This window comes from Moschus berezovskii, chromosome 21 (assembly GCF_049115385.1).
Source record: "Moschus berezovskii isolate FMDL1 chromosome 21, NW_MosBer_1.0, whole genome shotgun sequence".
Taxonomy (NCBI): Eukaryota; Metazoa; Chordata; class Mammalia; order Artiodactyla; family Moschidae; genus Moschus; species Moschus berezovskii.
In genome coordinates, this window is record NC_142480.1 from 59,606,047 (window position 1) to 59,730,745 (window position 124,699).

Sequence of the window (124,699 nt, forward strand, 5' to 3'; positions counted from 1 at the left end):
CCAACCCTCAATATTCATTGGAAGGACTGATGCTGAAGCTGAAGCTCCAGTACTTTGGCCACCTGATGCGAAGAGCTAACTCATTGGAAAAGACCTTGATTCTAGAAAAGCTTGAAGGGAGGAGAAGGGAACAGGAGAGGATGAGATGGTTAGATAGCATCACTGACTCAATGAACATGAATTTGAGCAAATTCCAGGAGATAGTGGAGGACAGAGGAGCCTGGTGTACTGCAATCTATGGGATCACAAAGAACTGGACATGATTTAGCAACTGAACAGCAACACATTTGTGCTAAAATATGTTTTCCTGTCTTTTAAAATTCTGCTGCCAAAAAAATGCATTTCTCATTCACTATATGTGATACTATATACAGTAGATCTTGTCAAATATGAAAAGCTTTTTAAAAAACTGCTCTTATCAACTTGCAAGAAGCCAAAATGTGAAATGGATATTGTAAGGCCCTGTAGACTCATGGTGTCACGGTGGATGATGCATGTGAAAGTACTTTGTAAATGATAAATAAAACACTTTGTTGTTGTTTAGTCACTAAATCATGTTCAACGCTTCTGAGACCCCATGGACTGTAGCCCACCAGGCACCTCTGTCCATGCGATTCTCCCAGCAAGAATACTGGAGTGGATTGCCATTTCCTTCTCCAGGGGATCTTCCCAATCCAGGGATTGAACCAGAGTCTCCTGCATTAACAGGCAGATTCTTTACCTCTAAATAACCAGGGAAGCCCAAATAAAGCACTACAAGCATGCAAACTATTCAGACTGCCTGTGACCCTTCCTTCATGATGATGATGGTGATGGTAGCAATAATAATAATAGCTATCATCAATTGAGGACATCCCTGTAGCTCAGACTGTAAAGAATCTGCCTGCAATGCAGAAGACCTGGGTTCAATCCCTGGGTCAAGAAGATTCTCTGGAGAAAGGAATGGCAATCCACTCCAGGAATCTTGCCTAGAGAATCCCATGGACAGTGGATCCTGATGGGCTACAGTCCGTGGTGTTGCAAAGAGTTGGACACGACTGAGCAACTAAATCTCTTCATCAATTGAGTGATTTTATTATATGGCAGCAACTATGCTAAGCACTTTCCATGTAATTTCTTTTTTATTACTCATGACACTTGGTTAATGTCAAACTACCATTATCTCCATTTTACAGAAGAACACTAAAAGCTCAGAGAAGTTAAGTAAATTGCCTAAGGTCACACAGCTCATCAGCCTGTGACCATCAAAGTAGTCCTTCACACCCTGGTGCAAATAAAAGTATGGGCAAATAATTTATGAATTAAGTCTGTTATATTATGTAATCCAGGTAGCCCTGCTTATGGCTTATTCAGTTCAGTCGCTCAGTCATGTCCGACTCTTTGTGACCCCATGGACTGCAGCACACCGGGCTTCCCTGTCCGTCACCAACTCCTGGAGTTTACCAAACTCATGTCCATTGAGTCGGTGATGCCATTCAACCATCTCATCCTCTGTCATCCCCTTTGCCTCCCATCTTCAATCTTTCCCAGCATCAGGGTCTTTTCCAATGAGTCAGTTCTTCACATCAGGTGGCCAGAGTACTGGAGTTTCAGCTTCAGCATCAGTCCTTCCAATGAATATTCAGGACTGATCTCCTTTAGGATGGACTGTTTGGATCTCCTTGCAGTCCAAGGGACTCTCAAGACTCTTCTCCAACACCACAGTTCAAAAGCATCAATTCTTTGGCACTCAGCTTTCGTTATGGCCCAACTCTCACATCCATACAAGACCACTAGTTATTGAAGATAAACGACATATACACATGTACACACACACAAACTTATTCAGAAAACCAGAGTTATATCAGGTATCCTTTAACTAACACATAAGTGTGTTCTCTTGATTAGACAATGATTCAAATAAGTCATAAGATTTTTCTCTGCAAAGGCTCTTTCTGGCACTAAGTAAACATATACTAAATGTTTGATACATAAGCAGGTATTCCCCAGTATGACTGATTTTGCCTTACTTACTTGGCATGTTATTCAGAAATCTTTGGTTTACAAATGACAAAAAGTCAACTCAGACCAGCTGAAAGCAAAAGAGGAATTGTTACGTTAGAGCAATGTAAGTAGAGTCTAGAGGTCCTGGTGCTGGCACTCAGGCATGCCTTGTCCATCTCACGACCACACCTGCTCTACTCTCCCTTCCTCTTCCTTGGTTTCCTTCTCAGTCAGGCTCTCTTCACCAGCAGTTATTAAATTATATATGATTATTCTAGAAATGATAGCATTGCTTTTTTAAATTAATTCATTTATTTTAATTGGAGGCTAATTACTTTACAATATTGTAGTGGTTTTTGCCATACATTGACATGAATCAGCCATGGGTGTACAGGTGTTCCCCATACTGAGCCCACCTCCCACCTCCCTCCCCATCCCATCCCTCTGGGTCATCCCAGTGCACCAGCCCTGATCTCCCTGTCTCATGCATCGAACCTGGACTGGCGATCCATTTCACATGTGATAATATACATGTTTAAATGCTATTCTCTCAGATCATCCCACCCTCACCGTCTCTCACAGAGTCCAAAAGTCTGATCTTTACATCTGTGTCTCTTTTGCTATCTCGCATGTAGGGTCATTGTTACCATCTTCCTAAATTCCATGCTGCTGCTGCTGCTGCTAAGTTGCTTCAGTTGTGTCCGATTCTGTGCGACCCCATAGACGGCAGCCCACCAGGCTCCCCCATCCCTGGGATTCTCCAGGCAAGAACACTGGAGTGGGTTGCCATTTCCTTCAATGCATGAAAGTGAAAAGTGAAAGTGAAGTCGCTCAGTCGTGTCCGACTCTTTGTGACCCTATGGATTGCAGCCCACCAGGCTCCTAAGCCCATGGGATTTTCCAGGCAAGAGTACTGGAGTGGGGTGCCATCGCCTTCTCCATCTAAATTCCATATATATGCATTAATATACTGTATTGGTATTTTTCTCTCTGACTTACTTCCCTCTGTATAATAGGCTCAAGTTTCATCCACCTCATTAGAACTGATTCAAATGCATTCTTCTTAATAGCTGAGTAATAGTCCATTGTGTATATGTACCACAGCTTTCTTATCCATTCATCTGCTGATGGACATCTAGGTTGCTTCCATGTCCTGGCTATTATAAACAGTGCTGCAATGAACATTGGAGTACATGAGTCTCTTTCAATTCTGGTTTCCTCGGTGTGTATGCCCAGGAGTGCGATTGCTGGATCATATGGCAGTTCTATTTCCAGTTTTTTGAGGAATCTCCACACTGTTCTCCATAGTGGCTATACTAGTTTGCATTCCCACCAACAGTGTAAGAGGGTTCCCTTCTCTCCACACCCTCTCCAGCATTTATTGCTTGTAGAGTTTTGGATAGCAGCCATTCTGACTGGCATGAGATGGTACCTCATTGTGGTTTTGATTTGTATTTCTCTGATAATGAGTGATGTTGAGCATCTTTTCATGTGTTTGTTAGCCATCTGTATATCTTCTTTGGAGAAATGTCTGTTTAGGTCTTTGGCCCATTTTTTGATTGGGTCTTTTATTTTTCTGGAATTGAATTGCATGAGCTGCTTGTATATTTTTGAGATTAATTCTTTGTCAGTTGCTCCATTTGCCATTATTTTCTCCCATTCTGAAGGCTGTCTTTTCACCTTGCTTATAGTTTCCTTCATTGTGCAAAAGTTTTTAAGTTTAATTCAGTCCCATTTGTTTATTTTTGCTTTTATTTACATTACTCTGGGAGGTGGGTCATGGAGGATCCTGCTGTGATTTATGTCAGAGAGTGTTTTGCCTATGTTCTCCTCTAGGAGTTTTATAGTTTCTGGTCTTACATTTAGATCTTTAATCCATTTTGAGTTTATTTTTGTGTATGGTGTTAGGGAGTGTTCTAGTTTCATTCTTTTACAAGTGGCTGACCAGTTTTCCCAGCACCACTTGTTAAAGAGATTGTCTTTTATCCATTGTATATTCTTGCCTCCTTTGTCAAAAATAAGGTGCATGGATTTATCTCTGGGCTTTCTATTTTGTTCCATTGATCTATATTTCTATCTTTGTGCCAGTACCATAATGTCTTGATGACTGTAGCTTTGTAGTATAGTCTGAAGTCAGGCAGGTTGAATCCTCTAGTTCCATTCTTCTTTCTCAAGATGGCTTTGGCTAGTCGAGGTTTTTTGTATTTCCATACAAATTGTGAAATTATTTGTTCTGATAGCACTGGTTTCTTTACATCACCAACAAAAGTCCTAAGAAAGCCTTGAGTTGGAATGGCCTGATCACACATCCTGGAACTAATCCCTGCCTTCGGAGAGATAAGTTGTCTCATTTGCCAACCAAGAAGGAGGAAGAGATTCAGAGGAAGGGAGGAGAAAGAATATGAGAAGAAGTTGGTGATAAACTGAAGCGTGACACAAGAGTAACCTTTCTTAGTCTGGAGATGTCTTGTTGATTTTTAGTCATTGTTATCTCAAAAATTTAGCTTCCAAGGACTTCCTCATGGTGCAGTAGATAGGAATCCACCTGCCAATGCAGGGAAGATGGGTTTGTTTCCTGGTTCAAACAAAGGGAAGATTCCACATGCCATGGAGCAACTATGCCTGCGTGCTACAACTACTGAGCCTATGCGCTACAACTGCTGACACCCGGGTGCCTAGAGCCTGTGCTCCACACAGCAAGGGAAGCCGTGGCAGTGAGAAGCCCCTGCACCACCACCACCAGTAGCCCCTGCTCTCTGCAGCTAGAGAAAGCCCTCTCACAGCAATGAAGACTTAGCGCAGCCAAAAAATAATTAATTAATTAATTTTTAAAGAAAATTTTGTGTCCAAGAGAGGAAGTGAGTGATATGGTATTCCATCCTACTTGTTAGATTACCTCCTGTATTTGTGCTGCCTTATTTCTTGTACTTAAAGGAAATGGACACAGAGTTTTGAAGAGGCTGAGGCTTATACGGATGATGCCTTTCAGGAGGGAAGCTCTTTCTTTCCCTGCTTCATTATACTTGGTGATAATATGATCCACATGACAGTGACGCTTTATTATACCATTCCAATAAATCCACATTAGTCTTCCAACTCATAAATTAACAAAAGGACACCAGAGTGTGCCCTGTTACACATTTGTAACTTTTTTTCTCAGACTCTAGCGACATGATGGGACGTCCCCTGTGGTCCTTTCTCACACAGATGTAGCCTTCTGCCCTGTTGCACACAAAGGTCTCATTGACTGGCAGGGTAGCGACATTGATGTGCAGGCCCAGAGGGTTGGAGATCCAGGAAATTCCCAACTGGTTCAACAAGAATGGGCACCACATCTTCCTGAAGCTCTTCGGTGAGCAAGTCACAAAAACTGGGTCCACCATGAGAACAGGAAAAAATCAGAGGAGTGCCTTCAGGCAACTGGAGTCTGTGGAGATTGAGAATTCAGATAAGGGAAAATGAGGATCTCGGACTGCTCTGCTTCATTCCACTCTCACATTTTCCTAAGACTTCTTCTCACCCAAGGGAAGGGGGAAGCGGAGAGCGAGAAATGGAGAGCCATTCCACAGCCACGGAGGTGTCCATCCTCATGCCTGGATCCTGAAGCCCCCACAGCACTAGTTTTATTGGACCCTCTCCCTTCCCTTTGAAACCCTCTGGGACCTGGGACCTTTTACTGCAGGACCTGGGCTAAGTCTCCTCAAACGACAAAAAAATTATAAGGGACTAAAAATAACTGTGTGTGTTGGTTGGGGCAAAATCTGGGTGACCTGACAGTGAGACAGAAAAAGCCCAAATGTCACTTCGAAAAAGCCAGGAACAAAAGCAGGGTATTGTGCATGCCCCCTGCACACACCACCACCAAAGGGGTGGGCATGCCACCTAAGCCATCCCACCAGTCCAACCCTTGGACACACCCCCACCCTCACCCCATGAACGGAGCCAGCTGGCCTGCTCCTCCCAAAAAGCAAGTGAGCAAAGACACCTGCTACTTGTTCTTGGTCCCTCCTGTTAGAGCGGGAACCCCAATTAAGCCTTGCCTGAATTTCTTGTCTGGCCTCTCTGATCAAGTTCTATTGATTAAGGAGCCCAAATGATGCTTTCGGATTGTGGTGCTGGAGAAGACTCTTGAGAGTCCCATGGACAGCAAGGAGACCAAACCAGTCCATCCTAAAGAAATCAACCCTGAATATTCATTGGAAGGGCTGATGTTGAAGCTCCAAAATTTTGGCCACCTGCTGCAAAAAACAGACTCTGATACTGGGAAAGATTGAGGGCAGGAGAGAAGCAGGTGACAGAGGACGATGGATGTCTGTCGACTGAGGTGGTTGGATGGCATTACTGACTCAATGGACATGAGTTTAAGCCACCTCTGGGAGACAGTGAAGGACAGAGAAGCCTGGCACGCTGCGTTCCACGGGGTTGCAAAGAGTCGGAAACAACTGAACAACAACAAGGAGCCCAAGAACCCTGGTCAGGAACACACTGACATTTTTCTTGATCTTTCCTTTTTCTTTTAGATCCAGAGGCAGAACACTGAGTGAATCACACTCCTCTACTGATAACACACTGTCGTTATAAGCTTGTACCAGGTCCTTCTCTCATTGTTTATTGCCTTTTATCCCATTTCCCTTCCCCATTTTCCTCCCCAACCCCATACCCACAGCACTACTAGATTTGATGATCTCCCTGAATTTTTAGGAATCCTCATAAAACACGTGGTATGTCCTTCTGCTGTGTGTTTTTAACTTTTACATGTGATATCCACAGACTTTTTCTGTTTCTTTTTCATCCAGCCAGCACAGTTTTTAAGATTTATCTGGATACTTCTATCTGTTTTGCGTGGTATTTTGCAGTGAGCCTCATTATCTGTCTCTCCAGGGATGAACCCCAAGGTCATACCATCCTCACCATGAGAGAGAACACTGTGATGAACATCCCAGCCCAGCCCACTCAGGGACCTGCATGACAGCTTCTCTGGGTTCTACATCCGGGCATGGGAATGAAGGATGGTTTCCGTCCGGCTGTCCTGTCCTGATTACTCTAAGGAGCACCTGTGTGGCCCCGTCATATCACCAGGCTCACATCACAGAAATGGGAGCCATCTGAGGCTCAAAGAGGTTAACTCCTGAGAGTTATGCCTACCTCCACAGAGCTGGTTCAGTGGTGGAGAGTCTGGATTCAAAGACAAGTTTCTCTGACTCCCTTCCACTGCACCACCCTGCCTTCCACAGGGATTTTTTGATTCAGTGCTTGAGGCAGCAGGAAACAGGCCAGGAAAGGATTCCTTCCTCTCACCAGGCATCCATGCCCCCAGGGGTCTTCAGATCTGCAGGGAAAGCTAACCCTGACCCAAGGGTCTGTGTTCCCTAGCCTGGCCCACAGTGCTGTGTAATCAGAGGTATCGGGTGAGCCCCACTGGCTGGGGGCCAGACAAGCTTAGCCCCCCACCCCACCCTTGATGCAAGCAGATTAACAACTGCCATCTGGCAAGCAGAGGCTCTGCATGCAAACTGCAAACCCTTCCTGTGGGCGAATCACTAGTGTGTCCAACACCAGTCAGGCCCAATGAAACTTTGATGGCTCTATTAATGAAGATGAAAACTTGAGATATGCCAAATACAGATTAAATGGCATCTTGGTAACATGATTATCTCTGAATTACTAGCTGCTGAGAGAGACAGCCAAGTGACTAATCCCGGGGAAGACTGGGCACTTTGGATGCAGGAGACACCACTTCCTGTCTCCAGGGAGTTCTTTATTGCATCAAAGTATTGATAATACTTTACTAAATGGAATACCTGAGAGGGGGCTTCCTCTGGAGAAGTCCCTTTGTTACAGAGAAAATTTAATTTCTTGAAGTTCTGAAGTTCCAAATTCAGAGTGGTCTATAACAAGATGAGCAGGAAGTGCATCAGGAAGAAACAAGGAACAAACACAAGAATCTAGCAAGTGTTCATATCTACAGCATTGTTGATAAAATAAGCAGAAATGACAAGGTAGGAATGATAGGAAAATAAAAGCCACAAGTCTCCCTACTTCTGTTTAAATTTTAATAGTAGCTTTATTTAACTCAATACATAAAAAATACTATCATTTTAACATGGACTCAATATAATAATTAAAGAGATATTGTGTATCCTTTTCCAGGATTAAATTTTTGAAATTTGATGTACATTTCACAGTTTCAGTACATCTTAATAAGGACTTTGTTGTTGTTTAGTTGCTAAGTTGCATCCAACTCTTTTGCAACCCCAGGTACTGTAGCCCACCTGACTCCTCTGTTCATGGGACCTTCAAGACAAGAATACTGGAGGAGATTGCCATTTCCTCCTCCAGGAGATCTTCCCAATCCAGGGATCAAACCAGAGCCTCCTGCATTGACAGGCAGATTCTTTACCGCTGAGCCACCAGGGAAGCCCTAATAAGGACTTGTTGCAGTTAAAATGCTCAATAGTCTGACTTGGGTTCCTGTTCTCTGCATTTCCATCATAACCTGTTTCCATCATTCTTCCACTAGGCTGTATTCTTCTTGAGATTAGGTACTCTACTTTGCTTCCTGCCTCCATAACACATAGCACAACATACCTAGTAGGTATACTCAACAAATACTTTTTGCACAATGAAGAGATATTATTGCGTGAGATTCAAGCCTTCATGCAGAACAGAGGATATTTCGACTTCTGTCTTGTAGCTCAGTATCATCTAGTAAGTTCTTCTATGCTAGGGTTTTTCAATACATGAGCTAAGTTAGCGCATATCATTTCTATGAGGTAGGCACTGTTATTCCTTTTTTTCTCTATGAGAATGCTAAGACCTAAAAAAATGTTAATAATTTGTCTGAGGTCAAACATCAAGTATTTGGCCAAGTTGAGACTCAAACTAGGTCTTGCCACCTCCAAAGTGAGTATCCACTTAAAGAAATGTCATAGCTAAACATCCCAGTTCTAGGGAGCTATAGAGAATTTTGAGAGGGTTCCAAGAATTATTTCCAAAACAAATGGAAAGCCAATCCCAGTAGAGAGGCTTTGAACATTTCATCTTTAAGAGAAAATTGGGTCTTGTCAAGTGGTGGTGTGTTGGGGAAGTGGGGTTGTTTGTGGCGATCTGCAAATAATTTGACAAAAGTCTTTCAATTTAGCTGGAATTTTGTAACAAAGTCTTTACTTGGCAGCCATGAAATAGTCTATAACACCTCCAAGAATTCCATCTAGCCGCAGTTGTCGATAAATTTCCTTACAGTTTCCAGAAGAGGTCAAGGACATGAATTGGTGGCATGGCACGTGGTATAAATTGTGTGTTGTATACAGTTATCTAAATACATCTTAAGAAAACCCAACACTTTGTCTTTTCTCTCAAAGTGTGTCTCCATGCACAGCAGATAGCTTAAAAATCACTGCTCTAAGTAAGACTTCTGATAAACTGTACCTTTTCAATCAGATGCATAATTGTAATAGCACCGTTATTGCTTACGTTTCACACAGTCGTTAGCAACTGTAATTTTTAGTTAAATTCTTGAAATCCCTTTCTGAAAAAACAAATACGATCGCACTCGGCATTCTCCTGGTTAACAGTGTCATTATCACACGTACATCCTCAAACAATTAGCTAAATTCCATTGTTCTGAATATCTTCTTTTTTGTGTGATGCATTCACAAACTTATTCAGTCTTCTGCCTGCTCAATGGAAAAGTTTTTATAGAAACTACCATAAACGATACATACTTGTAAATGGCTTTAAAAAGCCATATGGAAGGATGAATAATCTTCCTTTTTGTTTCCATCTTTCCTAAATATTCTTTCGCTTTGTGTTTTGCAATACCTTTTGCACTCGCTTTGGTCAAAATTGTTGTTGGCCATTTGCCAGTTTGGAATGTCCTACAAAATGAATTGCTTCTTTTGTAAATAAGAAAAACTTTGGGAAATAGTGCTTTGAAATACTGTGCTGGAGTTATAGCTAGCTGGTAGCACTTTCTGTGGGGGCAAAGAAAGGCAGTCAGTTTATTGTCTGTTCATCATGTATAAATCATGATCCAGGTAATATTTTGTGCTTGGCTTCATATCTACTAGTGGCTATAGTTAGGAGCATCACAAATATTCTTTCAGGAAAAAAACACATATTTCCTGTGTCATGATGGCATTTCAATTTGGTCACTTTTCAATGACACTAGTACCCGATAGAAACTGGGACACATCTTTAGCCACCAGTTTCTTGGCTGACACTTAATAAAGACACGGTGATTTTCAAATGAATGAGTTTGCCCATTTTTATTGGCTTCCTTTTCATACTTTCTACTTTAAGAAGTTAATTTATTCCTCTTACAATTTAAATGCCAAGTTCTTCTAATATTATTCTTGCAAGGTAACTGAATTTGGCCAGTCTTCATCTTCCTTCTTTCCCATATCACCTTATGCTTTTCAGAAAAAAAAAATCTTTAAATGGTACAAGAACAAATATCAGAGTTGAAGATCATTTTTAAACCAGAGTGGTTGTCAAAAGTAGTCCAATAATGCGTTGCAGCTCAATTCACTTATAAGATACATTATCATATAAATAATAATGTTTTTAATTTCTTGCAAACTTAGAAATTACAGTGAGAGCACACTCAAAGGAAATTTTAAAGCTCACATTTAAAAGAGAAACAGTGTTCTATTTTTTGCCCATTGAAATGCAGTGAAATTATATATGTATATACACTATGAATCACTACATAGGATTATTAAAATAACTTTCCTTTCAATGATTTTCTTTCTAAATACAATTCTTGAATCATATATCTTAGTTTGATATTCAAAATAATGAGAACAGAGTAAAAAAAGTTTGCTGAAAAAATGGTCTATTTAAGACAGAACTGGACTGATGGTCAATTAAAATTGTGTCTCCACACTCTAGAGAAGGAAGCCTTCCTAACACTGCTGGTCAGAATGTAAATTGGTATAGCCACTATGGAGAATAGCAGGAGGTTCCTTTAAGAACTGAAAATAGAGCTACCATATTACCCTGCAATCCCACTCCTGGACATATATCCAGAAAAAAACATGATCTAAAAGGATACATGTACCCTAATATTCATTGCAGGATTGTTTACAATAGCCAAGTCATGGAAGCAACCTAAATGCCCATCAGCAGAGGAATGGACAAGGAAGATGTGATACATATATACAATGGAATATTGCTCAGCCATTAAAAAGAAGAAATAATGCCATTGCAGAAACATGGGTATACCTAAAGATCGTCATACTGAGTGAAGTAAAACAGACAGACATGGTAAAGTATCATATGACATCTCTATATGAATAATCTAAACATAAATGATGCAAATGAAATTACTTACAAAACAGAAAGAGACTGAAAGACTTAGAAGATAATTGCTGGAGGTGGGGAAGGATGGGCAGATGGGATAGCTAGGGAGTCTGGGATGGACATGTACGCACTGAACATTTCAAATGGGTAACAAACAAGGACCTACTATATAGTACATGTTCAAGATGATGTGCAGCCTAAACGGGAGGGGAGTTTGGGGGAGAATGTATACATGAATATTCAAGGCTGAGACCCTTTGCTGTTCACCTGAAACTATCACAACAGTGTTAATCAGCTATACCAATGCAAGATAAAAAGTTAAAAAAACAAAAGCTGTATTTCCACACTTTAATTCAGGATGTGGATTATTTTTTTTTAACCTCTGTAAAGTAGCTGAAATAAGATATATTATGCCAAGATATCTGGGCAGGAAATTGCCACTAGGTGTGAGCAAGAGACATCCAATCTCTCCATTCTAATGAAAATGTGATCAATCATGTCTATACTGAGAAGAAAAAAAACATACCAAAGACTCAAAAATTTAGAAAAATGCCATTAAAAATCCAGCTCTGTGCAACCCATGAGAGGACATGACCTAATTAATGAGTAAGATGCAAAAAAGCATCAAGCCCTGTATACTTTAAGTCTCTCTGTCACAGAATTATTCATATCTAAAAATTTTTAAAAATAAGTTTAAATGTTTTAATTCAGAAATATATATATATGTATAAAACATCTTGGCTCCCTTAGATACATTGAAAAGAATAATTTGAGCTACTCAAAATCAATATATAAATTTATGAAATAATGCAAATGCTCCACAGTGCATTTAGCCAAATCTTAGCCAAGTCAGGAACAAAAATAACATTATGAGAACCTATTGGATAAGGACGTGAAGATGCTTCATCCTTCCATTTGTTGCTGTTATTGTTCAGTCGCCAAGGTGTTCAACTCTTTGTGACCCCCATGGACGGCAGCATGTCAGGCTTCCCTGTCCTTCACTGTCTCTTGGAGTTTGGTCAAACTCATGTCCACTGATTCAGTGATGCCATCCAACCATCTTATCCTCTGTTGCCCTCTTCTCCTTTTGCCTTCAATCTTTCCCAGCATCAGGGACTTTTCCAGTGAGTCAACTCTTCATATCAGGCGGCCAAAGTATTGGAGCTTCAGCTTCAGCATCAGTCCTTCCAATGAACATCCAAGGTTGATTTCCTTTAGGATTGACTATATACCACATAAACCTGTCAAATCTCAAATATCACATATCGCATCTCAAATGATGTTTCCTCTGAAAGCCAAGTTTCAACTTGGGAAAGACCTCATTTTAAAGGCCAAAGCCTAATATTCCAGAATCTTAGGATTAAACAGAGAATCTGAAGAACACATCTTTTGTGAAAATTTAAACTGAGGTCGACATTTACTGATGTCATTACAAACAAAACACTATCTTGAAGAATCTTAAAATAATCAACTCTTAGGCTTTACTGCCTTGTGAGAGAGAGTGTATGTATGTGCGCACGCACATGTGTGTTAATACAAGTATTTTCTACAAATAAGCCTGGCCACCAAACTCTTTCTTTAGTTGCTGGTGTATTTTTGTTTTCATATGTGCACTGAATGCATTTCTGCAGTTGCGAACAACTACATTTGATTAAAATCTGTCAGATTTATCTTTTTAGCAGGAGAAAAGAAATATGTGTTTCTCCAGAAAGGAAATCAATGTGTCTTTATGATAGATGCAGAGTGGAAGGCTGGATACTGTCACTTTAAGTGATGAAGCAGAAAGACAGGGTAGCTCTGCAGCTATCAACCACTGGCTGCTGACATAGTTGTCGGGCGGCAAAGCCCTGTTTAAATCTTATAATCATTGTTTATAGGATAGGCTTACAGTCACTGACCTAATAGTTGTTACTCCAACTTGTTAAGTTACCAAGTCTAGCATCTGAGGTGTCCTCAGTTTACTTTGTTTAAATTCTCTTAGCAGTATCTTTGGACCAGAGCTCTGCTCTGTTGCTCTTCAGAGAAAAGAGCACTCCCCTCCCCATAGGAAGGCACCAGGTCTGCAAAGGAGGATAACTGTAGCACAGAATCCCCTATCTGAAGATAAACAGAGAACAGAAACCTACAAAGCAGCTCCCAGGCTATGCCAGAGACACATAAAGGAGAAAGCATCCTCAAGGGGCCATAATGGGAGACTGTTTCCTGGCAAAAATATGTCCAGAGATCTCCCTCCGCTTGAGACCCTCTCTCCTCCCCCAGGACCCCAAGGGGCTCCAGACAGAGCTGTGCTGGAGAGCAAAGAAACTTCTGCCCCAGCATTGTGAGCTTAGAAGGTCCTCTTTCAGAGATGCTACAACCAGCAGATACTTACCCAATCAAGATTGCTTGAGGTCACAGTGAGCAGGGATGTCTTTACAGGATGAGTATTAGTTCTCTGTGGGTGCAACCAGCAAAACCATCCTAATGGGCTTGTAAAGGAATGTCAGGGTCTATGAAGTCCTGTGTCAGCTAAAATTACTGTCTCTCTTGTCTCATGAATGACATCCGTCAGTGAAGTATTTGAAGTGTTTATTTGTAATCAATTTCCATATACATAAAATATTATATATATTTTATATAAAATTTTCAAATACTTTATATATATCATGTATATTTATATGTAATTGTACTTTATAGTATTTGAAGTGCTTATTTGTAGTCAATTTCCATAATAATGGTCTATGTAAAAGCCCCTCTCCTAACCAACATTTCTAAAATAATATGTTGGATTTTGTTCCTTGATAAGTTTATTTTTATAATATCAGTTCAGTTCAGTCGCTCAGTCGTGTCCGACTCTTTGAGACCCCATGAATCACAGCACGCCAGGCCTCCCTATCCATCACCAACTCCTGGAGTTCACTCAGACTCATGTCCATCGAGTCAGTGATGCCATCCAGCCATCTCATCCTCCATCGTCCCCTTTTCCTCCTGCCCCCAATCCCTCCCAGCATCACGGTCTTTTCCAATGAGTCAACTCTTCTCATGAGGTAGCCAAAGTATTTGAGTTTCAGCTTTAGCATCAGTCCTTCCAATGAACACCCAGGACTGATCTCCTTTAGGATGGACTGGTTGGACCTCCTTGCAGTCCAAGGGACTCTCAAGAGTCTTCTCCAACACCACAGTTCAAAAGCATCAATTCTTCAGCACTCAGCTTTCTTCACAGTCCAGCTCTCACATCCATACATGACCACTGAAAAAACCATAGCCTTGACTAGATGGACCTTTGTTGGCAAAGTAATGTCTCTGCTTTTTAATATGCTGTCTAAGCTGGTCATAACTTTCCTTCCAAGGAGTAAGCGTCTTTTAATTTCCTGGCTGCAATTGCCATCTGCAGTGATTCTGGAGCCTAGAAAAATAAAGTCTGACACTGTTTCCATTGTTTCCCCATCTATTTGCCATGAAATGATGGGAACAGATGCCATGATCTTAGTTTTCTGAATGTTGAGCTTTAAGCCAACTTTTTCACTCTCCTCTTTCACTTTGATCAAGAGGCTTTTTAGTTCCTCTTCACTTTCTGCCATAAGGGTGGTGTCATCTGCATATCTGAGGTTATTGATATTTCTCCTGGAAATCTTGATTCCAGCTTATGCTTCTTCCAGCCCAGCATTTCTCATGATGTACTCTGCATATAAGTTAAATAAGCAGGGTGACAATATACTCATTTTCCTATTTGGAACCAGTCTGTTGTTCCCTGTCCAGTTCTAACTGTTGCTTCCTGACCTGCATACAGGTTTCTCAAGAGGCAGGTCAGGTGGTCTGGTATTCCCATCTCTTTCAGAATTTTCCACAGTTTATTGTGATGCTATATATAAAATAAGTTACATATAAAATATAATATATATATTTATATTCATACTGGCTTCCCTTGTGACTCAGTGGTAAAGTATCCACCTAAAATGCGGGAGACCTGGGTTCAATCCCTGGGTTTGGATGATCTCCTGGAGAAGGGAAAGGTTACCCACTCCAGTATTCTGGCTTAAAGAATTCCAAGGACTGTATAGTTCACGAGGTCACAAAGAGTCAGACACAATTGATTGACTTTCACTTCACTTCACTTGTATATATGTATAATATTATACATATAATAAGTTATATATAAAATAAGTTAACTTTGTTCCTTGAGAAGTTCGTTATGGAAGTGACTGTGCACAGGTGTGTTCCGCATGTTAACACAGGCTGATTAAACCATTAATGATGTTTTATGTAGAGCACCTAGCAAGTGTTGAGAACATGGTAGATATTCTTTACAGGTTCTTTCCTCATTTATCACACCTCTCTTCAACTTGCACATCCTACAAATTAAATGAGCACAAACAACCAGTGCAATTGCTTAAAGCTAAATGACGTCTTCCTTTTTTCCCTAATGTCCACCTTCTATCCTTACCTCACTGCTACAATTTCCAAACTGTTCAAGAATTAGAGTTTAAGAGTTGCACATTAAGACTTCGTTGGCCACCATTGTATCCATTATAAATGATTGGAGCCCTCCCACAATTTACATAAAACTGAACATACATTCTTGCATTCTAGTAATAGACTCTAGTAATGGTGTCATATGCTTCTGATATACTGATGGATTTGATTTGCTAGCATTTTACTTATAATTCTTGGTAGAAATTGGTCTTCAAATTCTGTGCTTTCTTTAGAAGCAATCTTCACAAAATAATTTTACCACCTTTCCTTTTTATGGTTGAATAGATTTTTCGATCACATTGAAATTGATTTTTAATAAGGAATTCATCTATAAAACCATTTAGGTCTGGTGCCTTTTTTAATAATAGATCTTTTACTCTCCAGTGTCAATAATAATTGATCTATTCATGGTTCTTTAAATAATCACATGAAGAGTTGGTGTTTTTACTAGGAAATTATCCATTGCCTTCAGTTTTCCATATTTATTTCTATAGATCTGCACATAATACCCACCACTGAGTTTTCTTTTCTCCATATCTATGATTACGTCTCCTGTACTGTGCTGTATTTATATAACTTTCTCTCTAACCAGGCCTTACCAGGATATATTTAGTTCACTAATCTTTCAAAGCACCTAATTTTGATTTTACCTACCCATTTTTATGTTTGCTTTCTACTGCATAAATTTTAGTTTTTAATCTTTACTAACTACCTCCTTCTTTAGTTTTAGTTTGTTACTTTTTAGTTCGAGTATTTCAAATTTACTTTCAACTTTTATTTTTTAAACAATAAAGATAATCTCAGGATATAGTTTTATTGTCTGAGTACAGTGTTTGCTTGACTGTCTCACATAGTATATATTTTACTATTCAGCTACTACATTTTACAGCTGTACTTATTCAGCTACTATTCTTGTATTGTAGCTGAATAAGTGTCACAGCTACAGAGTCGGCATATTTGTTTTATAATCATTTAAAGACTCTGATGCTGGGAAAGGTTGGGGGCGGGAGGAGACGGGGATGACAGAGAATGAGATGGCTGGATGGCATCACCGACTCTGTGGACATGAGTTTGAGTGAACTCCAGGAGTTGGTGATGGACAGGGAGGCCTGGCGTGATTCATGGGGTCACAAAGAGTCGGACACGACTGAGCGACTGAACTGAACTGAACTGATGTGTACATTGTCTCACAAAATTAGAGTCTCTTCCTCTTTACTGTGCATTCCCAAAGCACAAAGCACAGCTTTTTGCCCATTAATAGAACTTCTTTAAATACGTGTAGGATTTTTTTTTAAATATGGAAGACATAAAACTTGCCAGAGTTTCTAACTCTGGGAAACCTATGCACATCTACCAACGTGTCTTCAAAACTTAGGTGATGGTGGAAAACTGAATGCTAAGGGGGGACTCCAAAGCAAACCATTCAGTATCACAGTAATCCAAGTCTACGCACCAACCACTAACGCCAAAGAGGCTGAAGTTGAATGGTTCTATTAAGACCTACAAGACCTTCTAGAACTAACGCCCAAAAAAGATGTCCTTTTCATCATAGGGGACTGGAATGCAAAAGTAGGAAGTTAAGAGATACCTGGAGTAACAGGCAAGTTTGGCCTTGGAGTACAAAATGAAGCAGGGCAAAGCCTAACAGAGTTTGGCCAAGAGAACACACTGGTCATAGCAGACACCCTCTTCCAATAACACAAGAGACGACTTTACACATGAACAACACCAAATGGTCAGTATCGAAATCAATTTGATTATATTCTTTGCAGCCAAAGATGGAGAAGCTCTATACTGTCAGCAAAAACAAGACAAGGAGCTGACTGGCTCAGATCATGAACTCCTTATTGCAAAATTCAGACTTAAATTGAAGAAAATAGGGAAAACCACTAGACCATTCAGGTATGACCAAAATCATATCCCTTATGATTATACTGTGGCAGTGACAAATAGATTCAAAGGATTAGATCTTTTTTTTTTTTTTCAAGTTGAACAGACTAAATTTCTTTAAACAAACTTACTTATACTCCAGAGTCCTTTAAAAACTTAATAGCATTTATACATTGAAGGTATTTGATTTTCTTGTAACTTGCACTTCAAATGCAACAAGCATTTGAAGCAACAAGCATTTCACCCAACAAGTAAAACTTTCTACAGTTCATAACTTTTATAAATAAAATAAATTAAATGTACAGTGAATAAGTTCTCTGAAATATTTCAATATTTCTGCAGGTTTAGTAACATCGTAAAATACATTTCAACTAAAATTCACAAATCTAAAAACCTGTTAGGCATTTTTAGGTGTTTTAAGTTGGAAATGAAGACCAATGTTACATCGTAATATGCCAATTACAAATAGTACTTCAAATAGCAAATACTATACAGTTTGTCCCAAACTTTAAAAACTATTCATGAACTCAACACTGAACTATTGATGGCTATGAGAATTGTTTCCTAGCCTTTTTGAAAATTTCAACCCATTTACGTTTAAGGTAATTATTGATAAGTACGATCCCGTAGCCATTTTCTTTATTGCTTTGGGTTCAAGTTTATACACTTTTTCTGTGTTTCCTGTCTAGAGAAGATCCTTTAGCATTTGTTGGAGAGCTGGTTTGGTGATGCTGAATTCTCTCAGCTTTTGCTTGTCTGTAAAGCTTTTGATTTCTCCTTCATATTTGAATGAGATCCTTGCTGGGTATAGTAATCTGGGCTGTAGGGTATTTTCTTTCATCACTTTAAGTATGTCTTGCCACTCCCTTCTGGCCTGAAGAGTTTCTGTTGAAAGATCAGCTGTTATCCTTATGGGAATCCCCTTATGTGTTATTTGCTGCTTTTCCCTTGCTGCTTTTAATATTTGTTCTTTGTGTTTGATCTTTGTTAATTTGATTAATATGTGTCTTGGAGTATTTCACCTTGGGTTTATCCTGTTGGGGACTCTCTGGGTTTCTTGGACTTGGGTGATTATTTCTTTCCCCATTTTAGGGAAGTTTTCAACTATTATCTCCTCAAGTATTCTCTCATGGTCTTTCTTTTTGTCTTCTTCTTCTGGGACTCCTATGATTCGAATGTTGGAGCGTTTAACATTGTCCCAGAGGTCTCTAATATTGTCCTCATTTCTTTTAATTCGTTTTTCTTTTTTCCTCTCTGTTTCATTTATTTCTACAATTCTATCTTCTAGTTCGCTTATCCTGTCTTCTGCCTCTGTTATTCTACTGTTTGTTCCCTCCAGAGTGTTTCTGATCTCATCTATTGCATTATTAATTGTATATTGACTCTTTTTTATTTCTTCTAAGACCTTATTAAATCTTTCTTCCATCTTCTCAATCCTTTTCTCCAGGTTATTTATCTGTAACTCCATTTTGCTTTCAAGATTTTGAATCATTTTCACCATCAAAATTTGAAATTCTTTATCAGGTAAATTCCCTATATCTTCTTCTTTTGTTTGTGTTTGTGGGCAATTATCTTGTTCCTTTACCTGCTGGGTATTTCTCTGCCTCTTCATCTTGCTTATATTGCTTTGCTTGGGGTGGCCTTTCCCTCTTCTTGCAATTTGTGGAGTTCTCTTTATTATGTAGTTTCTTCGCTGTGTGTGGGTATGGATGGGTGACTTGTCCGGGTTCCCTGGTTAGGGAAGCATGTGTCGGTGTTCTGGTGGGTGGAGCTGGATTTCTTCTCTCTCCTTTAGAAGACAATGGGCTGCTTTTCTGGGAGCCTGATGTCCTCTGCCAGTATTCAGAAGTTGTTTTGTGGACTTTACTCCGCGTTCAAATGTTCTTTTGATGAATTTGTGGGGGAGAAAGTGGTCTTGCTGTCTTATCCCTCCGCCATCTTGTTCCTTCCTCCCCAGAACACTGGATTTTTATATTCCACTTGGTCGTGGAGTATCTCTTCCCAGCTGCTCCAGCAAGGCGCAGCCGCTGTACCTTACCTTGGACGAGGGGTATCTCCTCAAGGCCGCCCCTCCTGCTTTGAATGTGGATCAGCTCCTCTCGGCCCTCCGGTGCCCAAGCAGCCACCGCCTCCTGAACGTGGTACAGCTCCTCTCGGCCACCGCCCTAACCCTGGGCGCAGGGTAACTCATCTCAGCCACGATTCTGCACGTGGTCGGTTGCGCCGGAGCCCGGCGTCTCCCGCGTCTGCGCCGCCGGGAGCAGGGCGTCTCCCGCGTCTGCGCCGCCGGGAGCCGGGCGTCTCTCGCGTCTGCCTAAATTCTGGGTGATTGCTGGCTTGCAGACTGCCACCTCACATGGCAGAGAGAAAGCTCCTGAGGCCTTTTTTTTTGGCTTGCAGACAAGAAGACATGGTGTTCTGTTCTCACATGGCCTTTCCTCTCCAAGGGATTAGATCTGATAGACACAGGGTCTGAAGAACTGTGGACGGAGGTTAGTGACATTGAACAGGAGGCAGTGATCAAAACCATCCCCAAGAAAAAGAAATGCAAAAAGGCAAAATGGTTGTCTGAGGAGGCCTTACAAATAGCTGAGAAAAGAAGAGAACTAAAGGCAAAGGAGAAAAAGAAAGATATCCCCATTTGAATGCAGAGTCCCAAAGAATAGCATGGAGAGATAAGAAAGCCTTCCTCAGTGATCAGTGCAAAGAAATAGAAGAAAATAATAGAATGGGAAAGACTAGAGATCACTTCAAGAAAATTAGACATAGCAAGGGAACATTTCATGCAAAGATGGGCACAATAAAGGACAGAAATGTTATGGACCTAACACAAGCAGAAGATATTAAGAAGAGGTAGCAAGAATCCACAGAAGAACTATACAAAAAAGATTTTCATGACCCAGATAACCACAATGGTGTGATCACTCACCTAGAGCCAGACACCCTGGAATGCAAAGTCAAGTGGGCCTTAGGAAGTTTCACTATGAACAAAGCTAGTGGAGGTGATGGAATTCCAGTTAAGCTACTTCAAATCCTAAAAGATGAGGCCGTGAAAGTGCTGCACTCAATATATCAGCAAATTTGGAAAACCCAGCAGTGGCCACAGGATTGAAAAAGGTCAGTTTTCATTCTAATCCCAAAGTAAGGCAATGCCAAAGAATTTTCAAACTACCACACAATTGCATTCATCTTACATGTCAGTAAAGTAATGCTCAAAGTTCTCCAAGCCAGGCTTCAACAGTATGTGAACCAAGTCCAAGCTGGATTTAGAAAAGGCAGAGGAACCAGAGAACAAATTGCCAACAACCACTGGATCATAGAGAAAACAAGGGAATTCCAGAAAATCCTGCCTTATTGACTATGCCGAAGCCTTTGACTGCATGGATCACAACAAACTGTGGAAAATTCTTCAAGAAATGGGAACACCAGACCACCTAACCTGCCTCCTAAGAAATCTGTATGCAAGTTAAGAAGCAACAGTTCAGACTGCTTCCTAATTGGGAAAGGACTACATCAAGGCTGTATATTGTCACCCCGCTTATTTGTACTATGCAGAGTACATCATGGGAAATGCCAGGCTGGATGAAGCACAAGCTGGAATCAAAATTGCCAGGAGAAAGAACGAGACATGGAACAAGTATCAATAACCCTAGATATGCAGATGATGCCAGTCTTATGACAGAAAGTGAAGAGGAAATGAAGAACCTCTTGATGAAAGTGAAAGAGGAGCGTCAAAAAGTTGGCTTAAAACTCAACATTCAAAAAGTGAAGATCATGGCATCCGGTCCCATCACTTCATGGCAAATGGATGGGGAAACAATGGACACAGTGAGAGACTTTATCTTTTTGGGCTCCAAAATCACTGCAGATGGTGACTACAGCCATGAAATTAAAAGATGCTTACTCCTTGGAAGAAAAGCTATGACCAACCTAGACAACATATTAAAAAGCAGAGACATTACTCTGCTGACAAAGGTCCATCTAGTCAAAGTTATAGTTTTTCCAGTAGCCATGTATGAATGTGAGTTGGACCATAAGGAAAGCTGAGCAAAAAGAACTGATGCTTCTGAACTGTGGTGTTGGAGAAGACTCTTGAGAGTCCCTTGAACTGCAAGGAGATCCAAGCAGTCCATCCTAAAGGAGATCAGTCCTGAATATTCACTGGAAGGACTGATGCTGAAGTTGAAGCTCCAATACTGGCCACCTGATGTAAAGAACTGACTCACTGGAAAAGACCCTGATGCTGGGAAAGATTGAAGGCAGGAGGAGAAGGGGACAACAGAGGATGAGATGGTTGGATGGCATCATCGACTCAATGGGCACAAGTTTGAGTCAGCTCCGGGAGTTGGTGATGAACAGGGAGTCCTGGCGTACTGCAGTCCATGGGGTTGCAACAAGTCAGACATGAATGAGCCACTGAACTGACTGAAAAGGGATTCTGTTAGAGAAGAAGGTGTGACATCACATTTAAGCAAGATAGAACTGGGCTCCAATGCCAACTTTTCCACTTAGCAGTTAAGTGATTTACCTTTTCCCAAACTTCAGTTTCTTCATATATAAAGCAGGTGAAAAAAAAGTTCTTCCCTCACAAAGCTGCTATGAGGATTAAATGAGATAATGCATGAGTGCGCCTGACGTCATAAGAGCCCCACAACCATGAGCTCACCTCATTATTGTTATTATCACTATAGTCATAGTAGGGCCAGGGTGATGGGGTGGGAACTAGCTGAGTGGTGCAAGCCATCCAAGGGGAAGTGGAGCTGGGAAAAGGACAAGAAAGGGAAGACGTTAGCCCAGTCTTAATCCAGTGGTCTTGAAAACATCGAGCAAGTAAGAGAACTTTTAAATCCTTTCCTTGTAATGGTGACATTTCGACAAGCTGGTTCTCTGTTTCATTTCCATTTTGCTAAATAATATTACACCAAAATTCTCAAGAGAGTGCCCTCCCCACCAAGTTCACCCCAAAGAGGATGGAGTGGATGGAAGGAGGCAAGATAGGCAGCCGTAATGTAGCCACCAGCTGTCCAGTGAGTGTCCGGAAAGCTTCAGCTTTAAGGACCATTCACGTGGAGAAAGGAAGCAAGCTTTGGCCATTCTCTTCTGGGTGAAATAAAGTCAGGGCAGAGGCAGCTGTTCCTCATCACTGTCCTGTGTGTCCTGGGATGTCTCCAAGGAAGATGGGCTTTGGTGCAGATGGCCAGATCCCAATCCCACTCCTGCCGTTGGCTAACCGTGTGGTCTCAGACAAGGGTCTTGACCGCTCTGTGCCTCAGTAAAAGGAGAACTTTACTTAGAAACATTTATGGAACACTATTTTAAGCGCTTTGCAAATATTAACCTGTTTAATCCTTACAGCAGGTGTAGGAGGTAGGTCAGGTAGCGGATGGTGAGAATTAAAAGGTGAATATACTTAGAGTATAAATACTTAGTCTTACAGGTCTTGTTGTCTGGCACATACTGAGTACTGTGCAAGTATAAGCTGCTGTTATTATCACCACGAATGCCATGTTTTAGCGGCTGCCCTCACCATCTAACCGTTGTTCTGTTGCAACATGGCACTTGGTGGCGTTTTCTCTCTCCTCATTCCATCACCAAGTTCTCGCCCCATTTCTCAGGCACAAAGAGTCATTTGAGCATTTCCTTCACATTCTTGCCATCTCCCCCTCCGCATTTACATCCCCCTTCCTCACGTTCTGAGGCCCTAGTTCTTCCATCTCATTTACACGGGTACCAACTCTCCTAGGCCTAAAGGGTGCCAAGTATGACGCTAGGAATTCTCCACTACATGTAGTCTGGGGCCCCTGTGATCATGACCAGACCCAGTTGGAAAGGTAAGATTCAGTCAGCTGTCTATTGGGCTTCCCTTGTGGCTCAGCTGGTAAAGAATCCACCTGCAATGCAGGAGACCTGGGTTCAATCCCTGGGTTGGGAAGATCCCCTGGAGAAGGGAACAGCTACCCACTCCAGTATTCTGGCCTGGAGAATTCCATAGACTGTATAGTCCAGGGGGTCGCCAAGAGTCAGACACAACTGAACGACTTTCACTTTTCAGCTGTCTATTTGCCTCCAAAGTCTTGTCTTGTTGTTTTTGTTTAGTCTCTCGGTCATGTCTGACTCTTTCGACCCCATGGACTGTAACCCACCAGGCTCCTCTGTCCATGGGATTTTCCCAGACAAGAATACTGGAGTGGGTTGCCGATCTTTCTTCAGGGAAGCTTCCTGACCCAGGGATTGAACCCATTCTCCTGCATGGCAGGCAGATTTTTTACTGCTGAGCCACCAGGGAAGCCCTCTAAAGTCTATTCTTGAGCTAATATCCTTGAAACATCCACCTCGCCTTCCAAACATTTTTACCATCACTCTCAAATGTTGGACTGGTTTGTTTTTAAAATATAGCATTCCAGTTTTTTCAATAAAGAATCATGCCAACTTGAAGTAGTTATATCTTATTCTCAGTTTTCTGTATGTTTCAATTTTTAAAGGTGATAAATGAACGGATTTGCAGCATGTAATATGTTTTTTTTTTTACTTTTTATTTTATATCTGGGTGCTGAACTGAACTGAACTGATAGCTGATTAACAATGTTGTGATAGTTTCAGCCAAACAGCAAAAGGACTCAGCCAAACATGTACATGTGTCCATTCTCCCCCAAACTCCCCTCCAATGCAGGTTGCCACATGCTTTCTTAATAAACCACAGTTTCTTATTCTAGCACACAAACATTTGAGATGATTATACCAATCAAGACATCTTACTCTACATATTTTAAAGCAACATCTTCAAATAAAGAAGTTAGAAACAACCAGAACCTATCATAAATGTGAATCATTGAAATACACATCAGTAAATCTAGAAATGGAATAACTTGGGGTCATAAAAATGATACTAAGTAGTCTAGTAATGACAATATATCTGATGATATATTAAGTGGAAAAGGCTGGTTACAAAGCGTATGTAGTATAAGATGCAATTTTATTTATTTACAAGAATATACAGTACTGCAATCACAATAGCTGATTTGTGGTGAAAGGGAAAATTCATTTTGAGGGTGTCTTAGTTTTGCTTTGTATATTCCAATTTTTCCTCTGTAATGAGTATACATTGCTCTTATAGTATCGAAAAGCAATAGAAGAAACTACATTTTGGTGGAAAACACAGTTGGACACTTATCTCCACCAGCTGAAACTATCCTCAGTTAAGCCTTTTAATCTGCTCTCTCATCAGGCCATGCATTTGTTTGATAGATGGCTCAGTTGCCTCTGGCCTGTCATGTTGTTATTTGCTTTGAACTCTGAACATCTGGGTGGCAGGGACTCTAGCTAATATTGTTTTTTAGTGTTTAGATATACAGAAAAATACATTAAAATTCTTCTGATCATTAGGATGAATCAAGAACCACTAGTTCAATATGTTGAAGGCAAATATCAACCTCCTAAGTCTGGAGCATAAAAAGAAACAGAGGATGACCAATGTCACCATCCTCTGTCTTCTTCCAGTCACATCTACAGAGCAGGTCCACACTCAGCAACATTTAAAACAACCACAGACGCAGGTTCCTTGACTACGGACTGCATTTTCTTCCTGGGGTAACTGCGTTTTATCTTAAACTATGCTTTTGCTTCAATACATATGTTAACCATGTTCATTAACAATTTTTAAAGTTCTCCTTTTTTCTTATCACTCCTAAAGTATGCTTTATTTATTAAAAGATAGTGAACACATGTTCTGGAAATAATAAAAGCCAAGCTTAGATATTTATTGAATTCATATTTTATATTCATATTTTCTGATTAAAATCAGAAGGGTAGCTGGTGTTTCCTTCATTTCCGTAGGACAGAAAGACAGAAAGACAGGGGTTGTGCCTGTTCAAAAACAAAAATGTATCTGAAAAAAATTAAAACATATCCTAAAAATTCAGATATTACCTTTACAATGTCAAATACATGAATAATTGGATAGTTGTCCTCTATTTTTTTTAATATGGTCAGTTAGCATTATGTAGAATGCCACAATGGAACTAATTAACTTATTTTCAAAAATTAAGATACTCAATAAAAACCAATTAAAAAAAAACCAAATGGACATAATTAAACAAAAACATAACCCAGACATTTAAAAAGAATCCTCACATCTAAATGCTAAAAAGAGTATTCTATAATAATCTATGAATCCAATGTAATACCAATAAACATTCTTAGACTATGTCTTATTTTTTAATTTTTTAAAAGCATAATGATAAGAAATAACCACACATAAAGGTGCTTTATACTAGACATGAAGAAAGCATAGGTTTTTAATTAGACAGCATTGAGCTATTTGGGTAGTTTTTCATATCACATAGTGCAAACTTTAAAAAAATAAAACTATGAATGGAAAATAAAAGAAAAATAATTAAGATAAAAGTAATTTAAATAGTTTCTTGCATCTTAGAGGATTTGGAAACCATGAAAGGCCCAGGTGAAGGCAATTCAAATATATTTGTTAATATATAATGTAACTGAATATTAAGAAATATTTAAAAGCAAAAAACATTTAAGAAAAATTAGCCTGGAAAAAGAGAGGACTAGGGTCTACTTTCTGAAATGTTGACTCATGTCCAAGAGAAGGAAATCATGTCCAAAAAGGAATACATTCTGAATAAACAACTGCATGGGAGAAAAAAGAAAAAGAGTAACTGCTTTGCTGCCAACCCCACTTAAAAAAGACAATGACTCGTAAGACCTGCCTTTAAACTCTGTCCTATCTTGGACCAGACTGAGCTTGTGCTGGGCACATTGTGAATGTCCTTCAACACTTCCTACTCAACACATCTGCCACATAAGGCACTGGTGGCCACCTGAAGCAAGGACACAGATCTGAGCCATACTGCCATAGAGGGAACCTGGAATATTCCCCCAGAAAGGCCACTGATGACCCAGGCAAACATCAAGGAAGAGAAGCCGCAGACAAAAGGCATCATCTGTCAGAGATGAGTCTGATAGGTGGAGAGAGGTTGCCCAAGGGAAGAGAAGAAAAAATTCCAAGCATTCCAGGCAGAGGAAAGTGCATGTTCAAAGGCACTGAGGCATCCGGATGTGCTGAGAATACACTTCTGTGTAAATAGAGAGCAGGATAGATGGCAAGAGGTGGTCCTATAGAGTCAGGTCCAGAGCACATTAGCAAAAGTCTTCCTTTCCACCATGTTAAGTCTGGGTTTTGTCTTGAAGGCAGTTGTAGAATTATTACTACAAGAGTGTTTTTACAGGGAAATGACATCATGGTATTAGTATCTCAATGTTCAAAATATCCTTCTGGTGATACATAGTATGAAGACTAGGCTGGAAAGTAATATTGGAATCTGTTGCAATATTATAGATAAAATTCCGTATTCTTTTGAGTATGGAAGCAGAGTCATGCAGTGGTCAGGAGCTGGCATTGACAGAAACGGTGAACTGCTTTTGTGAAGGAGAAAAAGGAAGGGAAGAGTCTAGGAGAATTGTACTTGGGCAATTTGGTAGATGGTTGCATATTTTCCAAAATAGGCAACACAGAAGGAAAGGGGTAGGGTGGTCAGGAAAGATGGCATATTTAGTTTTCTAGGCATAGAGCTTATGGTGCCTATGAGATATCAAAGGAAGAAGTTGCATTTACTAGAATGTGAGATTCCTGGGGGCAGAGACCTTGTTGGTTTAGTTTAACCAACCAGGCACATGGCTTTCAACACAATCACTGTTTTGCACATTATCTAGCAGAAGGTAAACAGTAAATTCCAGTTGAATATGTGTTTTTGGATGAATTGGGTCTGAATCACAGCACAGTGTTCCAAGCAATTATTCAATGCTCTTTGGTTTCCCTGCACAGAAAATTCTAGAACCTCTTCTAATGTCCACCAAGACCACTTTACTTCCAGAAATAGCACAATTATGGTCCACTAAAAAGGAGTGAATTACAAAAATCTTACTACGATTCCTAGCGGTCCTATTGTTAATGGATATAAGCAAGGTTGTTTGCTTACTGACAGAAGAAAAATTTGCAAAATAATTTTTGAAGTGATCGGACTGAGCAGAATGAATGATAATCACAGCACTGGAATGAATCTCTGATTTTTTTTGTCACGTGTGTGACTTTTAAGCTGCTCTTGAAATGGTGCAGAGAGCTGAGTCTGATTGTTGAAGACTCCGGGTGATTCACGTACACATCAAAACTTGGAGAGAGACTTGCATCAGAATGAGAAGCAGTGAGAAATGCGGGGTAGAAGTAGAGATCTGGGAAAGACGTGAAGGAGAAGAAAAGAGGAAAAAAACATGGTAAATGGCCCTGCTACTTGAAAAATTGAAACAAATCTTTTTGCCGGGGGATCTTGAACTACCTGCCTATCCCTTTAAGCATTCTCGTGTACAAATCAAACACAGATGGCCCATTACATTTATGACCCCCTGTCAATTACTCTAGATGGAGCATGCATTAATTATTGAAATATTTTCATAGTATACACGCTGTTAGTGGTTACATTGCCACAGATAACTTCAATTTTCCGATTAGAAACTGGTATAAACAATTTTATTTATAAAAATTCGTCTCGAATGTAGTAACACTACATTCAGTAGTGGATTTTTTTTTTTCCATTTAACATAGCCAAACTAGAAATTCTGGCCTCTATTCTTGGAAGTCAGCATTATGTTAGCATTGCACACAATACATAAACTCTGTCAAAATCTATTACAATTGTAGTAAATTTTGATTACTGGAGTTGTTTGTTATTTATGTCTAGAAGATAAAGATAATATTGGGAATAGACTTCTATTTGATGTATAAGCTATATTCATAAAATATCTTGTTTTGAAAACAGTAAAAATTAAAAAAAAAAGACTAAACTTGGTTGAAGCTTCAAATTGTGCATCCACTTTAGTTCAAGTAATAAACACTTCAGATGATGGGAAAGTCCATTGAGAGTTCAGACTCTTAACTAAGTCACTAGTTTTTGTCTGGCTTAATAAACAAAATGCTGGGGTTAGTTAACTGCTGGAGAACAGTAAGAACATTCCAATGAAGCAGCCTTCAGAGAATGTGGAGAAATATTTTGAAGGAACTTAAAGAAAAGCCTGGGTATTTTCTGTCACTCTGGAAGGAAGCTATTCATTCAAGAAACATGCACTGATCACCTACTGTGTGCAGGGACCTTCTTAGGCATTTGGAGTCTAAAGCAAAGATCTCTGCTCCTACCAGCAAGGAGACCAAACCAGTCCATCCTAAAGGAAATCAGCCCTGAATAGTCATTGGAAGGACTGATGCTGAAGCGAAAACTCCAATATTTGGGGCACCTGATGCCAAGAGCTGACTCATTGGAAAAGATCCTGATGTTGGGAAAGATTGAGGGCAGGAGGAGAAGGGGGCAACAGAAGATAAGATGGTTGGATGGCATCACCAACTCAATGGACGTGAGTTTGCGCAAACTGCAGGAGTTAGTGAAGGACAGGGCGGCCTGGCGTGCTTCAGTCCATTGGGTCACTAAGAGTTGGGCATGACTGAGCAACTGAGCAACAACAGCCAGCATGGATTCTGAACTGCCTGCCTCCTTTAATCCTCACACAGGCGAGATCACTTACCTCAGGTCACTCAGCAAAAAGGCGGTAAAATCAGAATCACATCGTCAATCTACATTCTGAGCCCACCAGCTCACTCATACATTTACTATTTCCAACTCATCTTTCTCTAGATCTTTGAGACATGAATACTTGTATGTTGTTAGCTCGACTTTTTTCAGTAAAAGTCTTCAGTTAGGCAGAAGTGATGATGAAGTGAAGTCGCTCAGTTGTGTCCAACTCTTTGTGACCCCGTGGACTGTAGCCCACCAGGCTCCTCCGTCCATGGCAAGAATACTGGAGTGGGTTGCCATTTCTTTCTCCAGGGGATCTTCCCGACCCAGGGATCGAACCCAGGTCTCCCGCATTGCAGGCAGACGCTTTAACCTCTGAGCCACCAGGGAAGTGGTAGGCAGATTAACCCTAAAAAAAAGAAGCTGTCTGTATCTCTTCTCTCTGAAATTCACTTTTGGAAAGAATGTTTATGCAAAGAATGGTAAAAAGTGATGGTCATTGCAAAGGCTGATTCCACATCCCAGTGGGATAAGACAGTCCCAGAGGCAGCAAGCAAATTCAACATACTTCTTTCATTGGCTTCTTTCTCTGGCTAAAGCCAAAGAGGGTTAAAAACTATAATTCTCAACATGGACAAATAGGCAGTGCTGACGGCACTGGACTTTCACAACAGGTTTGCACAACATGGAAAAAATCAATCCCCACATACTTCAGCAGCAACTAAGACTGGAAAAATACGGTCCCCAACTAGAATTATGCCATGGCATGGAAATTTAGCATATGTATCAGGTGCAAATCACCTACCAATGACCAATGCTTGTGTATTGGGCCACTCTCACAGATACTCATAAGAAACACGACCAGTGGGTAGAATTCATGTAAGAATTACTGGCATGGCAATAAGTGCTGTTGAATTAATTTGGGGTGTTAATTTTGCAAAACTAAGGAGATCAATCCTGGGTGTTCATTGGAAGGACTGATGCTAAAGCTGAAACTGCAATACTTTGGCCACCTCATGTGACGAGTTGACTTACTGGAAAAGAGTCTGATGCTAGGAGGGATTGGGGGTGGGAGGAGACGGGGATGACAGAGAATGAGATGGCTGGATGGCATCACCGACTCTGTGGACATGAGTTTGGGTGAACTCCGGGAGTTGGTGATGGACAGGGAGGCCTGGCGTGCTGTGATTCATGGGGTCGCGGAGAGTCGGACACGACTGAGCGACTGAACTGAACTGAACTGAAACAGTAATATATTTTCTTATAACTAATAATGAAGCTCTCAAGTTTGTGTGCTCCTGTTTGCATGTGTGCTCAGTCGCGTCCAACTCTTTCCAGGCTCCTCTGTCCATGGGATTCTCCAGGCAAGAATACTGGAGTGGGTTGCCATTTCCTCCTCTAGGGGATCTTCCCAGGATCAAATCCAGGGATCAAACTCACGTCTCCTGCATCTCCTGCTTTGGCAGGTGGATTCTTAATGACTGTGCCACCTGGGAACATATTTTTGTTTTTGTTTTTATGGAAGTATAGTTAATATACAAGGTTGTACTAGTTCTAAGCATACAGCAAATTGTTTCACAAGACAGTAACAGTAACAAATCAGATTGCAATGTGGGAGACACAGGTTCAACATATTCAGATTCTTTCCCCTTACAGGTTACAAAGATGAAGTAGAGTTCCCTGTGCTATACAGCAGGTCCTTGTTGTCTGCCTATTTTATATATGGTAATGCATATTTGCATATCCCCTGCATGCTATCCCCTACATTTCATAATTTTTAAAAACCTTTTTGCTATCGGTGAAAGAGAGAGCGAGTCAGAGACCTCAGATGACTGATGTGAATTCACATCAAGTTTAACAGAAAACAGCCCAGAACCTAAGCTTACCAGTTCACATCAGACTCTGGACACTCCTCCAGGCTTCTTATTTCATCTTTGCCAGAGGAGATGGAGAAGGTAATACCATGTCCATAGATGAATGAAAGCTGAAGCTCAGAAACACAGGACAAGTCAATGTTTAATTAAGGAGAAACTGGGCATACAAAGTCTAGTGTGGGTGTGTGGGTGTGTGGGTGAGGAGGGCATAGGTAGGAGAAGCTAAGGCACACAAGGATAGAAACTGAGAAATGCAACAATAGAAGTCCGTGCAATGTATGGAGCTTGTCCAGTTCAGTTCAGTCTCTCAGTCATGTCTGACTCTTTGTTGTACAGGGGTGGAAGTAATTAACTTCATCTGCTGCTGCTGCTGCTAAGTCACTTCAGTCGTGTCCGACTCTGTGCAACCCCATAGACGGCAGCCCACCGGGCTCCCTCATCCCTGGGATTCTCTAAGCAAGAACACTGGAGTGGGTTGCCATTTCCTTCTCCAGTGCATGAAAGTGAAAAGTGAAGGTGCTCAGTCATGTCCGACTCTTAGCGACCCCATGGACTGCAGCCCACCAGGCTCTTCTGTCCATGGGGTTTTCCAGGCAAGAGTACTGGAGTGGGGTGCCATTGCCTTCTCTGTAATTTCATCTAGATCCAGCTAATTGCAAATATATCTGGGTTGTAGTCAAAACTCTAAGAATCTTGTGACTGGTGATGCAATGTTTAAAGCTGCTGTTTTGTTTTGTTTTTATGAGACTGCATAAGAAATTTAATGAGGAATCTTGGGGGGAAAATAGCCTTATGCTTATTGAATCGGAAACTTTGGAGATTCCCGAAGTTAGTTCTCTCCACATTTCAAGTCTGAAAAGCACAAGTCTACAATATCCCTCTCCTATTAAACCTTCACCTTATCAGAGAAACCCAGGCAACATGACATCGTGTTCTTAGTGAACCCATGAGGACTCCAAGCCAGCCCAACTTCTATCTCCAACTTTCTTCCCAGTCTGATGTTCTCCATCACCCTCTGGTCAAGAGTTACAAAATACCAACTCAAATATTCTCGCAACTTTGGTTGAAATTCAATATCTAATTCATGGACTATTGAGAGTTTCAAGCATTTCCCAAATTCACCTTTGAAATATCTGAAAAGCAAATCATCATTCACACATCTCTAAAGACTTCCCTGGCAGCTCTGCGGTAAAGAATCTACCTGCAAAGCAGGAGTCTCAGGAGACACAAGTTCGATCCTGGGTAGGGAAGATCCCCTGGAGGAGGGCATGGAAACCCACCCTATATTCTTGCCCGGAGAATCCCATGGACAGAGGAGCCTGGTGGGTTAAAATCCGTAGAGTCGCAAAGAGTTGGACATGACTGAAGCGACAGCACGCATACACGCACATCTCTAAATTCCCAGTAATCCTCCCATTTCCCATAGTTCTTGACAAGTAAAGCCCTTGGGCAATCCCATCTTCTGGCTTTCTTTGCCCCCTTATATGACAATCAATCCATCGGATTCAGAGAGCCAGGTGTGTCTGCAGTGTCTGAGGAAGCCATGATGAATTCTACCCTATGCTGAAGCTTCAGGTTTCTCATACAAGTATTTGTTTAAACCAGGCTCTGTGAGGGCACCTGGGGAAGTTTCTTCTTGCTTGCAATTACTTGGGGAAACCCCTCCAGCCTCCATCCTGGGATAAGGGAAGAAGGAATTATCCTTCTCTGGTCCAATTCTCACCACTCAACTAAGAGCACCACAGCTAGTGTAACTCATTATTATAACATTAAGAGAAATTTTAAATAAATAAAATTGCTCTCAAGTCTACTACCCTGACAAGTTCATGGTCTGTACACATGTAGAGCTAAGTTTACATATGGATTTGCTTTTTAACTTTCTTCAAAAATATGTCGCATTTTTGAATATGGCTACAGATTTCGTAGCCTTGTATTGTAATCTTGATAGGCTATGTATATGGAATCAATCTACTTCTCTTGGACATACAGTTAGCTTCCAATTTTTCATTTTGAGAAATACATTCTAAAAGCTAATATTAGAGATTTTTAGAGATTCAATCCCAGTATTGAACAATTATCCTTAAAGAAAAGAAGAAGCTGGCCCAAGGCCAGGATTACTTTGCTAACTTCCATTAGCCTACTCCTAAGTGTATATCATTAGTCACGGGGGGACCAGGCAGAAAAGTATAAAGAAAACTATATAAAATTGATCCTTTTTATCTTAAAAATCAGCTGAATGTACATGTTCTACTAAGAGACCCAGAAGTATCATTTTTCATGTACGATTTACTATAAATAATATACATGAAGTATGTTATTAATATATACGGGGTTGGCTTCATTGCACCAAAAGGTTCTGAGTTACAAACAATTCATGGGTTAGATAGTAGGCCACTTCCTGATTAGAGGCCTTCACTTGGGTAGAGCCAACTAGAGATTTGCTGTAGCCTAACATTGTAATACAGCTGTAATTTGATTGCATTCTCACTTTCTGTTTTAGACTGTAGAATTGAAAACACATTAAAATCTGTTTAACCTTTATTTGACTACACTCAATCCAGCCGTGTTACTGTGAGCTGGCCCAACACCTGACTTCTGTGTTCCCTTTTCTCTTCTGTTACTGGTCCTTGTCTCCCCCAACTCCCTGCCCCGTCGCCAGTGATGGTGACATTGGTTTTGGTAGAACATGAGGAAGACAGTAGAAGCCACATGGAATAGCCCAACTTGGGGTTGAGGACAAGCGATCTTTTAAAGTTTATTTTCTCCTTCTCCTGCCTAGATCTTCTACTTAGCAAAACAAGCAAAAAAAAAAAAAAAAGCCAGAGGAGCCCTTGTCACAGAAGACTTTGAAAGACAAGACAAAGAGTCTGGATAATAGGAAATTATTTTAAGCAAGAGTAAATCAGATCCAGCTTTGTGCTCTGTAAGGATTTAGCTCGGTGAAGTGGATGGAAGGGAGCAGGGCCTGCCAAGGCTAAGTAAATATGGAGCCACAAATGGTTACGAACTGGTGAGAAGGGTCTGGATAAAGAGGCAGCAGTAAGAATGGGAAGGACATGGTTGTAAGAGGAACAAAAGTCATTGGGTGAAGGAGGAATGGAGAGCTATTCTTAGAAAGTTGTTATCTGGACAATCTCCTTCTAGGCCCTGTGTCCTAAGCAAACACCAGATTTTACAAAGCCATCTTCTAAAATAGCAAAAGTCTATAAGACTCAGGTATAAAACTGGCTGAAACAGTCATTTGAACCTCGGCACCAGTGTCGTGTTTGAAATGGAAATACGTCATTGACTTTGTGACCGTATTTGAGAAGGACCAACAGGTGTGATTTGGTTTGGCTTTATGACTGATGTTGCCCAGTCTCTGAAGGCTCGCCACCTCGGTGGACACCCACAGCCCTACTTCTAAACATCTGGCAAGAGTGATTAAGCTGCCTGGCCCAACCTGCCCTGGAAGAGAGAAAGCTCAGTGAAAGTCACTATGGAGAGTCTCCATCTTCTTGGAGAAGCAAAGGCAAAGAAAAAATGAGAGCGGCTGAGTGCATGTGGGTTTAAACAGGGTTGAGAAAAATTGTATCAGAGATCCTGGTAGGACTTTCACTGAAAATTAAAATTGCTAAGTAATTTGCCAGTAACTTAAAATATAAAACATGCAGATCCAGCAACTTCACTCTAAGTAGCCATGCTAGAAAAATACTCATAGCAAATGAGTAATATGCTGAGGAGCACATGAGAAATACCTGGACACATAAGGAAGTGGCACAGGTATAGTCACTGCAGGGCTGTTTATAATATCAAAGGAATCTACCTCTAATACATGGGAATAATACGGCTATTTTACTAGTCATAACATGGGGATCTAGAAACAGAAAGAATGATCTGTATCTGTCCACTAACAAGGTAATCTCTCCAAGACACTGAAGAGCATAATGATATCTACAATATGACACATGTTTTATACCAAAGACATCTTTTCCTCTAAAATAGTTCATTTTTTTTTTAAGTCAAGTGAGATATAATCCAGGAGTTAATGGTTGAATCACAACAGATGATAGACAGACAAGCAAACCCGCATTGGCAAACTCTGTTAGAGCTACCAAATATATGTAGGATTACCATGGTACAGCTGCCACAGCTTAAATAATTTGGCAAAATAAATATCCAAGGACATGCCGCTAAATTGCCAATGCAGGAACATCCTCATTTATGTCCTGTTTAAAAGGGAATGTGAAATATTATTTCTTCCAGAGATGAAATCCAGCAATTGAACTGATTTGAAATCAGCTCCAAATAATCTAGACTGGAATTTTTTTTTTGGTTTAGAAATAAGTGGAAGCAAATCATTTTCCAAATTAGAAACGATGTCTGCAGTACCTTTCAATCAGTTCTAATTTTTGAGGACAAGGCAGACCTGATGCAATTTTAATATAGTTTAGCAGATAGTGATTATCACAAGATCTTCTTTTGATCCCTTAGGACTTTTTCACTTAAAAACTTGATAGTGTTTATGGTAAAGTGTTATAAGAGGGATTCTAGCACATAACTGAACTGAGCACATAACAGAAAAGAAAATATTAACCCACTATGCAGCCAAGAGCTGGATTAACCTTTTAAGCAATTCAGAAGAGCATCAGAACATGAACCCTGAAAGACAGCTCAAGTATTCTGAAAAATGCTCGACTATAGCCACTGCAACAGTCCACTTTAGTGGGTTTTCAGTTATTTTGGTCACCTTGCTTTGATTCATTCAAGTCTCAGAAGTCACTTCACGTAAGTTGTTTTATTTTTCATGTGTTTGAAAGTAATCACCACTGAATATTTCTTTGAGTCGAAAAGTTGAACAGTCTGCCATGCTAAGCCTAGGAGGGTCACTCTGGGAAAAGGGTGTTTAATGAATAACTTTGCAGTAAAAGGCCTTGAAAACTTCCTCTAAACATTAGACCCGTGCTTACTTTTGGAAATACATTAACAGCCTCCAGAAAGCTGGGATGCTGGCAACACTGTTAGGCAGACTTCAGACATCCCTGACATTTGAGTGCATCACAAGGTGTGCGAACACTCCCACCCTCCTCAGCCCTGACCCTGCTCCCTGCCGCCCCCCGCACCCCCACCTCCACCCCAGCCGGCGTTTGGAGATCATGTGGACTGGAGTTCTCCTGGAGAGAAAGATTGATAAAGCAAAGCCATCGGAGTTATTTCCTATGCATGAAATTGATTAAATGCTTCACTAAATGGCTTATAAATTTGCTTCTCATATTTCTGTCACCCACTGAAAAGATTACAGAAACTCTGCATATAACCATGTTGTATACAATACCAAATTACAAAAGGTTGTAAAAACTAATGTTTTGTTTAAAGTTTTGAGCAGGACCATATGCCTTCAGTGACCTTGAGTAAGCTATTTTAATTCAAAACATTTCAAAGAATAGAGAGGGGAGAAATATTCAACTCCATAACAAACCAGACAAGTGGTGGGTAGACCCTGGTTAACTCTGCTGAACTTCTGTTCTTTCCTCCAAGAGCGGAGAGTGAAGCCCTTCCCTCCGGCTAAACGCCTTGTAACTGCAAAGCTGAGAAACGCATATGGTGTCAACAATATGTTTACAAAGAAGATGAGAAAAAAAGGCTTTGAGACCTCCCAAAGTTGAATCCACTCTATTATTTTTAGTTCAGAGACACAACCCAATGAGTCCCGTGTCTTGGCCAGACTTACAGGACTATGGAGAAAAGATGACAAATGTTATCATGGGTGATGGGATTGTTTTATGTTTAGGCTTCTTGTTTGTGTATTTTTCATCTCTCCCCATCTTTCAAAATTCAGTTTTCTTCTTTCCTCCATTTGAGAGTTTCTTCCAACTCTTGTGTCACCAGAGGGGGACGGGGTGTGGTTTTTAGCAAAGAAGCCACTGGCAGGCAACCACGTGACCTATAGATGTGATTTGGGAAACTAATCCTTTGCCTAACGTGGCCTTAAAAGTACCTTCACTTCTATAAGAAAGATGATATTCTTTCATAACATTTATAAGACATCACATCCCCAGCAAGAATTAGCATTTGGCATTAATGCACAGCTCTGGCAAGAGCTCCAAGAGGAGACGTTTATAAGCAAGGGTGTGTTTAAGATCCCTGCTGGGCTGACCTTTGTGGTACACACCCCCAACCTCCAGTCACCTTCATGAATAGCCAGAGGAGGAGCCAAGATCTGTCACAGCCACCACCATCTGGACCTCAGTGTGGTGGGAAACAGGTAGGGCCATGCTGTCAATGGGATGGGCTTCCCAGGGGGCCCAGTGGTAAAGAATCAGCCTGCCAATGCAGCAGACTCAGGTTCGATCCCTGGATCAGGAAGATCCCCCAGAGGAGTAAAGTGCAACCCACTCCAATATTGTTGCCTGGAAAATCTCATGGACAGAAGAGCCTGGTGGGCTACAGCCCATGGGATTGCAGAGTCGGACACAACTGAGCAAACATGGACCTCAATGGGGAATGGGGAGAGGAGCAGAGGACAGGACTTTCCAACACCAGCTTAGGTACACGTCTGCTTTTGTGTGACATTTCTGGGTACATGCAAGGAGTTTGTGATGGAACTGTCCCTCATTTGTGAAAACATAACATAATCTCAGTAGTAAAATCCAGTTTGTTCTTTTTTTTAATGAGTACCTGTTCTGGGAGATATGCCAACAACTCAGAGATGATTTAACCAGACCATCAACAGTTGGACAACTTACTTAACTCTTTGGTGATGGCTGCATGAACCTTCTTGTTGGCTTCAAGCCACCACATAATTAATGTTGATGCCAGACATACAGGGTTTAATAAATTATAACAAAGAGACTTCTTACTATACAACACAGAGAATAACTAGCTTCTCCCCACAGGTGTGAGCCATCTTAGAAGATGTGAATGCATGCTTCCTAAAGGTTACTCCCTGGAACACTGATTCTACAAGGTTATCCTTCATAAACCTGAAGGACAGCATGGTAACACTCTCCAGTATTCTTGCCTGGAGAATCCCATGGACAGAGGAGCCTAGCAGGCTACAGTCCATAGGGTCGCAAAGAGCTGGGTATGACTGAAGTGACTTAGCAAGCATGCACGGATGCATCCTTTATAAAAGGGTTTTGCTGATTAAATACATTGAAGTGAAAGTCGCTCTGACTCTTTGCAACCGCATGGACTATACAGATCCTGGAACTCTCCAGGCCAGAATACTGGAGTGGGGAGCCTTTCTCTTCTCCAGGGGATCTTCCCAACTGAGGGATCAAACCCAGGTCTCCTGCGTTGCAGGCAGATTCTTTACCAACTGAGCCACCAGGGAAGCAACACTCTTTGGAAGAATCGTAACACATAAGAAAGTGTTGGGACCCCTGTTGCAAACAATCCTATCTATTCAGTGTGCCTACAACTTCTCACTTGACCCGAGACATTTTATCCTTTGCATTAAGCTTAGAACCTGGGAATTGCTCTTTGTGGGAAACACTAATTTAAATCTACTGCATATCTAGCAGACTGGGCCACCTCGTTTGAAAGTTTAACAAGTTCTGGAATGCCCCCTTCAGTAAGACTCTCCAGCAAAATAAGAGAAATCTCGAACCTCACTGCAAGAAGGCCTCCTCCTCGCCATATACCACCCTTGAATCACGCACACATTCCTCTCCTAATTGGCACAGTTTCATGGCTGTTTACATATAGAAAGTTTTGGCTACGTTGAGGCTCAGCTGCAGCATACAGGCTCTCTCCTTGAGATCTGTCTTTCCTTTGCTTCTCCAGTTGTGGCTCACAGATTCCAGAGCCTGCAGGTTCAGTAAGTCACAGCACCCAGGCTCAGTTGCCCCAAGGCATGTGGGACCTTACTTCCCAAAGCAGGGATTGAACCCGAACTCCCTACATTGGAAAGCAGATTCTTAACCACTGGACTAAGGGCAGTCCTTATATTTGCTTTTTTTTTTTTTTTTTTAAGTAGATCTGACTAATCTACACAAGCACCTGTGGGCACTGAATGCCCAGATGAATATTGCGATCAGTCACTCAGTCATGTCCAACTCTTTGCGACCCCATGGACTGCAGCACACCAGGCTTCCCTGTCCATCACCAACTCCTGGAGTGTGCTCAAACTCATGGCCATTGAGTCGGTGATGCCATCCAACCGTCTCTTCCTCTGTCGTCCCCTTCTCTTCCTGCCCTCAATCTTTCCCAGCATCAGGGCCTTTTCTAATGAGTCAGCTCTCTCAGGTGGCCAAAGTATTGGAACTTCAGCTTCAGTGTCAGTCTTTCCGATGAATATTCAGGTTTGAATTCCTTTAGGATTGACTGGTTTGATGTCCGTGCTGTCCAAGGGATTCCTCCAGCACCACAATTCAAAAGCAACAATTCTTCGGTGCTCAGCCTTCTTTAAGGTACAACTGTCACATTCATACATGACTACTGTGGGCTTCCCTGGTGGCTCAGACGTTAAAGCATCTGCCTCCAATGCAGGAGACCCGGGTTCGATCCCTCGGTTGGGAAGATCCCCTGAAGAAGGAAATGGTAACCCCCTCCAGTATTCTTGCCTGGAGAATCCCATGGACGGAGAAGCCTGGTAGGCTACAGTCCACAGGGTCACAAAGAGTTGGACATGACTGAGTGACTTCACTTCACTGGTTTCACTGGAAAAACCATAGCTTTAACTAGACGGACCTTTGTCGGCAAAGTGATGCTTTTTAATATGCTATCTAGGTGAATATTAGTTGTATTTATTAGTAAATAAATTCTTCACATACCTTGATTTTTCTAAGATTACTTATAAACCCACTACCCTGTTTTATTTTAGATATAAGCCACAAGCCAGTGTTTCTCCTTTCCTTTCTGTAATCAAAGTCACTCAGACATCAAGATCATTCAAGAAAACCTAGTGGTGTGTGGGAGTGAATGAGAGTGACAAGTGATTATGGAGAGAAGTTGGATCTGCCCTCATTTAATTTTTTTTAAGTAAACCATTTGCACACTTCAACCTCTTAACTTGTATGGGTAGAAAATTACCCATGAGGCGCTTGAGAGGAGATGGTTGATAGTGCTGGGTAACAAACCCCTGGCAAGGATCTTTGCTCAACAGCCTGGGCTCACAAACTGTGAGGAAGAATCGGAAGCACCTGGAGGCTGTGTTTAAAAAAACAGGTCTGGGGCCACACCTTCAGAGTCTGATTGATTGAATGTCTGTACACAGAAATACCACATTGCTTCAGAAATGCGTCAGCGGGTCTGAGCACAGGCCTGAGGATTTGCGTGGCTAAGGAGCGCCCTGGCGATGCTGGTGTGGCTGGCCTGGGACTGCACTGGGGGAGTTCCCGCTGTACAACAACTCCCCAACTTGCCTGATCAGTTACCAAACACCAAACAGCAGCCCTACCCCAGACTCCAGAGATGGCATCTCTAGGAAGGAAACGTGGGAGTCTGTATTTATATAATAATAAACTCTGCAAAGCCATTCAAAACAGCCAGGCCTGGACTACCTCAGCCAGAGAAGCAGGGCTTGCCTTTTAGATCAGGGCCCTGGGTCTTGGGCGCCCCGCCTGCCTGCCCATGGAGGAAGCCGCCTCGGTGCCCAAGGCCTCTTCAAAGTGCACGGAGGCCAAGGACCCGTGAATGCCTCGACCAATAACTTGTCTGGTAATTGGTATATTGATTGCTAATGTCATCATGTTTTAGTATACATAAACCCCTCACTCTATTCCACAGCCCCCAACAATCCCCAAAGTCATTGTTTATTCATCGTGACTCCCCAACTAGCCCTTGTCAGTTCCCGCTGGAGGGCTTGCTGATAAAAATCACCAGATGATTGGATGCACACATTCTTAACATGACTGACTCATGACATCTCAGAGGGCAGTCGGGGAGCCTGTCATTACAGTACAATACTTTCCTTTCTTCCTCTTATCTAGCCCCAGATGACTTTGAGATTTTTATTAACTCATTAATGACTGAAGATGTCATTAGAGCCAGTAGAAGGGTTTTTAATTTTTTTTTCTTTCATTCTTTCCTTCTTTTATTGAGAATAAGTGCACAATTTGCTTCTGGTGAGAGGGGGGAAACAGCCAAGGCAAACCCAGTGAAGAGACCCTTTAACTTTATTAGAACTTGAAATCTGATTGACAGGTACAAGGACTGAACATCTGTACACAGAAACACCATGTTGCTTCAGAAATACACTGGGTAAGAAAAAAATGGAGCAATTGGTTAGGAAATAGCAACTTGTAAAATTCAGCAATTTCTATTGTGTGGTGGGACCAATCTTTCCAACCTAACAGCTAAATTAAAAAAAAAAATTCAGAGGAAGGCTACTGAAACCTCTAAATGTTTCTTAACCTACACATTCATTAAACCATATCTTGTTTCTGCCTGCCTTTAATTTTCACATCTGCAGAATTGCTTTTAAAAATCAAATTAGATCTTTTGAAGGCACTTAAATTGCAACAACCTTATGTTTTTTTATATACTCTTGGGTTTCGGGCTTTTCATCTGGGTTGTGTGTCCAATTAATGGGATATCTCAAGGAAGCACTAATCATTTCGAAAACTTGAGAATCTGAAAAGCAAGCAGACTATTTTCATTATAACTGATTGGATTGAGAATAAGCTACAGAGGAAATGTTCAATAATTATGATAACTTTTTTAGATGAGATCACAAAAAAATGTCAGTCACATAAGGTACTTTTCCCTGCAATGAAGTCTTTGAAGTTCCTTTCAGTGGGTTCCTCTTCGGGTTCAGCCTCGGGCATGTCAGAGGGCTGCTTACAGAGTGGGTTTACACTGATTTTATCAGGCTGGGTAATTCACTTGGCAAAGCAAACGTCTATTACTTGATGTATCTCATATGTTATTAAGTGTTTACGAAATTTTACTATTGTCAAAACACATTGTAAATTAACAGATTCTCATAACACATGGAAACTACTCCCCAGAAGAGAAAAATTGTTGTCTGAGGACCTAGAAAGATTTCTACCCACGGAAACTGCTGTCAGTAAACTATGACCAAGATTTCAATGTGCCTGAAGCCAAGTTTTATTCTTAAATCACCTAATTATATCTTTCTGTATTTATTTGCCTGGTGGAGAATTTTACTCATTAAATGTTACGCTAAACAGAATAATTAGTTAATATCTGCAGATTAATTAAACACAATAATTCTCTCTAATTCAGTAATAACCATATTAATTTTTTTTAATTGTTCAACTTTCTGCACATGATGCCAGATACCCAGATAAAACCTGGGAGAAAATGAGTTAAAAGCCCAGATGTTTTTAAACATCCAGATGTATGGTGTCAAGTAAACAAAACATCAAGGTTTTTTACTATTTTTTTTCCCATTTTCATCCAGATGTTTGGTGTCATATAGACACACTTTTAATCTGTTCAGTCGTAATCACAGTGTTCTTTAATACCATTTGCCAATATTTGGATCCTTTCTTCACCATATTATTTCTAAAATTTTTGTTTAGTTCATTCATGGGGGAAAACATAAATAAGTAAAAAATTTAACAGCCAGAAGACTCATAACACAAGACCACCAGCCAGAATGATGCCCAAGTCTTTTTGTTGCAAAACACTTTCCATCTGCATTTTTAAATGAGGAAAGACAATTCAGCTTAAATGGTTGGAATGGCAACTTAATTTTAATTGACAGGTACATGCTAATTTCAATTCTAGTAAGTATATAGGAGAACCCCAGGCTCTCAAGTGTAAATGATGGCCATCTTTTCAATGGGTTCCTTTCCCAACTTCCTAAATCCCAGAAGAGACGTTTCAGGAACAATTTCTGCTCTGGTGACTTTGGGAATGTAGAAGCTCTGACCTAGGACTTGGAAGACTTGCCATTGAGCTTCAACTCTTCCATTTTCTGACTGGGTGACCCTGACCTCATCATTTAAGCTCTGAGCCTCAGTTTTCTCTTCTTTAAAATGGGAATAATAACCCTTCCCTCAGTTAACCTGAGGATCTAATGAAAGAAATCTGGAACCGTAAAATGTTTCACAGGTACAAATTATCATTAGTTATAAAATATTTTATAATTATTTTAATGTATTATTAGTGTTTAAGTGGGGCTTCCCAGGCGGTGCTACTGGTAAAGAACTCACTTGCCAGTGCAGGAGAAGTAAGAGATGCGGGTTCGATCCCTGGATTGGGAAGATCCTCTAAGGAAGGGCATGGCAACCCACTCCAGTATTCTTGCCTGGATAATCCCATGGACAGAGGAGCCTGGCAGGCTAAGTCCATAGGTTTGCAAAGAGTCGGACAGGACTGAAGCAACTTAGCATGCAATGTTTAAGTATTAGTAGGTAAAATGATTGTCACTGTTAATATGGAATCCAGGGGAACAGGAAAGATAACCCACTCAAAAAGATATGATTAACTATTTACAGTTTCCAAATTGTATACAGAAATGACTGTAATTCTTGGGTGTACAAAACAACATCAGATTATGTTACCAAGTCCACGCTCGCTCTGCTTGCCACACAACAGGCCGATGAATCCAAGAAACGAGGTGTCGAGGCAAGGAAGAGACTTTAATCAGGGAGCCCGCAGACCCAGAAGGCGGCAGGCGAGTGCCTCACAATAGCCAGCTTATTGGGGTCTGGATGCCAGGTTCTTTTCTAGATCAGAGAGAAAGAAGCAATGAGGAACTAAAATCAAAAGGCAGAAGAGAGAGGGAGATGCAGTGGGGAAGTAGAGTAAGAGGGTCTCCAGTCCTGTGAAACATCTCCAAGGGAATGTCCAGCCTTCAGAAGGGGTGTGTTAATCTCTTCTATTCACAGGGCAGGGACGAACTATCTCTCCCTGAGTTGAACAAAGGCACTTTAGTTTACAGTCAAGCAGAGGGGCAGGGTCCTCCAGGCAAGCCATGAGTATGATTATAATAATAAAAGCAAGTCAAAGAAACAGTTTCCAACGTAGAGTCAGAATTGGCTTCCTCCCTGCAACAGTTATACTCCTTTGTGTGTCTATGCCCTTCCTGCACTTATCTAGGTAAATAGAGAAATAATTGTAGTGATAGTCTCTTAGGTAACTAAATAGACTAATCCTAGATCCCATTCAGAGAAGGCAATGGCAACCCACTCCAGTATTCCTGCCTGGAAAACCCCATGGACGGAGGAGCCTGGTGGGCTCCATGGGGTCGCGAAGAGTGGGACACAACTGAGCGACTTCACTTTCACTTTTCACTTTCATGCATTGGAGAGGGAAATGGCAACCCAATCCAGTGTTCTTGCCTGAAGAATCCCAGGGATGGGGGAGCCCGGTGGGCTGCCGTCTATGGGGTCGCACAGAGTCAGACACGACTGAAGTGACATAGCAGCAGCAGCAGATCCCATTGATTTGGTCTCTACTACAATAGGGCCCTCTGGCCAATCTAGAACCATATTCCTGACCCACTGCTGCACTTACCTTTGATGGACTCACTGGCCCTCCTGGCTAATGCAGACTCAAACATCTGCATATAGTAATTTTGTGCACTGCTAAATATTCAAACAGACCTCAAGGGAGATGGCTTTTACGATTTTGTGCTATTAGCAAAACGTGCATCCTAAAAAACTGTCGTCAAAGAATAGGCCAGCCTTCCTGCTACAAGATAAGAAGGTTTCTAAGTGAGAAATCAGCTCATGCATTTGTAAAACCCTAAACACTAAAAGCCTTTCAAGCATTCTAATCTTAGACTTTTTGTCATGACTCCAAGATTTGGGGGGAAAAAAAACTCAAAACATTTGAGTTATACTTTTAAGGTATGGAAGGGTTCTTGAAGTACAAGAAAGGGGAGAAAATAAATGCAAAGAAGACAAACCTGGTTAATTTTAATTTTAAAAAAAAATCTGCAGTGACAGAACACCACAGTACAAAAAAAGCTCCCACGTTAAGAAATTTCTTTCAAAGTTGAGTCCAACTTTTTTTCTCAATATGTGACCATAGAGGAGATGGAATAAGGAATCGGGTTTTAGCTCCTCAACTTTCTGAAGTCACGGACCTCTCATCAGCATGTGGCTCTGTGTGATGAACACTTGCTGTGAAGAACCAGAAATCAATGCAAAAGGAAACAATAATAATAAAAGGGACGCTTTCCACCATCAGAACCGGGAAAGGTGTGTGAGCTGGAAGAAAGTACAGTACTGAAGCCCATGACAAGTCATGATAAATGGGTCGTTATAAAATTCATGTTTAGGCAGCACCAGGCCGGGGATAATGCCATTCGTCATGGCAACACTCGGCCGCTAATGAGCCCTCATTGCATATTCATGTCTGTGGCGTTTCTTCTCTCCCTCCCACCCCGAACTAGTGCCTGGAAATATCTCCACCTCAAACTGCAGCTCAGGCCTTCTTCTTCTTCTTCTTTCTTTTTTTTTTTTTTTTATTTGTTATGTTGCAGCAATTACACTGTAAAAGTGCTGCCCAAGATTGATTGCTCTGATCTGTAGTTCAATTGTAAATTAGAATACACATCCCCCCAGGGACACACGGCCCCTATTTGTGATTAAGAAAAAAGCCCCATAATAGACTAATAGCTAAAGTTCTCTCTCTTTTACTTTCAGGCAATTAGCTTGATGAAATGGCCTCTTTTTGTGTACCCTGGAAGTGTAAACCGATATCATAATGAAGTATATGATGTTTATTCTATTATTTTCACCTTCCCGGGTATGCAGGAATGCATAAGTAATGGCTGCTTTGTCTGGTGCATTTACTGATTCACAAGTGAACTATTTCTTAAAGATGCAGTGTGTGCATTCTGAGGCTTGAGGTAAGCAACCCCCTGACTTTGAGTTAACCTCCACGGTAAGAACTCTACTAAAGAGGAGGGAAATTCCAGGTAGTGGTGAGAGCAGGACTCTGATAGTCAAGAGCCATCTAACTGCCTGCTGGCTCTAAGGTGGATGAGGCAGTAACACATTGGAAGCACTTAGAGTCAATGAAGACCCCAGGACAGTCTGGCAAAGTGTCCAGTGGTGACTTTGTGTGCAGTGAGCATCCAGGTGACCAAAATGTGTGCTTCATCTCCCCTGCTTGGTTTTGCAACACCAGCTCAGTCTATACTCCTGGGTTAGAGGAGTTAAAGCTAGGGTTAAAGCTAGCCCTACACCATGTATTTCATTATACAACCATCTTTAAGTGAACTGCTGCCCCTCCTCAACAAAAAGTCTTGTCTTTTCAAGTTACTAAACTGTCATAAGTTGTCAAGAAAAGATTCTTCAACTTCCTACACAGGCCGGCTGACAAATGTTTTGACCAGCGAGCCAATGAACGCAGCTGGGGCATTTCCAAAGCTGTTTGGGCTCTCCATATGCAATATTTTAATATCTATTTTATGTCATTAATGAGAGTCTCAGGAGAAAAGGAAGAAACAAGTGTCCCAACTGGCAAGACAGAAAGAGAAAAAAAGGAAAAACAGAACAACACAAAAATCTATCTTGGTTGAAAATAGTTTATGGTGGGTTACGTACCAAGAGGTTGATTTCCGTTTCAATTCTACATTCCAATCTCCTGCCAGTCATCAATAACCCAGTTTGTATAACCCACCAAACACTTCCTGGGCTTGTGTAGTCTGGGTCAATCAAGCCTTCCCTCTTTAATGTGAACCTTATTTGCTTTTCTCAAAAAAATCACTTTTATAGCAAAAGGATCTCACTGACTTCTTAATGCTGAAGTGGACATGCGTGTTTAGATTTGTTATATTTTAAAATTAATGTTTGCGATAGTCTTTTGTTACATACAAAATATGTTTGCATTTCCTCCCAATTCCTGGTTAAATAAAACCTTTTGGGAAAGTTTATTACTATATCCTGTAAAGTGATACTAATGTTACATAATTTTGAATAGTACCACAAAATGAGCTACTCAGAAATACTTCAGAAAAATTTACTTGATACCTTTCTTGCTAAAAATCTAAAGTTCATATCAGCCCTTTTTTGGGGATTTTCCCCTTAATTTTTACAACATTGAACTCTGTGTAAAATATAGACCTGAAATATAATAAATGCATATTTTCATTGCTCCTTGAAATTGACTGTGTAGCTGCCACATTATTGCTGTGTTGGAAATATACTATTGTGAACTTTCAAGTGGCATTAAGTCTAGGAAAGTTTCCTCCATAGAAGTTCCTTGCTGAAACTTGTCACAATTTTTTAAGAGTGCATTTATTCTATAACAATAATGACTTATATTTACCTTGCTTCATAGTTTTTGCAGTTCTTCCATATAAATTACACCATATAAATAATCCTTTGAGATAAATGAGGCAATAGTTTCATTAATACCCCAAAGTTACAGGGGGGATAAGTGAAGTTCAGAGAAGTTAAGTCATCTGCCTAAAAGTTACCAGTCAGTAAATGCAAAGTTGGTCCTTCTCCCCATGCCTTGAACACCAAAAACCTGAGCACCTTCTGGCAGTCCACACTGTTTCTTTTCTGGCTTCGAAGTCGCTGTTAGCAGCAGCTCTACAAATCTCATAGCTCTTACCATAAACAAACCTTTCGATCTTCATTTATACTTGGGCAAGACTGAAAAATGAATGTAAACACACACACACACACCCCCCTTGACAAACACCAATAAAGAAAAGAGTAGAATTCACACTGCATGGTTACTTCCCTACCTAAATTTAAGATAAATAATCTATATTTCATTATAAGCATATGCTGAGACTGGAGAGATGTCAGCCACAAAACTGAAGCAGTTATCTAGATCATTCAAATTTGAGATATAGAGCAAAGACCACTCTTTTTAAGAGCGATTGGTTTGCATCCAAATTTTCTAGAGTCTTGGTCGAGTCTTTTCACCAAACATCTCTCCATGGCCTTTGAACATGCCCTCTGCCCCACCCTTATCTCACGTTCCCATAGAACTAACTCAACCCTGACCATCATTCCAGAATCAGCTCAAAGATCACTTCTCTTCAGTAACAGTGGCTGACTTCTATCTCTACCCTTGTTCCAAATACCTCCTTGATTTGATCTCAGCAAGCAAGCCTCATCCACCCCAGTAAGGGCCTCCTCCACTGTGAAGCCAGTGAAGATGGGATTCACATCCAGAATCCGTAAAATACAAATTCTTTCAAGGCTGTGCTGCACCCATCTGTCGCAGTTTCCTACCCGACTAACATGCCATGCTCATGACTCAGAGCCCTGAGATTAGCAAGGCAGTTCTGGGAAGTTCTTTGAGAGAAATGGCCACCAGTTTGATAAGAGACAGGCACCTGACCAATAGCTTGCCACTTGTAGAAGTGGCCTTGAGACGACAATTCTATCAAATAAAACTACTTAAGCAGAAGCCTACGGGAGTAGGCAAAAGTCAAAGATAAAATCACACCAGTCATGATTTCCTATGAAAAAAACTACTCCTGCCTGAAATGGGATAAAGAGAAGATACCAGAAATGGGCCCAAAACAAAGTATCCCCAAACAATGTGTAAGTATGATGCCCAAACCCCAGGTGTGACATTACCTAACCTTGCAGGAGAAATGAGGGGATGTGTCATTATTTCGTTTAGTCATTTATCCCTCCATGCAGTGATTCATCCAGCAAAGATGTACTGCGTCCTCAGGGGACAATGGCAAAAACAGATGTCATCCCTACCTTCACGGAACTCACAGTTTAGTAAGGGAGACACATACACAATCACAGCAGAAGACAAGACTGCATACTCTATAATACACACGGGAAGGATAAAATGGGGACTCATAGTGGGATCTTGATATACAGAAAAGTGCTTCCATATAGAAAGTCTTACACAGAAGCCTGAAGAATGCGGTTATAGATGAATGTTTAGAGAATGGGAAGAGGGGTGGACACATTTCTAGAAGCAGAATGAGCAAAGGCCCAGGAGTACAGCACAGCTTAGCCAGTTAAAGGGCCATTGAACAGGACAGCGTGACTGGACCGCTAAGAACTGGAAGTGAAGGATAATGTGTTGAAGCTGAGGACATAGAAAGGTAGTCCATGTAGCGGCCTGTAGACCCCAGAAAGCATTCTGGAGGCTACCTTCAATCTAGTGCAAAGCAACTGAGGGTCTCTAAGCAGGAGGGGCCCCTGACCATATTTGTAGTGGGCTTTTTGGTGACGATGTTGTCACAGTTTGAGCAAAGCACATGAATTTGTTAAGAAAGAAACACAATGGTTTTGTTTATCTAGCCCTGGTACCAACTGAGCTCTAGGGAACCACTGCTTCTTTACTGCTGGAAAATAGAGCCCTCTCCAACCTACCTGCTGTGTGAACCCAGCAGCAGGGTCCCCAGTGCTGATGGAGGAACTCTGGCCCAGCAGGTATGACACCAAAGACTGATTTTTGAGTCAGTTCTAAGAAACAGTGACTGTTCTCAGGAGAGCAAGACAGCTGCTCAAATGCTGCAGCAAACCTGGAAGATGATGCATAGGCTCTGAACAAAATGGTGTGAGAACAGGTCCCAAGATCCATCAGCGGTCAGTTTCAGAATGCTGACTGGGCTACATGACATCCCCCTGAGTCACTGTCGCGCACCCTCTGACTGTCCAGGACCTACCCATTCTGAATCCCTCTGTTAGAGCACTCTGCTAGCAGGACTTCTTAATGGCCTGTTTCCTCCACACAGCAGGAGAAGCAGGGATCTTGAGTCACCACTTAATTACTAAGGCCTGGTCCTGTGCTGGACACTTGCAGGTGCCTGGTAATGTTGGTTTGTTTTCATGTGTATTATGTTCTACAACATTGCATTGTCATTGTGGACTATTTTTTTCAATCTCCCCCTGTGAGTTCTTTGAGAGCAATGTCACCATGTTTGCATCTCCAGTTGGCACTTGATATAGGATTGATCGTTAAGTAATGCATGGATAAAGTAATTAATATGAAGGTACTTCACGAATGCCAACAGCTCCACCTTCTCTCTAGAATCCTACATACCATCGGTATTTATTGATGAAAGATGCTCCCTTAACACTGACGGTTAATGCATTTCTACATTTTAATATGCAATCAAAAAGAGAATGCATGTAAAACCTGCTGAACTCCAAATAAGGTCTATAACTGGGTTAATAGTAATGAATCAATTTCCCAGTGTTGACAAGGTATGGTGGTTACACAAGATGTTATCTTTGGGAAAGCTGAATGAAGGGAACAGAGGATGTCTCTGAATTCTTTTCACAGCTTCCTGTGAGTTTTAAACAGCTTTAAAATAGATTATAATGACTCAAAAAAACAAATTTTAATTTTTTTGCTCTTTACCTCTTTATATATTTTTATATTTTTTACTTTTAATTTTCATATCTATTTTGAGCATAGCTGAGAAAAATGTAATGATTTAAATGATGCTGTCACACACTACACCAGCAAACAGGAAAGATAATGCCCTAATTCTGGGCACTGTTCTTTTGGTCCTGACAGGGTGGCGTTTAAAATATGCTGGGAGAGGAACAAGAGGCATTACTTTTGCCTGATTCAAGCATATCCTCGAAATGGTAGTTTCATAAACAAAGTGCCGACGGCTATGATCTTCTCTCCTCTTCTCCTTCTCCTTTTATCCTAAGTCAGGTCAATAAGTGTCTTCTGCAGAGCCCGGTTTTGGAAGATAGAGAGCAATTACAGACTACAGGGAACTATTAGTGGAAAACTCACAGGAAGTCAGAGTGCCTTTAAACTTCCTTCTGCTGAGCACTGTTCTTTGAAAAAAAATGTCAGTGTTAGAAAAAGATGCTTTAAACAAATATGTTTAGTGTGTACACTCTCATGGTGTTCCTGGAGTTTTTAAATTACATTTTCAAGAGTCTACTGTCAGTTATGTGGATAACAATATGGGTCATGACTTCAAAAATCTGAAGCATGGTAGGCAATTTTTCTACTATTGGAAGATCTGAAAACCACCAATAAGAAATCCCTGTGTACACAGATTAAGGTGAAATTGCAGTTTATCTTAAACTGCTTAAACATGGAAGGTCAACAAGACCTTCCCCAGCATAAAAATCTGTAATTTCCAATACCATTCAATTAATAAGCTTCCTAGAAATCCATATGATGAAAATTATGAAAAACCCTGTAGATACCATAAACATAAAGTCAGATTCAAAGATAAATGACATTCCTCCATATATTCATCCTTTTTTTTTTTTTTTCTGAAAACTGAAAACCTGTGAATAGGTACATCTAAGAAGAGTACCTGCTCAGAAGCCCCTGTGGTTTTGTGATAACCTGTTTAAATCAAGTTCAGCTCCAGGGGTGGCACTGGGACATCATCTTAGCAACCCACAGGTTTGCCTGGAAAAGAGGCGGAAGAACCGTGTATGATAACCAGGTGCAGAAGGAGAGTGCCTCTCTGATGGCTGGAAAAGCTCGCTAGACAAGGGCATCCATCTTTACTTCTTCAGGGTAACAGCCACACACTGTAGAGACAGAATTTCACTTAATAAAAGAAAGGGAGGGGAAAATGCAGGAATGTTTTTAATATTTGGCTTATTGATTCACGAATCAAAGAGGAAACTATAATTATCTCTGGTTCTATCAGAACTGAGAGATTTCTTCCACACAATCTTTTGTGTAGTGGGAACAAAGCTTTATTCCAAAGAAAATTCACTTTAAAATATCCCCAAAGAGATAAAATACCCGCAAGATTCTACAGCTCTTTAATGCTTGCCATGGGCCAAATTGTGCAATTAGAATCAGTCACTTTAAGTGCTGAAGTCATATAATGCTAATAGATCACTTTATAATGTGAGCAGTTTTTAAAAGTCGTATTTAATTTTCTATTATCACTGGACTGAATGCTAGTTGTGTCCATACAATCAGTTAGAGATTCTCAAGTCCAAAGAAGACAGATGGCCACTTGCTAGGGCATTGCTCTACCTGGCTTTCATTCTGAGATCTGAATTGGAACTCTAAAATAGACCATATTTCCACTTTCTTCCTAACTGTGTTTATTTTTCTTTCCAAACCAAATGACAAGGGCTCCTTTTGGTTTTGTAATTATTTTATTTCAAAAAGTACAGATTGAGACAAAATCCCCTGTGGGGTGTGTGTGTGTGTGTGTGTGTGTGTGTGTGTGTGTGTGTGTGTGTACATGTGTGTGGTTTTCTTTAAGAAAATGAAATGAACCATAAAATAAGCCCTTAACAGTAACCTTAGAAATAAAACAAAATCATTTACAACACATGGGATTGTTGCAGGATATGTCAAGATTAGACGGTTTAAGGGAGCTCTCCTGAATGTGGAAGCAATTATCATGAAATTCATGACTCATTAGCAAACATTCCATATTGTTCCTCATTTCTGGGTCAATGTTATTAGGAAACATAGACTTAAGATTTAGCTGTTTCATTGACTTTAGAGCTAGATTAGAGATAGTTGGACCATATGATAATATTAATATAAAGCAAAGATTCCATGGTTTTGAAGTTCTTCATTTCTCAGACATGGGCAGTTTGGTCCTTGAGTTAAGTATGAACGAAATAACCTCAAAAGCATATAGGCAAGAATGAAGTTGGTGATAGAGGGTTGTCTGTAAATGGAAAGCAAGAGTGCACGCTGCACATACGTACTGGCGGATGTCAGTTGGGATTTCGCAGACACGCTGCTTGGTATGCAAAATGGCTGGTGAACTCAAGTACCCAATACTGTATATAATGGGAACCAGATGTCTAACAGAGAGAGAAAAATATTTTATAGCAATAAATGTGACATTGACTCTTAAAGGGTTTGCTGCTTTTAAACAACTTCCCAATCTTTCCTTTTGGTCGTGCATTTTAAAGCAGATCGTGGAAAGAAACTATTTTCACATTTTTAAAGAAAAAGTGTTTAACTCGCCATGAACTTCTAAACTGCGTACGTAAGGAGAAATGATCTGAAAGAGATAATTGTGGAATTTATGAAAGCCCTGTGCCCCACAATGCAAGAAAGAAAAAAAAATTACTAAGGCTAATAAGGCATAACTCCTCCTGCCCTTTAAGAACTTAAAATATACAAGATGTGATAAGATGCATACAGCTGTTTTGGGGACATGGCCAAAGTAGGCCTTGGGAAAGGGACACACAGTACTCTGAGGACTTAGAGGAGGACGAGAAAACTCCTCTGGCTGGCAGGTCCCATGAAGGAGAATCCCTCTGACTCGTCCTGCTCCAGGCCTCCCACTGCCTCCTCTGCATGCACCAGTGTTGCCCTGATGAAGGCCTCCAGCTCTCTGGCTTGCCACTGCACCAGTCTTCCAGCAGTTCTGCCCTCAGCCTTCCCCCACCCACTCCCTCATTTATATTTATAACCCTCATTTTGCTGCTGGGGTTGTTGGTGTTCAGTTGCTCAGTCATGTCTGACTCTTTGAGACCCCATGGACTGCAGCACGCCAGGTTTCCCTGTCCTTCACAATCTCCCAGAGCTTGCTCAGACTCAGGTCCATTGAATCGATGATGCCATCTAACCATCTCATCCTCTGTCACCCCCTTCTCCTCCTGACCTCAATCCTTTCCCAGCATTAGGGTCTTTTCCAATGAATAGACTCTTCGCATCAGGTGGCCAAAGTCTTGGAGCTTCAGCTTCAGCATCAGTCTTCCTGCTGGGGTAGGGGTTCTGAAGCCTTGGCACTATCAAGGAAGCCGGTTAAGTTGCAAGCTCTCTAGTTTGGCCTGGGTCCACATCTTGCCTTGTCATTTACTGGTTGTGACCTTGAGGAATTCACTTATCCAACTTCCTTCAAACATGGATTTTTTCATCTGTAGGATGAGGATAACCAAAGTGCAGATCTCATGGGTTTGGTGTCAGGAATTGATGAAGTCTGCACAGAACGTGCTTGAAAGTCAGGACTCTGTTGGTAGAAACTCTTTTAGCTCTTCTACTATCAATCATGAGATCCAGTTTTTTAAAAGACAAAATCTAATGTGCTTATTTTGGCATGCCAGGCTGCTCAGGAGCTGGTGTTTGCCTGCTTCTCTAATTCTTTCTCTCAATCCCCTCCCTCAAATACACGACTCTCTTCCCATCCCTGCCTGCTTATCATCATCCAAAGAGGCCTCTGGGCTCCAGCCCCTGCACCTTTGCACAGGTTACCCTGCCTGACATGGATGCCTCACCTTCCACCTAACTACACAGCCGATGCTTGCTGCTGGTCTGCTCTCTAGCAGATCTCTCTGTCTTCCCTGACATCCTATGAAAATAAACAAAGTGTTCCCTTTATGAGGCCAATGGTTGCAAACTCAGGCTGCACACAAATAGCATTGCCAAGTGAGCAGGACAAGGTGATGCAGTAGGGAGTGGTGGGGCCTGTGGCGAAAAGGAGAACCCCTGCCCTGGCTAAAGGGTCAGCCACTCCCCACTGATGCCATGAGAAAATGAGCATTCAGTATTGCCAAAACTTCCGTTGCTTCAAAGGAAGAAAGAAATCTACATTTTCACCTGAAATCTCCAGTCATTAATTGTTGACACCATTCTAAAGGAGATCAATCCTGGGTGTTCATTGGAAAGACTGATGCTAAAGCTGAAACTCCAATACATTGGCCACCTCATGCGACGAGTTGACTCACTGGAAAAGAGTCTGATGCTAGGAGGGATTGGGGGTGGGAGGAGACGGGGACAACAGAGAATGAGATGGCTGGATGGCATCACCGACTCGATGGACGTGAGTTTGAGTGAACTCCGGGAGTTGGTGATGGACAGGGAGGCCTGGCGTGCTGTGATTCATGGGGTCGCAAAGAGTCAGACACGACTGAGCAACTGAACTGAACTGAAAAGGATTTTTGCTTCCCAGGTGGCACTAGTGGTAAAGAACCCACCTGCCAATGCAGGAGACATAAGAGATGAGGGTTTAATCTCTGGGTCAGGAAGATCCCCTGGAGGAGGAAATGGCAACCCGCTCCAGTGTTCTTGCCTGGAGAATCCCATGAACAGAGGAGCCTGAAGGGCTACAGGCCATAGCATCACAAAGAGTCAGACAGGATTGAAGCAACTTAGCACACATGCCAGAAGTTTAGTAATGCTATAACTTTGGGCCAGACAAAACCCTCTGGGGACCAAACGGCTAACTGTATGCAGACCTTGGGTCCTGAGTCACCAGACTTAGGGATCTCCTTCCAGGTGCACCCCTCTGTTCTTCGCCTGTAATTGTTAGCACATCTACTTCTCCAAGAAGGACAAGGAGTATGTTGGGCGTTCTTTGTCTTTCCAATGCCTACAGCAAGTGGCTCTAAAAAGCATCTCAGAGAAGTTTATATTGATGTTTCCCGAGTCTGAAAGACAGGGTAGGGTCTGCAGGTGGGAGGTCATTCCAGGCAGGTCAAAGAATCAAGGAGTTCCCATTCTAAATGTCCCTCTTTCTAAAGATAAAAGATTTTATAGATATCATAAGCCTTGATCAGTATCTGACTTCCTTAGAACTGTATGGGACTCTTCCTACAAAGTTTCAAAGTCTACTACATGATTAGCAACACTGGAATCAGCCCTGAAAATGTAAACCTAGTCTATAAACACAGCCTACATATAAACTTAATCTGTACCTCTCATGCAAGTGAATAACTCAATGAATGAGCTAAATCTTCCTGCCAGAACCCCAACTCAAGTGTCAGACATGACGCTGTCTTAATTTTGTTGGAAGGTGACCAGAGAGCAAATGCTGGATGAGAGACATGCTGTCTCTGAAACTGTGGACAAGAAGAAGAAAATGGTGAAGACTGAGATGTGGACGACTTAGAAGATTCAGCAAAAGCAATGACAGTATATTTTTTTAACTTTTTGAATGCCCACAGTCTTTGATCTGATGAGGTCCTTACTTCAAGGAATGAAAAGTGAAAGTGTTAATCACTTCATTACATCCAACTCTTTGTGACCCCATGGACTGTAGCCTGCCAGTCTCCTCTGTCCAAGGGATTCTCCAGGCGAGAATACTGGAATGGGTTGTCATTCCCTTCTTCAGGGCATCTTCCCGACCTGGGATTAAACCCAGGTCACTTGCAATGCAGGTAGATTGATTTACCATCTGAGCCACTAGGGAATAATCATGCATAAATGCTAGGCTGTAAGTATGTTCATTACAGCTTTGTTTACAATGTTGGAAAAATATAGGAATTGTCACATGAGCAGTAATAGATGATTTACTAGTATTAGTATTTATTAATTAATAAACTATTGTTAATAATTTACTGTTATGAATGACTATTATTAACAATAGGTGAAATCTATTGAACTCTTATTTATGTGGCAGACTATGTACTTGGAATGTTGGGTTCCTTTTATCACTTAACCATAATGTTCTATCCATCTTACAGATGAGGACTCTGAGACACAAGAGTGTTTAAATAATTGGTCCAAATCACATAGCATAGGTATTTAAACTCAGTACTTATTTAATACCAGAGCTTAAGCAGGATCCTCCCCTTCTCCTATAAATAACTGACATCCATTGCGGTCACTGTGCAGTCACCAAAATTATAATCTAGGAGAATATAGGATGATACAGAAAAGACTGCTATAAGGTAGAAAAAGCAGGTTACAAAAAAGGTTCCTCTTGCTCTGGCATTGTTAGAGGGAAATAGCAGAATCTATCAGACACTGCTCCATCACTGAAGAAGGATTTGAGGTGAGAAGAAAGACTATCTCACAAAAAATCACTGCAGGGCCAGCGCCAGATCCAGGGAGGAGCTCTAGCATCCTTCCATTTGTTCCTCTGCTTCTCACCCTGTGTCTCGCTTACTTGTCTCTTGCAAACCACCTTCTTCTGTAATCCCACCTCAGTGTAACCCGGCTGGGGCCTGAGATTCCCCCTCATCCACTTAGCTGGGCTCCAGGGCTAGAGTTCTCTAACAACTGATCCACAAAACAGTAAATGGCCTAGAGGAAAGCACTGTCCATCTAAGAAATAATTCTATTTTTTGTAACTAAAAACCAAAAATATGTGGGAAAAAGATGGGAAAGACCCATATCAAGGTATTAACAGTGTTTAAATACACATTTTTCTCCTTATGTTTGTTTCTCTATGCATTCTAAGTTTTCTACAGCAGATATAAAGTATAACTGAACAGCAGACCCCACCTGAAAGTCATTGCATGTAGAGCAAGACCTCACCTTGAAGATGTCAGAGTTGTATTGATGGGACTTCCCTGGTGGTCCAGTGATTAAGACTGTGTCTTCCAGTGATTAAGACTGTGTCTTCCAGCGCATGGAAAGCAGGTTTGATCCATGGTTGGGGAGATAAGAATCCACATGCCTTGCAGCCAAAAAAAAAAAAAAAACATGAAACAAGCAATATTGTAACAAATTCAATTTTAAAAAAGACTTGAAAAACGGTCCAAATTAAAAAAAAAAAAAATCTCTAAAAGGAAAAAGAAAAAAAACTTGTATTGATGGAGATGCTAAACACTGACTACACCAAGGCCATTGCTCCATAACTTTGCGCTGAGCTAACGGTTCCTAGGATAGACAAGACAGAGCAGAGAAGAAAGGCATGAGCTACATGGAATGCAAGACATCATTGCAGAAGGAAAGAGAGAGTGCCCAAAAAAGGAGACCAAAATGAAAATACATATTTCAAACAATCAGGTGGAGAATGGACAAGGAAAAGCAGGTTCATTGCTTTGGTCTGAAAAATGGTGGTGTGGTTGCAGGTAGCCAGGAAGCAGAACAAGAAGCAAGTCTTTTCCATGCATAGAAAGGAAAGCTGAAGTGCTGCCGGGGGAGATGAAGGGATGGAAAGAGTGTTAGGACCACAGAAGGTACAGTTCATAGAAGAGTGAAGTACGTTGAAAGAAAGGACAGTAGTGGAACCACGGTGGAGCAGGAGAAGAAAAGAAAAGTAACCGGAGAACGACATACTGAGGACAGACATATGGGCTGAAATAAAGCCGGCAAGCACACCCAGTTCAGAGCGAGGGAATGTCACCCACTGCTGTCTTATTTATCTTTCAATTCTCCCCAAATCGTACGTTGCCACGGGCCTCCCTAATCACACTCTGCCGGTGGCCTTTCTGTAGGCAAGTGTTCATCTTGTCTATCACTTGGTACCTGTTTCCCTACCACCTTACTCACCTGAAGAATAGATATTTCATTCCTTTTCACTAATTACTTCATTGAATTTTTTATAACTCCAGCAAGACAGGAAGCTCCTGGAGACTGGAACACTGTGATGAGAGATCAGCAATTTTAAGAGGTGTCCACAAGCTTTCTAACACTCTTCAAATCCAGAGAGGGGACTGTGTGCTCTCGCCTTGAATCTGAGCTGACCTGAGTGACTGGTGGACCAGTGATAGATGTGCCTGGGCTAGGACAGGAAAGGACGTTCCAGCCTTTGCCTTGTTCTCTTAGGATGCTGTCTTTGGAACCCTGAGTGTCCAGGAAAGGAGTGTAAGAGCAGTGCTGTCAGGAAGCTCAGGTCACAGGGAATGAACAAGCGCTCCAGCTGACAGTCCCAGCAGAGGACACAGCCAGCATCAACCATCACACCCGTGAGCGAGGCAGTCTCCATGGTCACTCCAGTCTCTGCCATCTCACTCTTCTGGAAGGCTCTTTGAGACCATGAACCCAGCAAACACTCAGAACCATGATGGATAATATAAAATGTCTGTTGTGGTTTTATGTGCGTATATGTCAGGGTGAATCTGTCATGTAGAAACAGGTAACTGGAGCAGGCATTGTTGGTTCTCAACAAAGACATGTTATGTTTCATTGAACAGCAGATAAGGGACGGCAACGTGGTCTTTTGATCTCTTTCTCCCTTTCGGTCTTACTCCCCATTGCTTTCTATTCTACAGTCAGGCTCTCGTGTCTCCTCAGTCGCTCTCTCTTTCCTTCTCTCTCTCCAAATCCACAGTCGTCCCCGTGGGAAAGAGCTCCATCCAGAAAGCCAGGCTTCTCTTCACACCTGTACAAGGCTTTTCCCCTCTTGGAGTGTATCTGTGTGTGTGTGTGTTCCTTGTTCAGTCACATTCGACTCTTGGTGACTTCATGAACTGTTACCCCCCAGTCTCCCCTGTCCTTGGAATTCGCCAGGCAAGCATACTGGAGTGGGTTGCCATTCCCTTCCCCAAGGGATCTTCTGACCCAAGGATTGAAGCCAGGTCTCCTGCATGGCAGGCAGATTCTTTACCGTCTGAGCCACCAGGGAAGCCCTCTTTTGGAGTAAAAGAGCCCAAATTCTTCATTAAAAAAAAAATTGTTCTCCTTTTCCTGTTCTTGCTGACTTTAGTCCTCCTTCCCCGATGATCTTTGAGTCTTGGGTGTACTTTTCAGGTTGTAAAGATAGGGAGCAAGCTACTCTAGCTGTGAGGCTCTTGGTCATAACATTACACACACCTGAAAAGCATGGCTGTTTTGGCCACCTTGGGATCATCCTGTGACTGTCCCACCTGTCCACTGCAGAAGTCCCAGCTCGCTTCCCCAGGCAGTACAGGGGGTCCGCAGGCAGCAGCCACATAGGAAGCCTGGGGAGGAAGACAGCAAGCAGGGTGGTCAGAACCGCCGTGATGAGGATGCTGAGTGCCGCTTCCAAAGAGGTCTCATAGGAGAGATGCTCAGACGTTGCAATCTGGAGATGGCTCACCTGGCCTGGAGAGGCAGTGAGTGGGTCACCTGAACCCTCACCAAACAGCTGAAAAAGAATGGAAGCTGAGAGACAGGCAAAACCAGACCGGAAGATGCCCCCGGCCCTTGTGCGCAAGGCTGTGAGGTCCATCTGCGCCGCCCCCCAGGGAGCAGCCTGTGCCCGGACCTGGAAACACCACCGCGATAATCCCACGTGCGCGCACACTGAGCGAGCCGTGAGGATGCAGGGACGCACCGGGATTCCGGAGGCGCACGGGGCTGCCCAGCAGAGAAAGGAAAAAGCCACCCCCAGGAATGGCAAACACGCTGCTAAAAGGACCACGTGCAGGCTTGGCCCAGCACACCAGCAGCAGGCAAAGTAATATCATCTCAGGTCAAGGAGAAAACCCACAGCCCAAAATAGCCACCCTCCCCAGTTGCCGCTGGGTCTAAAATTATACCATCGAAGATTTATTCCTTTGCACACCTCACTTTCCCTGGGGGCCAGTCTGGGTGGGGGCAGGGACCCAGGCACCCATATGTCTTCACATGAAGGTGTAAAAGGCCTGACAGCTCCGCGGAGTTATGTGGGGGCGGGAAAGGAAGGGAGGCGTTGAAAGGAGTGGAACGAGGCAAAGGAAGTGTTGGTGAGGAATACCAAAAGGAAACTTCTCCTATTTCAGAGTTTTACCCAGAAGGAGGCTAGCTGGCAGCTACATCATAAAACCAAGGCCTGAGCGATTTGCCAGTAAATCTGAACCATGAATGTAAACAATTCAAATCATTCATTCCTTGAAATGCCTTTATAATACATCATTATGCAGAGTTGGACACGCCTCTGCTTCAAATTGCCCAAAGGGTGGTGGGGTAAGGGGTAGGGAATGTTAGGCGGAGGGAGGGGGAACAAATGAAGGGGCAATTAGAAAGTATAACAAGAGGAAACAGAGAAAATGTCAGACTGGCACACAAAAGGAAGCCACAGGCGGGTAATCAGACCATCCTCAATCAAAGTCACCATTTCCGGGGCAAGATGTCCTCCGATATTCAGGCAGGGACTTTGTCTTTACACACCAAAGTTTGATTAACCTGACCCTAGAAGATTAAGCCATAAACAAAATAAAACAAATAATCACTATTGGCAATACACCTCCAGTCTACTGTCCCAACAACAACCAGCCCCATCCTCTTCTATCTTTAAAGTCCTTAAAACATAGACAAGAATGTCAGAAAGGTACCCTCTCCCCCTTTCTTAAGCCACCTCTGGGGCAGAAAGCCACGTGCATGGATGCCGTGGATGAGCGTCAGGTCATGGCAAGACTCCAAATGGGGAACAGGAGAAGGACAAGCGTGAGAGACGAGGAAAGAGCAGAGCGCCGCAAAGGACGGGCTCCTCAAAGAACGGGAGACGCGTTCCCACCATTTGGCCATTTATAAAGGGCTGTCAGTTGACCTGACCTCCAGTCCTCCCAACTCGGTGAAGAATGGAAGTTTTAGTCCTCTTTGTATGAATGAGAACACGGTGAATGAGAGAAATTCAGCGACTTGGCCAAAGTCATACAGTTGGGTATTCAGGGATATGGACAGGTCTTGAAAGCCGAGTCTAACTGATTAAATCTCCTATTCCTTCTACTTTAATAGTATTTGGAGTTACTGAACCCAGGGATTCAAGAAATGTTCCTCCTGGGTCTGTTGGTAATACTCTGATGATTTCTGTAACTAAGATTTCCCTTCTTAGCCTTGATTCATTTTTTCACTCTGCCACAACTGAATCTCAACCAGAGCCAGGCCTTGATCTAGGAGTTGAAATTCACCTACGTGGGGCTATCACATAGATGACTCCTTGATGGTCAATCTCAAATGTCCCCTTTACAGGTGGACATTTGGCCAGGCAACCTCAAGTGGCCCCTGGCATCCTTTCCTAGTAATAATTGTCTAATTTCCCCAGAATGTGTAAGACATCTGAAACGATGTAGATCCTATCTTTATCCACTGTTTTACTGCTTGTCTTCTCTCTCTCTAGAAAATGAGGTCGTTCAGAGCAAGGACCTTCTCTCATTCAAAGCTGTTTCTTCAGCACTTAAAACAGTTCCTGCCCAGAATAGGTGCTTAAAAATATCTGTGCAATAAATGACACTGAAAATCACAAAGCACTTTTTCCAGTGCCTACTATGTGTCCAAAGCAGTATGAGACTGTTTGCCTCAGCCCCAGTCCAAAGGGGCTTAAAATTTAATCAAGATTACATGTGTCTAAATAGAAAGTACATGAAGAAGATGGAATTTTAATAATGGGGGAGAAAGGACCTGGAAGAATTAAAGCTCAATTTGAAATGCCTGTACACTGTACCACTTAATGCAAGAACAAGGGCCATCTTGTGATATTGAAAGGTAACAAATTTAAAATGAATAAAAGGAAACACTTTTTTAAAACAGCATATAATCTACCTGTGGAATTCACTGCCGCAGGATATTATTGAGGCAAATAGTCTAGCAAGATTCAAGAAAGGATTAGACATTTATATGAATAGGAATAATATTGGCAGTTACACTAACTAGGTTAAAAAGTTACAAGGCATGTCCGTCCTGGGCTCCAGGGCATAACTGCTCACCAGCTGGGGTGAGGAAGGAATTTCCCCTTGTGATAGAACATTGAATAATTGGCCAGATGCACAATGGCTGGTATTTTTGCAGCCTTCTGTAACAGAGGTAGAGACCACTGCCCAGGGGAAGTCTCTGCAGAAGTCAGACCAATGACCTCTTACCATGGTTATTTCTGTCTTCCTGTTATACAGTCCTGAATAGAAGGTAGAGAAAACACATAAATTTGGAGGGGATTTGTACCTGAAGATTTTTCAACTTCAGAAAACAGAAAAGGTAAAAATAACCTTCTTCTTTTTGATGATGAAACTATCTCAGAAAACGAAATCATACTCTAGCTGTAATCTTATTAGTGGCATAGCCAACAGCTCTAGGAGGCTACCTGTGCAATTCCAAACCTCAGCAGGAGTCCTGGAAAAATCGTGAATAGGGGCATCATCCATCCATCTTTCACAGCTATTTGACACTACGCCTTCTGCGTGTGCCCTTAACACACATATGTTTAATGAAAGTGCATTTTTTCAGATGTGGGAGGAAAGCTGTTTATAATGCAGTCCACTCACATTGTGACGCTTTTCTCTTTGTTACAGAATCAGTTACACTGCCAGGCACTTCCTTTAATTCTTATAATGCATGCATGTGAGTGCTCTAAGTGGCTTCAATAGTATCCAACTCTTTGCAACCCTACAGACAGTTGCCTGCCATAGATTTCTCCAGGCAAGAACCTTGGAGTGGGTTGCCATGACCTCCTCCAGGATCTTCCCAACCCAGGGATCGAACTTGCATCTCTGACATCTCCTGCAATGGCAGGTGGGTTCTTTACCACTAGTGCCATTTAGGAAGCCCCTTAAAATGCATATTATCAGTTTTTTCTTCATCCTAACGTGGAAAACCAAAAAGGCAGTTGTCAGCCATGCATTGGAATGCAAGTCTCCTTAGTAACATGTGATCACATTAAAGAAAACATCAAAACTAAATTATTCATTATACTAACTTACTTTACAAATCTTAGCTTGCAGGTGTAGACAAGACCCTGAAGAAATGGTATCAGTAAAACATAAAGGGCAATTTTAATTTAAATCCTCAAATCAGAAATGAACCCAAAAGGTTTCAAAGATCTCTAAATAAGAGTAGATAGATATACAATAAAATGTATATATGGTAATACGATGGGATCTTCTTACTCACGGATTCCTCACCTGTGTGTTCACTCAAGTCAAAATTTGATCCACAATTAGATGAATCTGTGGATTCGGTACCCACTGCTAGGGAAGGTTAATTGTACATCATCTTATATAAGGGGTTTGAGCAGCTGCAGATTTTGGTAACCTCAGAAATCCAGGAAACTATCCCAGATGGAGACGGAGAAACAACTATATTAGTGGGTTTTTTTCCCGGAGAGAGAGAATCAGAGATGGACCATAGTTATCATTAGTATTTTCAAATATTTTCTCATGCAAGGTATGTTAAGAATCACTGGTCTAGGACCCACCCTACAGGAAAATTCTCAAGTCACTTTGGACACAGTCTTTTCCATTTGTGTACAAAAGTTGCTCTCATAAGATTTGCTTCCTTACATTCAATCATTAATACTTAGATTCTCTTAGTAGAAAATCAGACACATGGGATCTAATTCCCATCTAGAGGAAACACCTTAAACATTTAAGGGTTGTTTTAGACAGCTGCCTGTCATTTTATTTAGTGTAGGATGAGTCTTTTCAAGTTTGAATGTTTTCTCTTGGTTTACGTTTTCCTATTTACTTTTTCATGTGATTACCATTAAGATTAGGGCTTGCCAAATTTTTGTTTATTGGTGTTGGGTTGTTTTTGATTTGGGTTTTATTTCTCTGTTTTTGGTGGCTGATGTTTGTTTTTTATTTGAAATTAATCACATAGCACAAGGAATTGTATGTTGCAGAAGGTCTGTTGTCAACTAGGATGGGGTTCAAATTTCACCCTAGAAGTGTTACTTCAGATAAACCAATTCCTATGACTCTCTTCCCTCATCTGTAAATTGGAGCTATAATAAATTTGGCTTAATCTGATGAGCAGATTAAAGGAGACAGACTATAAAGCATTTGCCACATTGCCTATCATATATTAAGCAGACAATAAATTTCATCTACTTTATAACTGTGGATATTTTGCCTATATATTTGTAATCATTAAGAATGTATATCCTATTTCAATGTTACTATATCAGCTGCATACCAGTAAATATAAAGAAAATATTTTATATTTCCATTTCCCATATTGGTAGGTTTATATTAGGTTCTAACTATTGTAAGCAATAGTTTGATGAACATCTTCAAGCATTATCTTTTTGGTTCTGAGAACAGACTCCTAGAAGTAAAATTATTTAGTCAAGCGTTGTTAAAAAAAACCAGTGGTTCTTGACACATGTGATCAATTGAGTTTCCAAAAGGGTTTTGCAAATGTACCCCCTCTCAGCCATATAGAAGTGTCAGTTTCACGACCCTTTGGTAAACAACGGGAATTACTATTTACCAGTAACAAAGTGAAAAATAATAATAATAATGAAAAGACTCTGTACAAACCAGCTCTGGTGTTTCCAGATCTAGGAAAATAAATATTCTGTGAATGGTGCAAATTACCATTGCTTCAACAGCAGCAAGTTTCCTTCCAAGTGTTTTCTCAAAGTGTTGTATATAACCTCTCAGAAACTTCTCAGCCCACAGTCACACACCTTGTAGTTTTCAGGCTGAGTGAAGTCACAGAGGGGAAGGAGCAGTTTCCTGGTTTTCCTGCCAGCTGTCCAGTGGTCCCATGAAAACCAGCGATTCAACTGTCACCACTGGCATGAAGGCACTGCATGCAGGACCATTCCCAGAGAAAATGGGACCCGGTGAGACTCATATATAAATATTTTCTTGCAAAGTGGAATACTGGAGAGTGACACAGCCCCATCTGACCACAAAACCTGGAAGGTGTAACCCAAGGAGGCATATCACCTGACCCTTGAAAAGGATAATCTGAGGAGGAACAGTTGGTTTGTGCAGCTTTGCTAGAGACTAAATAATAGCTGGGTTTGTGGGAAGAGAGGAAAGAAAAGAAAGAGAATATTTTGGCCTTTGGTGGCGAGTTATTGCATGTGAGAGCTGAGGGATTGACAATGTCGAAATGGAAATTTTCTTACTCAAGGTGACTAAATAGAGGCTTTTGCTTCCCTTTCCACATCAGTGTCCTGCTGACCCCCTCTTTCTCTTCAAACAAATCTTGAGGAGCCCCAAGTTTCATTTGAAATCTGTGTGGGTATTGCTCTAACAAGAAAACATCTGATCTCCCTGCTCATCCACACCAAACTCTTCAACAAGAAATCTCTTTTAAGATGCTGTCACTTAGGAGGCTAGTTCAGCAGCATCTTCTGGCTCACTCACAATGCAATATTCACAGAAAAAGTACAAATCAGAGTTGGGCTCTTTTGACACTTATAGATGGCGTAGCGTTATTTGTTAAATTCCAGAACCTGGTGTCGCGTAAACAGGCTAAAAGAATTAGTGACTCCAAAGGTGGGGATCATTGGCATGGATGCCTGCACACCTGGATATGAAGTGCACCCAAGCAAGCAACATGGAAGAAGGGATAAAGACTCAGTCTCCCATCAATACTACCTGTGTGACCCTCCACAAACAATGAACCTCTCTGGGCCCTTGTTTCTACTCTGTTAAATGGAGACAGCAACACCTGCCTCGCAGTTATATCAGGAAAGTGCTAGCTCCCAGTATAGGGGAGATCTTTATGTCCACGGGCTTCCCTGGTGACTCAGAGGGTAAAGCGCCTGCCTGCAATGCCGGAGACCTACATCCGATCCACGGGGCCGGAAGATCCTCTGGAGAAGTAAATGGCGGCCCACTCCAGGACTCTTGCCTGGAAAATTCCACGGACAGTGGAGCCTGGTAGGCTACAGTCCATGGGATCACAAAGAGTCACACATGACCGAGCAACTTCACTTTATGTCCACTCACGTGTCCACATGCATATGTGAGTACATGTGTACGGGCACTTGAGTTTTTGAAAATCAATTACTCCTCTCCCTGTTTACAGCTCACAAGGTGAGTTTTGAAAAGTCAGTCAAGAAAGGAAGGAGAGAAACATATTTTCCTCTCCAAGAAAAATCAATTAAATGTCAAATATGAACTGTTCCTGGGAGTAAATTTTTTTAATGGGTTAAAGGCTTGGCCATTACAGACCTCCGATATGTAATTTCTAAGAAAGGATCAGGTAATATTTTTTTTAATTAAGTGGAAGATAAAATGCTAGAACCAGTGGATCCATTCAGAAACCACTTTTTTAGCCATTTTCCGGAGCTTCCCAATTGCATCATGCCTTTTAAGAGTCCTGATTTAATAGCACTTTACTTTAAACCTTCATTTGTGAAAAGCATTGATTTATGACAGGGCTGATTAAAGCAATGCTATCTTAAGCAATAATGATTTCAATTATTGGACCTTCACCAATGGGCATTATTCTGACTTACTCTCCATTCTTTCCCCATTTTTATTCACTGTAAGAGAATAGATGTAATTTTGAAAAGTTCTGCACAAATGTAATATCAGAAAGAAAGGTATAGACAGATGGACTGCTGTACCCTTTTGGATGACGTGAGGGTATTGCATTTGAATATGCTTTGACAAACTAGAGCCCCAGTAGGCTCCTATCCAATACCATGAGGATTATCCAGAACTCCAATACCACTCTAATGCCCATTGAAAGTCATAGCAATGAACGTAGTAAAGACCAACCCTCCAAGTCTAGTACCTAGAAGAGCACCTTCTCTTTTCAAGGACCTGGAGAAAACAGATAAGCCCACACTCAGATCTTTAACTCCGTTTGAAACTAGCAGTGATGCAAAGCAGACCAAAGATTCCCTCCTGATCTGAAAGCCTGTCCCGTGGACCAGGCTGGTAAATTAAAAAGTGAAATTGGCCTGGAGTCATATGCTGGGGAATGGTGGCAACTTGGAAGGAACCCTGAGTAATGGGGGCAGCTGCTCCTGTGCCTCAGCTAAGTGTCACCACGTGCAGCTGTGGCCCAAAGCCTGCCACATCTCAGGTGTCAAAAGAATCCAGAAACCCACACTGCTATGTGAAGCTGAAGTTTCTCCCTTTCTGAAGGTTAGACAAGCACTGGCCAAATTGAGCCCAGAGGCCAACTCTGCTCAGATTCCCAGTGGGTGTACAAGTGGTCAGTACATCTAGTTACTGGCAGGGGGGGGTGGGGGGGATATGCCACACCTTTCAAAAATTAACAGTGTTTTTTCCCACTATTTCACAAACATTTAATGGAAATATGTGTGAAGAAAGTCAGTCATGTCTGACTCTTTGCCACCCCATGGACTATACAGTCCATGGAATTCTCCAGGCCAGAATACTGGAGTGGGTAGCCTTTCCCTTCTCCAGAGGATCTTCCCAACCCAGGGATTGAACCCAGATCTCCCACATTGCAGGAGAATTCTTTACCAGCTGAGCCACAAGGGAAGCCTGGGTACTAGGAAGCAAAAAGAGAACAGTACCTTTTATCTGCCATCAAGGAACTGACAATCTAGCATTTATGTATAGGAACTATGGCGGGCTTCCCTGGTGGCTCAGCTGGTAAAGAATTCACCTGCAATACAGGAGACCCTGGTTAGATTCCTGGGTTGGGAAGATCCCCTGGAGAAGGAATAGGCTAACCACTCCAGTATTGTTGGGCTTCCCTGGTGGCTCAGCTGGTAAAGAATCTGCCTGCAATGCAGGAGACCTGAGCTCAGTCCCTGGGTTGGGAAGATCCCCTGAAGAAAGCAATAGCTACCCACTCCAGTGTTCTGGCCTGAAGAATTCCATGGACTGTCCAGTCACGAAGAGTCAGACACCACTGAACGACTTTCACTTTCACTTTTCATGGAGGATTTAGGGTTTAAAATTTTGAGAAGAAATAACCTAACATTGGGGCTCAATCTGTCACATTCCTTTTCTGTATTTGGCGCCCATGTTATCTTTTAATTAAGTTAGTTTGTCCCTACATTCTGCTTTGAAGCTCTCTTTGAATTTGAGGACTACTGCCAGGATTTCTAAAGTCCATGTTGGGTGCCTTCCTATTAAAACCCCAACAGTGATTGGAAGGGAAAATTCCAATTGTACCTTGACAATTCATTTCCATCAAATCAGCTTTACAGATTTCTTAGTTTGGTGAGGTTAACTGGACGCTTGTATCATTTGAATCTAGCTAGTCTATGCTGCTATAGTTTTTATGAGAGCTGACCAGCAGATGCTTTATGTATTAATCCCTCTGGAAAATCACCTCAATAACTTTTTTAACTTTTGGTGGGGGGAGGGGGGAATTATAGAAATCCCAAGACACAAATGAAAGCATTTGGGTCCAACCACTAGAATTTTTTCAGTTTCACATTTGAAAAATGATGCGCTTAATTGCTTTACAGAAGAAAATCAGATCAAAGTTAAGATTCTTCTCTTTAAACTTTGTAATTATTTTTCAGACTCCTACTTGAAATGCCTTAAAGTACTTCCACTGTAATGTATATGGCTTTTCCCCTCTTTCTTTTGAATTTGCTTTGACTTTGCTGGGTTGCCTTCCATCGCCCTCTTTGATGGCACAGCCTGAAAGGAAAGTCCTCAAACATCACCATCACCGGCATGATACAGAAACACAAAACCGGTGGGGCATGGTGCTAAGAGCTGGGCACTGCACAGATTTAAAAACAGCATTTGATACACTCTGAAGCTCAAAAACAGGCAATTACGGGACGTGTCATTTCCTTGTTTGTTTAGAATTCTCAGTCAACCCTTTGCCTACAGATCCCCTTTCCATCCTCTCTCAGCCTGTCCCCTAGCAAGGTTGTGTACAGCTCCTCAGGGGGCACTGAATCACAGCGGGGGCATGCTCTGCCGGCTGTGGGTGCCAGATGCAGGGGCACATCTGACCCTTCGCACTGTTTAACACAGCAAGCAATTCTTACAAGGCCACTGACTTTCTCAGTTGAAGCTACTTTGCTGACTCATCTCCAAACATGTTATGTGACGGATGAAGAGACTGAGAGAGGAGCTGACTTCTCCGGGTCACATGCTCAGCACTTAGGACTTCCTTAGAGTGTTTCCCTCTCTGCAACTCAGAGTCATAGTACTGTAGGAACCACGGCTCAAACAGAAATTTACTTTGGCCTCACAATAAAAACTAACATACGATAAAAGTGTGGATGGGCTCCGTTTTGTGCCAAGAGCTTGCTCATCAAAGACAGAGACTCAGCAATGAGTGGGAAGCACTCTAATCCTGATCCAATCACCTGTTGATAATCCATCCTCCCTGAGTTGATGCCCAGACAGATCACTGACTGATCGTTGCCTAGACTGTACGTGGAGGAACCTTAGAAATTTCTTCCCAACTTTTGTTTTACAGAGGAGGAAATCGAGGCCCCTAAAAACCTTAAAAGCTAATTCACCCCAGAGGCAGATCTAGAACCCACGATGCTGATCACTGAGCTGTGTTCACTTCCATGCCTCCACCTAATTCTGATTGCAACCTAACAGGGGAACCCAACCTGTCACATGGATTACCCATATCTCCTCCGTCATCCTGAGGTAAGTTAGTTGGTCCCTGTGCTCTGCTTTGAAGCTTGTGTTTTAATTTGAGAACTAGTCCTATGAGTACTAAAAGTTCATATAAGGGACACTCCATTAAAATCCCCAACAATCAGACAGTAGTCCCGGGACCCAGAGTTTAGCATGCAGTGACTGGCACAGTATACACATGGGCCCCAAGGAACAGCGATTGGGGAAGTCTCAGGAAAGAGGAGCAGATGATGAATGGAATCTCCATTCCCGGCTCTTGGGTCCTGCCAAGGTCTGGGCTAAAACATGGAAACTGACAAGTACACAGAACAGCATATACCCATGCTGCTGCTGCTGCTTCTAAGTCGCTTCTGTCTCTGACTTTTTCAAGACAAACACAGAGAAGTGGAATAATAAAGACTGAGATTCTGAGGTTAGTGTCTGCCCCTTTATTAGACTAGTGGGTTTCTAAGGCTTCCTACAGATATATTTAAAATAGTAGCTGCAGTTTATATATCTTTTCAGTGACCTTGTAAATCAACAGTATTCAGTAATCTTAGCTGAAACTATAAATGGCTGCTGGACCCATTACAGAAGAAGTAAGTTAGATCTTCTATTTTTTTAAATGTGGTCTTCCAGGAAGCTGCCTCTGGACATAAGTACAGAAAATTAACACAATAAGTAAAGCATTATAGAACAGCTATTAACTGATTACACTAATAAAAACCAAATGGGGGCCTTAATGCTGCTTCTCTGGGAGAGAGGGACAGATAAAATAAACAACAGGAAAAGAATATGGAGTAAAGGAAATTGATTTTAAACAATAATAATACAGAAACCTCCCACCACGTAAAAAAAAAAAAAAAATCAGATCTCTAGCTTCACTTTGGGAAAGATAGAAGAAAGTTTTCACTTTTGGCAAGGCTTAAGTTTGATACTAATAAGTATGTTCTCTAGGCTAACAAAGTGGAAAAATGAAGGCATGCTGACAAGGAAGTCCTTAAATGCCAGGCACATGGCTACAAGGACTATCTACTGTATTATCAAAATGAGGAGCCCTTCTGGTACCCCTTAGTGGAAGAGGAAATCTAAACATTTGGAGCCCCTGCTTCATCAAGGTGGGATGAAAGGTTGATTCCAGTGATGTTTGGCATTCACAGCAAAGACCACGCCAGACAGAAGAGAAGAAATAAGTAACAGTGTCTGTGTCCTTGGGAGGTGGTGGTGGGCAGACACTGTTTAAGAAAGGCACCCTAGGTAAGCACCGACTGTTAGCTAAATCCTAAAGTCCTTGAGTGGACTTGGGGTTAACTATGTTAAAATTTATAGTAAAGAAGGGTATCTTCTTCCCATCTTATTACCTATAATGTGGCCCAAATCCTTCCCTTCAAACCGAGCCAGAAGCCAACAGTTTGTCTCAGGAGGTGCCCACTAGTTGCCAAGTGTCCTCCAAAATGCCTTACACATGTGGTCTCTCATTCCCGAATTACGTTTGCAAGGCAGGTGATGGCACAAAATGAGAGTTGAAGAAATGAAGACTCAGGTGATTCAGAGACCAGCTCCATCCCCATCTTACAGGGACTCACCCTTCGTGCTCCCCATAGGCAACCCCTGGCAAGATCCCGAACTATCTATCACTCTTGCTCCATCCCTCACTTATTTTCACACACTGTTCTAACCAGTGGAACCCAGGGAGCCAAGCCTTTTTGCATGGCATATGCAAAATCCAGGTTATTTTTGCTTTACACTGGCAAAAAGTCAGCAAATTCAAATGAAATTATAATTTCTATGTGAGAAAATAGTTTAGCATTTTCTTAAAATGCAAACTTAAAAAAATAATTCTTACACAAGACTTTAACTTCTAAGTTGGCAGAAAATAGCCTGGCAGTTTCATGGGAGGCCCTAAGTAAAACAGTAGTGGTTTAGATGTGTTGGTCTGAGAATTGAAGGTGAACTTTCCCACAGTGAAATGTGGGTGTTTAGACTAGGTAGATAAGTGATGAGGCTGTCTATATAGAGATAAAACACTTGTGTACTGACTTGTGTAAGACTTGTTCGGTGCTGAGCGGAGAGGGCTGGGAGATATACAGTGAGACTAGTGGACAGAAGGTTCAGGAAGGGAGATCGAAATTTGAAGCGTTGAACACATTCTAAAAGCCAAAGTCCCTCCAAAATACATTATATTCAGGCCATTATACATGGTAGTAAAATACTGTACGCATTCTGAATAAAGAATAATTTAAATACTGTGGGAGTTGACTCTTTTGTAAAAAGATTGGGAAAATGAAGAAATTAAATAATTTGAAGGGAAGGGACAAAATTATTATCTGCGGATGATAGTATTTACTTAGATGGCTCAGAAGAATCCATTGGCAAATTTTTTTGAATAAGAAACCAGTAAATTAGGAAAATACAAAATAAAAATGCATAAGTAAATCATTTTCCTGAGAAAACAGTTACAGGATTTAACAGAGAAATTGTATTCACAATAGCAGTGAATAAATCTGACAGCATGCACATTGAAAAGTACACGAAGAAACTACAATTTTAACAGGAATTCACATGAAAAAAATAAATGAGAAGGCATGCTTTACTTCTAAATAAGAAAACTCAGTATTAAAGACTTCAAATCCTCACACACTGATGTATCAATTGTCTTTCTTACATTTTGAACTTGATGAGTTCTTATGGGATAACAAATAGGGAGGCATAACCCAGAAAACTAATTGTAAAGAAGAAGAAAAAAAAAAAAAAGAACTTGCATCACTAGATATGAAAGCATATCCTTAAATTGTGATTAAAAAAAAAAAAAGGAGGGTCTTGGTAAAAGAAGTGATAAAGACAGAAAGATAATGAATAAAATGCTAAAATACAGAAATAGGTCCAGTAAATAGCAACATTTAGATCAGTAAGGAAATAGATTCTTATCACACAGACCAAATATATGAGAGATTTAAGTGTTTTTTTTTTCTTTTAAATAATAAGAGCCACAAAAATACTAGTAGAAAATACAGGTTAATATTTCTCTGACCCTGAGATGTGCAAGGCCTATCTAAGCACAAAAGCAGAGGAAGACTAAATGAAAATAGTTGTGTATTTAAATTGATAAACATATACATTAAAAATCCATTAACAGTTTAAAAAATCGAGTGACAAAATGGAGAAATGTTTGCAATGGGCAAGAGTGAAAGGGTTAATAAAAGCACTATGCAAAGAACTTTTACATCTTAACATGCAAAGATCTAACACCATTAAAAAAATTAAATACAACTTTTCCAATTTTAAATAAATAGAAATTAAAATAATAGGCAAATAACATGCACACGAAACAAGACAGCCAATAAACATGAAGTTAGCATCACAAATAAGCAAGGAAATAGGGATCATAGTAGGTTCTAAGTTTCTTGTCTCAGTTTGGGAAGAATTAATTATGGTTTATGAGTTCTGGATTCTCTTTCATGGCAGGTGGGAATATAAACTGGCATAAATACTTCAGAGGGCATCTCTGCAAATTATAGCATCCCCAAAAAAGGTTTTGACCCAGGAATTTCACTCACAGTTATTTCCAGAGTGAACAGAGATGCACACAAACATTTTAAAATGCAAAAATGTACAGTGTTCCATGAATATCTAACTAGAGGTCAAATGAATTCACCATCAAATAAGGAATTATGATGCCAACATAAAAATCGTGTTTTATAATAGTTTTAATAACCCTTGCAAAGATCTCTTAGTCAAATAGGAAAACCAGATTCCAAAACAGTGGATGACACCAGGGCCTCAGTTGTACTTTTCCAACATACGAATATATGCATGCAAGAAAGCAGAGGAAAATTATGAGAAAATGTGTATCCACGTGCTGACAATGATTATACACAAGTGGTGGGACTAGAAGAATTATTGACTTCTTGCTTTTCCGTGATTTCCAAATGTTCTGCGATGAACATGTGTCTATTTTATTTATTTATTTATTTTTAATTGGCCACGCTGCTCTGCTTGTGGGATCCTAGTTGCCCAGTCAGGGATCCACCAAGGGCCCCTGCATTAGAAGCGCGGAGTTCTAACCACTGGACCACCACGGAATTCCAGGATGTGTGTTATTTTTTGCATTCAAGAAAAACATGGTTTCATGTGTGTGTTTTAAATTCTAGCTGGCTGGAAGCATGGAGGTGTGAGGTAGGCTGCCCAGAAAGGATGCTGCAGGAGAAGAAAGGGAACTTCTCAACACCGTGAGTCCACGCCCTTACCTTATCCTGGCTTTTTTTGCTCTTCTCAAGAGTTTGCAGCTTCCAGCACCATTTCACATGCTTCTCCTGTGAGTGACAGAGCAGAGTGTCCCAACAATACTTCATGCATTTTGTGTCAGGGGCCTGTGGGTCAGCAAGGTTATTAATAAGCATCGCCTCTTGTTCTAATTTGGGTCCCTTCTCTCTCCCTGCCCTGCTTTTCCTTTCACTTCTCTCTCTGTCTGACCCTTTTCCCCTTCTCCCTGATCTCAGGCATTCGGCCTTCATTTTAGCTCGACTTCTGGCACTCATCCCATATCGCGTTTCTGATGTATTTGCTGGTCCTGCAAAGTTTTCACAGGGAATTTTATTTTTGAGGAAATGCTTCGTGTCCTAAATCCATTCGTCGCAGGCTGATGCGATGCTCTGACCTGACCTGCCTGAGACGGATGGCAGGGATCAGTCAGATGGAGGCAAATGTGCATGAACGGGGGACAGACCTGGTTTTTTAAAAAGAATTTCTGTTAAACAAAATTTACTAACCACAAAGTTTAGCCAGATTGAAGAGGCCACTATTACAATCGGGTCCGCATGAAAGGAGGAAGGCAGAAGGCAGGTTAATTTTATCATTATTTTTCTATTTTCTTTGATGAGACAAAGAGAATTTAAAGAACTTATCATGTATATTTAGATGTGTGTATATCCATTTTATTTTCCATTTACAGCCTGATTTACGACCTCAGCTTATATTTAGAGTAAAGCTTGCTGTATTTCTGCTGATTTTCTTACACAAATAGAATTGGTTGCATGGTCACCACCACCACCAAATTTTTACATACAAGCTCTTCAAATCCCCTGAACGTGGTGCAAATTCAATTTTTCTTTTCACTTTCAACATTTCTAACTGCAGAACTTCAAACCAGAGGTAACTGAAAAAAGTCCGTTCCCACACACACACTTGCATGTGCTCTCTCCAAATTTATTAAATTTTAGTTGTTACTTTCTTCTAATAAACATGATCTTGCATCTCTCATCAGAGCCTTCAGAGAGTTAAATGTGCCAATGGGACTTACTTAACAATGGTAGAGCAATATTTTTATATCGGAAAACGTAAAAAGAAATGTATGATTTTTTTCCTGAATTACTCATACTTTGCAAATTTAACCTAGTGCCCTTCTTCCTATTCAAGAATGCATTCTTATAAAAATCTGACCAAGACCACCTTTTTTAGAATGAATGGAAGTCTTTTAGAGTGATGTAATTTTTTAACACATGATCAACATGATTAATTCTACTCTGAACTAGGGTCCTCATATTGAAAAAGATGAAAAGAAAAAAAATGAAGCAATGATAAGAAAACTAAATTTATCCAGGAGAAAGATAGTTTTCTATACCTAAACTTATTATCATGAAACATACTAGTTTTCCTGCATTAATGGAATTGCACCTGTTTGTTCTTTCCCAAACTGAGACAATATACATGAACTTTGAATGAATTATGCATTCAGCTTCTTAATATGGTCACCTCTCAGCAGTGCACATTAACAGTTCAGGGATCCTAAACTCAGCTCAAATCACCTCTGGAAGAAGCCACTAATCAGACCTAAGTAAAAGTCTAATTTGTTTCCTTACCCTTTAGTTTTTTATTTTCCTTTTGAATAGATTATTCTTATCTGTTCCGTAACAACTATCAAAGGATGAGGATAGCTTTAAATGTGCTCTGTTACATATATGAGCATTTATCATTCATGGGGTAATATTTATTTTCTTGAAATGCAGTATTTTTCTTAATAGACCTGGGTTTGCATGAGCAGTAACTTCTTAGACTGTCTTGGGGAAGAAGAGAGGAAAAAGAAATAGGAGGCGGAGGTTTTTCTCGAGTACCTGTGTGCTGTGTGCTAAGCCATTTCGGTCGTGTCCGACTCTGTGTGACCCCATGGACTGTAACCCACCAGGCTCCCCTCTGTCCATGGGATTCTCCCGGCAAGAATACTGGAGTGGGTTGCCATGCCCTCCCCCAGGGGATCTTCCCGACCCAGGGATTGAAACTACATCTCTTACATCTCCTGCATTGGCAGGCGGGTTCCTTATGACTAGCACCACCTAGGAAGCCCAGGCAGTATGACTGCATATCACACAGTGTGACACATGGATTCATCCATTTGATGGAGCTTTCATACTGTTTGGCACATCTTTTCTGGTACTTTCTGTACAGGTGAGAAAACTGGGGCTTAGAAATGCTAAGGGATACGTCCGAGACACACAATTAGTATGACGTGAAGCATGGATCGGCACCCAGGCCCTGCTTGCCAAACTTTCTGTGATTATGAATAGACTTCATTGTCTGCAGTAGCAAGGGCTCAGAATACAGATTAAACCCTGGAGTTTACTGTAGGCTGGCCTTGTGGTCAGTGGCACTCATCACTTACCAGGTATGATTTGGGGTTGTCTGAAAAGCCAAGACAGACCTCTCAAAGAATTACATTAGCTAACATGGCAAAAACATTATGAAAGAGCCAAAAAGAAACGCTATACTATATACCACAAGGCCCATGACACCTGTGTGTGACTCAGAGCGGCGGCCTTCAGGAGCTGGCCATCTTTGTGACCTTGTGGTATGTGTTTTAAACATTCTCTATTTAAAGAGGGTCATTTGTTCCAAGATGTTCCTTGAAATTTTGATAAATGTTCCGAGAATCATCTATGGGGAATTTTTCCCTCACATAATCAGGTTGGATGCAAAGCACAGTTTTATGCCCTGTAGCAGGACATTTAAAAAAAATTTTTTTTCATGCCCTCTCTGTTTCCTCTGCTTCCAAGTTCCAGGCTGGAATCGGCAGGCTGGGAGATGAGGGTGGTGTGGTGGGTGTCAGGCTCCAGTTATTCATGCTCTAGGGATAAGATTTCCTATGAAAACTGGCAGCTTTTTTGTTCTTCCTCAGCCTTTTAAACACACAGCCTGGTCTCTCTGTTTGGCTGCGCCCGCTGCGGCGGTGACTGTACTGAGCTAAATTTATGCCGCTGACAAGTCCCATTGAAGTACGTGGTAGCACAGAGTCCGTGGGAGTTGAGTGTATCTAAGCGCCGGCAGCCCTTGGCCCGCTGAGTGGAATAGCATCTCTGCCTTGGGAGATTATGGGTATGATATGGGCGATGCGTAATGGATAGGGCAGTCTGTGTACAAATTCCCAGTGACTCGCTACACCCCTTTAGGATGGTGGCTGTCAAAAGTGTTAGCACTTTACACACACAACAACCCCGGATCCGATTACCGGTGGCCCCCGCTCTGGCAGCCCGGCTCCTCCTCCAGGTTATTGCTGCAGGGGTACCTATTGAACACGTACAAAGGAGAAAACACTGGTGAATTTTCTTCTCTGAGCTCCACTGTATTAATGGAGAAGGAGGAAAATACCGAACGGGTTTGAATTAGCCTGGACAGAAGTTCAAAAAGAACTCCCTGTAAAAGGTATCTCTGAGCGATTTAAATTTGCAACCCGAGGAGAACTTGGTTTAACACCCGGAAACTGAAGAGGGGAGGAGGGCGGGAGGAGGGACGGGCATTACGTTGCTATGCACTTAAATCAAGACCTTACCCTGATGTTAGCACTTCATTGTGGGTGTTAATGGAAAGGTACGCAGATGCGGAAACTTCCACGCTGTGGATGTGGATGCCTTTTCAAATGTTTAAATTGTTTAGCATGTCTTTTGGAATGAGTTTGCCTATGGCGACTTCACTTTCACTTTTCACTTTCACACATTGGAGAAGGAAATGGCAACCCACTCCAGTGTTCTTGCCTGGAGAATCCCAGGGACGGGGGAGCCTGGTGGGCTTCCGTCTATGGGGTTACACAGAGTCGGACACGACTGAAGTGACTTAGCAGCAGCAGCAGCAGCCGGGAATCTACAAAAGTTTAAACACAAAGATCTGAGTGAGGAAAGCTAGGATTCTTGGGTTAAGAGACCTTGCATGCTAAAAATAGTGTTTCCTCTCCCATGCGTGCAGGCAAAACTTAACAGTACCCTTGCCCTTTTTCTGAGTTGAGAGGAAACTTCAGTGTCTGATTTTTCTGGTCTTCTGAGCTAAACGGAGACATAACAGATTAGTATCAGTAAAGACACTGGTGACAATGCTGACTATTCCTAGAAAAATTAGGGACAAAATAACCAGTCCCATGATGGCCTGAGGTTGAATGGTGTACAGTTTCATGAGATGGTTGGATGGCATCACAGACTCAATGGACATAAGTTTGAGCAAGCTCTGGGAGTTGGTGATGAGCAGGGAAGCCTGGTGTGCTGCAGTCCATAGGGTTGCAAAGAGTTGGACATGACTGAACTGAAAGGAACTGAAAATCTGTTAGCATTGGAAACCACAGCATTGCTTATATTATCTGTCTGCATCTAGTGTCCAGAACACTATGGAAACTCACTTGTCCATATATCCAAAGTATATTCCAGGCACAGTGCTAGTCTCTGGAGATACAGATATCAATGAGAAACTGTGCCTGTCCTTAGGAACCTTGTCTTGATTTATTTTTGTTGTATAATAAACAGTGCATGCTATGTACCTGAAACTAGTCTAAATGCTTTACATATATTAACTCATTCAATCATCAAAATAGCCATATATTATTATCCCCCATTTTACAGATGAGGAAACTGAGGCACAGGCAAATCACCATGCCCAAGGCCACGCTCCTGGTATATCAGCAGATCCAGGATTTAAATCCTGGCAAATGTAGTTTGCAGAGGTCCTACTTACAGAGAAGGCAATGGCAAGCCACTCCAGTACTCTTGCCTAAAAAATCCCATGGATGGAGGAGTCTGGTAGGCTGCAGTCTGTGGGGTCACTAAGGGTCGGACACGACTGAGCAATTTCACTTTCACTTTTCACTTTCACACATTGGAGAAGGAAATGGCAACCCACTCCAATGTTCTTGCCTGGAGAATCCCAGGGACGGGGGAGCCTGGTGGGCTTCCGTCTATGGGGTCGCACAGAGTCGGACACAACTGAAGTGCCTTAGCAGTAGCAGAGGTCCTACTGTTAACCACTGCTTATGAGCTAGTTGAAGAAATAAACTAACTATTTTCAACATAATTGCTAGTGACATCAAAGAACATAGAAACCCCGGAAACACTGGCTTCTCTAATACGCAGATCAATGATTGGACAAAACTGTAAGAGACATGCTAATGCAATTTGTAAAGGAACAAAAGATGAGAGGGACAGACTCTAAAAGCCACCAAAAAGCCAAAACAAAATGCAATTTAATGGGGATAAACATGAGACATTCTTAAATGCAATAAATCCCTCCTTACACGCTCCTTGATGATTGAGATCTGACTCCACAGTATGGGATTCCTCCCTGACCAGGGTTCTGATTAACGTCACATGGCATGCATGGTACACAGCTCTGGACATGAGACTTCTGAATACTTTGTTTCTGGATGCTTCTTAAGAGACTCTGAGAAACTAAGGCCAACACAGGAAGACAAAACTTCTGAGTCCATATCCTATGGGAAACTGGGGGATTTAGCCAAGGGAATGGGGGAAGAATGAAAGTTACCTTGAAGGGTTTGAAAGTCTGCCATATGGTGTAGAGATGAGGTTCAGCTGTACTGCTTCTGAGGACAGACTCCAACTCTGTAGAAAGATGCTCCAGCGACATGCTTTTTGTTTCCTTTTGTGTGTGTTCAGTCATGTCCAACTCTCTGCAACCCCATGGACTCTTTGTGACCTCATGGACTGTAGCCCACCAGGCTCCTCTGTCCACAGAATTTTCCTTGCAAGAATACTGGAGTGGGTTGCCATTTCCTGCTCCAGGGGATCTTCCCAACCCAGGGATTGAACCCATATCTCTTGCATCTCCTGCGTTGGGAGACAGATTCTTTCCACTGCACCAACTGGGAAGCCCTTTGGTTCCCATAGAAGGAACAAAACTTTCTAAAAACGAAGCCCCCAGTAGTGGCAGCCTCAGAAAAAGGACCCCTCCCACTCCCATCTGTCTAGGTGGTTGGCCAGGACTAACTGGCAGGCTGCACCCAGGTCTTCACATATTTACGTGACCTGACTTGAGTTTACAAGTCCTAAAGATCCGTGTCTGCCTGCCCATCTGCCCATTTCCAGATGTCTGGCTTTAGTGGGAAGTTGGACCAGTGTTCTCCAAGCTTCCTTCCAAGGGAACCGTTCTGTGACTTCTTGATTCCATTATGGAGCCTTCATTTAAGGCTTCCATGGCATTTTAAAAACCGGTTATCCCTGTTTCATAGATAAAGAAAAATCAGAGGGCTGAGTAACCAACAGAATTAGATGCCGATAACATCTCCCCCTCACACCTAGATTCCTGCTCACATTTGAAGAACTACTCCTATACAACCAACCTTAGCATTGTTACAGAGTAACTTGGTCCTAACCTTATTCTAGAAAATTGGCCTAGTCCCCAGTGGCCACTATATCATTTGGCTGAGCGCTTACTATCATTTCTAAGTTAATTTGTGAGTTAATTGTAGATGTCAGGAAGCTCTGACACTGCAGAAAACGGTAAATTATTGAGATAGACCAGCCAGGGTCAGAAGAATCCAAAATGAATACAGTTGACTGTTGATCAGTTTTTATAAAATCTACACATATATATGCTGACATCCAAGGGGACTGGAATGTCCTCAAATGAGTTGCCTCAGAAGAGAGTCCTCCATGAAGTGGACACTGGATTCTTGAGTACAAATGTTTTACAAAACAAAACAAAAAAGTTTTCCAGTGCTAAGATTTCCATAATACTTCACAGTCAAAACCCCAATCACATTTCGCCTAAATGACTATCCAACCTGTAGAACTTTAAAAAGAGAGCCCACTCACTCCCTGCCTGTGATGTGTCCAGCCTGATGGTCTAAATGTGACATTGAAAGTGGTTAAATTATAAACCTCTGCACACGGGCATTTCAGCTATTGGTAAAATAATGACTCGTCTTTTCCACAGGTCTATGCTTCAGGAATAGATGCCTCTCATTTCTTCTTCTTGTCTGACCTCTGTGGTTCCTTTTCCCCCTGGCAAGGTCAAGCCCTTAACATCAGGATTACGTTAAAAGAAAGACGAGAATTTTCCCCAAACTTCTGGAATCATCAGGATTACATGCAGTGGGGGCTGGCCTCCTTAGTGAAGGGAGAAAAGGAAATCTCAGTCTCAAATGATTCCAACTCCTTTCAGCCTCTACGTTTTGGCCAACTGAAGCCTCTTTTTTGCCCACATGAGCTGTGTCTTTGCGTTCTCACGGTAATAATGCTACCAACTCCCGCTTGTTAATGGTTAATCCACAGCATACTGGAAAACAGTGTTAAAATGGAATGCAATGGCAGTGAAGCAAAAGATGTCAGAGAGCCTTTAGTTTTAACTTCTTTTGCAGAAATAATTTTTGAGGAGTAGCAAACTGAAAAACCACATCCTGACACAGCATCCTCAGTCAATTAGACCCTTCCCTGAGTGAGAAAATGCATGCTCTCCTCGCAGAGGATCTATGTTAAACGTCATACCTGGAAGACTACATTCATTGACATTTTAAGGCAAGTAACAACAGGGCTTTTCTAGCTGATTCTCTCTACCCTCAGACACACAGGTCAAAAGAGACAGCAACTTTAGGCTGAAATTTCTATAATTTACAATCTCCAGCTTATGGGCCAGAGCCAAACAGCTCTTGGCTACGAAGTGTAAACAGAGCATTGTTGCTTCTTAATCTGAGTAATTGGTCCCAAATGTTGTTGCCACTTTTCAGATCAGATGCTTTACATACTTTTTAAAGAACCTGGAACTTTTCTCCTTTGGCAGGGAAAAGTTTGGAGCGTAACTCAGTCTTTTCATCAGCACTAAGACTCCTATAAACAGCCAGGTGATTTCATTTGGGGGCCTGTAAACACAGGAGGCTGGGGGTCTCCATGTAGTGTTCCAGTCCATGTTCGAATGTTTGTCCATCTATTGTTTGCTTCCCCCATCCAAGCCAACTTCGGAGGGTTTACTTAATATACATGGCTTCTGCAAGGGCTGAGCAGACAGGCCAGCTCTTAGAGGATGCCTGCCAGAAACTGGGCTGTGTCCCATTCCAGCAGAGCATGTTCTTATCAGCATGTGCCCTGGGAGTGATGCACCGCAGTGAATTTGGCCTAAAACCAATTGTTCTGTGACATCATCTTCTGGGAGAAGTCCTAGGGATGCTGTGTGAGAGAAGACAGTGTGTGATGTCCTGGGAGGAGACGAAGCTTGGGATACTGTGGGAGGACCACAGGCTGCAGGACCCTGGGCAGGTAACATAACCTCCCGGGGCCTCAGTTTTCATGTCTGCAAAATGGGGCTAATAATGTAACCCTGACAAACTCACCATGAGGAGTAAATGAAAATGTGAATATAAACGTTATGGGGGCAGGCTACATATGACGGGGCTTCCCTAGTGGCTCAGACGGTAAAGAATCTGCCTAAAATGAGGGAGACCTGGGTTCGATCCCTGGGTTGGGAAGGTCTCCTGGAGACGGGAACGGCTACCCACTTCAGCATTCTGACCTGGAGAATTCCATGGACAAAGGAGCCTGGTGGGCTACAGCCCATGGGATCACAAAGAGTCAGACACAACTGAGAGACTTTCACTCCCTACATATGATTATGATGTCAAGCACTTTTTAAAATCCATATATATGGTTTTAAAAATCCTTTATGTTATAATAATATATATAATAGTAATAGTATGTATATATATTACTATCATATAGTAATATATAACAGTATATATATATATATATTTAAGCCTATCTTTCTGCTTCAGGCTTCCCCAGTAGCTTAGAGGTAAAATTCTGCCTGCCAAGCAGGAGACACAGGTTTGATCCCTAGGTCGGAAAAATCCCCTAGAGGAGGAAATGGCAACCCATGCCAGTATTCTTGCCTGGATAATTCCACGGACAGAGGAGCCTGGGGGGCTACAGTCCATGGGGTTGTAAAGAATTGCACACAACTTAGTGACTAAACAGCAACATCTTTCTGCTTCAACCTACACAAGGCAGGGAATACATTTTTGTTTTCCTGTGAAATTTCTGGCTTGGGCTTTAGTATTCCAAAAAAATATACAGCTTTCATTACTGGTCTTTCAAGAACATGACAAAATCTAACTAACTGAGTTCCCTTAATTTGTTTTTCTCTTAGACCTTCCTCTTCACCTATTTCCAATCTCCCTGGTGACATCTGTAGGCCTTGGTTTTTCTTCTGAATATCTCTAGAGTGCCACTGAGTTCTAGATTAACCCTTGCTTTTCCAAGTTTTCCTTTTTTGGTTCTTTTGATCTTCTCTCCCTAGTCATCCTCTCACCCTGTCATTTTGTCGTTTTTTTCCTTTGAATTCCAGCCCATTTATCTCCATCTCTGTGGCATTAAAGTATTCTACATATGTAGCATTCCAAGTAGAAGCTCAGCAAAGACTTCAGGGAGATTTGCGCCTTCCACTCCCTTCCTACATCTGGGATAAGGAGAGTAGACAAGAACGCACTTTCTCTACCTTGGTTCTGCCATTACATTTCCTCCTGTTCTCAGCAGTTAAAAATGGGAAAACACTTTGCCATGTATCATTGTAACAGTTTGTTTTGCAAACAACATTGCAATTACAATTTTTCTAGGAAGTCAGGAGAGCACTGTGCTTAGGTACAGAGATTCCAGAACCCAACATGCTGGGGCTCAAATCCCTTTCAGGAGCAGTGTAACCTTGGGCAAGTTACGTAATTTCCCCGTGCCTAGTCTTTCTTATCTGTAAAATGGAGATAATAGTGTTTGTCTGGTACTGTTATGGTCAGCTAAGTTGAGTTAATACATGCAAAGTACTTAAAATGGTGCCTGGTTATAGTAAGCACTCAAGAAATGTAAGCTACTGATATTTCATTTAGATTCTCCTTTTTAAAAAAATCATATGTGTATTTAACTGTTGATTCCCCCTCTGGTCTCTCATATGGGTCATATCTCCACATGTACCATTGAAAATGAGCTTCATATACTGTTCTCCCCTACCTCAGAACCTTACAGGAAATATGAAATAAAATAGGACAAAACAGTAATTCCAAAAACATCTAGTTCTCTTTCCCAGCCCATCATCTATTCATCATTAGCTAAAGTGGGATGAAAGTTTTATTATGAACACAAAATGCAACTATAATTTACCCCAAAGTGAGTGAATCTGGGTTAGCTTTAGGAAAACCTGGTTTGAATTTTAGGTGAACCTCCTTTCTACTCTCAAATGCCAAAAGAGGATTTATAGTTTCAGGTGGATACCAAATGAAATTTGGTAGGTTCATCTGAGTTTTACTTTGGGTTTGTCATTTGAATGAACTCAAATTTCATGCAGCCTTAATCCTTATATTTATGGTTTTCCTGCCATTTTCACCTCAGTTGATAAAAAACATTTTTAAAATAAAAATTGAGACATGCTGTTCAATATTTAAGTAAATTGCAATATTTTAGAGCATATGAATTTCCTTGTCTCAATAATAAATAACTGTGAGAAAAATATAGTTTTGGTAATATACGCTTTAATGAGGCATGCTATTTTTGCAAATATTCTCCTTTATTTCATACTGTGTTCATTAGCCATGAAATTCCAAGTTGACCAGATAATAATTAACAAAATTATCTATTTCTGTCAACATTTAAAGATCTGTACTTGCATCAGTTTTTAATCCCTGGCTCACCTAAACCATGACTTTAAAATCAAATTTGTATAATATAAGCTTTCTCCATTTTTACATATCTTCTCCCCAGAAGTCAGAAGCCCAGACTTTAGCTAATTTCCTCAAATTATATGCTAGATGTGTGGGGGGATTTAAGGATAGATCTTTTATGTCAAAATGATACGTTCACAGTTTGTGATTGATGATCCTAGGCATATAAATGATATATGCCCATTAAATAAAGGGGCCTTGGGATGAGAAGATTAAGCAAGAGTGAGCTTAGAGAAATTTCCAAATCCTACATTTTCAGAGATATGGACAAGATGCTTCCAGTTTCTGTTTTAAGACAAAATGGCCTGAAATAACTTACATATTGAGACTACTATATCAATGAGCTCTATAAAGATTGCCTGAAAGTGCATTTCTCACCCCAATAGTTAAGTAGAAGCTTTGCAATTGTATTACTTGGAATACCTACTTTTCAATGGAACTAAACAAAGTCACTTTGGGATTTAAAAAAGAAAATTCCCTAAAGAACTGTGCATTAGATAAAATTTCCCTAAGTGCTGCTGATAGCTTTTCATAAATTAATCACATTTTATATTATGTAAAAAAAAAAACAAACCTGTAAATACATACACAAAAAGTCATGGGTTTTTTTCTTCCTCTAATCTGTAGTTCCCAAATGACTGGTCATAAAAATAAAGTTTACAACATCTTTGAGAATCCCAAAGAACCCCAGTAAAGATTATTTTGGCTAGAAAAGAAAGCAATTTTGATATTCAAAAATTTAGCCTTCCTTAGTCAATCCCCAAGAGGGAAAAAAATCAGCTAATCTTAGAAAGATGATAAATTTAAGTGAATCTGTAATCCAAATTAGTCCTCAATCGTGTTTTGAAATATGATCAAACAGTAAAGACCGGGAAACGACAAAGAAAGTTTCAAAAATAACTCCGAATAGAAACATCGAGCATCTCTTTAAGAGGCTTTTGGTTCTAAATTAGAGGATGAATACCATCTAACTGGAAAATAGCAGCAAGTTTGTGCTGGCATGCCCACTTCATGGTAACAAGAAGAAAAAGAAAAAAAAAATCCACTTAACATATTTTATTACCGGATCATTTAAAACAGCATGAAACATTAGATTTTTGTCGCTCAAGTATTCCAGGTATCACCCTAGACAGCAAGTCAGCTAAATATGGACCCATCTATACACAGGCTGTAACACTCATACAACAAACAACTGGGCATGCACGCACACTGGCACACGCATGCGCACACACAAATATATACACCCGAAACCTGCTCGGGTTTCGCTCTGAGTCCTTGATAACTCTGGCATATTGTAAACCCTGGAAAGAATTTTAATCTACATGGATTGAAAATAGGAGCCTTTTTAAATATACTGCATACAATTTGTGATGGTCATCTCTAAAATGCTGCTCCATTATCCTTTTCCATTTGGAATGAATGAGGCTAATTAATTTCAGGCCATACTTGATGAGGTCAGCACCATACGAGGGGTGCGTGCTAGACATTGCTAATCTCTTTCAGCTGAGAGTGATGAATTAAAGATGAAGCATGCCTTTGCAGGCCTAATTTAGAATGTATATCAAAAAAACCTACAGCCAATAATACTATACCCTACAACAAAGGAAAACTTGTTCATTCGGGCTCCCTGAGTTGTGTTGATTTTAAAGACATTTTCAGTTCTCTTTGGAATTCCATCTGTGGATGGGTAAACCATATCAAGAAAATCAAGCCATCTCTCACACATAGCGCCCTGTGGACAAAAAGTAGGATTAAAGGAGACAAAAAAAGAAAACAAAAACAAAATACAACAATCAGGGTTTGATCTCTTGTATATTAAAATTCCACTGACGCATTAGACTCTTTTTTCCAGAGCTATCAGACTGACAAAATTCCCAAATTAGCAATACCTATATTCAAGCAATGACCACCCAGCTCTGCTGGGACATTTCAAAGCAACATGCTAAATGAGGTGGCCTGTTGTTTCTAAAGCAGATATCTTAATGAGGCTTATTAGGTTTTTCCATGTCTCTATTTTGAAAGCCGATAGAGATTGACCAGGTAGATAATGTGATACCTTTTATTAAGCCAAGAAAGAGATTGTAATACACATGCCTCCGGGCCAAAATGTTCTTATGAAAGTGAATGCAAAGCCAACTTCCGAGTTGTAAAAAGGGAGATACTTGCTGATCTAAACTCTAAAGAGAAGGAATTAGTCATAATTTCTAAAGGTAACTACTCCAAGTCCCTAAGGGTGGCAAGAAAGGTGGCTCAGCCCAGAGACTAAAGAATACACCTTGCAAAAAAGTATTTCAACATACTGTACCTAGCAGGAGAAATCCAGACATTATTCTAATGGGTCGGCATTTCCAACTGGTGGCCACAAGAACTCTTGACTGTATCCCAGTAGCCGTCATTAGAAAAAAGCTGCTTCGAATTAGGTCCAATCTACATGCTGAATCAATCTTTCATCCCTTTGATTGCTTCTGAAAATATTTATATTTCTTAATAATGCACATTTTGTCTTGCAACTTCTGATTAAACCCAGACGGGTTTTCCCAAAGAAGCCAATGTATGTGGAAGGGTGATTTGGGACAGGAAAAGGAAGATAAAAAACACAGGTTTTTCCCATTGGGGAACCATTAGAGAATATAAATCTAGCAATTTTGGTTATGTAAGCATCAGAGGAGGGTTGTAATAAATACGGATTGGAATATTACAGTGACCTAATGGAGATTATAGAATATTTTTATTGTGCGATTCTTCACTACAGCTTCAATTCTTTGGCTGGTTAGCTTAATAGATTTTATGGAAAATTACTGTGAAGATCTAGGAAGATTTCATGTTACAACCAATACTAACCCACACAAATTATCATATCAAAATAGAACAGAGAAATAGTTGTAATAAGGACATGACCAGATCATCTAAACTATGTTTTGCTTTGTTTTGTTTTGTTTATGAATAGGAACGTAGTGTTTGGAAGATACAGGAGGAGGGTGGATTTCTGGTTTAGGAACCAAGAGAAAAGGAGTCAAATTTCAACCCTGTCACCAATCAGCTAAGAGAACATAAAGAAGCCACCCAGCTTCTCCAGATTTAAGGTTTTTCTTCTTGCTTTTATCTGAGCAATAAGGGAGGTAGTATTCCTTTTAAGTTTTAAATTCTACGGTTTTATAAAGAACTGTCCTTGTCTTAGGGCTTCCCAGATGGTGCGGTGGTGATGAATCCACCTGTCAATGCAGGAGATGTGGGTTTGATAGCTGGGCGGGGAAGATACCTTGGAGAAGGTAATGGTAACCCATTCCAGTATTCTTGCCTGGAGAATCCCAAGGACAGAGGAATCTGGCAGGCTACAGTCCATGGTGCTGCAAAACAGTCCGACACAACTGAGCAACTAAACAACAAAACCCTTGTCTTAAATATTCAGTACTCTCTGGCAGCAGAGAGGAGGAAAACAGAGGCTTTGTCCAATGCTGAGTGTCCCCAGTGCTGGTGTCTAGAGACAGTAGTCACACCTTCTCAAAGTACCTCGCATGTCACTGGTCCCAACGCTCCTCCTTGGGCATGGCTGTCGCTTTTCTGTTCCGCACTTTCCCTTTTAGAGACCAAGAAAGAAGGAAGCACCCAAAAGCAAAGCACCCCATTTTAGAGATGAAGAAAGTCAAGGTCAAATGAAAGTGAAAGTGTTAGTCGCTCAGTCACGTCCGACTCTTTGAGACCCCACAGACTGTAGCCCATCAGCCTCCTCTGTCCATAGGATTCTCCAGGCAAGAGTACTGGGGTGGGTAGCTAGTCCCTTCTCCAGGGGATCTTCCCAACCCAGGGATCAAACCAAAGCAGTGGAGGTCAAATATTTGGTAACTGGCAAAGCTGGAATTTAAACCCAGGTCTATTTCCAAACCAAGATCTATTCTTGTAAAACACACTGCCTCAGAGTCTGAGGGATTTTTATGTTACCAAAAAAGTAAAAGTTCTTGTGACTCCTCAGTGCAACTGAAGACTCGTTGTAATTGGAAACAAGAACATGGGATAGGGCAGTGGCTTTGAATGTAGACTTCCTGGATTTGAATAATGTGTCCCAGCTTACCAACAACGTGAGTTTCAGGCAAGTTCCTGACCTCCATAAGCTTCGGTTTGCTTTTGTTGTGGTTTTCTCATGGATAATGGAAAATAACCACAGTTATTATACAACCCTCCCTCAAAGTTGTATAAGAAATTAAATAAAATAGTCCATGTGTAGGACTTCCCTGTGGCACAGTGGACAGGAATCCACCTGCCAATGCAGGGGACATGGGTTCCATCCCAGGTCCGTGAAGATCCCACAAGCCACAGGGCAACTGAGCTCATGCGCCACAATTACTGAGCCCCTGCGCCACTGGTACTGGAGCCCATGTATGTGCCTGGAACCTGTGCTTGAAAACAACAGAAGCCTCCACAGTGAGAAAGCCCATGAAAGGCCACTAGTGAGCAGCCCCCGCTCGCTGCAAATAGAGAAAGCCCACGGAAAAAACAGTGAAGACCTAGCACAGCTAAAAATAATAAATTAATTAAAAAAATAATAATCCATGTCTATACTCACCATAGTTCTGGTATATATATATATATAGTAAATGTTGACTCCTGTTAGCATCACCATCATTTTCTTCATTTACATAGTGAAAAACCCTGAAAGGAACCTAGGAAGCCAAGGTATGAATTCTGACTCTGTTCCTATTAGCTCCATAGCCTCAGATAAGTCTTTGAGCCTCAGTTTACTCATCAGCAAAATGGGAATATAAAATCTCAGTCTTGTAGGATTTTGGTAAAAAATCCAACGAATTATGCATGTGAGGATAACTTTTGTAAATAGTTAGAGCCCTATAAAAATGCAAGGGTTGATGGTTTTATTAAAACATTATTATTCCTAGGTCACAAGGCCTCTCGATGCCTAGAGCCGGTTAACAGGTGATGAAGGAATTAATGCCACTGATTTGTTTCTTGATAAATCACCTTAGAAATGAGATACATGCAACACCATGAAATCATAAAAGAAAAAAATGCATTTCCTCAATTATCACTGTTATCCACTTAGTCCTGTTCCACTGTTCTCTACCTAAACTTGTAATTCTCTCATAATTTTATCTTACCAGGGAATTAGGAGATGTTGAAGTGGCAGAGACAGGGTTTAGAACACCGAAAACAGCACTTTCTTCTTTGCCTTTCAAGTAAGGGAAAGAAAGAAATATCTCAAAGTAAAGAAAGCATACTTTATGAAATATTCATTGAGCGCTTCCAAGAAGGCTTCATAACTGTGTTAAAATACTGGCAAACTTTGCCAATGACCAGCTGACCATTACACGTGAACTTAAAAGTATATACATGATTAAGATACAGCTTTGTTTAAGCTAAAGAAGCATCATGGGATGCGTAATTGTTTTGTGAGTAGGATTAGTAAAGAGTCAGGGCCTAAAGGTGTATGTCTATTTTAAACAGAAATTTTCTGATTGCAGATAACTTCTCAATTTGATTTACTGTTGAACGATAGTGATGGGGTTGATAAGTGAGCATTCATTGGTAATTCATCTTATGCTGGTAGAAATTTACAGCAAAGCAGTGCTTTCCCAACAGTGACAAGCCCTATTAATCTTCTTCAGACACATTTCAATAGGTGTTCCCATCTGTGGCCAACATCTAAACACTCTGGTATCACTGGCGACTTGAAGACACCTTCATTTCAAGTCACACTAGTGAAAATGTGATACTAGATTGTACTCTATTTTTTAACCTAATTCTCTCTCTTCATTCAATTAGCCTTTCTTGCCTGGATTTTCTGCTCATGTGTAACATCATTTCCCAGGGAGAGCACTCAAAGATTTGGTTTCTTAGAGATGCACAATCTCAAGGTTAACAACCAACAACTTTTTTACAAATTAAAATTGCATATAGATTCCAATTCTGACCGTCACTGGCTTCTGATGGCGTATGTCCTTAGAAAGTCGAACCTGCTCAAATACAGCCACCGGTGCCTTGAGAGGCCGGAGGAAGAGAGGAAGGCTGGAAAAGCCATTGTGTTCCTATTCGGAATGCAAGGTAGTATCCTGAACTGTGATGCTTAACTTCAGTGCAGGGAAATGCTGGGAAAAGGAGATGTTATTATGAAAATTGAACAAAAAACTGAAAAAGAGGCCCAGGGTTCGAAATTAGCCACATGGACTCAACACAGTCAGGCTATCGGATCAAACCCCTCTCCTGTTCCTTTACATCTGCTGGAGGACCTCCGTTAAGAAAGAAATACAATAATCACTTTAGGGGTAGATTATTTTACTTAAATTGCCTCTATCTACAAGCAAAATGCTCTCTCTAGCTGAAAGGTTAGTATAGGTAAAAAATGTGGAGGGGGTGTTTGATTTTGGATTGCACCTAAGGGCTTTTTTTGTGCCATTTCATCCTTATAATGGGTTTGGTCTTGCAAGGAAGGTGCATTTGAACAGCATTTTTCTTGTGCACTTTAGAAATCATTCAAAAGAGAAAACTGGCTGACATTCTTAGTTTGGAAGGATTAGATCTACCTGCATATTGAATGGATTTGTTTTTAATTTATTGAACCTTTTTGTTTGTAAGTGATCTGAAATGTATATGTATTACTTGTGTGTGTGTGTATGTAGGTAGCTACATATATACAGTATGTGTGTGTACATATCTTCATATGTAATAAAGATAGTCATTCTCAAAAAGATCTCCTTCCCTCACACAAATTATTTTTCACAGTGATCATTTGAGTTGTTATAGATCTCAAAAATCTTATTGTAGGTGGCAAGTTTAAATGTGCCATATTAATAACTTGTTATCCAAGACAAATTAAGTCCTTATGTGTCAAAAGCACTCGGCACTGGATTATCTACAAGACAAGTATTTATTGAATAAATGTTGAGTCCAATTTCATTTTAATGTGACTGACTCTATGTTTCAGCCTCTCAGACAGAGATAAAAACACTCAGACCTATAACTGTGTTGCAACATTACACCTAACTTGTCTATTTCTATTATTGTCTCCTAACTTAGAATATGGAAAGAAGGCTTTTTTTTTTTTTTTTTTTTGGTGGTTGTTGTTCTGAAGAGCAAGGGGAGAGATAGAAAAACGGCTGGCATTCAGCCTAAAGAGAAATCATTGAAACAAATTAATCCTATGCCGTTTAAATTGACATGGTAATCCATCATCAGAGAAGGCAAACTCTGAAAGCAATCTAGAATCTGCCCTGCTCTTTCACTGGCCCTGGAGGCAGAAGACAGATAGTAAAGGAAGGGGGATGGCGGGGGTGGAATCATAAAAGTTAGGAATGCCTTAGAAAATAAAATTGGTTATATCAACTCTCACGGTCCTGCCTCTGAAAACCTTCTTTGGAAAGGAGAGGTTAACTTTCAACAGTTGCTTTCCAAACTTTCCCTCTAAGTGGTAGGTCATCTTCAGTGAGCTCAGAGAATCTGCCTCCTTTTTGAGGCTGCCAGGCTCCTGGCTGGAGTGTAACCACTGCCTGGCGAGTTTCAAAGTAGACCAGCCAGGAGCTCCGGCAGAACTCACAGTTAGCACAGAAACTTTCCCTAAAGTGGTAAGGGGCTTCTTATGTGTGGGTCAGGATTAGGGTTTGTTTTGGCTTTTGTTGGTGCTTTGGTTTTTTGGTGGAAAAGAATGAGAGGGAATCTTTTCTTTTTTCCCTATAATTATCTTGCCTTGCACCTGATGAGAAAGCATGTTATTATAATTTTTAAAGTAAAACTTTCATAATATCCCTAAAAATGAAACCAAGCCTCATGCCCTGTCACATTTATGTGTGTGTGTGTGTTTTACTTTGGAGGCTTATTTTTCAAATCTTCCTTCACTTCAAAAAGCCTGCGATATGTTGTTAAAACTTGATATAGTGTTAGAAGTTGCTCAGACTTCAAAAATTATATATAAAACTGAAGTATCCCATCTTGGGAGATAGTTAAGATGAAAAAAGTCTTATAAAGAGCTCCATTGTAAAAACAATGATCCTATATTTCCAACACATTGAATCCTAAGGTTTAGTTTTTTTCCTCTTTAACTTGTATATATTATGATTTTCTTATTGTTGTTGGATTTGGGCGGAGGAGTGGGCAGAGTAGTGCAGAGAGTCACCTCCTCATTATTGTCTGGACATACAAATTTGAACACAGAACTGAATATTACTTTCCAGTTTAATAATGTATGAAGCTATAAAGACAAGACCACTTGAAAGTATTTTAATCTCAAAATCTGCTAACAATAGACAGTGTGTGAAGACAAGAACCCAGATACCTTAGTGCCAAAGGCGAAAAGGCAGAAGGACAAGAATATAAACCATACCCAAAAGCTGCCCTATTTAAATTTATCTAGGATAGACTTTCTTCCAGCTTATGAAGAAAACTTTACATGTTCCTGAAACTTCACAGTAAACATCACACCTTTGCTCTATAATTAGAATTTTACTCACTGTTTTTCAAGGGCATGAATAATTCTTGCATATGGACTAATGCTTTTTTAAAGTATTTAAGCATAAAAGACAAATTAGAGGCATTTCCCAGATAAGCAGGAAGAGAAATATAGTCTTTTATATAAAATATTCATCCACAGCCATGCCAGTTGTAATTTTAAAAGTTGGTAGGAAAGAATAAGTTTAGGTGTTTAGAACCTGGGAAATTTATACAGTAGCTCTTCAATAACTGAATATTCAATTACACTTTCCGAGAAAGATCCGATGCCTTTAAATTTGTTTTCAATGTAAAAACAATGTAGAATTCATCGCAACTGTATATGATTTTAAAAGCTATTAATCAGAATCATACGGAAAAAGTCAATGAGTAAATAAGCATAATTCTTGGAGACTATAAAGAAAAATATTGTTTAAGATTTTTTAAACCTCACTTAAATTTCACTTCTTTCTATTTGGATGGCAATATGACAACAAAGTATATGAAAAGTAAAAATTTTCACCATAACTTTTGGAGTCAATAAATATATTATTAACATGCATTCTGCAGAGAAATAGGAGTGCCTAAAATTTTAACTTCTCCCTGACCTGTGATGTAAAGTAGTCCTGTCAAGAAATACCCAATGTGACATTTTTCACTGAAGTCAATATTCTCTTCCTTTTACATTTTCACTTTTGCTTTAAACTATTTTAAGTGATATCATCTCAGTCAATTTACCTCAGTCAAGCACATTGTAATCCCTTTGATAAGGCTGACTAATTTATTATAAATTGTGATAGATAGGAAAGGCACCTTTCTCTATTCTGTATTCAAAATAAAAATGATCAGTGTAAATTTTATTTAAACATCACACTTTGTAAAACCTCAAGCGATACTTCCTACAGTCAAAAAGAAATAAAACTGAATATTATGCTATACAGCCTCCTCTTAATTTTGCACAGTAGTCCTTTATTTTTAATATGTACCTTTACCATTTCAAGAAACCATCCTTTTAAGAGAAGTACAGTTGATAATTAATTAATTATGTTTTCTAAATTCATACATTATGCTTTTCTATTATAGCAGTATATCTTGGTCCATTTACTTACTTTTCTAATTATATGCTTTGTAGTAAAACTGGGGTTTTTCAACCTTCTAAACGCCAAGAGAATGGAAATTACCCCTTATATTATTTTCTCCTTCTGAAATTCAACTTGAGTTTGTGGCTAAAGGAAATTAAACAAGATAAATCCCCTCTGTTGTTTTATTTTGTATTTTCTCTAAGTACATTGATGCAGCTAATTAACAATATTAATTTATCTGGATATTTGCCTTACTAACACCTTCACATTTAAATGACTGGCACTTGATACCATTTGATTAATGCCTTTTTTGACATACCAAAAATGAACTGTCATTTTAAAGAATTCATTACCAGTCTCTTAAGAGAAAAAAAGATACAGAATCAGACAATCTTGCCTCACTCTGTCCACTTCTAAATAAGAATTGATGTCCACATGGCTTTAGATGTCTTTTAAACTTTTTCAACAGGAGTTGCCTTGTAATATAAAATTAAAAGCATATACAGACCACATCAGACTTGGTTAAATGGGCAACAAATCCCTTATGCTATCATCTCTAGCTAGAGCCTATTCTCTTTTAATTCTTCAATTCATTGAAAAGTAAAATAAACAGTAGGGTATTGTTGAATTTTTAAATAAATATATTAGACAAAAGATGCTCACCTTTTGTTTAAATGCCCTGCCAAAGCTACCAAACTGAAAACTGACATTTTTACTTTGAAGTATCTTTCTATGATTCTGCAAGGCACAATAGCTTCACCAATACTAAGTTGCTTCAGCTTGTATTTCAACAATAGTGATTCCAAGGAACTCATTCGAAACTCTTTTTTGTACTGTTTTCCTCCAGAACCCAAGCATATACACATGAGTGACAGCCTCTGTCTAGTGCTTGAGTATATAAACCTTTAATCCATCGTGGAACTTCTACCACCCCAAGAATACATACACACCCATGTGCATATACTTTCATGCACATAACTATTATATAACTACTCATTAAAAGGCCACCAGGTATGAAAACTACAGAAAGCATTTTCCAAATCTCATCTGGATTTTATGGCTATAATTTGAATACTGACAAGATTCTAAACTAGCTTTTACTTAAAGAAGGTAAAATATGTTTTAAGATTGGGGGGGCTTAACCCCTCCCCAAATAATTAATTGTAGCTTACATGTTAGAATGATTTTTAAAGTGAACTGGGTGGTCAGTTAAATATAAGAAAATATTTCACGACATTGTGTCTTCTTACTCCCCAAAGTCCATCTCAGGGGAGTGAGGTACCCTGATGGATGAGCCTGCTGTCTCTCTCAGTAGAAACCCGCTTTCGCAGGAAGGGTGGGGGTGGGAGAGTGCCAGTGAGAGCTTTAAAAACCCTTGCAGCTAGAATGAATTTACCTTTCTGTCCTTCCTCCCTCCCTCCCTTCTTCCCACCCTTCCCTTTTTCCTTCCTTCCACCCTTCCTTCCTCCTTGCTACAGCCCCTTTGGTACATTAGTGTAGTTAACCTTCGCTCTGGCCGAGACCAAGAAGGGTTAATAGAGACCCGGCTCCTGACAGCCTGCAGGTCAGCGATGCTCTCGAGCTTCCATCGCAGGAATTAAAGGATTACCGAGGAAAGAATTCGAGGCACCAATCGCTTCACACCTGAACACATCACTCCAATCCACTGGGATTCATATTAAAAAAAAAAAAAAAAACTCCCTTCTGAAAAACGGTTAATTGGATCTGCAGTTATATTTCCTGTTGCGCCGAGGAGCCAAGTAGGGCAGCCTGAACTGAATTCCTCAAGCTGCCAAGGAAATCGAGCAAATTTGGGGAGAGGGAAAGTAAATAAATAAATAAGCCAGCAAGCTATCAGCATCTTCAGGAAGAGCAGATTGTTAGGGAAAGGTTAAGAGGGAGAAAGGGACGAAGAAACGAAAGAGATTCTTCCCTTTCTCGCCTTTTGTCTCCCCCTTTCCCCCCAGAAATTTGTGCCTTCTTGATTATTTGCAGCTGTTTCGAAACTCAAGGTTTGTCCCCAGGAGAGAGCGATGCCTCTTCCGCTTCCAGAAGTGAAAAGCCTTTTTTTTTTTTAAACTTCAGGACTTTGCTGCTTGAGTTTGGGGAGAAGATTTTCCTCTTCTTCCTAGCAAACATCCCCCCCAACTTCAGCGAGCCCCGCAAGCCTTTGCGCCCTCTCACTTCAGGCCCCTGCATCTTGCCTTGGGGCCACAGACCCATTTCCCTCGCTGGACCGTCGCTTGAGACCCGCCGCCTCCCCAAAACTGCTTTCCCATCCCTGGAGAGGCTGGAGACCTCCTTAGGGGCGTCGCTGGTGTGTGTCACCCCGCCTCTGCCTGTCTGCTTGCCCTCAGACTCTCTCCCACCTGCCCAGGAGCCCCCGAACCCCGAATCCACTCGCCCTACGGTCCACAGCGGGTCCTGCCACCCGGCGGCTGCCCTTGACCCTGGATGGGTGGGAAGGAGAGGCAGCCTGCGGGGCTGGGCCGCTGCGTCCTCTCCGGGGACACTAAGGGAGACGGGACAGGAGGCGGGGTGCAGAGATTCATCCAGAAAGTTCGGGGATGCTACGTGGCGCGGTGGGGGGAAACGCAACCCGTTTGGGCCACACGGTTCCTCCAGGAGGCTGCCTGGAGCGCTCGACCTGTGGCCAACCTGCCAGCATCCCGACGCCGGGCCTGCGATCCCCTTCTGCGGCCACCTGACCGCTGGCCCGCGCGACGTGCAGCCCGAGAGCCCAAGACCTCGGCCCGGCGGCGGCCAGCTCTGCGCTCACCCCGCGCCGGCCCAGCCGAGCCGGGCCGCGCGGACGCCGGGCCGCGGGCTGCGCCCTCGCGTCTCCCGTCGAGGACCGAAGGACGCAGGCCCGCGCCCGCGAGCTCCCCGGCGGGGCTCGGGCCGCCCCCCTCGAGGTTTGCTCCCCCCTTCTCTGCCTCGCCAAATCCCTGAAAGCCCCGGCCCCCTCAGTCACCCCGGGGGCTTCTAATCACTCCGTATCGATTTCCCTAACTCTTTTCATCCCGTTGAAGACACATCTTAAAACACTCCAGCCCGGAGTGTGCTCTGGGCTTTATCCACACTAATAAAATGATTTACCCTTCTCTCTGAGCTCTCCTCACAGAGGAAAATCGTTGGAGCCCCGGCTATTTGTGTGTGATCAGTAAATATTTAGTGCGGTGACATCCTCAGCTAGGCTTCGGATCGATCCGGGGCCCACCGGGAGGTGCGCACGGGCCGGGCGGGGCCGCGCCGAGGGGGCTCCTCCCGCCCTCGCCGCCGGCCGCTGATTTACGGCCTCGGCAACCAGCAAAGGGGAGGGGGTGGGGGGCGAATGCGCGCCGGGAAGATTGGCTTTTCAACCTTTTTACTTTTGACATTCAGCCGCCTCCCCAGGCTCTAATTCTCGTCCTACTCCCCCCCCCCACCCGGACCCAGGGCGCCCCGTGCGCCCCGCGGACCACCTATCACAGCCCTGCGCCGCGACGCGGGGAAGCGCAGGCCGCGGCCCCGGAGGTCGTCCTCTGGGCGCGCTGCACTTTGTCCGCCCACACCACCGAGGGCGGAGGGGGTGTGGGGAGGCCCGGGGAGGCTGCGGGGACCCGGCCCTCGAACTAGTGTCCTGGCGCCCTCGTCTCCGACCCCCGGTCTTTTCCGCACTTCTGCGACTGGCGCTCGACGCCCCTTGGGCCCGCTGGCGTCGGGCGGGAACTTCACTTTGCTGGTCAAGAAACTCCCGTTTCCTCAGAAGCTTGGACAAGTTGGAAGGGGGCTTCCTACCCTGTTCCCGGCTGCCCGAGGGCTGCGGCCGCGGCTCTGTCCGCGACCCCCAGGCCCCGCGGGCCTCCCCGGAGCGCATGCTTCTTCCTTATTCCAGGGCCGCGCCCACGATCTAGACACCAGCCCTGGGCCCGACCTGGACTCACAGCACCACCCTCGCCCGCTCCTGCGGGACCGCCACCTCGAGCCGAGGGTGAGGTTGCGAGAGATGCTAACCCCCTGGGCTCCGCCGCTCTCCGGTCGGGGACCCGGGCCTGCAAAGCTCCAACACGGCCCACCTATGATCGGCTCTGACCCCCCTCTCACCTGAGGCCCGGGTTCCCCAAATCCCCCGGAGCCCAGGGAGAGAGGTGAGCGACCTTGCTGGCCCAGGCAGCCCCTCCCAAGTGCTAGCCCTCTCTCCTTTGTCCCACACGTGATTTTCTAAACCGCCTTATCTGCAGACTATATCTTTATACTAATGCATACTTAATTGGTCCGTCTTGACTGTCCATATAAAACAATTTAATTAGGGTGCTTTCTGGCTTTGGAGAGCAAAGAAAAAAAAAAATCTGCCCAGTGCTTATTGTATTTAGCACCAATACAGGCAGAAAATGTAGCACAAGTTTTTGGTTGAAAGAGCACCTCTGTGCCCATTGAAGGGCGTTGATCCGAAAAGACAGAAAGGACAAGTAAAATCGATTTGAAGCGACCCTCTCTGTCGCTTTCACACCATTCAGAAACTCCATTCCTTCCAAGACAAAGACCAGCGCCTTGGGAATTCTCAGGGGAAAAGAGGACTCCAGTCCCACGAGCCTAGGGCACTTTTGAGAAATCTTCAATATTGCACTGAAAACCCGCTCTCAGCTCTGTGTCCCCCGCGTGCGGGTTTCACGGGCACCCCCTCAGAAAAGGCGGGCGGCCCACTCCTCCCCGGCTCGGCCTTCTGGCCAGGCCAGACCAGCCTTTTAGGGTTAGTGCAGACGTCACCTTTGACCCCCGAGTTGGAAGTGGCTGCTACACTGCGGAGTGCAGAGCTACATCTCAGGCCGGAGTTTAATCAGCAAAATATGTCTCTACTCTCAAACCCAGTTCCGGTTCGGTTGCCTGAGTCATCTTACCCAATAAACACCTCCACCCTCAACTTTCCCCCCCTCCTTCTTCTTTCTTCTTTTGCAATGAACTGCCCTAGTCACCTCTAAAGTGGGGAACTTGGGTTGTCAGGGGTGCTTCGCTGGGTTGCGATGTGCTGTCCTCCATTAGGAGCTCAACGCCGGGTTATCCGACTGGCGCCCTGGCTGGGGAAGGCGGTCACCGATCAGACCTGGCAGGAAGGGAGGAGGCGAGCGGAGGCGAGGCGAAGCGAGGGCGAGGGGAGGGGAGGAAAGAGGCTGGGCTGTGATCACCTTCACCTGCCCTGAGCCCGGCCCCCCTGTTCAGCTATCCCTCGACCTTCTGCTGGGGTTAAAGGGGGCGGGGGCGAAAGGGAGGGGGGCACCCCCAGTTACACAAGTGGCCTCCTTCTGGAAGAGAATGAGTTCACCACCTCCCCAGAGGAGCCTCACCATCCATCCCCTCGGTGTAACTGATGAGACAAACCGCAAGGAAAAACTTCTGTAGCCCATATTTATGGTATTAATGAATAGTTAAAAAAAGATTTACACTTCTTATGATCAATATTCTGAGTTATTTCCCTCAAAGTATATAATTACAGTGTCTTCAGAGTTTTCATCATTGTTTGAGGTGGCAAAACCATTTGTAATTTTCATTAGCCAGTAAACATGTAATTAACATTCAGCACTGTGTTTAACTTAATTCCTGTTTAAGACAAGGACAAGAAGCAGCCGAAGAGCGTTAGTTCCATTTGTTAATTCTGACATACATCTTACCATAACAGTTTCCTAAAATAAAAGATCCGTGTTTCCCCCATTATTCTTCTCTCAAAACAAAACAAAAATCCATTAGTTAAAACTGCATTAAACTCTGAGAGGCAGCATAGTTTATTCTCATTTTTCGCTAGTTACTGTATTCCTGCTTCCTTTATTCATTTTGGGAGGTGGATGGTGGGAGGGGGTGAGTTAAGCATTCATTATCTGAAGACTTGGAGTAGGGAACCCCTCCCCCCAAAGAAATAGGTTCCGGCTTCAGGAAAGTTCTAGAAGCAGAACTGGGAAAGGGGGAGGGCATGAATCTGCAGGGGAGAGGGAAAAATCACTTGGGGGGGGTAGTTAAAAGTAGGAAATGAGGATTTCAACGGATTCCTAGGAAAAATGTTGCCCTCCTGTTTCAAGTTCTATCTTTGATCCAGGGTGAGGGGAGCCTGTCTGCCAGTCTGTGAGGCTGCTGCTTTTTTCCCCTCCTCTCCCACCTCTGTTTTTTTTCCAACTTGCTTTAGGATTAGACTCCATCCCTTTCGACCCCAAACAGTGGAATTTGGCTGTGCCTTGGGTCGTCTTTGCTCTGCACTATCGCCTATAGTTGCTGGCGGTTTTCTGCTGAGGCTGAGCCGTTAGCCCCAGCCTCCGACTAAACTCATTAAGTTGGGAGATTTTTTTCAATTGGACGGGTGTTTTTAAAGTCTCCTCTTTCCAGCCCCAAACAAGGTGTAACAACGCACTCTTCCTTCTAAGGAATGAGATGAGAGACAAGGATCACTCCAGACATCTCCTACCTACGGTTTGGGGTTTTTTTTCTTAAAGGCGAGGCTTGCATTCCTCAGCAGCTATGTACAAAGCTCCCTGAAACCTCGTCTCTCTAAAGTTACTGAGCAGGGCTTTCCAAGGCTGAGAGCGTCTGATACATGGGGAAGCACTTCCTTGAGGTGGAAGATCTTTCCCTTCACCTTTCCTCTTTTTCCCTGCAGGCTAGTGCCTACTTTTTATCAGTTTGCACAATCGCTTAGATAAACACCGAGGAGGAGATTCTCTTTAATTATCAAAGACACATCTTTTCAGGGGGCCAACAAAGCGGTTTATTTCACCCGCCAAACTAAAGGAGAGTTATTCCTGTTTAGAAGGAAGATGCAAGCGGTTTGGGACCTTGAACAAGGCAAATATGGTTTTGGTATGTTTACTTACAGTATTTTTTTCTCTCTCTCTCTCCTTTCTCACTTTTCTCCTTGTGCTATGTGGGGTTGGGGATGACTTGGGGTTTTTCAAAAAAAAAATCGGATTGCTAACGTGTATGAAATGCCTAGGACTGTGGTTGAAGGGGTTCGGGGAAGGGGAGACAGTCAATTCAATGCATTGCCATATTTTATTACATGTGTGTGGTAGGAGAGGTGGTGGAGGGGGAAGAGGGGGAATATACAATTGCAAAGCTGCCAAAATATGATTAAACCGAAGCGTAAAGACTGCGGTGCCTCCCATCTCCTCAAACTCATTTCCTTCGCTAGAGCAAACTTAAAAGCCAGTCCTTATAAGCGTGTTTTTCCAAGCAACAGACGACTCGGTTTTCTAGCAAGGGAGCTGCTAGGCTCGCACTAAGTGTCAGAATTTACTGTTCGATTTGCCTCGGCGCTGCATTTTGCAACCTTGTGCAACTGACAACCAGCCAGGCAGAGGCAGGGAGGGAGGAAAGCGCTGCCCGGCGCCCTCGGCCGCGGCTCGGGGAGGCGAGCGTTCGGTTAAGCTAGGAGGAGAAGCGCGACGAGAAGGGTACTCACCATCGGGCGGGGTGGTGGAGCTGGCGTGCGAATTTCAGGCAAACGTTTACCTTTTTGCTGTCTATTGCAACCGCGTCGGGCTGACTCAAGCAATTCTGTGCTCTATCCAAAACGTTCAAGGAACGGTTCCTCATTTTTAAAAAGCCAGCGAGAGAGACGACAGAGACAGAGAAAGAAAAAGAGAGGAGGGGGTGAGGGGGACGCACATAAACCCAGTTCAGGAAGGAAAAAAAAAAAAAAATCATCACCTCTCCGCCAGGGAATCGGGAAACGCAGAGGTTGCGAGATCTGAGTCCGGTCCAGCCAAGTCAAAGCCAATTAATTTTAAATCCTGAAGAATTATTCAGATTAAAATGTACAGAAGTTTCATTCTGCTATGCCTACGTGAGCTCAAAGTCGTTTCCCTTTAAGAGCTCTTTTCTTTTAAAGTTGAATTTTAGGCAGCGAGGACTCTTACACTAGGGGGCAGACAGATACTGTACTAGCTCCAATCTTAAGCAATTTTTTCCCTCCCAGCATATGCTCTGATTTAGCACTGTAAATTTTTCAGAGGACCCAACTCTGACAGCCCCTGGTGATTTTCAAAGTACCACAAGCCAGTGGTTAAAAATTGCATTGACTTGGAAGTTCAGAGAGACACAATGGAAGCCCCTTTCCCTATTCACGGAGCTCCAGTGTGGTGGAAGAGAAAAACACACACGGACTAGATTGAGGGGAAGGAGGATTTCAATGAATCCTGGTGGACAGAACTGGTTTCTACTGAGTTCAGAGTTAAACTCAGCATTTGCTGGGGTCTGTATTCATATTGTGATTTAATTTGTGGAAATTACAGGCACTTTCTGCAAGAAAATCATATTCCTGGGTGGGTTTGTTTTTTTTTCCCCTACAGTTAAACAAATGTTTTTTCAACTTTCTCTGGCCAAATTTAAGTTTGCCATTCTTCTCATTAAAATAAATTTACATCTGCAATAAAAGACTGGGCTGGATTTTAAAAAAATAACAACATATTGATATTTATCTTTTAGCCTTAGAGCTGTTTTATTCAAAGAATATGAGCATCTCTGAAGAAGACATTTTAAAACCTGCTCCCTTCTTTTTCATTCTCAGTCTGCAATCTCCTCTCTTCTTCTATACAATAAAATTAACTGCAATTGATAGTCATATTTTTGTTTTTGGCTTTTTAACAGCACCCCCATAACTGCATGAGTCCTAAGATACAGAGTAAAACGCCTCTGACTCTATAGCAGCCCTGGGGTTGTATGCCTAGCAGACTCCAGAGCTGCTGAAGATAGTTGGGAAATCCTTCATTTAAAATCTGAGGCCATCAGAGCGTACTTCAAATACCAAAAATCTCAAAGTGGACGGGGGAACTCTTGCTCCTCAAAATTTTCCCACTGCATATTTGTAGAAGGTTATCTTGCCATAGAAATGCCTGCACCCAAGAGGCGCGTTTAGGGTTTCTCTGTAATCAATTATTCTTATCTTCTATTAAATTGAGATAAGGATGCCCATTAGATTTTCTATCTCAACCCCAGCCCTACCACATCTTTGCTGAGTTTGCCCCTAATCTACTGACATCTGTAGCATTAGGCAATTCCTCCTTGAATCACAGAGATTGAAAAGAAAAAGAAGAAAAAAGACACAACCTTCTCTGAAATTATTTCTTTTCCATCCTTCTTTTCCTCTTTAGGAGAAAATTATATTGTATCTATAATCAACCTGAAATTTGCTGCCTGGCTTTGCTCTACGGCAATCTCATTACACACCAGGTTCATGATAGTTCAGTGTCCACTGGAGGTTAAAAAAAGAAAAAAAAAAAAACTTCCAAATAATCCCAGCACCTGCAGCTTTAGTGAAATACCTGATTTCAGCGGAGAAAGGGTGAGGGCTAAGGTTTCAAGAATGAAGCAAGGAGAATCTTTCCTGCCCTAAACCCAAGCCCCTTTCTGCCTACATCTTCCTTTAGTTCTTACCTCCTATTCTGCCGGTGTGTGTAAAGGGTATTGAATACAGAGTACAATCTACACATGTCAATTATTTGTACAATTTATTTTTTTTAATTCTTCATTGCCTCGATTTCTAAAACTATCAAGGATGCTTTCCTGTGGTCATTAATTTACTCTTTAAGTGTGTTTATGTTTCCTGAAGCTCAGCATGCTTTGTGTAAAATATCTTAATTGTTCATAAACCTGGTTGGATTACCAGTCCATAAATTTTTCTTCGTGCAAAGACTGTATGATAGAGTCGCAGTTTTGTTTTATAAATGTTGAATAGTCATGATCCACTAGCTGGTCAAAAGCGAACAGAAAGATTACTGCGTTGGAATATGATGTGTTCTGGGGGACAATTCTAGATGTTTGATGTTTAAAACTAAGTGCTCCAGAATTCAGAGATACAACGGGCTTGATGATTTCTAGCACATTGAGCAGAATGGCACAGGCAATGAAGTTGTTCTCATTGCAGCGGATCTCTTGAGGTAGAATATGGCTTGTGCAGTGATTCCTGTGAATTGTACTTGTATTGCCAATTTGGGGCAGAATCTGTGTGTGTGTTTGAATGACTGTATGAATGCTTAAAAGGAACTTGAGGAACAATGAAGTCCTACTCAACTGTTCTATGACCTAGGAGCATAGTCGCTGAAGTCTTTGTCTGTGTACGTTGACAAATGTGCATCTGATACATGTGCGCTTACATGTGTGTACAGAGGGTACGCACAAGGGACGCTGGAGGCTGCCTCCACTTGTCCATCAGCCGGCAGAAAGGTCTTTTCACCTCTCCCCACGACTGGGTGTGTGGCAGGACGCTCGCTGGCTTGGGAGTTAGCTGAAACTAAGGAGAGAGAATAAAGTTGAAGAAAATTGATTTTAATTGCGTCATGACAATGAGATGAAGTCTACTTCGGCTTCTCAGCATCTGAGATGCTTTATTTGAGCAATTAAAATGTCAGGCCACATACCTGTGAAAAGTTAACCCTACATAGACAAAAAAAAAAAGAAGAGCCACTGAACGACTCTTTTTCTTTAAAAAAGAAAGAAAGAAAAAGAACCACCAAACCAAGCAAGTGATCAGACTTGAGTAAGGGAAGGGTCTACCATGCACCCGGATTTGACCAAATGGTTCGTTTGGAAAATGCCTGTCAGCTGGGCTCTAGGTACCTTCCCATCCTCACCCCCTACCCCTCTGCAAAGAAACCGGACAACTTTTCTCTTTCTCTGGCACCGCGGGCACCAAGATGCGCCGGGAGTCCCGGGTGGTGCGCGAGCTGCGGATCCGGTGGCATTGCCAAGTTGCGAGAATCGAAGTCCCCGATTCCATCCAAAGCCTCTCGCGGAGCCTTTAAGAGGCGTCGTTCCGTGCGCGCAGCGCTCCTCTCCCCGCCGGGGCGGAAACCTCGGATGCGGGGTGCGCAGAGCGCGGTGGCCGCGCGCCCGGGGACGGCGCGGGCCCATCCCCCGCCTGGCTGCGGCGGGGGCACCGCCGCCCGCGCCCCGCCCCCCAGCCCTCGCCCCCCAGCCCTCGCCCCCCGAGCGCCCGGAGCCCCGGCCGCGACGCCGCTCGCGCTAGGACCGGGCTGCGCCCGCGGCCGCCATGGCGGGGCCGCCGCGCTCCGGCCAATGACGGCGAGGGGGCGGCGCGCGCGCGCCTGGCCAGGCCAACCCCGGCGGCTGCCTTATAAGGCGCGCCGTCGCCATGGCAACGTGCGCTAAGTTGCAGCAGTCGTGTCAAAGTTCACTATATAGAGAGCTCAGTGAGCTGATCGCGGAGAAGCCACTTCTGCCAGCCCCGGCGCCTATAAATCGCATTCCCTCCCGCGCCCCCCTTTTTAGCATATTTGATCACTTTGATTCTCTGTTCTTTTCTCTCCGCGGTGTGTGTGTGCGTGCGCGCGTGTGTGTTTTCTCGTCCTCCTCCTCCTCTCCCCGAGTTGCCTTCTTTCTCCGGGTGCCGTGCTGCCTTTTTTCCCCTCTTTCATTCTTTCTCTCCGTCTCTTTCTCCCCCCTCTGCGCACGAAGGATGTGCTTCTAGGTGGTGATCTGCCCTCCTCTCTCTCTTTTATCATTTCTCCCCCGCCGCCGGCGAGTTGACTCTTTCCCTATGTGTGTGAGGCGGCTCCGGCGGCAGCAGCAGCGGCTCCGGCGGCGGCAGCAGCGGCAGCAGCGGCAGAGGCTTCAGCGGCGGCGGCGGCGCTAGACGCGGCGGCTCCGGGCCCGACCCGGCGGCTTCGGCGGCGGCGGCGGCGGCGGCTCCGGCTCCGGCTCCGGCGGCGGCGGCGGCCCAAGCGGCCCGCGGGGAGCAGCGAGCGGCCTCTATCCGGCGAAAGCGGGCGGCGGCGGCCGGAGCGAGCGAGGCGCGCGCCGGGGCGCCCGGGGCAGGCGGCGGCCCAGCGCCGGGACGACGCCGCGCAGCGCCCGACGCGGACCACTTTCATGCTGATTCCCCTGGACCCGGGCAGCGCTCCGGCCACTCCGCGGGCCGCCGGCCTCCGCCCCGGCCTGCCTGGCTCTCTGGGCGCGCCCGAGACCGGCGCCTCTGCTCTCCGAGTCCTCCCGATTTCGATGGCTTTCCTGAATGGCTGACTGTGGGCTGCCCTGGACTTGGCCCCCGGACAGTCGCCTCTCCTCCTCCTCCTCCTCCTCCTCCTCCAACTCCTCGGCTACACACCAGCTCTGAGAGCGAGAAAGTGAACGAGAGAGGGAGGGAGAGCGAGGAAGATCTTTGGAGATTTTTTTTTTTTTTTTTTGCCTCCTACTTCTGTCTTGAAGCCAGACAATCGACTTGCAGCTCTCCCTCCCCTCCCTCCCTCTCTCTCTCCACGTTCTGCTCCCACTTGCTCTCCCCCGGCCCCATCCCCTCCCCTCCCCGGCGGAAAGCCCCCCGAAAGCAACAAAGCTGAGCCGAGAGAAACAAACAAAACAAACACACCGGGCCAGACGAGCCATCGACAAAACTTTGCAAAAGCAGAAACAAAAAAGGAAAAACTAACCAACCTCAACCAACCAGCCCCCCCGAGCCACCCGGGGCGCCCTCCCGCGCCCTCTCGCACCCTTTGCACACACAAAAGGCGGCGCGCCGGAGCCCGAGACCCGGGAGCCCGCCGCCGCCCGCAGCCAGGGGAGCAGGAAGTCCGGACGCGGCCCCCATAGATATGGCAATGGTAGTCAGCACGTGGCGCGACCCCCAGGACGAGGTGCCCGGCTCTCAGGGCAGCCAGGCCTCGCAGGCGCCGCCCGTGCCCGGCCCGCCGCCCGGCGCCCCGCACACGCCACAGACGCCCGGCCAAGGGGGCCCGGCCAGCACGCCGGCCCAGACGGCAGCCGGCGGCCAGGGCGGCCCCGGCGGGCCGGGCGGCGACAAGCAGCAGCAGCAGCAGCACATCGAGTGCGTGGTGTGCGGGGACAAGTCGAGCGGCAAGCACTACGGCCAGTTCACGTGCGAGGGCTGCAAGAGCTTCTTCAAGCGCAGCGTGCGGAGGAACCTGAGCTACACGTGCCGCGCCAACCGGAACTGTCCCATCGACCAGCACCACCGGAACCAGTGCCAGTACTGCCGCCTCAAAAAGTGCCTCAAAGTGGGCATGAGGCGGGAAGGTATCGGCCTCTCCTTTCTCCTCCCCCCGCCCGCGGTCCCGGGGCCCTGGGTGCGTTTGGCTAGCCTGCTCCGGGTAAGGACGCAGACGCCCCGAGCTCTTCTCCTCGCATTGCAGCTGAAAGGGGTTTTTATACTAGAAGCAAGTTCTGCAGTGGAACCCAGACCCCCCCAAATCCGCATGCTTTGCCGACTGATTTCCTCAACTCTCTCCGGGCTGTTTTCATTTCCTTTGCATTGATGGCCAGTTCATCCGAGTTCGCCTTTCTGCAAGGGACTGGGGAGGAGGAGGTGGTGGCGGTTTTAAAGCCTGGTTTACTTCTCTTTCCTCTCCGTCTCTCTCTCCTTGTTTTCCCTGCATGTTCAACATATGTCCCTCCTCCCCACCCCTCTCCCCAGCCCCCACCCTCTCAAAAAAAAATCAACCTGAGATTGTACTTTTCGTACAGGAGGTTCAAATTACAAATGGCAATTTTATGCACTTCGCCGTATTAACGCTGCCGCCCGGGCAGCGCTCATGTGACCCTCCGTGGATTAACATTCGGCTAAAAAAAAAATACCTCTGTTTTCTTTTTTCCTTTCACTTTTGAAAGGAGGAGAGCGCGATAGGGAGTAGGAGCAGGGTGGGCGAGGGGCCTGGGGCGGCTGCTTTCGCTCTGCGCGAGTTGGGTCTTTGTGATATGAAATTCGCCGAGCGCCGCGAGCCCTGCTCGGCCAATGGCGCGCTCAGCGCCGGGCGCGGGCTCCGGGGTGCGGCGAGCGAACGCCCGGGTTTCTTTGTGTTTCTGCGAGAGCTACTCTCCCCGTCCGGCGTCAGATAACCGCTCGTGCCCGAGCTGGATGGCCCTCCCCGGCCCTCCCGGGCGGCGCTGCTGCCGGCCGCCCGCTCCCCGCCTCTCGCCCGGCTTCCTCTCGCCTCGGCCGGCCTGTCTCTCCGCCCTCTCTCTTCCTGCGAGCACACCGAGTCGGCCGCCGCCAGACCTTGGCTCTCGGCTCGCCTCTCGCCAGGGGTGGCCCGCGGGGCCGGGGCTGCGGGCTTGGGGGGATGGGGGTATGGAGAGCGGTGCTGGGGTGGCTACAGGCCGTCCGGGGTGAAGCTCCTTGGTGTCTTTTGCAAAAGCGTCTACCCCTCCCCCTAGCCTCGGGCCCCCCCATCCCGCGCTCCTTCTCCTCCAATCAATAAAAAAAATATCAGCCGTTTAGCAGTAAAAGAAGATGCCCCCCACAATGCTCCATCCCTCCCACCGTGCCGGGCACCCCGAGGCAAAGTGGTCCATGCTGGGTGCTCGGCCTCCCGGCCCGGAGCGGGCCTCTGAGGCCAGTGGGCCGCCTTGATCGCCGGAGCTGGCCTGGGTGGTGGTCGGAGGAGAGGGCGGCCGGGCTCCCGGCGCCCCTCGGGTCGGTGGCCCTGGCTCGCGGGTGAGAGAGGGGCAGGCCTGCGAGTTCCTGCGCCGCGCGGAGTCAGGGTCGGGGTCGGGGGTTTGGGGGGGCTAGTGGGGGCGGGCTTGGAGCTGACCCTGCCGGGGAAGCAGGGGGGACGAGGCTGGGCATTAACGGCGGAGTGTCTCCTTTCCTCCCCGCAGCCGTCCAGAGGGGCAGGATGCCGCCCACCCAGCCAAGCCACGGGCAGTTCGCGCTGACCAACGGGGACCCCCTCAACTGCCACTCCTACCTGTCCGGATATATTTCCCTGCTGCTGCGCGCGGAGCCCTACCCCACGTCGCGCTTCGGCAGCCAGTGCATGCAGCCCAACAACATCATGGGCATCGAGAACATTTGCGAACTGGCAGCGCGGATGCTCTTCAGCGCCGTCGAGTGGGCCCGGAACATCCCCTTCTTCCCCGACCTGCAGATCACCGACCAGGTGGCCCTGCTCCGCCTCACCTGGAGCGAGCTGTTCGTTCTGAACGCGGCCCAGTGCTCCATGCCCCTCCACGTCGCCCCGCTCCTGGCCGCCGCCGGCCTCCACGCCTCGCCCATGTCCGCCGACCGGGTGGTCGCCTTTATGGACCACATACGGATCTTCCAAGAGCAAGTGGAGAAGCTAAAAGCGCTGCACGTCGACTCCGCCGAGTACAGCTGCCTCAAGGCCATAGTCCTGTTCACCTCAGGTAGGAAGGAACCCTGCTCTCTCGGGCCTCCGGGCTCCTAGTTCAGAGTTAGGGCCTAAAACTCTTGGGAGCCCCCAGAGCCGGCCCAGGCCACACTGTCGAGGGAAACTTGGAATGGGAACTCTGCCTAGCGGTGGGGCCCCGGCAGGCCTGTTCTGGGGAGAGGAGAGGAAGGCTGGGCCACGGGAAGGATGCTTCAGACTGTTGACTCTTTCAAAATGGGCCATGGGGAAGCCTCGCAGGCCTGTTGCCCTTCCGCCAGACTAGGATGCACGCTCCTGTTCCCTCCCTCACCTCAGGCACTCTGGGCCGGCTGAGGAATCTTCTCTACCCCCATGTCTGCTCTGTCACCTGGGCTGAGCCTCCGGGAGATGCCTGTAGGCGCTGGAACAGTCCTGGTATCAGCCCCTCAGGGGAAGGTTTGCCCGCAGCGGGAGGGGGAAAAGTTTGCCTGCTAACTCAGTGCGAGTTGGAGCTCCAGGCCCCGCCAACCTGAGGGCAGCAATTTTCAAAAGCATATTTTTTATTAAAACAATGCAGACTGTCCAGAGAGGGGAAAGAGCTGTCAGGAAGGGGCAGGAGGAAGAAAGGGGCCATCATCGCTCTTCAGAATGTCTGCAGGGGGTTCAAGACTCAGGCCTGTCGCTTCCCCTGCCCAGGCAAACACTTAAGGCAATTTTTAAACACGCAAAGTGTGTGCCAACTTGGGCTGGATATGAGTGTTGCCAGAGATGTAAAACCATCAGTGACTGCTTATGAAATCTAATTAGTTTGCAGGTAGTTTAAGCTGTGTGAGTAATAGATCTAATATTAATTAACTCTGGAGGTCAAATGATCATGGAAGGTGTCTGGCTTACCACTTTGGGCCACACCTGAGCCTTTTGGCTGGCCCCCCAGACTGAGTTCAGCAGAGCCCAGGTGTGTGGAAATCACCCCTTCCACATGCTTGTTCCGAGTTGTCAGCTGACCCCCTTTGTCACGGCTGAGAGAGGAAGGGGGCTCCCAGTTCAAGATAACAAAATTTGGACCTGGGTAGGGCTTGGAACCTAGACATCCACTGCAGGTTTTGCAGCTTGTAATCCGGACACCAGGAGAGCTGAGGAGTGCCTGTAGCAGACAAAAAGATCCAGTCTCTTCCTTATTGTTCCAAGGAAATCTGGGGACCCAAGTCTTGAGCTGAGTCTGTTGTAGATTCTGAGTCTTTAACACACTTTCTTTTATATACTGCTGCTTTTTACATAAAATCCACCCCATCCACTGCCACCCCCAAATTCTGTCTGTGAAAGTCCTTAGGTAATCAATTAAAGGGCAGTGTCTGGGCAAGGAAGGGCTGTATGCAGAGGCTTGGATCTGGGTGATTTTTCTCGGGGGACCTGTCACAACTAGAGCAGTTGCCTGATGCAAATGTACAGACAGGATCGTCCCCTAACCCAGAGTCACCTTCAACCCTTCCTGCAACCCAGCACCCAGCCCATGTTCCCAGACCATCCGGGCGGTGGTTCCTTTCTTGAGCTCATTGTTAGCTCTTAGAGGTACCTTAGTCTTCCAAGGAAAGAAATGCCTGATACTCTTGTAACAGTTTAATTTATTAGTGTTTGTAAAATGTAGAGGCCTGTGTGGAGAATGCAGATGGCCTCACAGAGAGATAAAGGTCCTTGTTATCTGATTCTGAGAGACAGTGCGCTTGCGGAGTGAAGGAGTCCAATGCAAACAGATCTTTTAATTTCTGATCACAGACACCTATGCATTCTGTAGACATGCAGAGCCCTAGCTCCACACATGAGGAGGTTGTATGTGTATTCTGGTTCTTGGGGTGGACGCAGTTTTTGAATATCTGCTTTAAGGATTGACAATATGCATGTGTTAGCCCCAGTCTTGCCTGAGGAGCCCCCAGAGGTCAGGTCACAACCTGCACCGCCTTCACTGAGAAGCCTCTCATTTCAAAGGCACTTATTGTATTTTCACATATCCGAAAAAGAAACGTGTTTTCCTGAAGATAACGGGGAGGGGGTTTCTTCTCGGAGGGACCTGAGAAAAAAAAAAATCAGGGGGTGGGTAGGAGAAAAAGGGAGAGAGAAGAAAAGGAGGGAAAAGAAACAGCTCAAATGAACAGAGAGATCACAGTTTGCATGGCTGCCCTTCAATAGGCTAAACTGACAAGATCAGTTTTAAAGGGCCACTTAAATCAGTTTCAAAGACTGGAGAAAAATGAGTCGCCCTCTTTGGGGAGACTCTGAGGCTGGGTCGTGAGCGCCATTACCCTGGGCTGGGCCAGGTTGTTGCCCACCCCCCCCCCATATAATTATAAGCCAAACTATTATTTACAGAGGAGGAGGGGCGGGGCACTGGTAGTTTTGGTTTCATGTGTTTGTCAGTCTGTTTACTGACCTGAGCTAGATTCACCCAGTGCACTTTGCTTGGGCCTCCCGGCCACCAAGCCTGAGGACTGGGACATAGAAAGCCTGCAGTGCCTGCCCTGAGTTGTGTTGTTTTAAAGCTAGTATCCCAGGACCGTCTCACTCGGTTCCCCCCACCCCAGCTCCCAAGTCCGTAGGCATTTGCTCCAGCTCCGGTTGGGGCAGTTTGACAGAGCACTGTACACACACTTCATGTGACCCATTTCAAACCTCTTAATCTGATGACTGAATTCTTCGTCGTCGTCTTCTTTTTTTTTTTTAAACTTTCTTCCAGATGCCTGTGGTCTCTCTGATGTAGCCCATGTGGAAAGCTTGCAGGAAAAGTCCCAGTGTGCTTTGGAAGAATACGTTAGGAGCCAGTACCCCAACCAACCAACACGATTCGGAAAGCTTTTGCTTCGCCTCCCTTCCCTCCGCACGGTCTCCTCCTCAGTCATAGAGCAATTGTTTTTCGTCCGTTTGGTAGGTAAAACCCCCATCGAAACCCTCATCCGGGATATGTTACTGTCTGGCAGCAGTTTTAACTGGCCGTATATGGCAATTCAATAAATAAATCAATCAAAATAAGAAGGGGGAGTGAAACAGAGAGAAAGAAAAGGCAAAAGACTGGTTTGTTTGCTTAAATTCCTTCTGTTAAGAAAGGATATAAAAGGATGTTACAAGTTTGCTAAAAGAAGAGAGGGGAAGAATTTAATGGACTGTGAATTTCCAAAAAAAAAGACTGTCGAATGAACTTTTACAGAATGCATTAAAAAAAAAAAAACTCCTGTGTCGGTCAGAACAACTTGCTACTTATCATTTTTGTATAAAAAGGAAATTAGTCTTTTTTCTTTTTTTTGGTAAATTTTGGAAAAATATTGCTAAAAGTGCATTTAAGGAGATTGGGAGAAAATTAGCAGAATGGAGAAAGTCTTTTTTTTTTTCCAAATTATTAATTGTCCTGTGTCTATGTACCTCTAGCTGTTCTTTTTTGTACTTTTCTGGTTCCAAACCAGTTTATTCTGTGGTTCTATAATAAGTTTTGATATAATCTTGGCTTCTTAAAAACTGTGTATCCTTAAAATATATGTTCTGCAAGAATTAAAACTGAGTCCATGAAAATATCATAGGAAGACATAAAACTTTAAAAGGCAACTCAAAGATGATGGAAACGCACTTACAAGTGGTGACCAAAAATTTTAGATGAAGTTGAGCACTCTAATTTGAGAACTGGAGGAACCACATACAACACTTAAAAACTTCCCTTACGCTGACCCAGCCCACCCCCCCCCCCAAAAGACACCATGACAAACCTAGCTTTTTAAAAATATTTTAAGAAAGAGAATGAACTGTGGAATTTATTGGCAGCCAAGGAATGTGTCCAAGACACATGCTGAGGTTTTGAATAAAAAGTGAACTTTTGTAATTTGAATTGGGTCCCGCTTAGTTCTTGAATTGTTATGAAAATCCTATATCTGTTTGTATATTTGCAAACCCTTTGTATTATAATTGTTGATATTTTCCCTTTTTAAAAAATACCATTGAAATCAGCATGACAAAATAACACTGTTGGCACTTATAGGTAACGTGATTGATTCAGTATCTTAGAGTTTACAGTTTGTGTTTTTAAAAAAAAACTGAAGGTTTTTTTTTTTAAGTGCAACATTTCTGTATACTGTAAAAGTTATAATAACTGAACTGTTTGGTCGAGTCTTTGTGTGTTATATTCCAAGGAAATTGAAAGTATTCAGAAATTAAAATATTATTTGATATCTGAAACCTGTTTGGCTGTCCCCACTGTCTTTCCATCGAGAAGCCCCTGTGAGCTAGCTCTCTCTGAGCTGGGCCAGGGTCTCTATTTGTTCACTTCCCTCAGCCAGTTTGTTCAAAGGTAGACTAGTGTATTTGCCTGTTTAATTTGGGTGTGATGGGGTGGGGGGAGCTGAAGTTAATGGTTTATCTATGGTTTAGGAAGTACCATACTGATATAGTAAACCACCCCCATTCACCTAATCCTTCTTTTAATTAAAAATGGATTTTCCAGGAAAAAAAAAAAAGGCCCTTATATTTGTCACACTTAAGTGCCTGCTTAGGGAAGGTATTGTGAAAAGTATTAGAAATCTTAAGATCAGTATCTATTTTATGATCAGGAAAAAATACTGTTTTGTACATTTCTGACAGTTATGCAGAAGACGGTTCAAGCAAGCTAATCCAGCCTTGTCAATAGAAGGCAGTTGTTTGCAATGAGTTTTTCCTTAAGTAGGTGTGATTTTAAAAAATACTCTGTGATTCTCATCTAGGGTGGTTGTTGAGAGGATTTCAAATTCAGTGATGTAGCTTAGAGTGGCTGAAGGGTTTATTTTTTATGTGTATATGATAACTTGCAGTTGGCCTGCCTTCCCCTCCCCCCTGTACGTTCCTTCTGTGAGAGCATGACCACAGGTCAAGGGAATCTTTTCCATTGGAGTTCTGTACATAAAAACACAGAGACATTCTGACATTTCAAATTGTGTAGATACAATCTGTACTACTCTTGGGATCCTTTGTCCTTAAAAGCCAAATTAAGAAAAAGAAGAGAAAGAAAGAAGGAAACTTTATAGGGTGTGTGGATTTGGAAGTATTAACTATTTTGTTTTGGAGGTTTGTTTGTTTCTTTTCCCTCTTTCTCTTTTCCTGGTTTGAAGGAAGCTCAGTGTGTGGGAGCTTGCAATTTTTGTTCTTACTGAGGCTTTGCAGCACCCACACCACCATCATACATCACTGTGTTGTGGTTTGATTTTAAAAGGGGGTGGTGGGTAAGGGGATGTGAAAGAAAAGGGATCATTTTGTAAAGTGTATTAAACTTTGATACTCAGTTCCAGTCCATACATGTAGACCAGAAAAATCTGACTTGTGCATCTGAGCAGAGTTCTCCCTCTGACCCTCAGCTTCTTTCTGTAGATATATACATACATAAATCTAAGTATGTTCTTATGACAGAACATTGCTGACCTCTAGATTGAGGTTTCGTAGATTGTTGTTTATTTTCTCCTCTTGCAAGTGCTATCCATGTGAGTGTGTGAAGTTTTCTCTAATAAGTAAAACACAGGCCCTTTGCCTTGTTTGTTTTGTGTTAGTTTATTGTAAACAGCCATTTGTTGTAAATTATTATTGGCATTAAATTATAATTTATGATTTTCAAAGCAAAAGACAGTCCCTGTTTTATTCTGCTTTAAGCATGTGTTCTAGACGTTGGAAATCTCTCTCTCACTCTAAGTTTCAGCAATGTAGCTTGGGATCTGCGAGGCAGAAAAACAGGACCCAAAATTTTTCAAACGGTTAAAACAAAACCCCTTGTATATGTTTAGAGTGGCCGGAGGAGGATCTGTTTAGAGTCTTGAGTTTGGTTTAAGTTTATAGCATTTAAAGAAAGTTTTTCTTTTCACGCTGAGTTAGAACAAAAGATCTTTGCTGCGACTGAATTGGACAAAAGACGAGGGCTGGGACCCAGCTAGTGCGTTCTGTGTGAAATTGACGAGATCTTTTTTAAAAAGCTGCTAAACATGGCGACTCTTTCCCTTTAAGTGTCTCTTTTTCCTTGCTTTTTTTTTTTTCTCTCCCCCCCCCCCCAATCTGATCTGAGCTCGCTTTATTTCTTTTCCCAAGCCCGTTGCCCCTCCTCCTGTTGGCGCTCGGGGGTGGGGGGTGTGTGAGAGAACCCAGTTAGACGCGAAACGCAACAATGGTCCGAGGAGAGAGAGAGAGAAAGGGGCGACCGCGGCTGCTCGCCACTTTCAAACACACCCGGGGGCAGAGCGAGCTGGGGAGGGGAGTGGCGACGGTGCTGGAGGGGGTGGGAGGCGGAATCCCAGCCCGTGCGCTCGGCTCGCGCTCGCCCGGCCTCGGCCCCGGAGCAGCGAGTTCTCGCCGGGGGCCGGCGCTCAAAGTTCGCCGGGGCGCCCGGGGCCGGCCTCGCGGAGCCGGGGCGCCGGGGCGAGCATCCGGCCGGGGCCCGCGGCCGCCGCGTCAGTGCCCCGCGGAAGGCCCGGGTGCCGGGCGCGCCGGGCCGCCCTCCCGGGACGCGCGCGAGGCGGCGGGCGGCGCGCGCGCGAGGCTCGGCCGCGGAGCCCCGCTCCCGACTGGGTCCTGCGAGCGGAGCCAACATGGCGTCTCCCAGCGCGCCGCGAGCGCCGGGCTGCCAGGCGCGGCGGGGCCGGCTAATGGGAAACACATTGGGCATCCGAAAGTGGGGGGGGGGGAACGGGCCGGGGGTGGGCGGCTAGAGGCCGCTGCTTCTGCAGGCAGAGAGCCCTCTGTTCAAACTCCCTGGCGAGGCAGTGCGGGCCTCGGTGGTGCCTGTCGTTAGAGCGGCAGAAGTGCGAGGGGACACGCTGGAGACGCGGCGGCCCCTTCTGCCGCCGCCCCCCGCCCCTCATGGCCGGGAGAGGTTATTCCAGGTCTCCCCTCAGCGAGAACCGAGTGAGGGAAAGTCGGCCTCCGCAACCGCTGGGCTTCAATGAGCGGTGGAGGGGGAGGGGGCGAGGCCACAGGAGCAGACCTCGGTCAGTCGCCGCGCTGGTTCATGCAGGGGCTGCAGCTGGGGGTCGTCCGGCGAGCCCCTCCGAGTTGGTGGGGTGGGAGGCCGGGATGATGCAGTGTGGGGACCGGTCGGCCATCCCCCCCCCCAACCCGCAGGACGTGGGCACAGCTAACTTGCTGCTTCAGTGGCAAACTTGGAGGAAAGGGGGCTTTACGGGTGGAGGGCTGCCCGGGGGCGCTCTGGGGCGGGGGGCGCAGGCCCTAGAAGTGCACGAGCCAGCGTGGACGGCGCCCCTGACAGGAGCGCTTCTGCAGTGGCGGGGCGGGGGGGGGGGGAATCTCTTTTATCGAACAGGTTTGAGAGCAGGGGAGGTCGGCCGTGGGACAGATCCGGCCGCCCATAGAGGGTCTCCTGAGGGCCTCTGCAGAGACTGTGGCTTGGGCCCGGACTGAGCTCTCCGCCAACCGGGGGAATCGCCCCTGAAAGTCCCACTGAGCTCCAGCCCAGGCCTAGAGACCCTTACCCTCAGCCTCCTGGGAGGGGAGCGAGGTTACTCTCTGAATTCCGGGCCTGGTCAAGATTTATTGAAGTTAGGTTTAAAAAACGTGCTTCAGATGATTTTTTCCCATTTTCTCAGATTTCAAAGGCTCCCTGCAGTGCGGCTGCCTAATTAATGGTGAAATTCAACTAAATCTAATTATGCAGTAATTTTAAAGCAGTTAGTGCTGGGCGTTGGTTTGTAACAGGACCCCAGTTTTTTAAAGTTTGCTTACTGTGTTGGTTTAGGAGAAAGCTATCTTTTGTATGGCAAAGAAAGCCGGGGAAATAGTTTTCCTGCGTGACGGCCTGAGACCGCCCCCCACCCGCTCCATTTCCATCTCCTCTTCTACCTATCTATCTCCCTGCCCTTCTCGCTCGCTCTTTTTCCTTCTGCCAAGCTCAAGCTGAAAGGCTGAGCGAGGTGCTAACCCAGCCAGGAGACCCGGTTTCATAGCCAAAGGGGAAAGGCCGAATTTTTCACAAGGAGACACAAAGGGACTTGGTATCTGCCCTCCTGGACGCATCTGTAAATGCCCGAAAACAGGGAAGGGACTCTCATCTCCTCTAATAGAGAACAGATTTCCTCTCTTTAACATCCATTGTCATTAAGGGGAAAAGCTGACTCTTGGAGTTATAAATCTTATCGTCCTTCTGATAACAGACTTGTAATAAGTTAGCGTCTTATTCAAAGTGAATTGTAAAACTGCCTCATTTAATATGGCATCTGTGTCATTAAAACTTTTCCATTTTTTCCCCCCTTGCGTCTTGCAGGCCTGGCATTCGGGCAAGCCCCGAGGTGCCTAGTGGGCCTCTGGGGTTGGACCAAGAGAGAGAGAGGTGTGAGAGATGGGCTGCTTGGTTTAGCCTCCGGATCTCAGTCTGGGGGTGAGAGACCCCTGAGGCAGAGAGGACCTGGGTGGGGGGGTGCTGTGTCCCCCTTTCCCATTCCCCCGGGCGGCCCCCTCGAAATGACGTTCCTTGAAAGAAACATGCTTGTGATTAGCTAAGCAAACACATCTGCTTTCGGAGTTGGGCCTTCGTTAATTAGCTGAACAAAGGGCCGTTTTGCTTTTTACCTTTTGCTGGGGGAGAGTGTGTTATTTCAGGAGTGTCGCGGGCCCTCCTCTTTTCAATTGCAGCCACGACGTTAATTTTATTGGGATTACTGATGGGAAATGAGGTGGCGCAGGCTTCCGAGAGGAAAAGCTTGATCATTACCCCCTCTGGAACTATATTTTTCCACCCAACCTCCTGCTTGCGAGGAGGGGGTGGGGGGCGAACTGCGCAGCAAGTTCGGAGCAATTGGAATCAGGCTCGCGGTCCGCTGATATCGGGTGACAGAGCGTGTGTGGAAGCTGAACTCTGTAATTTGCGCTTCTGTTTCTTTATTAGGCCTGGACAACGAACTAATGAGCTTTGGCCCAGCACAGTGTCACTTGTATTTATTTTCTTATGGCAACTTTGAGGTAGCGGAAGTGTTCCTCACCAAGACGCCGGGAGGGCCAGGAGCCCTGACCGAGGCTGCCCTCGGCCGGGGCTGGTGGCCGCGTCCCCAGGGAGCGAGGAGGCGTGCAGAACTGACGGAGCCCAGGGCCTGGGCCTTTAGGTGAGGCCCTGGGGCGCTCAGGAAGGGTTAGGCCCTTTGGAGGCCCAGGCAATCCCGCAGGCCCAGCTCCCTGAGATCGAGGTCGAGGGCCAGGTCGAGGGCCGTTGAGGCTAGCCTGGAGCAGGTCCCCAGGCGGGATGATGGTCAGAGGTGCAAAGGTGGTGTGGCTCCCTCCTGGCGCCGGACGGAGAAGGCCGAGCAGGTCGGGCCAGAGACGCCTTGGAGCGAGCGGGGCTCTCCCGCCCCGTGGCCAAGGCGCCGGTCTGCTTTGTGTCGAGGGAGGCCTGGCTCAGCTCTCTGGCTAACTGGTTGGGGGGTGGGTGGGGCGGAGGGGACGCTTTAAAGGCGCTCTCGGAATCCTGAAGTGCCGGGGCTTCCCTGCCGCCTCTCCCTGGCTTGCTCCAAGGAGTGTCAGTTGGAGAGGCCTGGGATACAGTCAAGGAGGGGTTGGGGGCTGGGGACCGGAGAGGGTCAACGGAGGCAGCGCGAGCATCCCTTGCGCTGCGGTTGAGAACACAAGCCCCCCAGGCGGAGCGAGGGGCGGGGTGCGGGGCGAACGGGAGCCCAGGGAACTGTGAGGCGAACCGGGGCTTCTCCGCCCCGCAGCCGGAGGCTTCCCGCGGCTCCCGCCTAGCTCCCCGCCAGGCAGCCCCTGCTAATAACGCCCAGGCGCTGTGCCCCCGCCCGCCCCATCTCTCCTCGCCCCATCCCTCTGCTTTATCTCCCCCCTCCCCACCTCTTCCTTCCTTCCTGCAAATGGGTGTTAACGTGGGTCTTTATGTTCTGTCTATAACTAGGATGTAATCACGCGCCCCATGCCTCTCTCTAAAAGCATTTAATAAATGTCTATTAAAGCGCTACAAATGTAAGATGAATTTAGTGGCGCGGCTGCCTCCCTGAATCTGAACGGTAATGATGGATTTATCAACGGGGATTCGCCTTCAACACAGCAAGGGAGGTTTACTCAGCAAATACGTCGGCGAGCACCCACCCAAATACAATCATTTGACCCCCTGCGGGCATTAGCCACCTCACCTCTTCCGCCGCCTGCGTGGGGGGATGGGGGGCTAGGGTCCCCCGGGGCCAGCGCCACCGGGAGGACCAGAGGGGCACCGCCCCGCTCCTGGCCTCTTGCCTCTCCTCTGTCTCCTCTGGGCCTGCGGGTCTCGCTCTCGCCTTTTGGACCAGTGGGGGACCCGGCTTTCAGGTTTGGGCGTGGGGAGTGGTGACGGCAGTGTTAGAGCGCACGATGAATTGTGGGCTGTCTTGGTTTTGCCAGGTGACATCAGCGAGCGCCCTTTCGCTCCTCTCGGTTTTGAAGAGATAGCAGTTGTTCCTGCGAGTGGGCTCTCGAGTACCCAGCCTTCGAGCACATCTTAGGTCCCCGGATCCTCACTGGGCCCCGGGCGCCATTCTAGGAGAGGCGGCTCCAGGACAGAGGCCTGGGCCGCGAGGCCCTCAGAGGGCCCCGGTGTGCCCAGAGTGGGTCCCCAGTCTCCCCAGACCAGCCCAGCCAAAGCACAAGCGCTATTTTCCGAGGTTAGGATGGAGCCCCCAAGGCGGAGGGCGAAATTTCCGAGTGTCTTCCCCTGAACAGACCCGGCTTCTCTCCCACCTGCCCCGGCAGAGCCCACCCGGCCATTTTAAAGTTTCTGTGGCTGTGGGTTTTATAGAATTTGGTTTTGACTGTGATCATTAACGCGCACAAACCCCAGTGACCACCACCTCTTTCTTTTTGTCTTTTTATCTTTCTTCTCGAGAGGGGAGGAAAAGTGCTGGCTTGTTCCATCAAGCCCGGTCCGCATTCGCTCTGGCCTCTGATTTCTCTTTCTTCTTTGGAAATTTCATTGAGATGTCTCTGTACTTCGCTTGTCAGTTATCTTTGTTCCTTTTAAATAAAGGGCTTTTAAATGGACTTATTGCTCCCAGCGTGGGTTCCTCTCTCTAAATGTTAGAAAATTGTGCCATCTACCCGCTATGCTGAGTACTGTCACACTCGGAGACCTCGGGGACCTCCGGGCCGGCTTCAATGCCGCCGTGTCAGGGGCCGCGGGCGGCTGGAGGAGGGGGCGGCTCACGTGGATTTTTGCAGATTTCCGCCAGCAGCCGGCCCGCGTGGCCACGCCAGGGCCCGGCCCGCCCCGCGCGCCGCCGCCGGCTTCATGGCGGCCGCGAACCCGGGACTGCGGCCGATCCCGGAGCACATCGCAGGCGTGGCCGGGGCTCTCCCCTTCTCCCTTCCCTCCTCCGAAATGCCCCGGGCCGGGAAGCGGGGCGCCGGGGCTGCCTGTGGACCCGAGCAGCTGCCGGGGGGTCGGGGATGACCGCGGACAATGCGGGGAGGCTGCCGGGGAGGGGCCGCGGGGGGACTTGGCCGCGCCGCTTTGGAGCGCTCCTGCCCGCCGCCAGCCCCCGTCTCTGCCTAGGGGAAGCTGGGCCCAGGCCTGCGGAGAGCCACGGCCGCCGACCGGCTTCCCCGCCTCGGTGAGCCAGAGGGGAGCTCGGGCCAGGCAGTTCTCTGGCAACTTTCAGCTCTGTTTTCCCCGGTAGAGATCCTTCTGTAGTCTTCTAGAAGGCCACTCACAACTTGCTTTGCTTCAGGGGAGTGTGGTTTTAGCTGAACCGAGTTCGAACAAATCAGGTGTCTGACGTGGGGTCTCCTCACCCCGACCCCTCCTCTGCAAAAACCACAGGTTCTTTTTGAATGAGTTAAAATGGATTAACAGTTTAGATTTTATTATGTGGCTACCCCTCTCAGATGCCCTTATTTTTTTTTCCTTTTTTTTTTAGCCTATTAAAAGTATTAGCTAAGATTTCAAGTGTCATTCGGGTATTTATGCTTGTGGAGGTTGGGGGGGAATCTCCGATACGGTTTATGACTTTTACTACATGTTTCACACTGTTCGAGAAATGGAGTTTTAAACAACATACAATTAAATCTATATTGCTCTTTGGAGAAGGGCCAAGGAACTCGACAATCAATTAGTTTAGATATTTTGATACTTGTTGCTAAAATCAAAGTGTAAAACTTACCACCCCAAGGTAGAGCTGCTTCTACATTTTTCCCAAGGTCATGGAGCTACCACATAGGAAATGGCCGTTGCTTTTTTCCATCCCAGGCTGTTTTTCCTGATTACTCTGCACAGATTGGTCTTTAAAAAAAAAAAAAAATTCAGACTCTTTTCTGTGTTTTTCCTCCTGTTTCTCTCTCTTACTGCCACCTCACATCTCCTGCCTTTATCAGTCAGGTTTAGTTTTTAAAAACACATTTAATTTGTATTATTTGAAAATGAATTGTCTGCTCACCCTCTTTATCCCTCTCTGCTTTTCTTGACACTGAGAAGGGAAGCCGCCTTGTTTAATAACCACAGTAATACAGTGGTTTCCAGACAAAGACAAAATTATATTCCCTGTAGCCACGACGTGAGGACAGGGTACTCGTCCTTTCTCTGTCTCTCTCACACTCTGTCTCTTTCAGTAAGCAGTTTAGGAAATAATCTGCATTGAACAGAAACAGCTTTCTTCTTGAAAATGACACCTTTCCCACCTCCCTGACTGTCTCTGGGCCAATCCCCTTGACTGCCTGGTGGCAGTCTGCCTGTCCTTGGTCCTGGTAGGGGCTGGGGGTGTCTATGGAGGCCTGGAGCATCATGAGAAAGTGGGAGGTCCAGCTCACCTGTACTAGGCAGCTGAGGCAGGGCTGCTAGCGAGTTCCAGAGGGGAGCTTGCTAATTTATTAGATAGTTCTCACTTCCCCTCAGCATCTTCTTGCGGACACCCCAGGTTCTTGAAAGGAGGGGGGTGTCTGAGGTTTTGCATCTGCCCACCCACCCCACCCCACCCCTGCCCATTTCCTTTTCTGCTTTCTAGGCTGGGCAGCTCTTTGGCCAGCTTCATGACTGATTTGAAAACCCTGTGGCTCTTGGGGTTGAGCAGGCCAATCCGTGAATGGTCATCTCTACCAGGATGGGACATCCAGAACCTCTCCGCTTCTCCAAAAGAAAGGCTCTGAACCCAGGGAAGGGATGGGACGGATGTCATTAGCCTCCCTCCAGAAGCCTTCCTCTTCCTCCCAGGGAGTGAGGACTCCTCCCAGGCGGAGAGGGACCTTTGCCTGGACTCAGCGATGTGGCCTTGCCACGCCTGGGCCTCCCGCTTCCACCCTGCCTTGTGCCCACCCCCATGCCGCGGCCCTAATTGTGAGGAAGGTCTGGGAAACATTTTCTCTGTGCTAATTTTATATTTCCCCTTTCCCCTTCACAACATTAAACATAATTTTGCGCTGTCAGTGTCACTAAGATTGCGGTTTGTTGACGTCTCTACTTGGAAACACGACCCCTCCGCCTCCAACGGGGAGTCCTCCCTGCATAGCCTCTGGGAGGCCACTTCTCCACCAAGGCTTTCAGGGTTTCTGGAACATCCTGAGAGAGACTGAAATAAAGGCCATAAGGGTCCCTACCAGAACCCCGCAATCATTTCAAATCCCCTCTCCCTGTGACAGCAGGAGACAATGTGTTTTTGATGTGCGTTTGGTTGTGGGCTTGTTTGTTTAATAAAATCCCTGTGTGTGTGTGTGTGTTACTGTCTCAGTGTCTGTGACGTGTGACCACAGCCACTCCACTTTAAAAATTTCCCTTTGAATTTCTTTTCTGTTGGTCTGTTTTAATCTATCCTCTGCAACTTCTTTCTGTTCTCCATCCCTGCCCCCTCCCTCCCCAATATATTTCCTTGGCCTCAGCAATAATCCTCTGGCCCACCGGCCACGTTCCTGGAGATAAAAATCCATTTATCCCTTGTGTTGCTTCACCGAGGCCCAGTTATCCGGGGTTTTTGGTGACAGGAGCAAGAGAAAGGAAGACACTTCTTACTTTGCAGGCCCTGCTCCCTTCTTCCTTTCCTGTGCCAGCCTGGGGGGGGGGGGGGCTTGGGACTTAAGCAGAGGCACCTCGGGTCTGCAGGTTTGCTCTTTGTGCCTGGCCGTGGTTCTGGTGGCTTCTCCTCTGTTTTCCTTTTCTTTGGAGGAGCTGCTAGCTACTCTGCCCTCTCCACAACAGTGTTTCGGTGCCTGTGTGCACCAAGGCTGGTGGGTTTCAGGGCGATTATCTCATTTCGCTGGTGCAGAGCGAAGCGGCTCGCAGCCCCTGGGTCAGGCATTCAGCAGAGGGCCCATGTCACAGACCCAACCCAAAGGTTAATTTTCCCTCATTAGCATGTCCATAGTTTGCTTCTAGCCCAGGAGCTCGGTTCCTCAGTGTGTCACCTCCCGGCTCCCCTCTAAAAGTCTCTGGCACCTTCTCTCTCTCTCCTGGACCTTTCTTCACAACCTCACGTTCTGCCAGGTTCCTATTGGGTTCATGGACTCTGATCTCTAAAAACCCATCTCATGCATTTTCAGACAGCTTGCCTGTTTTCATCCTACAGCCCCAATCTCCCATCCAGCCCTCTCTTTGCCCCTCTCTCCCTCTTTCCTCTCTGCACCTCATTTACAAACGGATTCTGCTTTATTTGAATTAGTTCACTTCTCTTTTACTTTCTCCCCCTCCCCTTATCCTTTCATTCAGGGCTAGTAAAAGCAAAGATACAAAATGGCAAAGTTCAGCTGCATGTGCGTGGGGGGAGCGAACCATCCCAGCCACCTAGAAAGAAGCTGAAGGTTTGTAATGACAGAAGAAACAACAAAGAAAAGAGAATTGCATTTGCGGCTTAAGTGGGCGAGTGTGTTTGTGTGTCTGTATCTGTGTGTTTTTCAGATTTCTTTGAACTGCTTTTGTGCTGACTCGACAGAGACATTTGCCGAAGCTAGTCACGGTATAGGAACTTTGAGTTAACCTCTTATATCAAATGAATCTTTTCATTTAGAGACCAATAAATCTCAATCTCTAGCTACCTTGTGTAGACCTAGCCTGAGCTCAGTGAGACAAGACTGGGGCTTATAATAAAGACCAGATAAAGTTTGCCAAAGTTTTTTTTTTTTTCCTCCCCCCTCTCCATTTTTTTTTAAACCAACCTGAAAAATTCCCCCATCTAACAAATAAAACTTCAGGGAAGTAGCAGCTTTTCCTTAGCAGAAGCTTGGGGATTTCTTTCCCTTCTCGCAAAAAGCCTGTTGACTGAAGTGGTTTTCCAAGCTCAGACACTGAAATGATTTATAGTTTTTCAACAAGTCATTATTTTGGTGTGTTGTTTAGGTGGGGTTGAGACAATCTAATAATCAACGTAAGATGGGGGGAGGGGATTGTCAGTGACCAGGAGGAGAGTTAACAGCAGAAACATGAAAGCCAGCCGGTCTCCAGGGATAGAATTTGGGAAAGAGCCTGCACACGTCTGCTCCTGGGCTATAAAGAAATA

At 43.7% G+C, this 124,699-nt stretch overlaps 1 protein-coding gene and 1 long non-coding RNA gene across 5 annotated transcripts; one reads left to right on the top strand and one right to left on the bottom strand.

The window, feature by feature from the left end:
- Positions 1-40,830: 40,830 nt before the first annotated feature.
- Positions 40,831-102,374, bottom strand: LOC148774579 (uncharacterized). Of its 2 annotated transcripts, none has more exons than XR_016035669.1 (4): positions 101,842-102,374; positions 59,315-59,442; positions 57,092-57,233; positions 40,831-43,701 (listed from the first exon to the last, which is right to left on the bottom strand). It is a non-coding gene; the product is annotated as an uncharacterized LOC148774579 (long non-coding RNA). The 2 variants fall into 2 exon arrangements; XR_016035668.1 differs by lacking the exon at positions 101,842-102,374 and adding an exon at positions 73,950-74,457.
- Positions 100,598-115,174, top strand: NR2F2 (nuclear receptor subfamily 2 group F member 2). 3 transcript variants are annotated; one of them, XM_088829689.1, is made up of 3 exons: positions 100,598-100,992; positions 108,763-109,290; positions 111,982-115,174. In XM_088829689.1, exons 1-3 carry the CDS (start codon positions 100,950-100,952, stop codon positions 112,254-112,256), a joined length of 846 nt encoding a protein of 281 aa, XP_088685815.1. In that variant the 5' UTR covers positions 100,598-100,949; the 3' UTR covers positions 112,257-115,174. The 3 variants fall into 3 exon arrangements, with proteins under 3 accessions (XP_088685815.1, XP_055273704.1, XP_088685816.1); XM_055417729.2 differs by lacking the exon at positions 100,598-100,992 and adding an exon at positions 106,513-107,181 and having other exon boundaries at positions 111,982-115,173; XM_088829690.1 differs by lacking the exon at positions 100,598-100,992 and adding an exon at positions 107,132-107,255 and having other exon boundaries at positions 111,982-115,173.
- The last annotated feature ends 9,525 nt before the right edge of the window (positions 115,175-124,699 follow it).

Bases quoted from the DNA above. Each gene is read 5' to 3' on its own strand.
- NR2F2 (XM_055417729.2), top strand. From the start codon at position 106,740: ATGGCAATGGTAGTCAGCACGTGGCGCGACCCCCAGGACGAGGTGCCC. The intron at 107,182-108,762 runs GTATCGGCCTCT...TCCTCCCCGCAG, and splicing joins AGTGGGCATGAGGCGGGAAG to CCGTCCAGAGGGGCAGGATG. The intron at 109,291-111,981 runs GTAGGAAGGAAC...ACTTTCTTCCAG, and splicing joins CATAGTCCTGTTCACCTCAG to ATGCCTGTGGTCTCTCTGAT.